The following is a 144,179-nucleotide window of genomic DNA, read 5'->3' on the forward strand; positions in this document are numbered from 1 at the left end:
TTCCAATTTCAAGCTATGAAGGAAAAGTGAAGACGCGTTTACTTTTCATATTTCATGACAGTTGGCTGAGACGGCCAAAACATGCACTCGTGGAAACTTTTTTCAAAATCCACTTTGGGCTTGTAAGATGTTGTAAAGTGACTTTCTGTCACAATGCAGTACATGCACCTCAACACCCAACTTCATGAACACCACATCAGAGTGAATGATGCGACTGAACCGCGTGCGCTGGAGCCACCAGTGAGCGGCCAGTAGCTCATTGAGGCCCCTTGTGTTGTATGCGCTTGGTTTCAAGCTTCTAAGACCTTCCAATTTCAAGCTATGAAGGAAAAGTGAAGACGCGTTTACTTTTCATATTTCATGACAGTTGGCTGAGACGGCCAAAACATGCACTCGTGGAAACTTTTTTCAAAATCCACTTTGGGCTTGTAAGATGTTGTAAAGTGACTTTCTGTCACAATGCAGTACATGCACCTCAACACCCAACTTCATGAACACCACATCAGAGTGAATGATGCGACTGAACCGCGTGCGCTGGAGCCACCAGTGAGCGGCCAGTAGCTCATTGATGCCCCTTGTGTTGTATGCGCTTGGTTTCAAGCTTCTAAGACCTTCCAATTTCAAGCTATGAAGGAAAAGTGAAGACGCGTTTACTTTTCATATTTCATGAGAGTTGGCTGAGACGGCCAAAACATGCACTCGTGGAATCTTTTTTCAAAATCCACTTTGGGCTTGTAAGATGTTGTAAAGTGACTTTCTGTCACAATGCAGTACATGCACCTCAACACCCAACTTCATGAACACCACATCAGAGTGAATGATGCGACTGAACCGCGTGCGCTGGAGCCACCAGTGAGCGGCCAGTAGCTCATTGAGGCCCCTTGTGTTGTATGCGCTTGGTTTCAAGCTTCTAAGACCTTCCAATTTCAAGCTATGAAGGAAAAGTGAAGACGCGTTTACTTTTCATATTTCATGACAGTTGGCTGAGACGGCCAAAACATGCACTCGTGGAAACTTTTTTCAAAATCCACTTTGGGCTTGTAAGATGTTGTAAAGTGACTTTCTGTCACAATGCAGTACATGCACCTCAACACCCAACTTCATGAACACCACATCAGAGTGAATGATGCGACTGAACCGCGTGCGCTGGAGCCACCAGTGAGCGGCCAGCAGCTCATTGATGCCCCTTGTGTTGTATGCGCTTGGTTTCAAGCTTCTAAGACCTTCCAATTTCAAGCTATGAAGGAAAAGTGAAGACGCGTTTACTTTTCATATTTCATGACAGTTGGCTGAGACGGCCAAAACATGCACTCGTGGAAACTTTTTTCAAAATCCACTTTGGGCTTGTAAGATGTTGTAAAGTGACTTTCTGTCACAATGCAGTACATGCACCTCAACACCCAACTTCATGAACACCACATCAGAGTGAATGATGCGACTGAACCGCGTGCGCTGGAGCCACCAGTGAGCGGCCAGTAGCTCATTGAGGCCCCTTGTGTTGTATGCGCTTGGTTTCAAGCTTCTAAGACCTTCCAATTTCAAGCTATGAAGGAAAAGTGAAGACGCGTTTACTTTTCATATTTCATGACAGTTGGCTGAGACGGCCAAAACATGCACTCGTGGAAACTTTTTTCAAAATCCACTTTGGGCTTGTAAGATGTTGTAAAGTGACTTTCTGTCACAATGCAGTACATGCACCTCAACACCCAACTTCATGAACACCACATCAGAGTGAATGATGCGACTGAACCGCGTGCGCTGGAGCCACCAGTGAGCGGCCAGTAGCTCATTGAGGCCCCTTGTGTTGTATGCGCTTGGTTTCAAGCTTCTAAGACCTTCCAATTTCAAGCTATGAAGGAAAAGTGAAGACGCGTTTACTTTTCATATTTCATGACAGTTGGCTGAGACGGCCAAAACATGCACTCGTGGAAACTTTTTTCAAAATCCACTTTGGGCTTGTAAGATGTTGTAAAGTGACTTTCTGTCACAATGCAGTACATGCACCTCAACACCCAACTTCATGAACACCACATCAGAGTGAATGATGCGACTGAACCGCGTGCGCTGGAGCCACCAGTGAGCGGCCAGTAGCTCATTGAGGCCCCTTGTGTTGTATGCGCTTGGTTTCAAGCTTCTAAGACCTTCCAATTTCAAGCTATGAAGGAAAAGTGAAGACGCGTTTACTTTTCATATTTCATGACAGTTGGCTGAGACGGCCAAAACATGCACTCGTGGAAACTTTTTTCAAAATCCACTTTGGGCTTGTAAGATGTTGTAAAGTGACTTTCTGTCACAATGCAGTACATGCACCTCAACACCCAACTTCATGAACACCACATCAGAGTGAATGATGCGACTGAACCGCGTGCGCTGGAGCCACCAGTGAGCCGCCAGTAGCTCATTGAGGCCCCTTGTGTTGTATGCGCTTGGTTTCAAGCTTCTAAGACCTTCCAATTTCAAGCTATGAAGGAAAAGTGAAGACGCGTTTACTTTTCATATTTCATGACAGTTGGCTGAGACGGCCAAAACCTGCACTCGTGGAAACTTTTTTCAAAATCCACTTTGGGCTTGTAAGATGTTGTAAAGTGACTTTCTGTCACAATGCAGTACATGCACCTCAACACCCAACTTCATGAACACCACATCAGAGTGAATGATGCGACTGAACCGCGTGCGCTGGAGCCACCAGTGAGCGGCCAGTAGCTCATTGATGCCCCTTGTGTTGTATGCGCTTGGTTTCAAGCTTCTAAGACCTTCCAATTTCAAGCTATGAAGGAAAAGTGAAGACGCGTTTACTTTTCATATTTCATGACAGTTGGCTGAGACGGCCAAAACATGCACTCGTGGAAACTTTTTTCAAAATCCACTTTGGGCTTGTAAGATGTTGTAAAGTGACTTTCTGTCACAATGCAGTACATGCACCTCAACACCCAACTTCATGAACACCACATCAGAGTGAATGATGCGACTGAACCGCGTGCGCTGGAGCCACCAGTGAGCGGCCAGTAGCTCATTGAGGCCCCTTGTGTTGTATGCGCTTGGTTTCAAGCTTCTAAGACCTTCCAATTTCAAGCTATGAAGGAAAAGTGAAGACGCGTTTACTTTTCATATTTCATGACAGTTGGCTGAGACGGCCAAAACATGCACTCGTGGAAACTTTTTTCAAAATCCACTTTGGGCTTGTAAGATGTTGTAAAGTGACTTTCTGTCACAATGCAGTACATGCACCTCAACACCCAACTTCATGAACACCACATCAGAGTGAATGATGCGACTGAACCGCGTGCGCTGGAGCCACCAGTGAGCGGCCAGTAGCTCATTGATGCCCCTTGTGTTGTATGCGCTTGGTTTCAAGCTTCTAAGACCTTCCAATTTCAAGCTATGAAGGAAAAGTGAAGACGCGTTTACTTTTCATATTTCATGACAGTTGGCTGAGACGGCCAAAACATGCACTCGTGGAAACTTTTTTCAAAATCCACTTTGGGCTTGTAAGATGTTGTAAAGTGACTTTCTGTCACAATGCAGTACATGCACCTCAACACCCAACTTCATGAACACCACATCAGAGTGAATGATGCGACTGAACCGCGTGCGCTGGAGCCACCAGTGAGCGGCCAGTAGCTCATTGAGGCCCCTTGTGTTGTATGCGCTTGGTTTCAAGCTTCTAAGACCTTCCAATTTCAAGCTATGAAGGAAAAGTGAAGACGCGTTTACTTTTCATATTTCATGACAGTTGGCTGAGACGGCCAAAACATGCACTCGTGGAAACTTTTTTCAAAATCCACTTTGGGCTTGTAAGATGTTGTAAAGTGACTTTCTGTCACAATGCAGTACATGCACCTCAACACCCAACTTCATGAACACCACATCAGAGTGAATGATGCGACTGAACCGCGTGCGCTGGAGCCACCAGTGAGCGGCCAGTAGCTCATTGAGGCCCCTTGTGTTGTATGCGCTTGGTTTCAAGCTTCTAAGACCTTCCAATTTCAAGCTATGAAGGAAAAGTGAAGACGCGTTTACTTTTCATATTTCATGACAGTTGGCTGAGACGGCCAAAACATGCACTCGTGGAAACTTTTTTCAAAATCCACTTTGGGCTTGTAAGATGTTGTAAAGTGACTTTCTGTCACAATGCAGTACATGCACCTCAACACCCAACTTCATGAACACCACATCAGAGTGAATGATGCGACTGAACCGCGTGCGCTGGAGCCACCAGTGAGCGGCCAGTAGCTCATTGAGGCCCCTTGTGTTGTATGCGCTTGGTTTCAAGCTTCTAAGACCTTCCAATTTCAAGCTATGAAGGAAAAGTGAAGACGCGTTTACTTTTCATATTTCATGACAGTTGGCTGAGACGGCCAAAACATGCACTCGTGGAAACTTTTTTCAAAATCCACTTTGGGCTTGTAAGATGTTGTAAAGTGACTTTCTGTCACAATGCAGTACATGCACCTCAACACCCAACTTCATGAACACCACATCAGAGTGAATGATGCGACTGAACCGCGTGCGCTGGAGCCACCAGTGAGCGGCCAGTAGCTCATTGATGCCCCTTGTGTTGTATGCGCTTGGTTTCAAGCTTCTAAGACCTTCCAATTTCAAGCTATGAAGGAAAAGTGAAGACGCGTTTACTTTTCATATTTCATGACAGTTGGCTGAGACGGCCAAAACATGCACTCGTGGAAACTTTTTTCAAAATCCACTTTGGGCTTGTAAGATGTTGTAAAGTGACTTTCTGTCACAATGCAGTACATGCACCTCAACACCCAACTTCATGAACACCACATCAGAGTGAATGATGCGACTGAACCGCGTGCGCTGGAGCCACCAGTGAGCGGCCAGTAGCTCATTGAGGCCCCTTGTGTTGTATGCGCTTGGTTTCAAGCTTCTAAGACCTTCCAATTTCAAGCTATGAAGGAAAAGTGAAGACGCGTTTACTTTTCATATTTCATGACAGTTGGCTGAGACGGCCAAAACATGCACTCGTGGAAACTTTTTTCAAAATCCACTTTGGGCTTGTAAGATGTTGTAAAGTGACTTTCTGTCACAATGCAGTACATGCACCTCAACACCCAACTTCATGAACACCACATCAGAGTGAATGATGCGACTGAACCGCGTGCGCTGGAGCCACCAGTGAGCGGCCAGTAGCTCATTGAGGCCCCTTGTGTTGTATGCGCTTGGTTTCAAGCTTCTAAGACCTTCCAATTTCAAGCTATGAAGGAAAAGTGAAGACGCGTTTACTTTTCATATTTCATGACAGTTGGCTGAGACGGCCAAAACATGCACTCGTGGAAACTTTTTTCAAAATCCACTTTGGGCTTGTAAGATGTTGTAAAGTGACTTTCTGTCACAATGCAGTACATGCACCTCAACACCCAACTTCATGAACACCACATCAGAGTGAATGATGCGACTGAACCGCGTGCGCTGGAGCCACCAGTGAGCGGCCAGTAGCTCATTGAGGCCCCTTGTGTTGTATGCGCTTGGTTTCAAGCTTCTAAGACCTTCCAATTTCAAGCTATGAAGGAAAAGTGAAGACGCGTTTACTTTTCATATTTCATGACAGTTGGCTGAGACGGCCAAAACATGCACTCGTGGAAACTTTTTTCAAAATCCACTTTGGGCTTGTAAGATGTTGTAAAGTGACTTTCTGTCACAATGCAGTAAGTACATGCACCTCAACACCCAACTTCATGAACACCACATCAGAGTGAATGATGCGACTGAACCGCGTGCGCTGGAGCCACCAGTGAGCCGCCAGTAGCTCATTGAGGCCCCTTGTGTTGTATGCGCTTGGTTTCAAGCTTCTAACACCTTCCAATTTCAAGCTATGAAGGAAAAGTGAAGACGCGTTTACTTTTCATATTTCATGACAGTTGGCTGAGACGGCCAAAACATGCACTCGTGGAAACTTTTTTCAAAATCCACTTTGGGCTTGTAAGATGTTGTAAAGTGACTTTCTGTCACAATGCAGTACATGCACCTCAACACCCAACTTCATGAACACCACATCAGAGTGAATGATGCGACTGAACCGCGTGCGCTGGAGCCACCAGTGAGCGGCCAGTAGCTCATTGAGGCCCCTTGTGTTGTATGCGCTTGGTTTCAAGCTTCTAAGACCTTCCAATTTCAAGCTATGAAGGAAAAGTGAAGACGCGTTTACTTTTCATATTTCATGACAGTTGGCTGAGACGGCCAAAACATGCACTCGTGGAAACTTTTTTCAAAATCCACTTTGGGCTTGTAAGATGTTGTAAAGTGACTTTCTGTCACAATGCAGTACATGCACCTCAACACCCAACTTCATGAACACCACATCAGAGTGAATGATGCGACTGAACCGCGTGCGCTGGAGCCACCAGTGAGCGGCCAGTAGCTCATTGAGGCCCCTTGTGTTGTATGCGCTTGGTTTCAAGCTTCTAAGACCTTCCAATTTCAAGCTATGAAGGAAAAGTGAAGACGCGTTTACTTTTCATATTTCATGACAGTTGGCTGAGACGGCCAAAACATGCACTCGTGGAAACTTTTTTCAAAATCCACTTTGGGCTTGTAAGATGTTGTAAAGTGACTTTCTGTCACAATGCAGTACATGCACCTCAACACCCAACTTCATGAACACCACATCAGAGTGAATGATGCGACTGAACCGCGTGCGCTGGAGCCACCAGTGAGCGGCCAGTAGCTCATTGATGCCCCTTGTGTTGTATGCGCTTGGTTTCAAGCTTCTAAGACCTTCCAATTTCAAGCTATGAAGGAAAAGTGAAGACGCGTTTACTTTTCATATTTCATGACAGTTGGCTGAGACGGCCAAAACATGCACTCGTGGAAACTTTTTTCAAAATCCACTTTGGGCTTGTAAGATGTTGTAAAGTGACTTTCTGTCACAATGCAGTACATGCACCTCAACACCCAACTTCATGAACACCACATCAGAGTGAATGATGCGACTGAACCGCGTGCGCTGGAGCCACCAGTGAGCGGCCAGTAGCTCATTGAGGCCCCTTGTGTTGTATGCGCTTGGTTTCAAGCTTCTAAGACCTTCCAATTTCAAGCTATGAAGGAAAAGTGAAGACGCGTTTACTTTTCATATTTCATGACAGTTGGCTGAGACGGCCAAAACATGCACTCGTGGAAACTTTTTTCAAAATCCACTTTGGGCTTGTAAGATGTTGTAAAGTGACTTTCTGTCACAATGCAGTACATGCACCTCAACACCCAACTTCATGAACACCACATCAGAGTGAATGATGCGACTGAACCGCGTGCGCTGGAGCCACCAGTGAGCGGCCAGTAGCTCATTGAGGCCCCTTGTGTTGTATGCGCTTGGTTTCAAGCTTCTAAGACCTTCCAATTTCAAGCTATGAAGGAAAAGTGAAGACGCGTTTACTTTTCATATTTCATGACAGTTGGCTGAGACGGCCAAAACATGCACTCGTGGAAACTTTTTTCAAAATCCACTTTGGGCTTGTAAGATGTTGTAAAGTGACTTTCTGTCACAATGCAGTACATGCACCTCAACACCCAACTTCATGAACACCACATCAGAGTGAATGATGCGACTGAACCGCGTGCGCTGGAGCCACCAGTGAGCGGCCAGTAGCTCATTGAGGCCCCTTGTGTTGTATGCGCTTGGTTTCAAGCTTCTAAGACCTTCCAATTTCAAGCTATGAAGGAAAAGTGAAGACGCGTTTACTTTTCATATTTCATGACAGTTGGCTGAGACGGCCAAAACATGCACTCGTGGAAACTTTTTTCAAAATCCACTTTGGGCTTGTAAGATGTTGTAAAGTGACTTTCTGTCACAATGCAGTACATGCACCTCAACACCCAACTTCATGAACACCACATCAGAGTGAATGATGCGACTGAACCGCGTGCGCTGGAGCCACCAGTGAGCCGCCAGTAGCTCATTGAGGTCCCTTGTGTTGTATGCGCTTGGTTTCAAGCTTCTAAGACCTTCCAATTTCAAGCTATGAAGGAAAAGTGAAGACGCGTTTACTTTTCATATTTCATGACAGTTGGCTGAGACGGCCAAAACATGCACTCGTGGAAACTTTTTTCAAAATCCACTTTGGGCTTGTAAGATGTTGTAAAGTGACTTTCTGTCACAATGCAGTACATGCACCTCAACACCCAACTTCATGAACACCACATCAGAGTGAATGATGCGACTGAACCGCGTGCGCTGGAGCCACCAGTGAGCGGCCAGTAGCTCATTGAGGCCCCTTGTGTTGTATGCGCTTGGTTTCAAGCTTCTAAGACCTTCCAATTTCAAGCTATGAAGGAAAAGTGAAGACGCATTTACTTTTCATATTTCATGACAGTTGGCTGAGACGGCCAAAACATGCACTCGTGGAAACTTTTTTCAAAATCCACTTTGGGCTTGTAAGATGTTGTAAAGTGACTTTCTGTCACAATGCAGTACATGCACCTCAACACCCAACTTCATGAACACCACATCAGAGTGAATGATGCGACTGAACCGCGTGCGCTGGAGCCACCAGTGAGCGGCCAGTAGCTCATTGAGGCCCCTTGTGTTGTATGCGCTTGGTTTCAAGCTTCTAAGACCTTCCAATTTCAAGCTATGAAGGAAAAGTGAAGACGCGTTTACTTTTCATATTTCATGACAGTTGGCTGAGACGGCCAAAACATGCACTCGTGGAAACTTTTTTCAAAATCCACTTTGGGCTTGTAAGATGTTGTAAAGTGACTTTCTGTCACAATGCAGTACATGCACCTCAACACCCAACTTCATGAACACCACATCAGAGTGAATGATGCGACTGAACCGCGTGCGCTGGAGCCACCAGTGAGCCGCCAGTAGCTCATTGAGGCCCCTTGTGTTGTATGCGCTTGGTTTCAAGCTTCTAAGACCTTCCAATTTCAAGCTATGAAGGAAAAGTGAAGACGCGTTTACTTTTCATATTTCATGACAGTTGGCTGAGACGGCCAAAACATGCACTCGTGGAAACTTTTTTCAAAATCCACTTTGGGCTTGTAAGATGTTGTAAAGTGACTTTCTGTCACAATGCAGTACATGCACCTCAACACCCAACTTCATGAACACCACATCAGATGGAATGATGCGACTGAACCGCGTGCGCTGGAGCCACCAGTGAGCCGCCAGTAGCTCATTGAGGCCCCTTGTGTTGTATGCGCTTGGTTTCAAGCTTCTAAGACCTTCCAATTTCAAGCTATGAAGGAAAAGTGAAGACGCGTTTACTTTTCATATTTCATGACAGTTGGCTGAGACGGCCAAAACATGCACTCGTGGAAACTTTTTTCAAAATCCACTTTGGGCTTGTAAGATGTTGTAAAGTGACTTTCTGTCACAATGCAGTACATGCACCTCAACACCCAACTTCATGAACACCACATCAGAGTGAATGATGCGACTGAACCGCGTGCGCTGGAGCCACCAGTGAGCGGCCAGTAGCTCATTGATGCCCCTTGTGTTGTATGCGCTTGGTTTCAAGCTTCTAAGACCTTCCAATTTCAAGCTATGAAGGAAAAGTGAAGACGCGTTTACTTTTCATATTTCATGACAGTTGGCTGAGACGGCCAAAACATGCACTCGTGGAAACTTTTTTCAAAATCCACTTTGGGCTTGTAAGATGTTGTAAAGTGACTTTCTGTCACAATGCAGTACATGCACCTCAACACCCAACTTCATGAACACCACATCAGAGTGAATGATGCGACTGAACCGCGTGCGCTGGAGCCACCAGTGAGCGGCCAGTAGCTCATTGAGGCCCCTTGTGTTGTATGCGCTTGGTTTCAAGCTTCTAAGACCTTCCAATTTCAAGCTATGAAGGAAAAGTGAAGACGCGTTTACTTTTCATATTTCATGACAGTTGGCTGAGACGGCCAAAACATGCACTCGTGGAAACTTTTTTCAAAATCCACTTTGGGCTTGTAAGATGTTGTAAAGTGACTTTCTGTCACAATGCAGTACATGCACCTCAACACCCAACTTCATGAACACCACATCAGAGTGAATGATGCGACTGAACCGCGTGCGCTGGAGCCACCAGTGAGCGGCCAGTAGCTCATTGAGGCCCCTTGTGTTGTATGCGCTTGGTTTCAAGCTTCTAAGACCTTCCAATTTCAAGCTATGAAGGAAAAGTGAAGACGCGTTTACTTTTCATATTTCATGACAGTTGGCTGAGACGGCCAAAACATGCACTCGTGGAAACTTTTTTCAAAATCCACTTTGGGCTTGTAAGATGTTGTAAAGTGACTTTCTGTCACAATGCAGTACATGCACCTCAACACCCAACTTCATGAACACCACATCAGAGTGAATGATGCGACTGAACCGCGTGCGCTGGAGCCACCAGTGAGCGGCCAGTAGCTCATTGAGGCCCCTTGTGTTGTATGCGCTTGGTTTCAAGCTTCTAAGACCTTCCAATTTCAAGCTATGAAGGAAAAGTGAAGACGCGTTTACTTTTCATATTTCATGACAGTTGGCTGAGACGGCCAAAACATGCACTCGTGGAAACTTTTTTCAAAATCCACTTTGGGCTTGTAAGATGTTGTAAAGTGACTTTCTGTCACAATGCAGTACATGCACCTCAACACCCAACTTCATGAACACCACATCAGAGTGAATGATGCGACTGAACCGCGTGCGCTGGAGCCACCAGTGAGCGGCCAGTAGCTCATTGAGGCCCCTTGTGTTGTATGCGCTTGGTTTCAAGCTTCTAAGACCTTCCAATTTCAAGCTATGAAGGAAAAGTGAAGACGCGTTTACTTTTCATATTTCATGACAGTTGGCTGAGACGGCCAAAACATGCACTCGTGGAAACTTTTTTCAAAATCCACTTTGGGCTTGTAAGATGTTGTAAAGTGACTTTCTGTCACAATGCAGTACATGCACCTCAACACCCAACTTCATGAACACCACATCAGAGTGAATGATGCGACTGAACCGCGTGCGCTGGAGCCACCAGTGAGCCGCCAGTAGCTCATTGAGGTCCCTTGTGTTGTATGCGCTTGGTTTCAAGCTTCTAAGACCTTCCAATTTCAAGCTATGAAGGAAAAGTGAAGACGCGTTTACTTTTCATATTTCATGACAGTTGGCTGAGACGGCCAAAACATGCACTCGTGGAAACTTTTTTCAAAATCCACTTTGGGCTTGTAAGATGTTGTAAAGTGACTTTCTGTCACAATGCAGTACATGCACCTCAACACCCAACTTCATGAACACCACATCAGAGTGAATGATGCGACTGAACCGCGTGCGCTGGAGCCACCAGTGAGCGGCCAGTAGCTCATTGAGGCCCCTTGTGTTGTATGCGCTTGGTTTCAAGCTTCTAAGACCTTCCAATTTCAAGCTATGAAGGAAAAGTGAAGACGCGTTTACTTTTCATATTTCATGACAGTTGGCTGAGACGGCCAAAACATGCACTCGTGGAAACTTTTTTCAAAATCCACTTTGGGCTTGTAAGATGTTGTAAAGTGACTTTCTGTCACAATGCAGTACATGCACCTCAACACCCAACTTCATGAACACCACATCAGAGTGAATGATGCGACTGAACCGCGTGCGCTGGAGCCACCAGTGAGCCGCCAGTAGCTCATTGAGGTCCCTTGTGTTGTATGCGCTTGGTTTCAAGCTTCTAAGACCTTCCAATTTCAAGCTATGAAGGAAAAGTGAAGACGCGTTTACTTTTCATATTTCATGACAGTTGGCTGAGACGGCCAAAACATGCACTCGTGGAAACTTTTTTCAAAATCCACTTTGGGCTTGTAAGATGTTGTAAAGTGACTTTCTGTCACAATGCAGTACATGCACCTCAACACCCAACTTCATGAACACCACATCAGAGTGAATGATGCGACTGAACCGCGTGCGCTGGAGCCACCAGTGAGCGGCCAGTAGCTCATTGAGGCCCCTTGTGTTGTATGCGCTTGGTTTCAAGCTTCTAAGACCTTCCAATTTCAAGCTATGAAGGAAAAGTGAAGACGCGTTTACTTTTCATATTTCATGACAGTTGGCTGAGACGGCCAAAACATGCACTCGTGGAAACTTTTTTCAAAATCCACTTTGGGCTTGTAAGATGTTGTAAAGTGACTTTCTGTCACAATGCAGTACATGCACCTCAACACCCAACTTCATGAACACCACATCAGAGTGAATGATGCGACTGAACCGCGTGCGCTGGAGCCACCAGTGAGCGGCCAGTAGCTCATTGAGGCCCCTTGTGTTGTATGCGCTTGGTTTCAAGCTTCTAAGACCTTCCAATTTCAAGCTATGAAGGAAAAGTGAAGACGCGTTTACTTTTCATATTTCATGACAGTTGGCTGAGACGGCCAAAACATGCACTCGTGGAAACTTTTTTCAAAATCCACTTTGGGCTTGTAAGATGTTGTAAAGTGACTTTCTGTCACAATGCAGTACATGCACCTCAACACCCAACTTCATGAACACCACATCAGAGTGAATGATGCGACTGAACCGCGTGCGCTGGAGCCACCAGTGAGCGGCCAGTAGCTCATTGAGGCCCCTTGTGTTGTATGCGCTTGGTTTCAAGCTTCTAAGACCTTCCAATTTCAAGCTATGAAGGAAAAGTGAAGACGCGTTTACTTTTCATATTTCATGACAGTTGGCTGAGACGGCCAAAACATGCACTCGTGGAAACTTTTTTCAAAATCCACTTTGGGCTTGTAAGATGTTGTAAAGTGACTTTCTGTCACAATGCAGTACATGCACCTCAACACCCAACTTCATGAACACCACATCAGAGTGAATGATGCGACTGAACCGCGTGCGCTGGAGCCACCAGTGAGCCGCCAGTAGCTCATTGAGGCCCCTTGTGTTGTATGCGCTTGGTTTCAAGCTTCTAACACCTTCCAATTTCAAGCTATGAAGGAAAAGTGAAGACGCGTTTACTTTTCATATTTCATGACAGTTGGCTGAGACGGCCAAAACATGCACTCGTGGAAACTTTTTTCAAAATCCACTTTGGGCTTGTAAGATGTTGTAAAGTGACTTTCTGTCACAATGCAGTACATGCACCTCAACACCCAACTTCATGAACACCACATCAGAGTGAATGATGCGACTGAACCGCGTGCGCTGGAGCCACCAGTGAGCCGCCAGTAGCTCATTGAGGCCCCTTGTGTTGTATGCGCTTGGTTTCAAGCTTCTAACACCTTCCAATTTCAAGCTATGAAGGAAAAGTGAAGACGCGTTTACTTTTCATATTTCATGACAGTTGGCTGAGACGGCCAAAACATGCACTCGTGGAAACTTTTTTCAAAATCCACTTTGGGCTTGTAAGATGTTGTAAAGTGACTTTCTGTCACAATGCAGTACATGCACCTCAACACCCAACTTCATGAACACCACATCAGAGTGAATGATGCGACTGAACCGCGTACGCTGGAGCCACCAGTGAGCGGCCAGTAGCTCATTGAGGCCCCTTGTGTTGTATGCGCTTGGTTTCAAGCTTCTAAGACCTTCCAATTTCAAGCTATGAAGGAAAAGTGAAGACGCGTTTACTTTTCATATTTCATGACAGTTGGCTGAGACGGCCAAAACATGCACTCGTGGAAACTTTTTTCAAAATCCACTTTGGGCTTGTAAGATGTTGTAAAGTGACTTTCTGTCACAATGCAGTACATGCACCTCAACACCCAACTTCATGAACACCACATCAGAGTGAATGATGCGACTGAACCGCGTGCGCTGGAGCCACCAGTGAGCGGCCAGTAGCTCATTGAGGCCCCTTGTGTTGTATGCGCTTGGTTTCAAGCTTCTAAGACCTTCCAATTTCAAGCTATGAAGGAAAAGTGAAGACGCGTTTACTTTTCATATTTCATGACAGTTGGCTGAGACGGCCAAAACATGCACTCGTGGAAACTTTTTTCAAAATCCACTTTGGGCTTGTAAGATGTTGTAAAGTGACTTTCTGTCACAATGCAGTACATGCACCTCAACACCCAACTTCATGAACACCACATCAGAGTGAATGATGCGACTGAACCGCGTGCGCTGGAGCCACCAGTGAGCGGCCAGTAGCTCATTGAGGCCCCTTGTGTTGTATGCGCTTGGTTTCAAGCTTCTAAGACCTTCCAATTTCAAGCTATGAAGGAAAAGTGAAGACGCGTTTACTTTTCATATTTCATGACAGTTGGCTGAGACGGCCAAAACATGCACTCGTGGAAACTTTTTTCAAAATCCACTTTGGGCTTGTAAGATGTTGTAAAGTGACTTTCTGTCACAATGCAGTACATGCACCTCAACACCCAACTTCATGAACACCACATCAGAGTGAATGATGCGACTGAACCGCGTGCGCTGGAGCCACCAGTGAGCGGCCAGTAGCTCATTGAGGCCCCTTGTGTTGTATGCGCTTGGTTTCAAGCTTCTAAGACCTTCCAATTTCAAGCTATGAAGGAAAAGTGAAGACGCGTTTACTTTTCATATTTCATGACAGTTGGCTGAGACGGCCAAAACATGCACTCGTGGAAACTTTTTTCAAAATCCACTTTGGGCTTGTAAGATGTTGTAAAGTGACTTTCTGTCACAATGCAGTACATGCACCTCAACACCCAACTTCATGAACACCACATCAGAGTGAATGATGCGACTGAACCGCGTGCGCTGGAGCCACCAGTGAGCCGCCAGTAGCTCATTGAGGTCCCTTGTGTTGTATGCGCTTGGTTTCAAGCTTCTAAGACCTTCCAATTTCAAGCTATGAAGGAAAAGTGAAGACGCGTTTACTTTTCATATTTCATGACAGTTGGCTGAGACGGCCAAAACATGCACTCGTGGAAACTTTTTTCAAAATCCACTTTGGGCTTGTAAGATGTTGTAAAGTGACTTTCTGTCACAATGCAGTACATGCACCTCAACACCCAACTTCATGAACACCACATCAGAGTGAATGATGCGACTGAACCGCGTGCGCTGGAGCCACCAGTGAGCGGCCAGTAGCTCATTGAGGCCCCTTGTGTTGTATGCGCTTGGTTTCAAGCTTCTAAGACCTTCCAATTTCAAGCTATGAAGGAAAAGTGAAGACGCGTTTACTTTTCATATTTCATGACAGTTGGCTGAGACGGCCAAAACATGCACTCGTGGAAACTTTTTTCAAAATCCACTTTGGGCTTGTAAGATGTTGTAAAGTGACTTTCTGTCACAATGCAGTACATGCACCTCAACACCCAACTTCATGAACACCACATCAGAGTGAATGATGCGACTGAACCGCGTGCGCTGGAGCCACCAGTGAGCGGCCAGTAGTTCATTGAGGCCCCTTGTGTTGTATGCGCTTGGTTTCAAGCTTCTAAGACCTTCCAATTTCAAGCTATGAAGGAAAAGTGAAGACGCGTTTACTTTTCATATTTCATGACAGTTGGCTGAGACGGCCAAAACATGCACTCGTGGAAACTTTTTTCAAAATCCACTTTGGGCTTGTAAGATGTTGTAAAGTGACTTTCTGTCACAATGCAGTACATGCACCTCAACACCCAACTTCATGAACACCACATCAGAGTGAATGATGCGACTGAACCGCGTGCGCTGGAGCCACCAGTGAGCGGCCAGTAGCTCATTGAGGCCCCTTGTGTTGTATGCGCTTGGTTTCAAGCTTCTAAGACCTTCCAATTTCAAGCTATGAAGGAAAAGTGAAGACGCGTTTACTTTTCATATTTCATGACAGTTGGCTGAGACGGCCAAAACATGCACTCGTGGAAACTTTTTTCAAAATCCACTTTGGGCTTGTAAGATGTTGTAAAGTGACTTTCTGTCACAATGCAGTACATGCACCTCAACACCCAACTTCATGAACACCACATCAGAGTGAATGATGCGACTGAACCGCGTGCGCTGGAGCCACCAGTGAGCCGCCAGTAGCTCATTGAGGCCCCTTGTGTTGTATGCGCTTGGTTTCAAGCTTCTAAGACCTTCCAATTTCAAGCTATGAAGGAAAAGTGAAGACGCGTTTACTTTTCATATTTCATGACAGTTGGCTGAGACGGCCAAAACATGCACTCGTGGAAACTTTTTTCAAAATCCACTTTGGGCTTGTAAGATGTTGTAAAGTGACTTTCTGTCACAATGCAGTACATGCACCTCAACACCCAACTTCATGAACACCACATCAGAGTGAATGATGCGACTGAACCGCGTGCGCTGGAGCCACCAGTGAGCCGCCAGTAGCTCATTGAGGCCCCTTGTGTTGTATGCGCTTGGTTTCAAGCTTCTAACACCTTCCAATTTCAAGCTATGAAGGAAAAGTGAAGACGCGTTTACTTTTCATATTTCATGACAGTTGGCTGAGACGGCCAAAACATGCACTCGTGGAAACGTTTTTCAAAATCCACTTTGGGCTTGTAAGATGTTGTAAAGTGACTTTCTGTCACAATGCAGTACATGCACCTCAACACCCAACTTCATGAACACCACATCAGAGTGAATGATGCGACTGAACCGCGTACGCTGGAGCCACCAGTGAGCGGCCAGTAGCTCATTGAGGCCCCTTGTGTTGTATGCGCTTGGTTTCAAGCTTCTAAGACCTTCCAATTTCAAGCTATGAAGGAAAAGTGAAGACGCGTTTACTTTTCATATTTCATGACAGTTGGCTGAGACGGCCAAAACATGCACTCGTGGAAACTTTTTTCAAAATCCACTTTGGGCTTGTAAGATGTTGTAAAGTGACTTTCTGTCACAATGCAGTACATGCACCTCAACACCCAACTTCATGAACACCACATCAGAGTGAATGATGCGACTGAACCGCGTGCGCTGGAGCCACCAGTGAGCGGCCAGTAGCTCATTGATGCCCCTTGTGTTGTATGCGCTTGGTTTCAAGCTTCTAAGACCTTCCAATTTCAAGCCATGAAGGAAAAGTGAAGACGCGTTTACTTTTCATATTTCATGACAGTTGGCTGAGACGGCCAAAACATGCACTCGTGGAAACTTTTTTCAAAATCCACTTTGGGCTTGTAAGATGTTGTAAAGTGACTTTCTGTCACAATGCAGTACATGCACCTCAACACCCAACTTCATTTACACCACATCAGAGTGAATGATGCGACTGAACCGCGTGCGCTGGAGCCACCAGTGAGCGGCCAGTAGCTCATTGATGCCCCTTGTGTTGTATGCGCTTGGTTTCAAGCTTCTAAGACCTTCCAATTTCAAGCTATGAAGGAAAAGTGAAGACGCGTTTACTTTTCATATTTCATGACAGTTGGCTGAGACGGCCAAAACATGCACTCGTGGAAACTTTTTTCAAAATCCACTTTGGGCTTGTAAGATGTTGTAAAGTGACTTTCTGTCACAATGCAGTACATGCACCTCAACACCCAACTTCATGAACACCACATCAGAGTGAATGATGCGACTGAACCGCGTGCGCTGGAGCCACCAGTGAGCCGCCAGTAGCTCATTGAGGCCCCTTGTGTTGTATGCGCTTGGTTTCAAGCTTCTAAGACCTTCCAATTTCAAGCTATGAAGGAAAAGTGAAGACGCGTTTACTTTTCATATTTCATGACAGTTGGCTGAGACGGCCAAAACATGCACTCGTGGAAACTTTTTTCAAAATCCACTTTGGGCTTGTAAGATGTTGTAAAGTGACTTTCTGTCACAATGCAGTACATGCACCTCAACACCCAACTTCATGAACACCACATCAGAGTGAATGATGCGACTGAACCGCGTGCGCTGGAGCCACCAGTGAGCCGCCAGTAGCTCATTGAGGCCCCTTGTGTTGTATGCGCTTGGTTTCAAGCTTCTAAGACCTTCCAATTTCAAGCTATGAAGGAAAAGTGAAGACGCGTTTACTTTTCATATTTCATGACAGTTGGCTGAGACGGCCAAAACATGCACTCGTGGAAACTTTTTTCAAAATCCACTTTGGGCTTGTAAGATGTTGTAAAGTGACTTTCTGTCACAATGCAGTACATGCACCTCAACACCCAACTTCATGAACACCACATCAGAGTGAATGATGCGACTGAACCGCGTGCGCTGGAGCCACCAGTGAGCCGCCAGTAGCTCATTGAGGCCCCTTGTGTTGTATGCGCTTGGTTTCAAGCTTCTAAGACCTTCCAATTTCAAGCTATGAAGGAAAAGTGAAGACGCGTTTACTTTTCATATTTCATGACAGTTGGCTGAGACGGCCAAAACATGCACTCGTGGAAACTTTTTTCAAAATCCACTTTGGGCTTGTAAGATGTTGTAAAGTGACTTTCTGTCACAATGCAGTACATGCACCTCAACACCCAACTTCATGAACACCACATCAGAGTGAATGATGCGACTGAACCGCGTGCGCTGGAGCCACCAGTAAGCGGCCAGTAGCTCATTGATGCCCCTTGTGTTGTATGCGCTTGGTTTCAAGCTTCTAAGACCTTCCAATTTCAAGCTATGAAGGAAAAGTGAAGACGCGTTTACTTTTCATATTTCATGACAGTTGGCTGAGACGGCCAAAACATGCACTCGTGGAAACTTTTTTCAAAATCCACTTTGGGCTTGTAAGATGTTGTAAAGTGACTTTCTGTCACAATGCAGTACATGCACCTCAACACCCAACTTCATGAACACCACATCAGAGTGAATGATGCGACTGAACCGCGTGCGCTGGAGCCACCAGTGAGCGGCCAGTAGCTCATTGAGGCCCCTTGTGTTGTATGCGCTTGGTTTTCAAGCTTCTAAGACCTTCCAATTTCAAGCTATGAAGGAAAAGTGAAGACGCGTTTACTTTTCATATTTCATGACAGTTGGCTGAGACGGCCAAAACATGCACTCGTGGAAACTTTTTTCAAAATCCACTTTGGGCTTGTAAGATGTTGTAAAGTGACTTTCTGTCACAATGCAGTACATGCACCTCAACACCCAACTTCATGAACACCACATCAGAGTGAATGATGCGACTGAACCGCGTGCGCTGGAGCCACCAGTGAGCGGCCAGTAGCTCATTGAGGCCCCTTGTGTTGTATGCGCTTGGTTTCAAGCTTCTAAGACCTTCCAATTTCAAGCTATGAAGGAAAAGTGAAGACGCGTTTACTTTTCATATTTCATGACAGTTGGCTGAGACGGCCAAAACATGCACTCGTGGAAACTTTTTTCAAAATCCACTTTGGGCTTGTAAGATGTTGTAAAGTGACTTTCTGTCACAATGCAGTACATGCACCTCAACACCCAACTTCATGAACACCACATCAGAGTGAATGATGCGACTGAACCGCGTGCGCTGGAGCCACCAGTGAGCGGCCAGTAGCTCATTGAGGCCCCTTGTGTTGTATGCGCTTGGTTTCAAGCTTCTAACACCTTCCAATTTCAAGCTATGAAGGAAAAGTGAAGACGCGTTTACTTTTCATATTTCATGACAGTTGGCTGAGACGGCCAAAACATGCACTCGTGGAAACTTTTTTCAAAATCCACTTTGGGCTTGTAAGATGTTGTAAAGTGACTTTCTGTCACAATGCAGTACATGCACCTCAACACCCAACTTCATGAACACCACATCAGAGTGAATGATGCGACTGAACCGCGTGCGCTGGAGCCACCAGTGAGCCGCCAGTAGCTCATTGAGGCCCCTTGTGTTGTATGCGCTTGGTTTCAAGCTTCTAACACCTTCCAATTTCAAGCTATGAAGGAAAAGTGAAGACGCGTTTACTTTTCATATTTCATGACAGTTGGCTGAGACGGCCAAAACATGCACTCGTGGAAACTTTTTTCAAAATCCACTTTGGGCTTGTAAGATGTTGTAAAGTGACTTTCTGTCACAATGCAGTACATGCACCTCAACACCCAACTTCATGAACACCACATCAGAGTGAATGATGCGACTGAACCGCGTGCGCTGGAGCCACCAGTGAGCGGCCAGTAGCTCATTGAGGCCCCTTGTGTTGTATGCGCTTGGTTTCAAGCTTCTAAGACCTTCCAATTTCAAGCTATGAAGGAAAAGTGAAGACGCGTTTACTTTTCATATTTCATGACAGTTGGCTGAGACGGCCAAAACATGCACTCGTGGAAACTTTTTTCAAAATCCACTTTGGGCTTGTAAGATGTTGTAAAGTGACTTTCTGTCACAATGCAGTACATGCACCTCAACACCCAACTTCATGAACACCACATCAGAGTGAATGATGCGACTGAACCGCGTGCGCTGGAGCCACCAGTGAGCGGCCAGTAGCTCATTGAGGCCCCTTGTGTTGTATGCGCTTGGTTTCAAGCTTCTAAGACCTTCCAATTTCAAGCTATGAAGGAAAAGTGAAGACGCGTTTACTTTTCATATTTCATGACAGTTGGCTGAGACGGCCAAAACATGCACTCGTGGAAACTTTTTTCAAAATCCACTTTGGGCTTGTAAGATGTTGTAAAGTGACTTTCTGTCACAATGCAGTACATGCACCTCAACACCCAACTTCATGAACACCACATCAGAGTGAATGATGCGACTGAACCGCGTGCGCTGGAGCCACCAGTGAGCCGCCAGTAGCTCATTGAGGCCCCTTGTGTTGTATGCGCTTGGTTTCAAGCTTCTAAGACCTTCCAATTTCAAGCTATGAAGGAAAAGTGAAGACGCGTTTACTTTTCATATTTCATGACAGTTGGCTGAGACGGCCAAAACATGCACTCGTGGAAACTTTTTTCAAAATCCACTTTGGGCTTGTAAGATGTTGTAAAGTGACTTTCTGTCACAATGCAGTACATGCACCTCAACACCCAACTTCATGAACACCACATCAGAGTGAATGATGCGACTGAACCGCGTGCGCTGGAGCCACCAGTGAGCCGCCAGTAGCTCATTGAGGCCCCTTGTGTTGTATGCGCTTGGTTTCAAGCTTCTAACACCTTCCAATTTCAAGCTATGAAGGAAAAGTGAAGACGCGTTTACTTTTCATATTTCATGACAGTTGGCTGAGACGGCCAAAACATGCACTCGTGGAAACTTTTTTCAAAATCCACTTTGGGCTTGTAAGATGTTGTAAAGTGACTTTCTGTCACAATGCAGTACATGCACCTCAACACCCAACTTCATGAACACCACATCAGAGTGAATGATGCGACTGAACCGCGTACGCTGGAGCCACCAGTGAGCGGCCAGTAGCTCATTGAGGCCCCTTGTGTTGTATGCGCTTGGTTTCAAGCTTCTAAGACCTTCCAATTTCAAGCTATGAAGGAAAAGTGAAGACGCGTTTACTTTTCATATTTCATGACAGTTGGCTGAGACGGCCAAAACATGCACTCGTGGAAACTTTTTTCAAAATCCACTTTGGGCTTGTAAGATGTTGTAAAGTGACTTTCTGTCACAATGCAGTACATGCACCTCAACACCCAACTTCATGAACACCACATCAGAGTGAATGATGCGACTGAACCGCGTGCGCTGGAGCCACAAGTGAGCGGCCAGTAGCTCATTGATGCCCCTTGTGTTGTATGCGCTTGGTTTCAAGCTTCTAAGACCTTCCAATTTCAAGCCATGAAGGAAAAGTGAAGACGCGTTTACTTTTCATATTTCATGACAGTTGGCTGAGACGGCCAAAACATGCACTCGTGGAAACTTTTTTCAAAATCCACTTTGGGCTTGTAAGATGTTGTAAAGTGACTTTCTGTCACAATGCAGTACATGCACCTCAACACCCAACTTCATTTACACCACATCAGAGTGAATGATGCGACTGAACCGCGTGCGCTGGAGCCACCAGTGAGCGGCCAGTAGCTCATTGATGCCCCTTGTGTTGTATGCGCTTGGTTTCAAGCTTCTAAGACCTTCCAATTTCAAGCTATGAAGGAAAAGTGAAGACGCGTTTACTTTTCATATTTCATGACAGTTGGCTGAGACGGCCAAAACATGCACTCGTGGAAACTTTTTTCAAAATCCACTTTGGGCTTGTAAGATGTTGTAAAGTGACTTTCTGTCACAATGCAGTACATGCACCTCAACACCCAACTTCATGAACACCACATCAGAGTGAATGATGCGACTGAACCGCGTGCGCTGGAGCCACCAGTGAGCCGCCAGTAGCTCATTGAGGCCCCTTGTGTTGTATGCGCTTGGTTTCAAGCTTCTAAGACCTTCCAATTTCAAGCTATGAAGGAAAAGTGAAGACGCGTTTACTTTTCATATTTCATGACAGTTGGCTGAGACGGCCAAAACATGCACTCGTGGAAACTTTTTTCAAAATCCACTTTGGGCTTGTAAGATGTTGTAAAGTGACTTTCTGTCACAATGCAGTACATGCACCTCAACACCCAACTTCATGAACACCACATCAGAGTGAATGATGCGACTGAACCGCGTGCGCTGGAGCCACCAGTGAGCCGCCAGTAGCTCATTGAGGCCCCTTGTGTTGTATGCGCTTGGTTTCAAGCTTCTAAGACCTTCCAATTTCAAGCTATGAAGGAAAAGTGAAGACGCGTTTACTTTTCATATTTCATGACAGTTGGCTGAGACGGCCAAAACATGCACTCGTGGAAACTTTTTTCAAAATCCACTTTGGGCTTGTAAGATGTTGTAAAGTGACTTTCTGTCACAATGCAGTACATGCACCTCAACACCCAACTTCATGAACACCACATCAGAGTGAATGATGCGACTGAACCGCGTGCGCTGGAGCCACCAGTGAGCCGCCAGTAGCTCATTGAGGCCCCTTGTGTTGTATGCGCTTGGTTTCAAGCTTCTAAGACCTTCCAATTTCAAGCTATGAAGGAAAAGTGAAGACGCGTTTACTTTTCATATTTCATGACAGTTGGCTGAGACGGCCAAAACATGCACTCGTGGAAACTTTTTTCAAAATCCACTTTGGGCTTGTAAGATGTTGTAAAGTGACTTTCTGTCACAATGCAGTACATGCACCTCAACACCCAACTTCATGAACACCACATCAGAGTGAATGATGCGACTGAACCGCGTGCGCTGGAGCCACCAGTAAGCGGCCAGTAGCTCATTGATGCCCCTTGTGTTGTATGCGCTTGGTTTCAAGCTTCTAAGACCTTCCAATTTCAAGCTATGAAGGAAAAGTGAAGACGCGTTTACTTTTCATATTTCATGACAGTTGGCTGAGACGGCCAAAACATGCACTCGTGGAAACTTTTTTCAAAATCCACTTTGGGCTTGTAAGATGTTGTAAAGTGACTTTCTGTCACAATGCAGTACATGCACCTCAACACCCAACTTCATGAACACCACATCAGAGTGAATGATGCGACTGAACCGCGTGCGCTGGAGCCACCAGTGAGCGGCCAGTAGCTCATTGAGGCCCCTTGTGTTGTATGCGCTTGGTTTTCAAGCTTCTAAGACCTTCCAATTTCAAGCTATGAAGGAAAAGTGAAGACGCGTTTACTTTTCATATTTCATGACAGTTGGCTGAGACGGCCAAAACATGCACTCGTGGAAACTTTTTTCAAAATCCACTTTGGGCTTGTAAGATGTTGTAAAGTGACTTTCTGTCACAATGCAGTACATGCACCTCAACACCCAACTTCATGAACACCACATCAGAGTGAATGATGCGACTGAACCGCGTGCGCTGGAGCCACCAGTGAGCGGCCAGTAGCTCATTGAGGCCCCTTGTGTTGTATGCGCTTGGTTTCAAGCTTCTAAGACCTTCCAATTTCAAGCTATGAAGGAAAAGTGAAGACGCGTTTACTTTTCATATTTCATGACAGTTGGCTGAGACGGCCAAAACATGCACTCGTGGAAACTTTTTTCAAAATCCACTTTGGGCTTGTAAGATGTTGTAAAGTGACTTTCTGTCACAATGCAGTACATGCACCTCAACACCCAACTTCATGAACACCACATCAGAGTGAATGATGCGACTGAACCGCGTGCGCTGGAGCCACCAGTGAGCGGCCAGTAGCTCATTGAGGCCCCTTGTGTTGTATGCGCTTGGTTTCAAGCTTCTAACACCTTCCAATTTCAAGCTATGAAGGAAAAGTGAAGACGCGTTTACTTTTCATATTTCATGACAGTTGGCTGAGACGGCCAAAACATGCACTCGTGGAAACTTTTTTCAAAATCCACTTTGGGCTTGTAAGATGTTGTAAAGTGACTTTCTGTCACAATGCAGTACATGCACCTCAACACCCAACTTCATGAACACCACATCAGAGTGAATGATGCGACTGAACCGCGTGCGCTGGAGCCACCAGTGAGCCGCCAGTAGCTCATTGAGGCCCCTTGTGTTGTATGCGCTTGGTTTCAAGCTTCTAACACCTTCCAATTTCAAGCTATGAAGGAAAAGTGAAGACGCGTTTACTTTTCATATTTCATGACAGTTGGCTGAGACGGCCAAAACATGCACTCGTGGAAACTTTTTTCAAAATCCACTTTGGGCTTGTAAGATGTTGTAAAGTGACTTTCTGTCACAATGCAGTACATGCACCTGAACACCCAACTTCATGAACACCACATCAGAGTGAATGATGCGACTGAACCGCGTGCGCTGGAGCCACCAGTGAGCCGCCAGTAGCTCATTGAGGCCCCTTGTGTTGTATGCGCTTGGTTTCAAGCTTCTAACACCTTCCAATTTCAAGCTATGAAGGAAAAGTGAAGACGCGTTTACTTTTCATATTTCATGACAGTTGGCTGAGACGGCCAAAACATGCACTCGTGGAAACTTTTTTCAAAATCCACTTTGGGCTTGTAAGATGTTGTAAAGTGACTTTCTGTCACAATGCAGTACATGCACCTCAACACCCAACTTCATGAACACCACATCAGAGTGAATGATGCGACTGAACCGCGTACGCTGGAGCCACCAGTGAGCGGCCAGTAGCTCATTGAGGCCCCTTGTGTTGTATGCGCTTGGTTTCAAGCTTCTAAGACCTTCCAATTTCAAGCTATGAAGGAAAAGTGAAGACGCGTTTACTTTTCATATTTCATGACAGTTGGCTGAGACGGCCAAAACATGCACTCGTGGAAACTTTTTTCAAAATCCACTTTGGGCTTGTAAGATGTTGTAAAGTGACTTTCTGTCACAATGCAGTACATGCACCTCAACACCCAACTTCATGAACACCACATCAGAGTGAATGATGCGACTGAACCGCGTGCGCTGGAGCCACCAGTGAGCGGCCAGTAGCTCATTGATGCCCCTTGTGTTGTATGCGCTTGGTTTCAAGCTTCTAAGACCTTCCAATTTCAAGCCATGAAGGAAAAGTGAAGACGCGTTTACTTTTCATATTTCATGACAGTTGGCTGAGACGGCCAAAACATGCACTCGTGGAAACTTTTTTCAAAATCCACTTTGGGCTTGTAAGATGTTGTAAAGTGACTTTCTGTCACAATGCAGTACATGCACCTCAACACCCAACTTCATTTACACCACATCAGAGTGAATGATGCGACTGAACCGCGTGCGCTGGAGCCACCAGTGAGCGGCCAGTAGCTCATTGATGCCCCTTGTGTTGTATGCGCTTGGTTTCAAGCTTCTAAGACCTTCCAATTTCAAGCCATGAAGGAAAAGTGAAGACGCGTTTACTTTTCATATTTCATGACAGTTGGCTGAGACGGCCAAAACATGCACTCGTGGAAACTTTTTTCAAAATCCACTTTGGGCTTGTAAGATGTTGTAAAGTGACTTTCTGTCACAATGCAGTACATGCACCTCAACACCCAACTTCATGAACACCACATCAGAGTGAATGATGCGACTGAACCGCGTGCGCTGGAGCCACCAGTGAGCCGCCAGTAGCTCATTGAGGCCCCTTGTGTTGTATGCGCTTGGTTTCAAGCTTCTAAGACCTTCCAATTTCAAGCTATGAAGGAAAAGTGAAGACGCGTTTACTTTTCATATTTCATGACAGTTGGCTGAGACGGCCAAAACATGCACTCGTGGAAACTTTTTTCAAAATCCACTTTGGGCTTGTAAGATGTTGTAAAGTGACTTTCTGTCACAATGCAGTACATGCACCTCAACACCCAACTTCATGAACACCACATCAGAGTGAATGATGCGACTGAACCGCGTGCGCTGGAGCCACCAGTGAGCCGCCAGTAGCTCATTGAGGCCCCTTGTGTTGTATGCGCTTGGTTTCAAGCTTCTAAGACCTTCCAATTTCAAGCTATGAAGGAAAAGTGAAGACGCGTTTACTTTTCATATTTCATGACAGTTGGCTGAGACGGCCAAAACATGCACTCGTGGAAACTTTTTTCAAAATCCACTTTGGGCTTGTAAGATGTTGTAAAGTGACTTTCTGTCACAATGCAGTACATGCACCTCAACACCCAACTTCATGAACACCACATCAGAGTGAATGATGCGACTGAACCGCGTGCGCTGGAGCCACCAGTGAGCCGCCAGTAGCTCATTGAGGCCCCTTGTGTTGTATGCGCTTGGTTTCAAGCTTCTAAGACCTTCCAATTTCAAGCTATGAAGGAAAAGTGAAGACGCGTTTACTTTTCATATTTCATGACAGTTGGCTGAGACGGCCAAAACATGCACTCGTGGAAACTTTTTTCAAAATCCACTTTGGGCTTGTAAGATGTTGTAAAGTGACTTTCTGTCACAATGCAGTACATGCACCTCAACACCCAACTTCATGAACACCACATCAGAGTGAATGATGCGACTGAACCGCGTGCGCTGGAGCCACCAGTAAGCGGCCAGTAGCTCATTGATGCCCCTTGTGTTGTATGCGCTTGGTTTCAAGCTTCTAAGACCTTCCAATTTCAAGCTATGAAGGAAAAGTGAAGACGCGTTTACTTTTCATATTTCATGACAGTTGGCTGAGACGGCCAAAACATGCACTCGTGGAAACTTTTTTCAAAATCCACTTTGGGCTTGTAAGATGTTGTAAAGTGACTTTCTGTCACAATGCAGTACATGCACCTCAACACCCAACTTCATGAACACCACATCAGAGTGAATGATGCGACTGAACCGCGTGCGCTGGAGCCACCAGTGAGCGGCCAGTAGCTCATTGAGGCCCCTTGTGTTGTATGCGCTTGGTTTTCAAGCTTCTAAGACCTTCCAATTTCAAGCTATGAAGGAAAAGTGAAGACGCGTTTACTTTTCATATTTCATGACAGTTGGCTGAGACGGCCAAAACATGCACTCGTGGAAACTTTTTTCAAAATCCACTTTGGGCTTGTAAGATGTTGTAAAGTGACTTTCTGTCACAATGCAGTACATGCACCTCAACACCCAACTTCATGAACACCACATCAGAGTGAATGATGCGACTGAACCGCGTGCGCTGGAGCCACCAGTGAGCGGCCAGTAGCTCATTGAGGCCCCTTGTGTTGTATGCGCTTGGTTTCAAGCTTCTAAGACCTTCCAATTTCAAGCTATGAAGGAAAAGTGAAGACGCGTTTACTTTTCATATTTCATGACAGTTGGCTGAGACGGCCAAAACATGCACTCGTGGAAACTTTTTTCAAAATCCACTTTGGGCTTGTAAGATGTTGTAAAGTGACTTTCTGTCACAATGCAGTACATGCACCTCAACACCCAACTTCATGAACACCACATCAGAGTGAATGATGCGACTGAACCGCGTGCGCTGGAGCCACCAGTGAGCGGCCAGTAGCTCATTGAGGCCCCTTGTGTTGTATGCGCTTGGTTTCAAGCTTCTAAGACCTTCCAATTTCAAGCTATGAAGGAAAAGTGAAGACGCGTTTACTTTTCATATTTCATGACAGTTGGCTGAGACGGCCAAAACATGCACTCGTGGAAACTTTTTTCAAAATCCACTTTGGGCTTGTAAGATGTTGTAAAGTGACTTTCTGTCACAATGCAGTACATGCACCTCAACACCCAACTTCATGAACACCACATCAGAGTGAATGATGCGACTGAACCGCGTGCGCTGGAGCCACCAGTGAGCGGCCAGTAGCTCATTGAGGCCCCTTGTGTTGTATGCGCTTGGTTTCAAGCTTCTAAGACCTTCCAATTTCAAGCTATGAAGGAAAAGTGAAGACGCGTTTACTTTTCATATTTCATGACAGTTGGCTGAGACGGCCAAAACATGCACTCGTGGAAACTTTTTTCAAAATCCACTTTGGGCTTGTAAGATGTTGTAAAGTGACTTTCTGTCACAATGCAGTACATGCACCTCAACACCCAACTTCATGAACACCACATCAGAGTGAATGATGCGACTGAACCGCGTGCGCTGGAGCCACCAGTGAGCCGCCAGTAGCTCATTGAGGCCCCTTGTGTTGTATGCGCTTGGTTTCAAGCTTCTAACACCTTCCAATTTCAAGCTATGAAGGAAAAGTGAAGACGCGTTTACTTTTCATATTTCATGACAGTTGGCTGAGACGGCCAAAACATGCACTCGTGGAAACTTTTTTCAAAATCCACTTTGGGCTTGTAAGATGTTGTAAAGTGACTTTCTGTCACAATGCAGTACATGCACCTGAACACCCAACTTCATGAACACCACATCAGAGTGAATGATGCGACTGAACCGCGTGCGCTGGAGCCACCAGTGAGCCGCCAGTAGCTCATTGAGGCCCCTTGTGTTGTATGCGCTTGGTTTCAAGCTTCTAACACCTTCCAATTTCAAGCTATGAAGGAAAAGTGAAGACGCGTTTACTTTTCATATTTCATGACAGTTGGCTGAGACGGCCAAAACATGCACTCGTGGAAACTTTTTTCAAAATCCACTTTGGGCTTGTAAGATGTTGTAAAGTGACTTTCTGTCACAATGCAGTACATGCACCTCAACACCCAACTTCATGAACACCACATCAGAGTGAATGATGCGACTGAACCGCGTACGCTGGAGCCACCAGTGAGCGGCCAGTAGCTCATTGAGGCCCCTTGTGTTGTATGCGCTTGGTTTCAAGCTTCTAAGACCTTCCAATTTCAAGCTATGAAGGAAAAGTGAAGACGCGTTTACTTTTCATATTTCATGACAGTTGGCTGAGACGGCCAAAACATGCACTCGTGGAAACTTTTTTCAAAATCCACTTTGGGCTTGTAAGATGTTGTAAAGTGACTTTCTGTCACAATGCAGTACATGCACCTCAACACCCAACTTCATGAACACCACATCAGAGTGAATGATGCGACTGAACCGCGTGCGCTGGAGCCACCAGTGAGCGGCCAGTAGCTCATTGATGCCCCTTGTGTTGTATGCGCTTGGTTTCAAGCTTCTAAGACCTTCCAATTTCAAGCCATGAAGGAAAAGTGAAGACGCGTTTACTTTTCATATTTCATGACAGTTGGCTGAGACGGCCAAAACATGCACTCGTGGAAACTTTTTTCAAAATCCACTTTGGGCTTGTAAGATGTTGTAAAGTGACTTTCTGTCACAATGCAGTACATGCACCTCAACACCCAACTTCATTTACACCACATCAGAGTGAATGATGCGACTGAACCGCGTGCGCTGGAGCCACCAGTGAGCGGCCAGTAGCTCATTGATGCCCCTTGTGTTGTATGCGCTTGGTTTCAAGCTTCTAAGACCTTCCAATTTCAAGCCATGAAGGAAAAGTGAAGACGCGTTTACTTTTCATATTTCATGACAGTTGGCTGAGACGGCCAAAACATGCACTCGTGGAAACTTTTTTCAAAATCCACTTTGGGCTTGTAAGATGTTGTAAAGTGACTTTCTGTCACAATGCAGTACATGCACCTCAACACCCAACTTCATGAACACCACATCAGAGTGAATGATGCGACTGAACCGCGTGCGCTGGAGCCACCAGTGAGCGGCCAGTAGCTCATTGAGGCCCCTTGTGTTGTATGCGCTTGGTTTCAAGCTTCTAAGACCTTCCAATTTCAAGCTATGAAGGAAAAGTGAAGACGCGTTTACTTTTCATATTTCATGACAGTTGGCTGAGACGGCCAAAACATGCACTCGTGGAAACTTTTTTCAAAATCCACTTTGGGCTTGTAAGATGTTGTAAAGTGACTTTCTGTCACAATGCAGTACATGCACCTCAACACCCAACTTCATGAACACCACATCAGAGTGAATGATGCGACTGAACCGCGTGCGCTGGAGCCACCAGTGAGCGGCCAGTAGCTCATTGAGGCCCCTTGTGTTGTATGCGCTTGGTTTCAAGCTTCTAAGACCTTCCAATTTCAAGCTATGAAGGAAAAGTGAAGACGCGTTTACTTTTCATATTTCATGACAGTTGGCTGAGACGGCCAAAACATGCACTCGTGGAAACTTTTTTCAAAATCCACTTTGGGCTTGTAAGATGTTGTAAAGTGACTTTCTGTCACAATGCAGTACATGCACCTCAACACCCAACTTCATGAACACCACATCAGAGTGAATGATGCGACTGAACCGCGTGCGCTGGAGCCACCAGTGAGCCGCCAGTAGCTCATTGAGGCCCCTTGTGTTGTATGCGCTTGGTTTCAAGCTTCTAACACCTTCCAATTTCAAGCTATGAAGGAAAAGTGAAGACGCGTTTACTTTTCATATTTCATGACAGTTGGCTGAGACGGCCAAAACATGCACTCGTGGAAACTTTTTTCAAAATCCACTTTGGGCTTGTAAGATGTTGTAAAGTGACTTTCTGTCACAATGCAGTACATGCACCTGAACACCCAACTTCATGAACACCACATCAGAGTGAATGATGCGACTGAACCGCGTGCGCTGGAGCCACCAGTGAGCCGCCAGTAGCTCATTGAGGCCCCTTGTGTTGTATGCGCTTGGTTTCAAGCTTCTAACACCTTCCAATTTCAAGCTATGAAGGAAAAGTGAAGACGCGTTTACTTTTCATATTTCATGACAGTTGGCTGAGACGGCCAAAACATGCACTCGTGGAAACTTTTTTCAAAATCCACTTTGGGCTTGTAAGATGTTGTAAAGTGACTTTCTGTCACAATGCAGTACATGCACCTCAACACCCAACTTCATGAACACCACATCAGAGTGAATGATGCGACTGAACCGCGTACGCTGGAGCCACCAGTGAGCGGCCAGTAGCTCATTGAGGCCCCTTGTGTTGTATGCGCTTGGTTTCAAGCTTCTAAGACCTTCCAATTTCAAGCTATGAAGGAAAAGTGAAGACGCGTTTACTTTTCATATTTCATGACAGTTGGCTGAGACGGCCAAAACATGCACTCGTGGAAACTTTTTTCAAAATCCACTTTGGGCTTGTAAGATGTTGTAAAGTGACTTTCTGTCACAATGCAGTACATGCACCTCAACACCCAACTTCATGAACACCACATCAGAGTGAATGATGCGACTGAACCGCGTGCGCTGGAGCCACCAGTGAGCGGCCAGTAGCTCATTGATGCCCCTTGTGTTGTATGCGCTTGGTTTCAAGCTTCTAAGACCTTCCAATTTCAAGCCATGAAGGAAAAGTGAAGACGCGTTTACTTTTCATATTTCATGACAGTTGGCTGAGACGGCCAAAACATGCACTCGTGGAAACTTTTTTCAAAATCCACTTTGGGCTTGTAAGATGTTGTAAAGTGACTTTCTGTCACAATGCAGTACATGCACCTCAACACCCAACTTCATTTACACCACATCAGAGTGAATGATGCGACTGAACCGCGTGCGCTGGAGCCACCAGTGAGCGGCCAGTAGCTCATTGATGCCCCTTGTGTTGTATGCGCTTGGTTTCAAGCTTCTAAGACCTTCCAATTTCAAGCCATGAAGGAAAAGTGAAGACGCGTTTACTTTTCATATTTCATGACAGTTGGCTGAGACGGCCAAAACATGCACTCGTGGAAACTTTTTTCAAAATCCACTTTGGGCTTGTAAGATGTTGTAAAGTGACTTTCTGTCACAATGCAGTACATGCACCTCAACACCCAACTTCATGAACACCACATCAGAGTGAATGATGCGACTGAACCGCGTGCGCTGGAGCCACCAGTGAGCCGCCAGTAGCTCATTGAGGCCCCTTGTGTTGTATGCGCTTGGTTTCAAGCTTCTAAGACCTTCCAATTTCAAGCTATGAAGGAAAAGTGAAGACGCGTTTACTTTTCATATTTCATGACAGTTGGCTGAGACGGCCAAAACATGCACTCGTGGAAACTTTTTTCAAAATCCACTTTGGGCTTGTAAGATGTTGTAAAGTGACTTTCTGTCACAATGCAGTACATGCACCTCAACACCCAACTTCATGAACACCACATCAGAGTGAATGATGCGACTGAACCGCGTGCGCTGGAGCCACCAGTGAGCCGCCAGTAGCTCATTGAGGCCCCTTGTGTTGTATGCGCTTGGTTTCAAGCTTCTAAGACCTTCCAATTTCAAGCTATGAAGGAAAAGTGAAGACGCGTTTACTTTTCATATTTCATGACAGTTGGCTGAGACGGCCAAAACATGCACTCGTGGAAACTTTTTTCAAAATCCACTTTGGGCTTGTAAGATGTTGTAAAGTGACTTTCTGTCACAATGCAGTACATGCACCTCAACACCCAACTTCATGAACACCACATCAGAGTGAATGATGCGACTGAACCGCGTGCGCTGGAGCCACCAGTGAGCCGCCAGTAGCTCATTGAGGCCCCTTGTGTTGTATGCGCTTGGTTTCAAGCTTCTAAGACCTTCCAATTTCAAGCTATGAAGGAAAAGTGAAGACGCGTTTACTTTTCATATTTCATGACAGTTGGCTGAGACGGCCAAAACATGCACTCGTGGAAACTTTTTTCAAAATCCACTTTGGGCTTGTAAGATGTTGTAAAGTGACTTTCTGTCACAATGCAGTACATGCACCTCAACACCCAACTTCATGAACACCACATCAGAGTGAATGATGCGACTGAACCGCGTGCGCTGGAGCCACCAGTAAGCGGCCAGTAGCTCATTGATGCCCCTTGTGTTGTATGCGCTTGGTTTCAAGCTTCTAAGACCTTCCAATTTCAAGCTATGAAGGAAAAGTGAAGACGCGTTTACTTTTCATATTTCATGACAGTTGGCTGAGACGGCCAAAACATGCACTCCTGGAAACTTTTTTCAAAATCCACTTTGGGCTTGTAAGATGTTGTAAAGTGACTTTCTGTCACAATGCAGTACATGCACCTCAACACCCAACTTCATGAACACCACATCAGAGTGAATGATGCGACTGAACCGCGTGCGCTGGAGCCACCAGTGAGCGGCCAGTAGCTCATTGAGGCCCCTTGTGTTGTATGCGCTTGGTTTTCAAGCTTCTAAGACCTTCCAATTTCAAGCTATGAAGGAAAAGTGAAGACGCGTTTACTTTTCATATTTCATGACAGTTGGCTGAGACGGCCAAAACATGCACTCGTGGAAACTTTTTTCAAAATCCACTTTGGGCTTGTAAGATGTTGTAAAGTGACTTTCTGTCACAATGCAGTACATGCACCTCAACACCCAACTTCATGAACACCACATCAGAGTGAATGATGCGACTGAACCGCGTGCGCTGGAGCCACCAGTGAGCGGCCAGTAGCTCATTGAGGCCCCTTGTGTTGTATGCGCTTGGTTTCAAGCTTCTAAGACCTTCCAATTTCAAGCTATGAAGGAAAAGTGAAGACGCGTTTACTTTTCATATTTCATGACAGTTGGCTGAGACGGCCAAAACATGCACTCGTGGAAACTTTTTTCAAAATCCACTTTGGGCTTGTAAGATGTTGTAAAGTGACTTTCTGTCACAATGCAGTACATGCACCTCAACACCCAACTTCATGAACACCACATCAGAGTGAATGATGCGACTGAACCGCGTGCGCTGGAGCCACCAGTGAGCGGCCAGTAGCTCATTGATGCCCCTTGTGTTGTATGCGCTTGGTTTCAAGCTTCTAAGACCTTCCAATTTCAAGCTATGAAGGAAAAGTGAAGATGCGTTTACTTTTCATATTTCATGACAGTTGGCTGAGACGGCCAAAACATGCACTCGTGGAAACTTTTTTCAAAATCCACTTTGGGCTTGTAAGATGTTGTAAAGTGACTTTCTGTCACAATGCAGTACATGCACCTCAACACCCAACTTCATGAACACCACATCAGAGTGAATGATGCGACTGAACCGCGTGCGCTGGAGCCACCAGTGAGCGGCCAGTAGCTCATTGAGGCCCCTTGTGTTGTATGCGCTTGGTTTCAAGCTTCTAAGACCTTCCAATTTCAAGATATGAAGGAAAAGTGAAGACGCGTTTACTTTTCATATTTCATGACAGTTGGCTGAGACGGCCAAAACATGCACTCGTGGAAACTTTTTTCAAAATCCACTTTGGGCTTGTAAGATGTTGTAAAGTGACTTTCTGTCACAATGCAGTACATGCACCTCAACACCCAACTTCATGAACACCACATCAGAGTGAATGATGCGACTGAACCGCGTGCGCTGGAGCCACCAGTGAGCGGCCAGTAGCTCATTGAGGCCCCTTGTGTTGTATGCGCTTGGTTTCAAGCTTCTAAGACCTTCCAATTTCAAGCTATGAAGGAAAAGTGAAGACGCGTTTACTTTTCATATTTCATGACAGTTGGCTGAGACGGCCAAAACATGCACTCGTGGAAACTTTTTTCAAAATCCACTTTGGGCTTGTAAGATGTTGTAAAGTGACTTTCTGTCACAATGCAGTACATGCACCTCAACACCCAACTTCATGAACACCACATCAGAGTGAATGATGCGACTGAACCGCGTGCGCTGGAGCCACCAGTGAGCGGCCAGTAGCTCATTGAGGCCCCTTGTGTTGTATGCGCTTGGTTTCAAGCTTCTAAGACCTTCCAATTTCAAGCTATGAAGGAAAAGTGAAGACGCGTTTACTTTTCATATTTCATGACAGTTGGCTGAGACGGCCAAAACATGCACTCGTGGAAACTTTTTTCAAAATCCACTTTGGGCTTGTAAGATGTTGTAAAGTGACTTTCTGTCACAATGCAGTAAGTACATGCACCTCAACACCCAACTTCATGAACACCACATCAGAGTGAATGATGCGACTGAACCGCGTGCGCTGGAGCCACCAGTGAGCCGCCAGTAGCTCATTGAGGCCCCTTGTGTTGTATGCGCTTGGTTTCAAGCTTCTAACACCTTCCAATTTCAAGCTATGAAGGAAAAGTGAAGACGCGTTTACTTTTCATATTTCATGACAGTTGGCTGAGACGGCCAAAACATGCACTCGTGGAAACTTTTTTCAAAATCCACTTTGGGCTTGTAAGATGTTGTAAAGTGACTTTCTGTCACAATGCAGTACATGCACCTCAACACCCAACTTCATGAACACCACATCAGAGTGAATGATGCGACTGAACCGCGTGCGCTGGAGCCACCAGTGAGCGGCCAGTAGCTCATTGAGGCCCCTTGTGTTGTATGCGCTTGGTTTCAAGCTTCTAAGACCTTCCAATTTCAAGCTATGAAGGAAAAGTGAAGACGCGTTTACTTTTCATATTTCATGACAGTTGGCTGAGACGGCCAAAACATGCACTCGTGGAAACTTTTTTCAAAATCCACTTTGGGCTTGTAAGATGTTGTAAAGTGACTTTCTGTCACAATGCAGTACATGCACCTCAACACCCAACTTCATGAACACCACATCAGAGTGAATGATGCGACTGAACCGCGTGCGCTGGAGCCACCAGTGAGCGGCCAGTAGCTCATTGATGCCCCTTGTGTTGTATGCGCTTGGTTTCAAGCTTCTAAGACCTTCCAATTTCAAGCTATGAAGGAAAAGTGAAGACGCGTTTACTTTTCATATTTCATGACAGTTGGCTGAGACGGCCAAAACATGCACTCGTGGAAACTTTTTTCAAAATCCACTTTGGGCTTGTAAGATGTTGTAAAGTGACTTTCTGTCACAATGCAGTACATGCACCTCAACACCCAACTTCATGAACACCACATCAGAGTGAATGATGCGACTGAACCGCGTGCGCTGGAGCCACCAGTGAGCGGCCAGTAGCTCATTGAGGCCCCTTGTGTTGTATGCGCTTGGTTTCAAGCTTCTAAGACCTTCCAATTTCAAGCTATGAAGGAAAAGTGAAGACGCGTTTACTTTTCATATTTCATGACAGTTGGCTGAGACGGCCAAAACATGCACTCGTGGAAACTTTTTTCAAAATCCACTTTGGGCTTGTAAGATGTTGTAAAGTGACTTTCTGTCACAATGCAGTACATGCACCTCAACACCCAACTTCATGAACACCACATCAGAGTGAATGATGCGACTGAACCGCGTGCGCTGGAGCCACCAGTGAGCGGCCAGTAGCTCATTGAGGCCCCTTGTGTTGTATGCGCTTGGTTTCAAGCTTCTAAGACCTTCCAATTTCAAGCTATGAAGGAAAAGTGAAGACGCGTTTACTTTTCATATTTCATGACAGTTGGCTGAGACGGCCAAAACATGCACTCGTGGAAACTTTTTTCAAAATCCACTTTGGGCTTGTAAGATGTTGTAAAGTGACTTTCTGTCACAATGCAGTACATGCACCTCAACACCCAACTTCATGAACACCACATCAGAGTGAATGATGCGACTGAACCGCGTGCGCTGGAGCCACCAGTGAGCGGCCAGTAGCTCATTGAGGCCCCTTGTGTTGTATGCGCTTGGTTTCAAGCTTCTAAGACCTTCCAATTTCAAGCTATGAAGGAAAAGTGAAGACGCGTTTACTTTTCATATTTCATGACAGTTGGCTGAGACGGCCAAAACATGCACTCGTGGAAACTTTTTTCAAAATCCACTTTGGGCTTGTAAGATGTTGTAAAGTGACTTTCTGTCACAATGCAGTACATGCACCTCAACACCCAACTTCATGAACACCACATCAGAGTGAATGATGCGACTGAACCGCGTGCGCTGGAGCCACCAGTGAGCGGCCAGTAGCTCATTGATGCCCCTTGTGTTGTATGCGCTTGGTTTCAAGCTTCTAAGACCTTCCAATTTCAAGCTATGAAGGAAAAGTGAAGACGCGTTTACTTTTCATATTTCATGACAGTTGGCTGAGACGGCCAAAACATGCACTCGTGGAAACTTTTTTCAAAATCCACTTTGGGCTTGTAAGATGTTGTAAAGTGACTTTCTGTCACAATGCAGTACATGCACCTCAACACCCAACTTCATGAACACCACATCAGAGTGAATGATGCGACTGAACCGCGTGCGCTGGAGCCACCAGTGAGCGGCCAGTAGCTCATTGAGGCCCCTTGTGTTGTATGCGCTTGGTTTCAAGCTTCTAAGACCTTCCAATTTCAAGCTATGAAGGAAAAGTGAAGACGCGTTTACTTTTCATATTTCATGACAGTTGGCTGAGACGGCCAAAACATGCACTCGTGGAAACTTTTTTCAAAATCCACTTTGGGCTTGTAAGATGTTGTAAAGTGACTTTCTGTCACAATGCAGTACATGCACCTCAACACCCAACTTCATGAACACCACATCAGAGTGAATGATGCGACTGAACCGCGTGCGCTGGAGCCACCAGTGAGCGGCCAGTAGCTCATTGAGGCCCCTTGTGTTGTATGCGCTTGGTTTCAAGCTTCTAAGACCTTCCAATTTCAAGCTATGAAGGAAAAGTGAAGACGCGTTTACTTTTCATATTTCATGACAGTTGGCTGAGACGGCCAAAACATGCACTCGTGGAAACTTTTTTCAAAATCCACTTTGGGCTTGTAAGATGTTGTAAAGTGACTTTCTGTCACAATGCAGTACATGCACCTCAACACCCAACTTCATGAACACCACATCAGAGTGAATGATGCGACTGAACCGCGTGCGCTGGAGCCACCAGTGAGCGGCCAGTAGCTCATTGAGGCCCCTTGTGTTGTATGCGCTTGGTTTCAAGCTTCTAAGACCTTCCAATTTCAAGCTATGAAGGAAAAGTGAAGACGCGTTTACTTTTCATATTTCATGACAGTTGGCTGAGACGGCCAAAACATGCACTCGTGGAAACTTTTTTCAAAATCCACTTTGGGCTTGTAAGATGTTGTAAAGTGACTTTCTGTCACAATGCAGTACATGCACCTCAACACCCAACTTCATGAACACCACATCAGAGTGAATGATGCGACTGAACCGCGTGCGCTGGAGCCACCAGTGAGCGGCCAGTAGCTCATTGATGCCCCTTGTGTTGTATGCGCTTGGTTTCAAGCTTCTAAGACCTTCCAATTTCAAGCTATGAAGGAAAAGTGAAGACGCGTTTACTTTTCATATTTCATGACAGTTGGCTGAGACGGCCAAAACATGCACTCATGGAAACTTTTTTCAAAATCCACTTTGGGCTTGTAAGATGTTGTAAAGTGACTTTCTGTCACAATGCAGTACATGCACCTCAACACCCAACTTCATGAACACCACATCAGAGTGAATGATGCGACTGAACCGCGTGCGCTGGAGCCACCAGTGAGCGGCCAGTAGCTCATTGAGGCCCCTTGTGTTGTATGCGCTTGGTTTCAAGCTTCTAAGACCTTCCAATTTCAAGCTATGAAGGAAAAGTGAAGACGCGTTTACTTTTCATATTTCATGACAGTTGGCTGAGACGGCCAAAACATGCACTCGTGGAAACTTTTTTCAAAATCCACTTTGGGCTTGTAAGATGTTGTAAAGTGACTTTCTGTCACAATGCAGTACATGCACCTCAACACCCAACTTCATGAACACCACATCAGAGTGAATGATGCGACTGAACCGCGTGCGCTGGAGCCACCAGTGAGCGGCCAGTAGCTCATTGAGGCCCCTTGTGTTGTATGCGCTTGGTTTCAAGCTTCTAAGACCTTCCAATTTCAAGCTATGAAGGAAAAGTGAAGACGCGTTTACTTTTCATATTTCATGACAGTTGGCTGAGACGGCCAAAACATGCACTCGTGGAAACTTTTTTCAAAATCCACTTTGGGCTTGTAAGATGTTGTAAAGTGACTTTCTGTCACAATGCAGTACATGCACCTCAACACCCAACTTCATGAACACCACATCAGAGTGAATGATGCGACTGAACCGCGTGCGCTGGAGCCACCAGTGAGCGGCCAGTAGCTCATTGAGGCCCCTTGTGTTGTATGCGCTTGGTTTCAAGCTTCTAAGACCTTCCAATTTCAAGCTATGAAGGAAAAGTGAAGACGCGTTTACTTTTCATATTTCATGACAGTTGGCTGAGACGGCCAAAACATGCACTCGTGGAAACTTTTTTCAAAATCCACTTTGGGCTTGTAAGATGTTGTAAAGTGACTTTCTGTCACAATGCAGTACATGCACCTCAACACCCAACTTCATGAACACCACATCAGAGTGAATGATGCGACTGAACCGCGTGCGCTGGAGCCACCAGTGAGCGGCCAGTAGCTCATTGAGGCCCCTTGTGTTGTATGCGCTTGGTTTCAAGCTTCTAAGACCTTCCAATTTCAAGCTATGAAGGAAAAGTGAAGACGCGTTTACTTTTCATATTTCATGACAGTTGGCTGAGACGGCCAAAACATGCACTCGTGGAAACTTTTTTCAAAATCCACTTTGGGCTTGTAAGATGTTGTAAAGTGACTTTCTGTCACAATGCAGTAAGTACATGCACCTCAACACCCAACTTCATGAACACCACATCAGAGTGAATGATGCGACTGAACCGCGTGCGCTGGAGCCACCAGTGAGCCGCCAGTAGCTCATTGAGGCCCCTTGTGTTGTATGCGCTTGGTTTCAAGCTTCTAACACCTTCCAATTTCAAGCTATGAAGGAAAAGTGAAGACGCGTTTACTTTTCATATTTCATGACAGTTGGCTGAGACGGCCAAAACATGCACTCGTGGAAACTTTTTTCAAAATCCACTTTGGGCTTGTAAGATGTTGTAAAGTGACTTTCTGTCACAATGCAGTACATGCACCTCAACACCCAACTTCATGAACACCACATCAGAGTGAACTAGAAATGCAATTCCAAGGAATTACCAGTGCATGAAAATGCAAAAATGTAGAAAAAGATAATGTAGATATGGTTACTAAGGTGTTGCTAGGGTAGACATGGTGGTTGCATAATTTAATGAAAGTTGATAGTGTATCAGTAGGTTAAAAGTTGAATATGGATAGCTTAAAAGACAATTTAATGATTGTTGATTGATAGATAGTTTAATGCATGTTGATTGTTGCTAGGGTACTTAAGGTAATTGATAGGCTGTTGGTAGGGTACTTGAGGTAGTTGCTAAGCTGTTGCTAGGGTGGTTACTATAGTGGTTGTCTAGAAAAATCATGTTGGTTGCTATGGAAACTGACATAGATGCTTTATTTCAACGGTTGCTATGTTGGTTGCTAAGTAGGTGGAAGTTTAATATAGTTGGCTGGAGGTATAGTTGATGATAACTGACAGTTGGAATGGTTGAATGGTTGATACACATTAAGTGTAATGAATGATGATAGATAGTTTAATGGATGTTGATGCAGAAAGTTTAATGAATGTTGATATTTTAAAAGTAGATCGTTTAAAAGTTGTTCATAGGCTGATAGTTTAATGCAAAGATATGAAATTGAATTCAGATGTAATCTAAGAGATCCAGTTGATAATATAGTTCATGCATAATGAGGAAGCAAGAGAGAGAGAGAGAGATCAATTTAGTTTGAACATCTAACATTCATGTGGTATCAAATGGCATCAGTAAAACATATGGATTGTTTATATAATTGATTCATGGAATATTTGATTTTAATTATCAGCATGTAATTCAAATTAATCAGCATGTAAAAGGTTTGATGATTAGATTCCTCCAAAATCATTAGCCTCAAATACAATAAGCTAGAGACAGTTCATAGAGCACACATCTATACAAATCAAATAGCCTCTGGATGTAGAGTTTGACGTTTTTGTCCTTTCATTAAATAGAATTTTCTTGATCTTTATCTTGATATTGAAAACAAGCAGTATAAGGGCTATTTCATTAATCAGTTCAACTTCATTTTTTGTAATTTAAACCCACCACCAACCCCCCCCTCTTTGGAGGACAACTTTATTGTATGAGTGGCCCAACTTTTAATTATTCAATGTCCATTTGTTGGCTTTAAAAAAAGGTAAAAGATTATTGGACGCCACACAATTACACCAAAATCATTGGTTGATCTATTGTACCTTTCATTATAAAGTCTATAGAAATTCAGTTTTTTTTGTGTCGGGGAAAAGTCAAGGAATTTTATATTTGACTTAGAGTGGGAACCCTGATTTTGGTTTTTGTCATAAAACATTCATCATATTTCATGGCTTCTAGTTGTTATAATATTGATAAAATGGTTCTAAATTAGTAAAATGTGTAAGTTAATATAATGGTTTAAAATGAGTAAAATGTGTAAAATGACATGATGTACAAAAGATTTGATGTATGAAAGATTTGATGAACAAAAAATTAATTAAGAATACAGAACACAGGATCATGATAACTGTAATATGTCTGTATAACACCTGAATGGGCACAGTGCTGAGGATCAGAGATGAAGATGTTATCCAACAATGTGTTCTTCTCAGTGGTCGAGGTGGTAATGAGATTTGTGAATCCTTTAGACTGGAACAACTCATAGATTGGCTTCCTTCCATTGGTCAACATGTCCTCATTGAAATCCCCACAGACTATAACTGGACTATCAGCAATAACATGTAAAGACTCCAATAAATGGCAGAGATTTGGCAAAAATAGGTTCGTGTTGTAATCCGGTGGTCTGTAAATCACTGCAATTAGTAGTGGAACTGGAGCAGCAAATTTCAAAACCAGGAATTCGAGATCAGTCACACCCTGTATGTATGGCATGTGATGGGCTTGAAGATGGCTTTTTACAAACATAGCAACTCCCCCACCATTTTTCTGTGCAAAATGTGAAAGAGTAGTGTATGACACATGTCTATTGCGCTTATACATTCGATAGTTCTCCAAATGGATATTTTCTGGGACAAATGTGCCAAAAAGGTGTGTTTCAGTAAAGCACAAAATATCTGCGAGGCACAATTCATGATGTCTCTTAATGTCATCAATATGGGCTGACAGTCCTTCAGTGTTGTGATGGATCAGTGTTAAAGATGGTGATCTCAGAGTGGGGAGGCAGTGAAGAAGGGGCATGGCATTTCTAAAGTCGACTTTTTGCATACTGTCCACGGAAACGGTCACTTCTGGATCGGCATATATTTTATTTTCATCAAAATCAACTATGCGTAGACCATGTAGTGAAGTCGTTCTGCTGAGAGCAACGTATGCCATGCCAGGTTCAAATATGCGTTGCAACGAGACCACTGCAGAAACTGTCGTCATGCCTTGACATTTATGTATGGTACAACCAAAGGCTAGAGTCATTGGAAATTGGTGACGAACCACACCCTTTTTACTAAGAGGTTCCTCTACTCTTTCAATGTACACCAAATTGTCCGGTCCTTCTGGTCCTTTATTGCGATGTCTTTGCCCTGCATTGGGACTGTCCAATTCAACACCAAGCATTTTTACAAGTGATCTGCCATCTTGGTCATGATAAACAATTTTACCAATCTTTCCAAATGAACCATTCACCAGTCCATCTTCCACATCTATGTTTCTTATTAGCATCACACGAGCACCATCAGCAACTTGTAGTCTGTCTGGTAAATCTCCTTTATGTCCTTCAAAAGGTGCACTCTGTCTTTCCATCCGACCAGTTCGTAGATCTTTCTTATAGTCATGTGCATCAATGTTGATCAGATCAGAGTATAGAGCAGATATTGTGTTTGCATTGTGTTGGTTTACTTCTTTATTTGTAGCAAAAACATGCAGAATGTCTTTGGGACAGTCATCAGCTTGACATATGGCCTGTGCAAGTAGAACTCTGTCTGCTTCAGATAATGCCTCTCCTTTGCGTTTCACTCTTATCCTGTTGAGCAGCTCAGCAAATGGCACATCATCTTTCTGGCGCATGATTTCTGTGAGAGTGACTACTTGGAACCGATCCTTCCAGATATCAAGAACATGATCTTCAAACACACAGAGAGGTTTGGCTTTACCGGGGGGACTTATCTGATTGAAATCGCCACAGGCAAGTATTGAGACTCCGCCAAAAGGTTTTTTGCTGCCTTTGATTTCTTGCAGTCTCCAATTGACATATGCAAAGAGTGATTTTGATATCATGGACACTTCATCAATGACAATTATTTCAACATTGGATAAGGTTGCTCTCACTTCATCTAGACGGTTTCCAAGGCACTGGTAAGGTGGTTTAAGGCTTCTTGGTAGTTTCAGTACAGAATGCAGTGTCTTGCCAGATATGTTGTAAGCTGCTGTGCCAGTAAATGATGTGAGAAGGACAGTGGGCATGGACATGTCTCTTTCCTCTGTGATGCGAGGTAACTTGCGGAGTATCTTTGATGCCTCTGTGTAAATGCATTTGATGAGGTGTGATTTACCAGTTCCAGCTCCACCAGTGACAAAGTAAAAGAACTGATCGGCATTCTGTCCACATACGCGTCTCATGCACCATTTACGCACTATATAGAATATAGATGCCTGCGTTTGATTTAAATTTTGATACATGTTACGGACCACAGTGGGGTCTATTTGAGGAGCCTCAAACATTGGTGCTGCACTTCCTCTGTCTTTGGTACGTGTGCTATATTCAGGAATGTCATCTCGTTCATTCATTTCGTCTGGATTCATTTCCTCACGCTCAGAAATGCACTCAAGTCGAAGAAGCTCTGTCTCAGGTGCAAGTGTTGTCCATGCATCCTCCATAGGTCCATTTTCTTCTATGTTCTCAATAGCTTTCTCTATTGCATTACTGTTCTTTTCATATTGTGACCTGTTCTTCTTGACAACAGAAACTACTCTCTCATTATAGTCTCTTCCAGGAAGACATATATAGCCTGATGTATAAAATGACTCATACGTAGGAAATCCTGTGGGTTTCAGTTGTGAATCTGAACGATAAGGGAGGTACAGTTTGAGCAATGTGCCATAGAACTTCTCTGGAGTCTTTTGCTCAGAAAATCGGGCATATCTGATAATGGCAGGCTTTCCTCTTGTTCGCTTTTGAATGAAGCCCATTTCATTTTGAAGTGGTAAAACCTTTTTTCCTTCTTTCTGCCTTCCATACACAACTCTGTAAGTGGAAGCAAACTCTGCCAAAAACATTGTTGCAAACTCTGGTGTATCTGGTCTGTTTTTGTATTTATCTGGCATTCCGGACATCCAAACATTCTCTGAATCAGGAATTCTGTTATTCAGGTATCTTAATGGGACACTCATTTTTAAAGCATTGTCATCAGTGGGTATAAATATCACATTTCGAGAGCAAGACTTCAGTTTCAAGCTACAGACTCGTGCAACAGCCTCTTGAACACTAACTTCTCTGTTTTTGGAGTATGCTTGCATGATTTGTTTCATTTCCTCAGTGTCAGAGGTATTGGATTGAGACGTGTCAGACACAACTGTTTTCAAATACTCACTCATCTCATGTTCAGCTTTGGAAATGTATGATAAGATGTACATCAGACAGGAATAAGGGTTCAGGATGAACTGAATATCAATATTTGCATTCCAGGCCCTCAACAAATGCTCATTATAGCCATTTATCCAGCAGTCCTTTGGTTGACGTTTCATCACTAGCACACTGGACGTTGTTAATGAACTGGCACAGTTTAGGTATTCCTCATAGCTTAAGTTGCATTGGGCAAGTAAATGTGGGATGCTTTCAAACAATGTTGTGGAATTATTCAGCAATTCCCATAAAGGCCTCAGCTTAGTTTTGGCTTCTTCAGGAGACATGGAAGAGCGGTCATGATCAGATTCATCGTCAGATTCGTCCATGAGCTCTGCTGGCATGGGTCGTGTTATAAATGTGCTCTCGACAGGCTGTTTCGGGAATCCAAACCGACAGTGCTTATTTCCTTTCTTACATGACTTTGAGTGCCTTTTGCTGTGGGTTTGCACCTCTGTCACTATTTTGAAAAGCTCAGGGTCTGTATTTGGGTCAGGCAGCTGACATGTTATGTACTTGTCCACAAATTCACACACTCTCTCATCTGGGTCATCTTCAAATACAGGTGCGTTCTTACACCAAACCAACATATGTATATGAGGCGAACCTCTAGCTTGATACTCCACTCGAAAAAAGTAGTCAATGACCTCACCAATGGGCTGTGCTGGTGACAAAAGTAGGTGTCTGAGAAGTGCATCAACACGCTTGTCAAACATGCGCATGGTGGTGACAGGGTTGCTGCGTAAGATCTCACATTTTGATGCCCAGTCAAGCTCAGAAAAGTCAACCTGCTCTCCTTGCTGTGCCTTTATTGTTTCTATGACCTCTGGCCATCTCATTTCAGCAGCACTAAATGTACAGAAGAATGTTGGGGTACCCAGCTGACGAAGCATTGCAAAGAGGTCTCTGAGTGTTCTTTCCCAGTATGCAGGAGCACCTCTCAAAGGTTGCATGAATCGTGTGGCATCTTTGTTCCGTATCAGTTTTTGCACTTCATGTTTGTCTTGAAGCAATCTTGCAGTTATTTTGCGTCCATCTCTGGTCATAGGTTTTCCTTTACGCAGTTGAATAGACATAGAAGACTTTGCCAAATGCATTTCTGTGATAAATTGTGCAAAAAATATATAATTGGAGTCGAGAGCAAATCGATTGTCAACACAAAAGAGACGTGCATTGAAATATCTGCTTGGTGATAATTTCATTGGTCTTTGTGTTTCATCTAAAGTGTTCATTCCAGTGGGGAACTGTACAGGGAAAGCCATTGCCTCTAGTTTGGGAACTCTGAAAAAACTCACTGGTCTGTTTCCTTCTGCTGGTGCCACAGTGAATATACCTTCACCAAATGTGATCATTTCCTGTGCAATATCAGCTGGCTGTAAGCATGAATCTATAGAGCATCCACCATTTTGTTGACTTGTGTCCTGCTCAGAGTTAAGTGAATCCTGGTTATCATGTAACTCGTGGGTTTCATTATTAGGCTGATTGACTGCACTATTTGTCTCTGAATGTTCTGGGTCAGTAATGTCAAACTCATCCACTGCATCAGTCTCCATTAGATCAACTTCCTCTACAGCACTGATGTCAGTTTCATCTGCCAAGCTATTCATTCCATCCCCAAAAGGTTGTGTATCATTAGTTATGGTTATGCCCTTATATTCTGAATGCATCTCTTTCAGTTTGGATAAGGCACGTAATACTTTGTTCATGTCTACAGTTTGGAACTGATAATGCCCTGTATAGTTCATTCTTCTTTTCAACTTCACTTTCAAAAGCTGTGACTGGCTGTTGGGTCTAGGCAAAGCGTTGACTGTTGATTCTACCTCTGAAGGAACACACACAACTCCACCATGTATTAATTTCTGCTGGCCTTTTGGAAGACTGATTATTTTTGCAAATGGTATGTACCGTGCAATGATGTGCCTTTCAAGTATATTAAGATTACTGAGCTCTGGAGGAATTGGTGATAGCTCTAACATATTGTTTACTGCAATGGCTGGCATTTTCCCCATCTTTAAGTTTTCATCACAGCTGTAACAAATCCACTCTGTCTTTTCATCTGATGCACAACATGATTCAAGTGCACTGCACTGCTCGCTGCATGTATGTACATATTTGCCTGTTAAGCATCGATCAACCATGCTTCGATTCTTGCGATAACATTCATGATTGCACTCTTTTACCTGGTTATAAAACAAAGCTCTGTGACACACTGTACACACAAAAGTAGGGCCGTTCTGTACATCCATTCGAAAAGATGTGATGGCATCATGCAAAAGGGTGCTTTCTGTTCGTGTTGACTGTTGTGCAACTTCTTGTTCTGATTGAAGTCCATACAGGCGTGTAAGGTGGCGGTACTTGCGCTGTATATGTAAAGCACAATGCATTTTGTGAAGCATTTTCTGAAATGTGTTATTGGAGTACTTCTTTTTCTGTAGAAAACGATGCCTAAAAGAGAGGTCGTTTCTGTATCTATTAGTGAAGGTTTCCTTTTTTTTCTGCCTGTATGTTGGATCATTTGCATAGTGATGTTTCATGGTCAACTTTTGTCTTAATTGATAGGCTGTATCATTGGCATAACGTTTCTGTATGTAAGCCTGCTGCCTTGATCTAAAATTCACGTCACTTGAGTAACGGTTCTGTATGTAAGCCTGCTGCCTTGATTTAAAATTCAGGTCATTTGAGTAACGGTTCTGTATGTAAGCCTGCTGCCTTGATTTAAAATTCAGGTCATTTGAGTAACGGTTCTGTATGTAAGCCTGTTTTCTCAATTTAAAACTCAGGTCACTTGAGTAACGTTTCTTTAGGTAAGCCTGTTTTCTCAATCTAAAACTCAGGTCACAGGAGTATCGGCTGTTGAAGTATAACTTTTTTTTCTTTTTGTGTTGAATGCAGTTTGCATACCTCTTTCTTTCATATTCTACTTTTTTCATTCTATTCTGCTCATAATATTTCCGCTGTCTGATTCTGTTGTTCTCACTGAAGGACATGTCCTTATGTGCTTTGGCAGTTTTTCGGCGCCTGCGATTCTTATTGCATTTAGTAAGTGAATTCACAGATATGGCTGGAACGTGGAGGTGGAGCTCTGCAGTCCGAGAAGGTTGCACATCGTCAATGTGGCTTCCTTGTTCATTATTACACTCAGATGTAAATAACACTGGCATTAACTCATAAACCCATTCATCACGTGATTCAAGGATAGTCCAGAATGCAAGCAGATGATCAATCATGTCACTCAAGTTGACAAAGGTCAACATCACAGCAGTACCATTGTTTGCTGGAAAGCCATCAGGTGTTCTTGAGTGTGGATCAAAAAGTCCATATTTATCATCATCTCTGAACAAAGCTATTGTTAAGCAACCTAAAGTTAGCAGAGCAAACTTAACATCATTTGACAAACAATGTAGTCTTTCAGAGAGCTGTAGGAAGTCCACACCATCAGGTCCATTTTTCCTCAGGTGACCATAGCGTGACAGGCACTTCTCAATGTGATACATCTGTCCATAGATCTCAACACTATCAGGTAATTCATCAAGAGCTAAGTGGTCATGTGCTTCATTGCCTCCCATGCTCAACCTTTCCTGTACTTCACTGTACATCAAGTTACCTTTTTGCAACACATAGTCTAGATCATCACTGTTCAGCTCTGTTCGGTAGTGAAGTGTAGAAAGAAATACCAGGGAATTGCAGGTGCACTGCTTGTTACTGTTGTTCCCATATCTTACATCACCTTGGTAATGAGTTGCTTGAACACATGTGATGGCTCTCTGCTCCATGCTCATGCGGGAAGCACTAGTTACCTCATTTATCTGTTCTCGGTCATTCAAGTCACTCTGCTCTAATGAAGACTCATGTGGTTCAACTTCAGAGAGGTCTAACTTACGCCAACGTTTCTTTTGAGCTTCTGATCGACGGCCTTTTCTTCCCATGTTTCAAAATGTTACAAGCTAAATATAGTACTGGTCAAGTTTGATACAAATATTGGTTGTACAAATTATTGGTTTATCACAGATTACACACTAGAACATATACTCACTGTTCCACTCACAGGTTACTTAACTTAATCTGAGTTTTTAAAGACAGATGAGAAATGTTAATACACTCAATATTCAAACACTAGTATTTATTTCAGTGGTTTATTACAATGATAAGTGGGACAAAAATGAGTTGCCTTTGAGATTATCAGTTTTATGCACAACTACGATGGAATGTTGAAGTCCTCACACAGCCCAAGTTCAGTCTTGCAGCACAGCTCAAGCCTACCTTACATTGCCAGACTTTGCAAAGATTTGGAAAAGATTTTTGAAAGACTACAGTCTCAGACCCTCTCACATCTAAAGACAATTCATTCACAGTCTAGTCACAGGCCAGTCTCAGATTAGGATTTTGCAAAGACTGTGGGTCACTATTTACAAGACTGCTGCTAGATTCCTTCAAATTATTTCCATCGTGCAATAGGCTACACGTCATCATTCACAGGAAATCACATGATAGCCTACTCATATCAAAGTATTGTTTTCGCGTTTCTGCAGCATTGTTTGATGTGTGACATCACTAAGAGATATAGAGTTGTTCTGTCACGTAGAACAGCCGACTAATACATTATAAGAAATGAAATAACAAATAATCATAAAGGCTACAGCTGTCGCCTATTTTGCCCCTTCCTGTTTCATGTTCGCGCAAGGTTACTATTGGTTTTTAATGTTCACGTCACTATTTGCATGAGCCACGACTGAAAAGACTTCCGATAATATCAAACATGTTTGATATTGTCGTAACGGCAAAACTAGAAAAAGACTGCCTCCGACGGACTTAAAACCGCTAAGATTGGCACCTTACACTAAACGATTTAGATGACGGGAGCGCGCTGCGATTTCAGTACAACTCCCAAGATTTCCGTCCGATTTTGGAAATTTAGTCGCCGACTGTTAAAACAGACCAAAATCGTGCAATGTAAGCCAGCCTTCAGGTGTAAAAGTAGGTAAGCAACAGCAAAAACAACTTTGGCAGATATTATTCAAATATATATAGGTTTGACAGGTATGTAAAATGCACAGTAATAGTTTTCTATCTGAATAGTTCACAGGTAAATTCTTAGTATGGTTCAGTGTTTATATAGTTCAGAGTATGTGTGGTCACAAAGTGGTCAATTCTTGTCTGGAATGTTTGCAGGTATGTTATGTTAAAGGGTGCTGCTGGTTCAGAGTGTGATTCAGAGTCTCAATATAATTCAAAGTAGTATTCAGAGTAGTCCGTTTCAAATGAGTATTCAAGTCTGAAAAGAGTATTCAAATCACAAAGTATTCAAGTCTCAAAGAAGTATTCAAGTCTCAAAGAAGTATTAAAATCTCAAAGTATTCAAGTCTCAAATAAGTATTCAAATCACAAAGTATTCAAGCCTCAAAGAAGTATTCAAATCTCAAAGTATTCAAGTCTCAAAGTATTCAAGTCTCAAATAAGTATTCAAATATCAAAGTATTCAAGTCTCAAAGGAGTATTCTGTTTCAAAGGAGGAGTATAGGAGTATAGGAGTATAGCATGTACAGAGTATAGTATGTGCAGTCAAATATGTTCTCAAGAAGTGTTCAGTTCTTGTCGTAGATATGTTTGCAGGTAGGCGTTAGTGGGTTCTGTTGTATGTGAGTGCAGTGCAGGGTGTGCAGACAAAGACAGGCACAGTGTCACACGTGACAGTCACCACTCAGACAGGTCTGGTCTGGAACAAGCCTGAAAGGGAAACAAAAAAGACACACACGTTACACACTTCCAAAAATAAGGAACACTGCAACATCGTTGCTTTGCTTGTTTTGCAGTGAAAAAACATTATTGGTTCTATCGATTTTAGCAATACAGTAATAATGATATCGGATGAATTCAGTAAAGTGGGCAAAGAAAACGAATACAAAATTCAGCACAGTTGTATATTATGCAGATCAGGAGCTGATTGTGTAGGCAGCTGAACATTAGATTGTCAGTAATCACCTCTTATGCTTATGTTATATGATAGTTACTTTTCAAATAGTTGGAAAGATTTGTAGTTGTTGATGCCGATATGGTAGGCACTTGAAAATATGGAGGACTGACCATTCTGATATCAAGACAAGCAACTGTAAAAAGCAGCTATTTTTTCTTAAGTCAAGAAAAACATAATTCACATGTTTGTGCTGGCAAAAAAAGAGTAAGCAAGCAGCATTGCTAGTCTAGCAGTAAACATAATTAAAATTACATACCTGAAGTCTGCAGCACCGCAAATTCAGTCGAGAGGTTTTTTTTTTTTCTGTGGCAAAAACTGCCGCACCACAAGGGAAGGTGGAGATGGAGGAAGGAGATGGAGGGTAGTCTTTAGAAAGACTATTGTTTTCTGTTGTGAAAGAAAAAAGTGAAATTGTGACCACTGCTATAACATTACAATGCAACAATTACATTAATTTAACACAATGCAACTTCTCATCTGTGTAATCAAGTAATGTCATTAGGCTATATGGCATTACTTGTACACATCTAGCCTACGTTGTGTGTTGGCCGAGTTCAAGGCAACGCTTCTGCGTTGGCTAATTGTTTCTCCATGCAGAGGCTGTAACACCTTCATGTCTCGTTCGCGTTGTGGTCGTCTCCGCCGCCGGCGTTGTTAAATGCAACGCTGAAAGTTAAAATTAGTTGGCGCTGCTGCAACGTTTCTGCAGTGGTTTAAGTATAAAATAAACTAGCAGTAACCTTATTTTCTGCTAGGCCTCTTCCAGCCTCCGGCCAGACGAAAAGACCGGTGTATTTTTCTAGAATGTTCGATGCGCTGCCGTGTCTGGTGAAACTGTTTATTGAAATCATAGCTGGTTTGGTTACACCAAAATGTCAGACTTTAGAGTACTACCCGACGTCGGATTCATAGGCGTTGTTTTTGGCAATTCATACATCGAATAAAAGTGACTATAATGAACACGAAAGTAGATGTCAAAGCAGATCATCATAGCTAGACAGACAGTTGACGTTAGTTAGCTATGCTAGCTTCCAAACGTCATTCCATGACGGAGTAGCCTAACATCAGGTAGCTTATAAAGTTAGCAACCAATGTAGCTAACGTTAATTACGACAATTTCCGAATAGCAGACTTTGAGTCAGTTATGCTACTACCCTACCAATTGTCGTAAACAATTCGTAAAAATTGTTTTGGACAACATATACGTCGAATAAAAGTGATGATAGGGAACACCTCAAGTCCGCATGTCTGGAAGATTTTGCTGCTAGCTGCTACAGTTAACGTGGTTAGCTCGAACGTTAACGTTATCAGACTAATTTAAGATACAAAGAACGCTGTTAACCCCATCAAGATACCTTTAGTGTTAACGTGAAGAAAATAAAACTTACTTTAGAGGTAATGTTCAGAGTCACGGTAACTTCTGGTTGAAAGCTGGCTCGGTAGCGACGACAGCTGACACAGGAACGAAGCGTGTAGACACCGGTGGGTTCCGAGTCAAAGTGCAGCTGCAAGCGCGCGACTGAGTGATGTAATTGACTGAAGAGGTAGGTTTGATCAAGTCAAGCGATTCAGGTCCCTTTCCACAGGTGTATAAAATCAAGCACCTTGATTATCAATGCAGACTGTATGGTGCTTGATAAACACACCTGTGGAAAGGGACCTAATGAAACCCATGAATTAGCACATTTCACGCAATAGAGTTGATCCAAAATAAACAATAGTAGGCTAGGGGGGGGGGAAAACAACAGTAGCCTAATATAGCCTAAATTGTAATGGGATTATTATAAAATAAAATAAAACCATTATCAGCAATCAAAATGATGCAGTTTAAATAGACATAAAGAAAATAATATAGGCCTGTGCTACAGTAGGCCTATATACAGTACCATATAGTGTAGGCCTATACAATAGCCTACAATAATCAAATCAAATTCCTACAAATAAACAAGGAAAATTATCAGGGAATATTAGGCTAAGGGGAAAAGATAAGCTTTGAACATGGATTTCAAAATATCAATAGTATGGATCTAAATGGGAGGGGAGGCTGTTCCAGAGCCAAGCAGAAACTGAAACAGAAAAGGCTATAATAGGGGTTTCATTATGGTACTACTAAATGTACAGTAGGCTACAGTAAATACATCTCTGTAAAAGTACTGCAGTAGTGGAGAGCATACTACAGACACAGTGGAATCATTGAAGTTTGCAATATATTAATGCAAAACACTATAGTACAATCACAACGTAGGTTTATTTGAGTCAAAGCAAAAATAATTAGCTATGAAATAGAAAAGAAAAGCATTGTAAAATATTAGGCTACATCCATGGATAGTCTAATTGGTTCATGCTCCACGCTAATTGTGACAGTGAATCTCGGTACAGTATCTTGAAACTTTCATGATTTGCAGTAAACATGGAAGATTGTTTGTCTGTTTCCATACAACTATGCATTAAGAGTAGTTTTGAGTAGTTGTATCAATTGATAGTTAGATCATTGTAAGGAATGTGATTGTAAAAAACTGTATGTCATGTTGGTTGCTACAGTAGGTTGTCATTGTGGAAGAGGTTGGTAGCTTGTTACTAGGGTACTTCAGGTGGTTGCTAGGGTACATGAGGTGGTTACTAGGTTGTTGTTAGGGTAATTATGGTGGTTCCTATGTTCGCTGTTAGATTAATCATTGCTAGGTAGGTGGTGGTTTAATAGAACTGTCTTGAGACAGCTGATGACAACTGACCGTTGGAATGGCTGAAGTCGCTATGGTGGTTGCTAGGTTTACTTATTGGTGCTTGATAGGTTGTTGCTAGGCTAATTCATATGATTTCTAGAGTAATTAAGGTAGTTGCTAGGGTACATATGGTGGTTGCTATGAAAAATAAAGTGGTTGCAATGCTGTTTGCAAGAGTAATCATGTTGGTTGCAATGGTGGTTGCTAAGTTGACACTAGAGTGGTGGTTGCTATGATGTTGCTAGGGTACATACACAAAATAGATTGGTTGCTAAGCTAGTTGACAGGGCGGTTGCTAGGTTGACATGATAGTAGTGGTTGTTAGATAGTTGCTAGAATAATTTAAATGGTTGCTAGGGTGTTGCAAGGGTAGTTGTGATGGTTGCTATAGTAACTCAAGTGGATGCTGGACTGGTTGCTAGGATAATCATGTTGGTTGCTATGTTGGTTGCTATGTTGTCATTGTGGAAGTGATTGTTAGGTTATTGCTAGGGTACTTGAGGTGGTTGCCAAGCTGTTGCTAGGTTAGTTGTGGTAGTTGCTATCGGACAAAGTTTTAATTGACTTTTTACGTTAAACAGTTGAAGCTGAATTGGCTGGATTAGAAGTGGAATAATAAAAATGTTGACAATGTTAACCATGCTAACCAGGTTTGCCAGCTTAATTAGCTAATGAGTTCCAACAGTTATTTTAAATTGCTAACAATGCTAACCAGGTTGATGAGCTAACTTGGCTAATGATTTCTAGCAGTCATGTTAAACATGCTAACAATGTTAATTATGCTAACAATGCTAAATAGCTAACTTGAGGACATTTACTTTGAAACAGTTGTTGCTAGGGTATCCATGGTGGCCACCATCAGCAATAAAGAAGTTAATGTAGTATAATCATATTGATTGCTATCTAAGCTGATATAAATGCTTAATTTTAATGGTTGCTATGTTGGTTGCTAGGTACATGGAGGTTTAATATAGTTGGCTGGAGGCAAAGTTGATGATAACTGACAGTTGGAATGGTTGAACAGTTAAATAGTTGAGTAGTTTAAATTGTTAAATTATTTAATAGTGAATTATTGCAGTGATGACTTATTTCAAATGCTAACAATGCTAACTATATTAACAATGCTAACCAGGTTGATTAGCTAACTTAACTAATGATTTCTAGAAGTTATGTTAAAAATGCTGACTATGTTAGCAATGCTTACTATATTAACAAAGCTAACAAGGTTGATTAGCTAACTTAGCTAATGATTTCTAACAGTAATGTTAAAAATGCCAACTTTGCTAACAATGTTAACTTTGCTAACAATGCTAACCAAGTTGATTAGCTAACTTAGTTTATTATTTCTAACAGTTATGCTAAAATGTTAACTATGTTAACAATGCTAACCAGGTTGATTAGCTAACTTAGTTGATGATTTCTAGCAGTTATGTTAAAAATGCTAACTATGCTAACAATGCTAACCAGGTTGATAAGCTAACTTAGCTGATGATTTCTAGCAGTTATGCTACAAATGCTAACAATGCTAACTATGCTAACTAGCTAACTTGCTAGTGAGGACTTTTATTTTGAAACATTTGTTGCTAGGGTATCCATGGTGGCCACTATCAGGAAACAAGAAGTTACTGCAGTATAAGCATGTTGGTTGCTATGGAAATGGTCATAAACACTTAATTTTAATGGTTGCTATGTTGGTTGCTAGGTACATGGAGGTTTCATGTAGTTGACTGGAGGCATAGTGGATGATAACTGACAGTTGGAATGGTTGAACAGTTAAATAGTTGAGTAATTTCAATGGTTAAATGATTTAATAGTGTATTATTGCAGTGAGGATCTTTATTTTGAAACAGTTGTGGACAGAGGAAGTAGTGAAACAGGATCTGTAGTCTTAATGAGATTGTATGCTTAAAGCCTGAGACAGAAGGTGCCTCTCATATAGCGTTTACGCGTCCTCTCTCGCTCCTCACTGATCTACATAAAGAATGATGGAGCGGCAACAATGGGATAGTCTAGCCCTTCTTCTGTCTTTCTTTATGTATATCATTGAGGATCGAGGAGCGAGGGAGGACATATAAACGCTGCTTGAGAGGGACCCACAGTAAATACTTTAAAAGTTGTATGTAGATAGTCTAATTAATGTTGATAGACAGAATGTTTAATGGATGTTGATGGGCAGATTGTTTAATAGATATTGATTGACAGTTTAATGGGTGGATGAGTGAATGGTCTGAAGAAGATGAATGGATAGAAGGTTGGATGGAATGTGCCTTATATTCTTGTTAAGAGAGACACTGATACAGCTCTCTGAGAGTAGTTGATACAGGTGTAATCAATTTAACTGGCTAGTCTTAAAAGAGCCAGAGTGTGCTTAAAGCCTGAGACAGAGTAGATTGTTTAAAAGTTGAATGTAGATCGTCTAATTGATGTTGATAGGCAGACTGTTTAGAATGGGTGGATGAGTGAATGGTTTGAAGAAGATGAATGGATAGAAAGTTGGATGGAATTAGGAAGACTTATGTTGATACAGTTGATACAGGGGAACAGAAAATGTAGTCTCAAGAGCCTGAGAGAGAGAGAGAGAGAGCTGCTGCACCTGGACTGGCCACCTGGCATAACATTCTAATTGCTGCCATGATGTCATAATGAGCAATGTTAAGTCTATGGGGAAATTGTAATAGTTTTTAACTAATAGTTTAAAAAGTATAAAAGTTACAAAGTTGAAAAATACAAAGCACACCTGGCATAAGCAAGACCTACGCAACAACGTTTGAATGAAGTTTCTACGTTAAACGGTTCAAGCTGAATTGCGTGCGTTAGAAGTAGTGGAATAATAACTAGAGATGTAATTCCAAGGAAATTACGAGTGCATGAAAATGCAAAAATGGTGAGGACTTTTATTTTGAAACAGTTGTGGGTAGAGGAAACAGTTGAACAGGATATGTACTCTTTAAGAGAGCCAGAAAGCCTGAGACAGAGAGTTGCTGCCAGGTGGCTTTGAACACCTGGCTTAAGATTCTAATTGCTTAACGACTTCATTGTGATGTCATAATCCAATGTTAAGTCTATGGGAGAAAAAATGTTTTTAAAAATTCATATAAAATAAACAATAAAGTTTTCAAAGATGAAATTTACATAGCTGAAGTCACCTAAGTAAGACCTACGCAGCGCAGTTTGAATGAAGTCTCTACGTCGAACGGTTGAAGCTGAATTGAACGCACAAAAAGTGTGGAAGAAGAATAATATCGATAACTAGAGATGTAATTCCAAGGAAATTACGAGTGCATGAAAATGCAAAAATGGTGAGGACTTTTATTTTGAAACAGTTGTGGGTAGAGGAAACAGTTGAACAGGATATGTACTCTTTAAGAGAGCCAGAAAGCCTGAGACAGAGAGTTGCTGCCAGGTGGCTTTGAACACCTGGCTTAAGATTCTAATTGCTTAACGACTTCATTGTGATGTCATAATCCAATGTTAAGTCTATGGGAGAAAAAATGTTTTTAAAAATTCATATAAAATAAACGATAAAGTTTTCAAAGATGAAATTTACATAGCTGAAGTCACCTAAGTAAGACCTACGCAGCGCAGTTTGAATGAAGTCTCTACGTCGAACGGTTGAAGCTGAATTGAACGCACAAAAAGTGTGGAAGAAGAATAATATCGATAACTAGAGAATGTAATTCCAAGGAAATTACGAGTGCATGAAAATGCAAAAATGTACAGATAAATCATGTAGATATGGTTACTAAGGTGTTGCTAGGGTAGACATGGTGGTTTCATAGTTTTTGAAAGTTGATAGTGCGAAGATAGACAGTTTAAAATTGAATAAGCTAACCTGATTACCAGATTTGCTAGGGTAGACATGGTGGTTTCATAGTTTTTGAAAGTTGATAGTGCGAAGATATACAGTTTAAAATTGAATAAGCTAACCTGATTACCAGATTTGCTAACCATGCTAACTATGCTAATGAGGTTGATTAGCTAGCTTAGTTGATGATTTCTAGCAGTTATGCTAAAAATGCTAATTATGCTAACAATGCTAACTATGCTAACAATGCTAACCAGGTTGATTAGCTAACTTAGCTAATGATTTCTAGCAGTTATGCTAAAAATGCTAACTATGCTAACAATGCTAGCCATGCTAACTAGCTAACTCGCTAATGAGGACTTTTATTTTGAAACATTTGTTGCTAGGGTATCCATGGTGGCCACTATCAGGAATAAAGATGTTACTGCAGTATAATCATGTTGGTTACTATGGAAACTGTCATAAACGGTTAATTTTAATGGTTGCTATGTTGGTTGCTAGGTACGTGGAGGTTTCATGTAGTTGACTGGAGGCATAGTTGATGATAACTGACAGTTGGAATGGTTGAACAGTTAAATAGTTGAGTAGTTTCAATGGTTAAATGATTTAATAGTGTATTATTGCAGTGAGGACTTTTATTTTGAAACAGTTGTGGACATAGGAAGTATGAAACAGGATCTGTAGTCTTAATGAGATTGTATGCTTAACCCATTTAATCCCAACGGTCACAATTGTGACCGATTTTTTTTTTTTTGCTTCTGTGCCTTTACAGATGTCATTGTATGAAGTATCAATACATTTTCCCCAAAAATGGAAACCTGAAAGGGTCTCAGTTAAATATGTGAAGTGCCAAATGTGTAGTGTAATTTGTCACATGGTCAGAGCTGCTTATGTTTTGGTTGCACCCTGAACAGAAAATTTCCACCCAAAGGCTCCCAAACTAAAGCTTAGAAAAGATTGTTTATGTAAAAATAGGGCAAAGAGTTTGGGTACACATAATCTTTAAGGTGTCTAGTATGGAGGGATGCAAATGAAATATGTGAACTTTGTTCAGCGTTCTCATAGCATGAGTGAACATGAAGACGGTCACAATTGTGACCGCTAGGCAACTACAGAGTCAGATTTTGGGGATTTTCTCTTTTTTTGACACATTTCTTTGTCCAATCATCTAATTTCCAATAAATTCCAAACAGAGATGATATGGGGACATTGTCCCAGGTCTGTTATTTACATTTGAATGTGTATCACAATACAATACTCAACATTGCCTCTGCAATTCTCTGCTATATTCTAAGTGTGCCGATTTTTACATAGAGAAACCATTGTATCACACTATTATACATAGCTATTGTAATAGCTAATTTTCTATGTTGTTCTTTTTCTTAATTTTACTTTCAGTAATGTCCTACACATATAAGATCTAACTGACTGTCCAGATTTTACAATCATACCTCAAAAACAGTAAATCATTGTCCCCATTGACTATATTCCTATTCCTATATTGCATATGTCACAGGTGGTGGGGGTTGTAATCAACTCGCCAGTCAGCCTGTTGAAGGCAAATTGGCTGAATGTATGCAAAGACTTGCAATAGACATGAACAACCTTACCAGAAAATATATTCCCCACCCCTTTCCCAACAGCCCCCCAACCCACCCCCCAACACACACACTTATGCACAGTAAAGGGCCTATGTCACAGGGGCCAGGCAGACAAACCAGAAGCACAGCTTCATGTGATCAAAAATAATTGTCTCATCAATCTGTCCTGACACTATTGTATGTCCACGTTACAGACTGTGTCCTATTATGTATTTAGAACCTTACTTAATCCAGTAGTAAAATTAATTAAATTGAGCAAAATAATGGATATCACACCGTTCTGACACTAGATTAGGCCAATAACTGAGGTCAGAGCAGGCTCCTATGCTCCTCAGGGTTATTTGGGATCAGGGACAGGGGTCCTGTGTTCTCCAGGTCAAGCATTGTATGTTTCCAGGGTCCTCCAGCATTATAAAGCACATAGTAGATACCCGAATGAGCATAGGTCCCAGGATATAGGACACTGGGGACATAGAGCCTTATGAATATGAGGCCTTTGGAGCAAAGTGACCAGGTAACTTAGGATGTCACTTCATGTGTGTTCACTAATTCACGGATGGGATAAATGCAGAAACCAAATTTCTTGTGTACGCAAGTATACTTGGCTTAAAAATTTGATTTACAATAATAAACAGACAAACGACATCTCTTTTTGCAACATGTGGTGGTTGTTGCATTGTGGTATATAGTTGATATAGATGATATAATGGCTTTTCTATGTAAACATGGTAAGGTTGTTCATGTCTATTGCAGGTCTCAGCATACATTTAGGCATTATGCCTCTAACAGGCTGACTGGCGAGTTGATTATACCCCCCACCACCTAGTTTGTATATGTGACATATGTAAAATAGTAGTCAATGAGGACAATGATTTACTGTTTTTGAGGTATGATTATCAAATCTGGACAGTCAGTTAGATCTGATATGTGCAGGTAATGACTGAAAGTAAAATTAAGATAAAGAACAGCATAGAAAATCAGCTATTACAATAGCTATGTATAATAGTGTGATATAATGGCTTCTCTATGTAAAAATCGGCACACTTAGAATATAGCAGAGAATTGCAGAGGCAATGTTGAGTATTGTATTGTGATACACATTAAAATGTAAATAACAGACCTGGGACAATGTCCCCATATCATCTCTGTTTGGAATTTATTGGAAATGAGATGATTGGACAAAGAAATGTGTCAAAAAAAGAGAAAATCCCCAAAATCTGACTCTGTAGTTGCCTAGCGGTCACAATTGTGACCGAAAATAAAACACTCTTTTTCACCCACTTTTTTATTAAAATTTAAAAAAATAGTAATTGATTACTTCAAAGGGTTACTCAAGACACATGATTTTGATATTTTCATGTCTGGGAAAAATTTGGGATTAAACGGGTTAAAGCCTGAGAGAGAGAGAGAGCTGCTGCACCTGGACTGGCCACCTGGCATAAGATTCTAATTGCCCTATTATGATGTCATAATGTAATGTTAAGTCTATGGGGAAATTTTAATAGTTTTTATTTAATAGTTCAAAAAGTATAAAAGTTACAAAGTTGAAAAATACATAGCTGAAGTCACCTAAGTAAGACCTACGCAGCGCAGTTTGAATGAAGTTTCTACGTTAAACGGTTGAAGCTGAATTGCACGCACAAAAAGCGTTAGAAGAATAATAATGACCTATAATAAGAATAAATCGGATAACAGTAGAGTGCATTTTCATGCACTCTAATAAGAATAAACAGTATAACAGTAGAGTGCATTTTCATGCACTCTAATAAGAACTAGAGATGTAATTCCAAGGAAATTACGAGTGCATGAAAATGCAAAAATGGTGAGGACTTTTATTTTGAAACAGTTGTGGGTAGAGGAAACAGTTGAACAGGATATGTACTCTTAAGAGAGCCAGAAAGCCTGAGACAGAGAGTTGCTGCCAGGTGGCTTTGAACACCTGGCTTAAGATTCTAATTGCTTAACGACTTCATTGTGATGTCATAATCCAATGTTAAGTCTATGGGAGAAAAAATGTTTTTAAAAATTCATATAAAATAAACGATAAAGTTTTCAAAGATGAAATTTACATAGCTGAAGTCACCTAAGTAAGACCTACGCAGCGCAGTTTGAATGAAGTCTCTACGTCGAACGGTTGAAGCTGAATTGAACGCACAAAAAGTGTGGAAGAAGAATAATATCGATAACTAGAGAATGTAATTCCAGGGAAATTACGAGTGCATGAAAATGCAAAAATGTATAGATACAGTAGATAATGTAGATATAGTTACTAAGATGTAGCTAGGGTAAACATGGTGGTTGCATAGTTTAAAGAAAGCTGATAGTGTGAAGGTAGACAGTTTAAAGCTTAAACATTACAGTTCTAACTGAACTAATGATTTCTAGCAATTATGCTAAAAATGCTAACAATGCTAGCTATGTTAACAATGCTAACCAGGCTGATTAGCTAACTTAGCTAATCATTTCTAACAGTTATGCTAAAAATGCTAACAATGCTAACTATGCTAACCAGGTTGATTAGCTAACTTAGCTAATCATTTCTAGCAGTTATGTTAAAAATGCTAACTATGCTAACTAGCTAACTTGCTAGTGAGGACTTTTATTTTGAAACATTTGTTGATAGGGTATCTATGGTGGCCACTATCAGGAATAAAGAAGTTACTGTAGTAAAATCATGTTGGTTGCTATGGAAACGGTCATAAACGCTTGATTTTAATGGTTGCTATGTTGGTTGCTAGGTACATGGAGGTTTCATGTAGTTGACTGGAGGCATAGTTGATGATAACTGACGGTTGGAATGGTTGAACAGTTAAATAGTTGAGTAGTTTCAATGGTTAAATGATTTAATAGTGTATTATTGCAGTGAGGACTTTTATTTTGAAACAGTTGTGGACAGAGGAAACAGTTTAACAGGATATGTGTAGTCTTCAGAGAGATTGTATGCTTAAAGCCTGAGAGAAACTGACAGTTGGTGCCCAGGTGGCTGACCAGCTGGGGTAACATTCTAATTGCTGCCGTGATGTCATAATGAGCAATGTTAAGTCTATGGGGGAAATTTGAATAGTTTTTATTTAATAGTTCAAAAAGTATAAAAGTTACAAAGTTGAAAAATACATAGCTGAAGTCACCTAAGTAAGACCTACGCACCACAGTTTGAATGAAGTTTCTACGTTAAACGGTTGAAGCTGAATTGCGCGCACAAAAACGTTAGAGGAAAAATAATAACTAGAAATGCAATTCCAAGGAATTACCAGTGCATGAAAATGCAAAAATAGATAGATAATGTAGATATGGTTACTAAGGTGTAGCTAGGGTAAACATGGTGGTTGCATAGTTTACAGAGAGTTGATAGTGTGAAGGTAGACAGTTTAAAGATGAAACATTCCAGTTCTAACTTAACTAATGATTTCTATTCATGTTAAAATGTTGATTAGCTAACTTAGCTAATGATTTCTAGCAGTTACGCTAAAAATGCTTATTATGCTAGCAATGCTAACTTTACTAACAATGCTAACCAGGTTGATTAGCTAACTTAACCGATGATTTCTAGCAGTTATGCTAAAAATGCTAACTATGTTAACAATGCTAACTATGCTAACTAGCTAACTTGCTAGTGAGGACTTTTATTTTGAAACATTTGTTGCTAGGGTATCCATGGTGGCCACTATCAGGAAACAAGAAGTTACTGCAGTATAATCATGTTGGTTGCTATGGAAACGGTCATAAACGCTTAATTTTAATGGTTGCTATGTTGGTTGCTAGGTACATGGAGGTTTCATGTAGTTGACTGGAGGCATAGTGGATGATAACTGACAGTTGGAATGGTTGAACAGTTCAATAGTTGAGTAGTTTCAATGGTTAAATGATTTAATAGTGTATTATTGCAGTGAGGACCTTTATTTTGAAACAGTTGTGGACAGAGGAAGTAGTGAAACAGGATCTGTAGTCTTAATGAGATTGTATGCTTAAAGCCTGAGACAGAAGGTGCCTCTCATAGCGTTTACGCGTCCTCTCTCGCTCCTCACTGATCTACATAAAGAATGATGGAGCGGCAACAATAGGATAGTCTAGCCCTTCTTCTATCTTTCTTTATGTAGATCATTGAGGATCGAGGAGCGAGGGAGGACATATAAACGCTGCTTGAGAGGGACCCACAGTAAATACTTTAAAAGTTGTATGTAGATAGTCTAATTAATGTTGATAGATAGAATGTTTAATGGATGTTGATAGGCAGATTGTTTTATATTGATTGACAGTTTAATGGGTGGATGAGTGAATGGTCTGAAGAAGATGAATGGATAGAAGGTTGGATGGAATGTGCCTTATATTCTTGTTAAGAGAGACACTGATACAGCTCTCTGAGAGTAGTTGACACAGGTGTAATCAATTTAACTGGCTAGTCTTAAGAGAGCCAGAGTACTCTTAAAGCCTGAGACAGAGTAAATAATTTAAAAGTTGAATGTAGATAGTCTAATTAATGTTGATAGACAGAGAGTTTAATGGATGTTGATAGACAGATTGTTTAATAGATGTTGATAGACAGTTTAATGAGTGGATGAGTGAATGGTCTGAAGAAGATGAATGGATAGAATGTTGGATGGAATGTGCCTTATATTCTTGTAGAATGGAGAGACACAGCTCTCTACTGAGAGTAGTGGATACAGATACAGGTGTAATCAATTTAACTGGCTAGTCTTAAGAGAGCCAGCCTGAGACAGAGTAGATTGTTTAAAAGTTCAATGTAGAGCGTCTAATTGATGTTGTTGATAGGCAGACTGTTTAGAATGGGTGGATGAGTGAATGGTTTGAAGAAGATGAATGGATATAAAGTTGGATGGAATTAGGAGGACTTATTTTGATACTGTTGTGCACAGAGGATACAGGGGAACAGAATATGTAGTCTTCAGAGAGGAGCCTGAGAGAAACTGACAGTTGGTGCCCAGGTGGCTGACCAGCTGGGGTAACATTCTAATTGCTGCCGTGATGTCATAATGAGCAATGTTAAGTCTATGGGGGAAATGGTGATAGTTTTTAACTAATAGTTTAAAAAGTATAAAAGTTACAAAGTTGAAAAATACAAAGCACATATGGCATAAGCAAGACCTACGCAACAAAGTTTGAATGAAGTTTCTACGTTAAACGGTTGAAGCTGAATTGCGAGCGTTAGAAGAAGAAGTTTAACTAGAAATGCAATTCCAAGGAATTACCAGTGCATGAAAATGCAAAAAAGATAGATAATGTAGATATGGTTACTAAGGTGTAGCTAGGGTAAACATGGTGGTTGCATAGTTTACAGAGAGTTGATAGTGTGAAGGTAGACAGTTTAAAGATGAAACATTCCAGTTCTAACTTAACTAATGATTTCTATTCATGTTAAAATGTTGATTAGCTAACTTAGCTGATGATTTCTAACAGTTACGCTAAAAATAACTAATTATGCTAGCAATGCTTACTTTACTAACAATGCTAACCAGGTTGATTAGCTAACTTAACCGATGATTTCTAGCAGTAATGCTAAAAATGCTAACTATGCTAACAATGCTAAATTTGCTAACAATGCTAACCAGGTTGATTAGCTAACTTAGTTGATGATTTTTTGCAGTTATGCTAAAAATGCTAACTATGATAACAATGCTAAATATGCTAACCATGCTAACTAGCTAACTTGCTAGTGAGGACTTTTATTTTGAAACATTTGTTGCTAGGGTATCCATGGTGGCCACTATCAGGAAACAAGAAGTTACTGCAGTATAATCATGTTGGTTGCTATGGAAACGGTCATAAACGCTTAATTTGAATGGTTGCTATGTTGGTTGCTAGGTACATGGAGGTTTCATGTAGTTGACTGGAGGCATAGTGGATGATAACTGACAGTTGGAATGGTTGAACAGTTCAATAGTTGAGTAGTTTCAATGGTTAAATGATTTAATAGTGTATTATTGCAGTGAGGACTTTTATTTTGAAACAGTTGTGGACAGAGGAAGTATGAAACAGGATCTGTAGTCTTAATGAGATTGTATGCTTAAAGCCTGAGAGAGAGAGAGCTGCTGCAGGTGGGGCTGGCCACCTGGCATAAGATTCTAATTGCCCTATTATGATGTCATAGTCCAATGTTAAGTCTATGGGAGAAAAAATGTTTTAAAAAATTAATATAAATTCAACGATTAAGTTTTCAAAGTTGAAAAATACAAAGCTGAAGTCACCTAAGTAAGACCTACGCAGCGCAGTTTGAACGAAGTTTCTACGTTAAACGGTTGAAGCTGAATTGGACGCACAAAAAGCGTTAGAAGAAGAACTAGAAATGCAATTCCAAGGAATTACCAGTGCATGAAAATGCAAAAATAGATAGATAATGTGGATATGGTTACTAAGGTGTAGCTACGGTAAACATGGTGGTTGCATAGTTTACAGAAAGTTGATAGTGTGACGGTAGACAGTTTAAAGCTGAAACATTCCAGTTCTAACTTAACTAATGATTTCTAAAAGGTATGTTAAAATGTTAACTATGTTAACAATGATAACCAGGTTGATTGGTTTACTTAGCTAATGATTTCTTGCAGTTATGGTAAAGATGTTAACTATGCTAACTATGTTCACAGTGCTAACCAGGTTGATTAGCTAACTTAGCTAATGATTTCTAGCAGTTATGCTTAATATGCTAACTATGCTAGCAATGCTAACTATGGTAACAATGCTAACTTTATTGACAATGCTAACCAGGTTGATTAGCTAACTTATCTGATGATTTCTAACAATAATGCTAAAAATGCTAACTATGCTAACAATGCTAAAATTGCTAACAATGCTAACCAGGTTAATTAGCTAACTTAGTTGATGATTTTTTGCGGTTATGCTAAAAATGCTAACTATGCTAACAATGCTAACTATGCTAAAAATGCTAACCAGGTTGATTAGCTAACTTAGCTAATCATTTCTAGCAGTTATGCTAACTATGCTAACCATGGTAACTAGCTAACTTGCTAGTGAGGACTTTTATTTTGAAACATTTGTTGTTAGGTTATCCATGGTGGCCACTATCAGGAAACAAGAAGTTACTGCAGTATAATCATGTTGGTTGCTATGGAAACGGTCATAAACGCTTAATTTCAATGGTTGCTATGTTGGTTGCTAGGTACATGGAGGTTTCATGTAGTTGACTGGAGGCATAGTTGATGATAACTGACAGTTGGAATGGTTGAACAGTTAAATAGTTGAGTAGTTTCAGTGGTTAAATGATTTAATAGTGTATTATTGCAGTGAGGACTTTTATTTTGAAACAGTTGTGGACAGAGCAAACAGTTAACAGGATATGTAGTCTTCAGAGAGATTGTATGCTTAAAGCCAGAGAAACTGACAGTTGATACAGGTGTAATCAATTTAACTGGCTAGTCTTAAGAGAGCCAGAGTATGCAGCCTGAGACAGAGTAAATCATTTAAAAGTTGAATGTAGATAGTCTAATTAATGTTGATAGACAGAGAGTTTAATGGATGTTGATAGACAGTTTAATGGGTGGATGAGTGAATGGTCTGAAGAAGATGAATGGATAGAAAGTTGGATGGAATGTGCCTTATATTCTTGTAGAATGGAGAGACACAGCTCTCTACTGAGAGTAGTGGATACAGATACAGGTGTAATCAATTTAACTGGCTAGTCTTAAGAGAGCCATAGTGTGTGCTTAAAGCCTGAGACAGAGTAGATTGTTTAAAAGTTTAATGTAGATTGTCTAATTGATGTTGATAGGCAGACTGTTTAGAATGGGTGGATAAGTGAATGGTTTGAAGAAGATGAATGGATAGAAAGTTGGATGGAATTAGGAAGACTTATGTTGATACAGGGGAAAAGAAAATGTAGTCTCAAGAGAGCCAGTGTATGTAGCCTGAGACAGAGAGAGAGAGAGCTGCTGCACCTGGACTGGCCACCTGGCGTAACATTCTAATTGCTGCCGTGATGTCATAATGAGCAATGTTAAGTCTATGGGGACATTTTTAATAGTTTTTAATTTATAGTTTAAAAAGTATAAAAGTTACAAAGTTGAAAAATATATTCCACAGGTCTCCTAAGTAAGACCTACGTAGCAACGTTTGAATCAAGTTTCTACGTTAAACGGTTCAAGCTGAATTGCGAGCGTTAGAAGAAGTAGTGGAATAACTAGAAATGCAATTCCAAGGAATTACCAGTGCATGAAAATGCAAAAATGTAGAAAAAGATAATGTAGATATGGTTACTAAGGTGTTGCTAGGGTAGACATGGTGGTTGCATAATTTAATGAAAGTTGATAGTGTATCAGTAGGTTAAAAGTTGAATATGGATAGCTTAAAAGACAATTTAATGATTGTTGATTGACAGATAGTTTAATGCATGTTGATTGTTGCTAGGGTACTTAAGGTAATTGATAGGCTGTTGGTAGGGTACTTGAGGTAGTTGCTAAGCTGTTGCTAGGGTGGTTACTATAGTGGTTGTCTAGAAAAATCATGTTGGTTGCTATGGAAACTGACATAGATGCTTTATTTCAATGGTTGCTATGTTGGTTGCTAAGTAGGTGGAAGTTTAATATAGTTGGCTGGAGGTATAGTTGATGATAACTGACAGTTGGAATGGTTGAATGGTTGATACACATTAAGTGTAATGAATGATGATAGATAGTTGAATGGATGTTGATGCAGAAAGTTTAATGAATGTTGATATTTTAAAAGTAGATCGTTTAAAAGTTGTTCATAGGCTGATAGTTTAATCTAAAGATATGAAATTGAATTCAGATGTAATCTTAGAGATCCAGTTGATAATATAGTTCATGCATAATGAGGAAGCAAGAGAGAGAGAGAGGTCAATTTAGTTTGAACATCTAACATTCATGTGGTATCAAATGGCATCAGTAAAACATATGGATTGTTTATATAATTGATTCATGGAATATTTGATTTTAATTATCAGCATGTAATTCAAATTAATCAGCATGTAAAAGGTTTGATGATTAGATTCCTCCAAAATCATTAGCCTCAAATACAATAAGCTAGACACAGTTCATAGAGCACACATCTATACAAATCAAATAGCCTCTGGATGTAGAGTTTGACGTTTTTGACCTTTCATTAAATAGAATTTTCTTGATCTTTATCTTGATATTGAAAACAAGCAGTATAAGGGCTATTTCATTAATCAGTTCAACTTCATTTTTTTGTAATTTAAACCCACCACCAACCCCCCCTCTTTGGAGGACAACTTTATTGTATGAGTGGCCCAACTTTTAATTATTCAATGTCCATTTGTTGGCTTTAAAAAAAGGTAAAAGATTATTGGACGCCACACAATTACACCAAAATCATTGGTTGATCTATTGTACCTTTCATTATAAAGTCTATAGAAATTCAGTTTTTTTGTGTCGGGGAAAAGTCAAGGGATTTTATATTTGACTTAGAGTGGGAACCCTGATTTTGGTTTTTGTCATAAAACATTCATCATATTTCATGGCTTCTAGTTGTTATAATATTGATAAAATGGTTCTAAATTAGTAAAATGTGTAAGTTAATATAATGGTTTAAAATGAGTAAAATGTGTAAAATGACATGATGTACAAAAGATTTGATGTACGAAAGATTTGATGAACAAAAAATTAATTAAGAATACAGAACACAGGATCATGATAACTGTAATATGTCTGTATAACACCTGAATGGGCACAGTGCTGAGGATCAGAGATGAAGATGTTATCCAACAATGTGTTCTTCTCAGTGGTCGAGGTGGTAATGAGATTTGTGAATCCTTTAGACTGGAACAACTCATAGATTGGCTTCCTTCCATTGGTCAACATGTCCTCATTGAAATCCCCACAGACTATAACTGGACTATCAGCAATAACATGTAAAGACTCCAATAAATGGCAGAGATTTGGCAAAAATAGGTTCGTGTTGTAATCCGGTGGTCTGTAAATCACTGCAATTAGTAGTGGAACTGGAGCAGCAAATTTCAAAACCAGGAATTCGAGATCAGTCACACCCTGTATGTATGGCATGTGATGGGCTTGAAGATGGCTTTTTACAAACATAGCAACTCCCCCACCATTTTTCTGTGCAAAATGTGAAAGAGTAGTGTATGACACATGTCTATTGCGCTTATACATTCGATAGTTCTCCAAATGGATATTTTCTGGGACAAATGTGCCAAAAAGGTGTGTTTCAGTAAAGCACAAAATATCTGCGAGGCACAATTCATGATGTCTCTTAATGTCATCAATATGGGCTGACAGTCCTTCAGTGTTGTGATGGATCAGTGTTAAAGATGGTGATCTCAGAGTGGGGAGGCAGTGAAGAAGGGGCATGGCATTTCTAAAGTCGACTTTTTGCATACTGTCCACGGAAACGGTCACTTCTGGATCGGCATATATTTTATTTTCATCAAAATCAACTATGCGTAGACCATGTAGTGAAGTCGTTCTGCTGAGAGCAACGTATGCCATGCCAGGTTCAAATATGCGCTGCAACGAGACCACTGCAGAAACTGTCGTCATGCCTTGACATTTATGTATGGTACAACCAAAGGCTAGAGTCATTGGAAATTGGTGACGAACCACACCCTTTTTAGTAAGAGGTTCCTCTACTCTTTCAATGTACACCAAATTGTCCGGTCCTTCTGGTCCTTTATTGCGATGTCTTTGCCCTGCATTGGGACTGTCCAATTCAACACCAAGCATTTTTACAAGTGATCTGCCATCTTGGTCATGATAAACAATTTTACCAATCTTTCCAAATGAACCATTCACCAGTCCATCTTCCACATCTATGTTTCTTATTAGCATCACACGAGCACCATCAGCAACTTGTAGTCTGTCTGGTAAATCTCCTTTATGTCCTTCAAAAGGTGCACTCTGTCTTTCCATCCGACCAGTTCGTAGATCTTTCTTATAGTCATGTGCATCAATGTTGATCAGATCAGAGTATAGAGCAGATATTGTGTTTGCATTGTGTTGGTTTACTTCTTTATTTGTAGCAAAAACATGCAGAATGTCTTTGGGACATTCATCAGCTTGACATATGGCCTGTGCAAGTAGAACTCTGTCTGCTTCAGATAATGCCTCTCCTTTGCGTTTCATTCTTATCCTGTTGAGCAGCTCAGCAAATGGCACATCATCTTTCTGGCGCATGATTTCTGTGAGAGTGACTACTTGGAACCGATCCTTCCAGATATCAAGAACATGATCCTCAAACACACAGAGAGGTTTGGCTTTACCGGGGGGACTTATCTGATTGAAATCGCCACAGGCAAGTATTGAGACTCCGCCAAAAGGTTTTTTGCTGCCTTTGATTTCTTGCAGTCTCCAATTGACATATGCAAAGAGTGATTTTGATATCATGGACACTTCATCAATGACAATTATTTCAACATTGGATAAGGTTGCTCTCACTTCATCTAGACGGTTTCCAAGGCACTGGTAAGGTGGTTTAAGGCTTCTTGGTAGTTTCAGTACAGAATGCAGTGTCTTGCCAGATATGTTGTAAGCTGCTGTGCCAGTAAATGATGTGAGAAGGACAGTGGGCATGGACATGTCTCTTTCCTCTGTGATGCGAGGTAACTTGCGGAGTATCTTTGATGCCTCTGTGTAAATGCATTTGATGAGGTGTGATTTACCAGTTCCAGCTCCACCAGTGACAAAGTAAAAGAACTGATCGGCATTCTGTCCACATACGCGTCTCATGCACCATTTACGCACTGTATAGAATATAGATGCCTGCGTTTGATTTAAATTTTGATACATGTTACGGACCACAGTGGGGTCTATTTGAGGAGCCTCAAACATTGGTGCTGCACTTCCTCTGTTTGTGGTACTTGAGCTGTATTCAGGAATGTCATCTCTTTCATTCATTTCGTCTGGATTCATTTCCTCACGCTCAGAAATGCACTCAAGTCGAAGAAGCTCTGTCTCAGGTGCAAGTGTTGTCCATGCATCCTCCATAGGTCCATTTTCTTCTATGTTCTCAATAGCTTTCTCTATTGCATCACTGTTCTTTTCATATTGTGACCTGTTCTTCTTGACAACAGAAACTACTCTCTCATTATAGTTTCTTCCAGGAAGACATATATAGCCTGATGTATAAAATGACTCATATGTTGGAAATCCTGTGGGTTTCAGTTGTGAATCTGAACGATAAGGGAGGTACAGTTTGAGCAATGTGCCATAGAACTTCTCTGGAGTCTTTTGCTCAGAAAATCGGGCATATCTGATAATGGCAGGCTTTCCTCTTGTTCGCTTTTGAATGAAGCCCATTTCATTTTGAAGTGGTAAAACCTTTTTTCCTTCTTTCTGCCTTCCATACACAACTCTGTAAGTGGAAGCAAACTCTGCCAAAAACATTGTTACAAACTCTGGTGTATCTGGTCTGTTTTTGTATTTATCTGGCATTCCGGACATCCAAACATTCTCTGAATCAGGAATTCTGTTATTCAGGTATCTTAATGGGACACTCATTTTTAAAGCATTGTCATCAGTGGGTATAAATATCACATTTCGAGAGCAAGACTTCAGTTTCAAGCTACAGACTCGTGCAACAGCCTCTTGAACACTAACTTCTCTGTTTTTGGAGTATGCTTGCATGATTTGTTTCATTTCCTCAGTGTCAGAGGTATTGGATTGAGACGTGTCAGACACAACTGTTTTCAAATACTCACTCATCTCATGTTCAGCTTTGGAAATGTATGATAAGATGTACATCAGACAGGAATAAGGGTTCAGGATGAACTGAATATCAATATTTGCATTCCAGGCCCTCAACAAATGCTCATTATAGCCATTTATCCAGCAGTCCTTTGGTTGACGTTTCATCACTAGCACACTGGACGTTGTTAATGAACTGACACAGTTTAGGTATTCCTCATAGCTTAAGTTGCATTGGGCAAGTAAATGTGGGATGCTTTCAAACAATGTTGTGGAATTATTCAGCAATTCCCATAAAGGCCTCAGCTTAGTTTTGGCTTCTTCAGGAGACATGGAAGAGCGGTCATGATCAGATTCATCGTCAGATTCGTCCATGAGCTCTGCTGGCATGGGTCGTGTTATAAATGTGCTCTCGACAGGCTGTTTCGGGAATCCAAACCGACAGTGCTTATTTCCTTTCTTACATGACTTTGAGTGCCTTTTGCTGTGGGTTTGCACCTCTGTCACTATTTTGAAAAGCTCAGGGTCTGTATTTGGGTCAGGCAGCTGACATGTTATGTACTTGTCCACAAATTCACACACTCTCTCATCTGGGTCATCTTCAAATACAGGTGCGTTCTTACACCAAACCAACATATGTATATGAGGCGAACCTCTAGCTTGATACTCCACTCGAAAAAAGTAGTCAATGACCTCACCAATGGGTTGTGCTGGTGACAAAAGTAGGTGTCTGAGAAGTGCATCAACACGCTTGTCAAACATGCGCATGGTGGTGACAGGGTTGCTACGTAAGATCTCACATTTTGATGCCCAGTCAAGCTCAGAAAAGTCAACCTGCTCTCCTTGCTGTGCCTTTATTGTTTTTATGACCTCTGGCCATCTCATTTCAGCAGCACTAAATGTACAGAAGAATGTTGGGGTACCCAGCTGACGAAGCATTGCAAAGAGGTCTCTGAGTGTTCTTTCCCAGTATGCAGGAGTACCTCTCAAAGGTTGCATGAATCGTGTGGCATCTTTGTTCCGTATCAGTTTTTGCACTTCATGTTTATCTTGGAGCAATCTTGCAGTTATTTTGCGTCCATCTCTGGTCATAGGTTTTCCTTTACGCAGTTGAATAGACATAGAAGACTTTGCCAAATGCATTTCTGTGATAAATTGTGCAAAAAAAATATAATTGGAGTCGAGAGCAAATCGATTGTCAACACAAAAGAGACGTGCATTGAAATATCTGCTTGGTGATAATTTCATTGGTCTTTGTGTTTCATCCAAAGTGTTCATTCCAGTGGGGAACTGTACAGGGAAAGCCATTGCCTCTAGTTTGGGAACTCTGAAAAAACTCACTGGTCTGTTTCCTTCTGCTGGTGCCACAGTGAATATACCTTCACCAAATGTTATCATTTCCTGTGCAATATCAGCTGGCTGTAAGCATGAATCTATAGAGCATCCACCATTTTGTTGACTTATGTCCTGCTCAGAGTCAAGTGAATCCTGGTTATCATGTAACTCGTGGGTTTCATTATTAGGCTGATTGACTGCACTATTTGTCTCTGAATGTTCTGGGTCAGTAATGTCAAACTCTTCCACTGCATCAGTCTCCATTAGATCAACTTCCTCTACAGCATTGATGTCATTTTCATCTGCCAAGCTATTCATTCCATCCCCAAAAGGTTGTGTATCATCAGTTATGGTTATGCCCTTGTACTCTGAATGCATCTCTTTCAGTTTTGATAAGGCACGTAATACTTTGATCATGTCTACAGTTTGGAACTGATAATGCCCTGTATAGTTCATTCTTCTTTTCAACTTCACTTTCAAAAGCTGTGACTGGCTGTTGGGTCTAGGCAAAGCGTTGACTGTTGATTCTACCTCTGAAGGAACACACACAACTCCACCATGTATTAATTTCTGCTGGCCTTTTGGAAGACTGATTATTTTTGCAAATGGTATGTACCGTGCAATGATGTGCCTTTCAAGTATATTAAGATTACTGAGCTCTGGAGGAATTGGTGATAGCTCTAACATATTGTTTACTGCAATGGCTGGCATTTTCCCCATCTTTAAGTTTTCATCACAGCTGTAACAAATCCACTCTGTCTTTTCATCTGATGCACAACATGATTCAAGTGCAATGCACTGCTCGCTGCATGTATGTACATATTTGCCTGTTAAACATCGATCAACCATGCCTCGATTCTTGCGATAACATTCATGATTGCACTCTTTTACCTGGTTATAAAACAAAGCTCTGTGACACACTGTACACACAAAAGTAGGGCCGTTCTGTACATCCATTCGAAAAGATGTGATGGCATCATGCAAAATGGTGCTTTCTGTTTGTGTGGACTGTTGTTCAATCTCTTGCTCTGGTTGAAGTGTAGACAGGCGTGTAAGATGACGGTACTTGCGCTGTATTTTTAAAGCACACCGCATTTTGTTAAGTATTCTCTGGAAACTGTTATTTAGGCCCACATCTGCATTCTTCCTTTTTTGTACAGAACGATAATGTCTGAAGAAAGGGTCATTTCTGTATCTGTCAGTAAAAGTTTGTTTTGATTTCTGCCTAAAGAAAGGGTCAATTCTGTATCTTTCAGTAGTGGTTTCCTTTTTTTTCTGCCTGTATGATGGATCATTTGCATAGTGATTTTTCATGGTTAACTTCTGTCTTGAACGATAGGTTATATCATGGGCATAACGTTTCTGTATGTAAGCCTGTTGCCTTGATCTAAAATTCAAGTCACAGAAGTATCGGCTTTTGATGTATAACTTTTTGTTCAACTTATAGTCAGGTTCATGCATGTAACGGTCTCTGAGGTATGATTTTTTTTTGTGTTGAACACAGTTTGCATACCTCTTTCTTTCATATTCTATTTTTTTCATTCTGTTCTGTTCATAAAATTTGTGCTGTCTGATTCTGTTGTTCTCATTGACGGACATGTCCTTTTGTGTTCGGGCAGTTTTTTTGCGCCTGCGATCCTTACTACATTTAGTAAGTTTCACAGAAATGGCTGGAACATGGAACTCTGTAGTCTGAGAAGGTTGCACGATGTCAGTGTGGCTTCCTTGTTCATTACACTCAGATGTAAATAAAACTGGCATTAACTCATAAATCCATTCATCATGTGATTCAAGGATGGTCCAAAATGCAAGCAGGTGATCAATCATGTCATTCAAGTTGACAAAAGTCAACATCACAGCAGTACCATTGTTTGCTGGAAATCCATAAGGTGTTCTTGAGTGTGGATCAAAAAGTCCATATTTATCATTATGTCTGAACAAAGCTATTGTTAAGCAGCCTAAAGTTAGAAGTGCAAACTTTACATCATTTGACAAACAATGCAGTCTTTCAGAGAGCTGTAGGAAGTCCACACCATCAGGTCCATTTTGCCTTAGATTACCATACCGTGACAGGCACTTCTCAATATGATGCATTTGGCCATAGATCTCAACACTATCAGGTAATTCATCAAGAGCCAAGTGGTCATGTGCATTGCCCCTCATGCTCAACCTTTCCTGTACTTCACTGTACATCAAGTTACCTTTTTGCAAAATGTAGTCAAGATCATCACTGTTGAGCTCTGTTCGGTAGTGAAGTGTAGCAAGAAATACCAGGGAATTGCAGGTGCACTGCTTGTTACTGTTGTTCCCATATCTTACATCACCTTGGTAATGAGTTGCTTGAACACACGTGATGGCTCTCTGCTCCATGTTCATGTGGGAAGCACTAGTTACCTCATTAACCTGTTCTCGGTCATTCAAATCACTTTGGTCTAATGAAGACTTATGTGGTTCAACTTCAGAAAGGTCCAACTTACGCCAACGTCTCTTTTGAGCCTCTGAGCGACGGCCTTTTCTTCCCATGTTTCAAAATGTTACAAGCTAAATATAGTCTACTGGTCAAGTTTAGGTAAATCTAATATTGGTTGTACAAATTACTTGTTTATCACAGATTACACACTAGCGCATATACTCAATGTTCCACTCACAGGTTACTTTATCAACAGTAAATAGACAGTACAATGAGATCAAATGTATCCAAACAGTCTTTATTTCAGTGGCTTATTACAATTATTAGAGGTCCCAAAAATGAAGTGTACTTTGAGATTATCAGTTATATGCAGTATTAGGATGGAATGTCAAAGTCCTCACACAGCCCAGGTTCAGTCTTGTAGCACAGCTCAGGTGTAAGAGTAGATATACAACAGCAAAGACAACTTTGGCAGATATTATTTGAATATATAAACGTTAAACAGGTTATAAAGTTCACAGTAATAGTTCTCAGTATGGTTCCAAGTCTTTATATAGTTCAGAATATGTGCGTTAAGAAAGAATTCTTGTCAGAATTGTTTGCAGGTATGTTATGTTAAAGGATGCTGCTGTTTCAGAATGGGATTCAGCGTCTCAATATAATTCAAAGTAGTATTCAAAGGAGTATTCAGTTGCAAATGAGTATTCAAGTCTGAAATGAGTATTCAAATCTCACAGTATTCAAGTCTCAAAGAAGTATTCAAATCTCAAAGTATTCAAGTCTCAAAGGAGTATTCAAATCTCAAAGTATTCAAGTCTCAAAGGAGTATTCAAATCTCAAAGTATTCAAGTCTGAAATGAGTATTCAAATCTCAAAGTATTCAAGTCTGAAATGAGTATTCAAATATCAAAGTATTCAAGTCTCAAAGGAGTATTCAAATCTCAAAGTATTCAAGTCTCAAAGGAGTATTCAAATATCAAAGTATTCAAGTCTGAAATGAGTATTAAAATCTCAAAGTATTCAAGTCTCAAAGGAGTATTAAAATCTCAAAGTATTCAAGTCTCAAAGGAGTATTCAAATCTCAAAGTATTCAAGTCTGAAATGAGTATTCAAATCTCAAAGTATTCAAGTCTGAAATGAGTATTCAAATATCAAAGTATTCAAGTCTCAAAGGAGTATTCAAATCTCAAAGTATTCAAGTCTCAAAGGAGTATTCAAATATCAAAGTATTCAAGTCTGAAATGAGTATTAAAATCTCAAAGTATTCAAGTCTCAAAGGAGTATTCAAATCTCAAAGTATTCAAGTCTCAAAGGAGTATTCAAATCTCAAAGTATTCAAGTCTGAAATGAGTATTCAAATATCAAAGTATTCAAGTCTCAAAGGAGTATTCAAATCTCAAAGTATTCAAGTCTCAAAGGAGTATTCAAATCTCAAAGTATTCAAGTCTCAAAGGAGTATTCAAATCTCAAAGTATTCAAGTCTGAAATGAGTATTCAAATATCAAAGTATTCAAGTCTCAAAGGAGTATTCAAATCTTAGAGTATTCAGTTTCAAATGAGTATTCAAGTCTCAAAGGAGTATTCAGTATGAAAATGGTACAGAGTATAGTATGTACAGAGTATAGTATGTGCAATCAAATATGTTCTCAGGAAGTGTTCAGTTCTTGTCGTAAGTATGTTTGCAGGTAGGCGTTAGTGGGTTCTGTTGTATATGAGTGCAGTGCAGGGTGTGCAGACAAAGACAGGCACAGTGTCACACGTGACACTACTCTGGAAGAGCCGGTCTGGAACAAGCCTAAAATGGAAACAAAAAGAGAGAACACACAAGTTAGACACCATCATAAATAAGGTACACGGCAACATTGCTGCTTTGCTCGCTCCGCAGTGAGAGATAATGTTTATGTTTATGTAATGCACATGTTTATGTAAGCAAAACAAGTGTAGCAAACAGCATAGCTGGTCTAGCTGTAAAAATAATTCAAATTACATACCTGAAAAGTCTGCAGCACCACAAAAGACAGGATGGGAGTCTTGAGATTTTTTTTCTGTGGCAAAAATTGCCTCACCACAAGGAAAGGTGGAAATGGAGGGCGGAGATGGAGTCTTTAGAAAGACTATTGTTTTCTGTTGTGAATAAAGAAAAATGTGTGAAATTGTGACCAATGCTATAACTTTACAATGCAACACAATCACATTAATTTAACAAAATGCAGCACAACTTATTTGTGTGATCAAGTAGTATCAATAGGCTATATATGACTTGTACTTGGGCCACCCCTAGAAATATGTTTGTTTGCTGTAACATTTGAATCAGAAACATATTGGACCAGTAGGTTGATAGGCTACATATTTTTAGTTACAAGTCAAGTCCATTTGTGTGTTTTATCATCCTGTTGTCCATTGCCCATGTGCCTATAGAGGCTGGCAACATCTAGCCTACACTGGCCTTATCCTCTGCGTCCTAATTCAAGGCAACGTTGTCCAATTCATGGGTTTCATCAGGTCCCTTTCCACAGGTGTATAAAATCAAGCACATTGATTATCAATGCAGACTACATGGTGCTTGATTAATACACCTGTGGAAAGGGACCTGATGAAACCCATGAATTGTTTAACTCCATGCAGAGGCATTAACGCGTTGTCACCGACGCCAGCGTTTTTAATTGTTTTAAGGTCAAATTAGTGGAACTCTGATCCCCTTGGCGCTGACCATTAAACGTTGCTGCAGAGTTTGTAGCATAAATAAACTAGCAATAAGCTTATTTTCCGTTAAGGCAGTCTCTTGCAGTCTACGTTATATTAATGAATAGACTGGTGTATTTTTCGATGAGTGTTCGATGCGCTGTCGTGTCTACGTTCCACTATCGATAGTTTCCAAATGTCAGACATTAATTAGACGTTGTTTTCGACAATTCATAAATTCGAATAAAAGTGATGCTAATGAATGTCACACAAAGTACACGTCTAGTTGAAGTAGATAATAGCGAGACCGACAGTTACCGTTAGTTAGCTTGCCTATGTTAGCTACCACACGTCATTGCTTCAGGTAGCTTCTAGCAGGCAATGTAGCTAGCAGCTAGTGCTAGCTACCGTTAATCACGATAATTTCCCAAAGAGCAGACTTTGAGTCAGCTATGCTACTACCCTACCAATTGTCGGAAACAATTCGTAAACATTGTCTTTGAACAACACATACGTCGAATAGAAGTGATATGACAAGGAACACTTCACAACGTAGGCTTACAAGTCTAGTTAAGTAGCTAGTTGTTAGCGTTAGCTCGAAAGATAACGTTAGCAGAGCCCGTCTATGAGACATTCTCTGACGTTAGCCAGTTACCAGCATAATTTAAGATACAACGAACGCTGTTAACCATACCAAAATACATTTCGTGTTAACGTTAAGCAAACAAAACTTACTTTGGAGGTAATGTGAAGAGTCACGGTAACTTCAGGTCGAAGAGAAGACTTGAAGGCTCAGTAGCAGCAAGTGCAACACGAATGAGGCGTCTGTCCATAGATATAGGATATATGTCTATGCGTCTGTCTGTTAGCGGGTGTCTATGTGAAGCAAGCACGCGACTGAGTTACGTCATTGGGTGCCTGTCATTGCCATAGTCTTTTACATCCTCCCTTCCTTCCTCGGTCCAGAGAGGGTTAAAGCGAAGTTAGTAATGAAGGATCTTTGCTCGGTCCTCACTGACCTAAATAAAGAATGATGGGGCGGCAACAAAAGCAATGTTATAAAACTGAATGTAGCAAAATAATATCATTAGGCTATATTTACCTCCGCCAATACACTCTGATACACTGCTTTACATTATTTTGAAAGTAATTGCACTATTAATTTTGGCCAAAACCCTACATAGGCTATGGTTCCTTTAAGATAAACAAAATAGTAGAAAATTAAATAAACAACAACAATACTAGGCTAATAATATAAATGATAATAGTATTATAGTAAAGTAAAATAAAATAAAACCAGCAATCAAAATTATGCAGTTTAAATAGACATAAAGAAAAAAACATAGGCCTACCGGTAGGCCTAGGGTATTTCAAAATGCACTATACCATAGTGTACACAATACAATAATCAAATCAAATTTAAGGCTGAACACAAATAAACAAGGAACATTATCAGGGAATATTAAAGTCTAAGGAAAAAGAGAAGCTTTTAACATGGATTTAAAATAATCAATAGTACGGATGGACCTAATTTGGCTAGGGAGACTATCCCAGAGCCAGGGAGCAGAAATAGAAATGGCTCTATCACCTCTAGTTTTAAATCTAGATGAAGGAAAAGAGAGGTGTTGGGAAGAAGATCTGAGTGACCTACAAGTAGGCTATAGTAAGGACTTAATAGGTTGCAGGTGTATTGTGATGCTCATTCATGTTTAAAAACAAATGTTTTACCTTGATTTATGTTTTATTATGATCTTTATTATTACTCTTTGCCCATCTATGCTCTTATCTGTTTTTACCTTGATTTATGTTTTCTTTTTATGTTTTATTATATTTATTATTACTCTTTGCCCATCTAGGTTCAGGTTCAGGTTACTTTATTGGTACCCGTGGGTAAAGGTTGCAGTTAGAGAGAGTGGTTGCTAAGGGTGATTGGTGGTAAGATGGTTGCTAGGGTACATATGGTGGTTGCTATGCAAAATAGATTGGTTGCTATGCTAGTTGCTAGAGTGGTTGCTAGGTTGTCATGACACTGGTGGTTCCTAGGTAGTTGCTAGGGTAATTAAAGTGGTTGCTAGGGTAGTTGTGATGGTTGCTGTAGTAATTCAAGTGCTAGACTGGTTACTAGGGCAATCATGTTGGTTGCTATAATGGTTGCTAGCTTGCAACTGTGGAATTGGTTGTTAGACTGTTGCTAGGGTATCTGGCAATTATAGTGGTTGCTATGGTGGTTGCTAGGTAGGTGGAGCTTTAATATAGTTGGCTGGAGGCATAGTTGATGATAAACAGTTAAAATGGTTGAACAGTTAAATAGTTGAGTTGTTTAAATGGTTACATTATTTAATAGTGAATAGAAACAGTTTTGGTTTGGTTATGCTAACTATGCTAACAGATTATCTTCGTAAGATTCGCTAGGTTAATCATGTTGATTGCTATTTTAGTTGCAAGGTTTTAACTGTGAAAGTGGTTACTAGGCTGTTGCTAGAGTATCCATGGAATCAGGAATAAAGAAGTTACTGCAGTATAATCACGTTGCAGTATAATCACGTTGGTTGCTAGGGAAACTGTCTCCTGTAATGGTTGCTATGTTGGTTGCTAGGTACATGGAGGTTTCATATAGTGGAGGCATGGTTGATGATAACTAACTGTGGAATGGTTGAACGGTTAAATAGTTGAGTAGTTTAAATGGTTAAATGATTTAATAGTGTATTATTATTTTATTTTGAAACAGCTGTGGACAGAGGAAACAGTGTAACAGGATGTGTAGTCTTCAGAGAGAGATTGTATGCTTAAAGCCTGAGAAACTGATAGTTGCTCCAGGTGGCCTATTATGCTACTATATTGCTACTATGGTGTAGCTAGGGTAAAAAAGGTGGTTGCATAGTTTAAAGAAAGTTGATAGTGTGAAGGTAGACAGTTTAAAGCTGAACCATTCCAGATCTAACCTAACTAATGATTTCTATTCATGTTAAAATGTTAACTATGGTAACAATGATAACCAGGTTGATTGGTTAACTTAACTACTGATTTCTTTCAGTTATGGTAAAAATGTTAACCATGCTAACAGTGCTAACCAGGTTGATTAGCTAACTTAGCTAATGATTACTAGCAGTTATGCTAAAAATGCTAACTATGCTAACAATGCTAACTATGGTAACGATGCTAACTTTACTAACAATGCTAACCAGGTTGATTAGCTAACTTAGCTGATGATTTCTAGCAGTAATGCTAAAAATGCTAGCTATGCTAACAATGTTAAATTTGTTAACAATGCTAACTAGGTCGATTAGCTAACTTAGTTGATGATTTCTTGCAGTTATGCTAAAAATGCTAACTATGCTAACAATGCTAACCAGGTTGATTAGCTAACTTAGCGAATGATTTCTAACAGTTATGCAAAAAATGCTAACTAAGCTAACAATGCTAGCTATGCTAACCATGCTAACTAGCTAACTTCCTAGTGAGGACTTTTATTTTGAAACATTTGTTGCTAGGGTATCCATGGTGGCTACTATCGGGAAACAAGAAGTTACTGCAGTATAATCATGTTGGTTGCTATGGAAACGGTCATAAACACTTAATTTTAATGGTTGCTATGTTGGTTGCTAGGTACATGGAGGTTTCATGTAGTTGACTGGAGGCATAGTTGATGATAACTGACAGTTGGAATGGTTGAACAGTTAAATAGTTGAGTAGTTTCAATGGTTAAATGATTTGATAGTCTATTATTGCAGTGAGGACTTTTATTTTGAAACAGTTGTGGACAGAGGAAACAATTTAACTGGCTTTGAGAGCCAGATTGTATGCTTATGGTGCCTTCATGTGCTATGGTAATTATGGTAAATACCAAAAGCCGAGGTCAAAAATGCACATGAACACCATCTTATGTGGTATTTTCCACTGGGCAACTCGTAGAATATTTTGATGGACGAGTTGCCGAGATGAGATAACCTTTGACATTTTCAACATGGCGGAGAGCAACGGAAGAGTTGTGAATGAAAGCATTGTTTACTACTAAACATTTTTTGCTACTGTTAGCAGATATTTTTTGTAGCCTATAAAATGTTGTGTCATTGACAATTGTAATATAACGCTTTAACACTCAGTGTACATTTTTAAAAAGCTGTTGGTTTGGTGTTACCTACCCAGAGCGATATGCTAGCTAGTGATGAGCGACAGGCAATTTACTCATTTCCTATCAGTACGGCAACAAAGCACTTGAACACAACACACTGGTAACTACCAGTTCACAAATGGAAAATATCATCTTTTCCATAGCACGTGAATGCAGCATTAAAGCCTGAGACAGAAGGTGCCTCTCATGCAGCGTTTAAGCGTCCCCTCTCGCTCTTCGGGCCTCGATCCTCACTGATCTACATAAAGAATGATGGAGCGGCAACAATGGGATAGTCTAGCCCTTCTTCTATCTTTCTTTGTGTAGATCATTGAGGATCGAGGCCCGAGGAGCGAGGGAGGACATATAAACGCTGCTTGAGAGGCACCCACAGTAAATACTTGTATGTAGATAGTCTAATTAATGTTGATAGACAGAATGTTTAATGGATGTTGATAGGCAGATTGTTTAATAGATATTGATTGACAGTTTAATGGGTGGATGAGTGAATGGTCTGAAGAAGATGAATGGATAGAAGGTTGGATGGAATGTGCCTTATATTGTTAAGAGAGACACTGATACAGCTCTCTGAGAGTAGTTGATACAGGTGTAATCAATTTAACTGGCTAGTCTTAAGACAGCCAGAGACTGTATACTTAAAGTCTGAGACAGAGTAAATAATTTAAAAGTTGAATGTAGATAGTCTAATTAATGTTGATAGACAGAGAGTTTAATGGATGTTGATAGACAGTTTAATGGGTGGATGAGTGAATGGTCTGAAGAAGATGAATGGATAGAAAGTTGGATGGAATGTGCCTTATATTCTTGTAGAATGGAGAGACACAGCTCTCTACTGAGAGTAGTGGATACAGATACAGGTGTAATCAATTTAACTGGCTAGTCTTAAGAGAGCCAGACACAGAGCTTGCTTACTTTGCTTAAAGCCTGAGACAGAGTAGATTGTTTAAAAGTTGAATGTAGATCGTCTAATTGATGTTGATAGGCAGACTGTTTAGAATGGGTGGATGAGTGAATGGTTTGAAGAAGATGAATGGATAGAAAGTTGGATGGAATTAGGAAGACTTATGTTGATACAGTTGATACAGGGGAACAGAAAATGTAGTCTCAAGAGAGCCAGTGTATGTGTGAGAGAGAGAGAGAGCTGCTGCACCTGGACTGGCCACCTGGCGTAAGATTCTAATTGCTGCCGTGATGTCATAATGAGCAATGTTAAGTCTATGGGGGAAATTGTAATAGTTTTTAACTAATAGTTTAAAAAGTATAAAAGTTACAAAGTTGAAAAATACAAAGCCCACATCGCGTAAGTAAGACCTACGCGTCAAAATTTGAATGGTGTTTCTACGTTAAGCGGTTGAAGCTGAATTGCGTGCGTTAGAAGAAGAATAATAAGAAAAAGCCTAGGAAGAACAGTACAGTGCATTTTCATGCACTGTAATAATAAGAAGCCTAGGAAGAACAGTACAGTGCATTTTCATGCACTGTAATAATAAGAAGCCTAGGAAGAACAGTACAGTGCATTTTCATGCACTGTAATAAGAAGATGTCGGATAACAGTAGAGTGCATTTTCATGCACTCTAATAAGAATAAACAGTATAACAGTAGAGTGCATTTTCATGCACTCTAATAAACAGTATAACAGTAGAGTGCATTTTCATGCACTCTAATAATAAGAATACTTTGGAAGAACAGTATAGTGCATTTTCATGCACTATAATGATGCGACTGAACCGCGTGCGCTGGAGCCACCAGTGAGCGGCCAGTAGCTCATTGAGGCCCCTTGTGTTGTATGCGCTTGGTTTCAAGCTTCTAAGACCTTCCAATTTCAAGCTATGAAGGAAAAGTGAAGACGCGTTTACTTTTCATATTTCATGACAGTTGGCTGAGACGGCCAAAACATGCACTCGTGGAAACTTTTTTCAAAATCCACTTTGGGCTTGTAAGATGTTGTAAAGTGACTTTCTGTCACAATGCAGTACATGCACCTCAACACCCAACTTCATGAACACCACATCAGAGTGAATGATGCGACTGAACCGCGTGCGCTGGAGCCACCAGTGAGCGGCCAGTAGCTCATTGAGGCCCCTTGTGTTGTATGCGCTTGGTTTCAAGCTTCTAAGACCTTCCAATTTCAAGCTATGAAGGAAAAGTGAAGACGCGTTTACTTTTCATATTTCATGACAGTTGGCTGAGACGGCCAAAACATGCACTCGTGGAAACTTTTTTCAAAATCCACTTTGGGCTTGTAAGATGTTGTAAAGTGACTTTCTGTCACAATGCAGTACATGCACCTCAACACCCAACTTCATGAACACCACATCAGAGTGAATGATGCGACTGAACCGCGTGCGCTGGAGCCACCAGTGAGCGGCCAGTAGCTCATTGATGCCCCTTGTGTTGTATGCGCTTGGTTTCAAGCTTCTAAGACCTTCCAATTTCAAGCTATGAAGGAAAAGTGAAGACGCGTTTACTTTTCATATTTCATGACAGTTGGCTGAGACGGCCAAAACATGCACTCGTGGAAACTTTTTTCAAAATCCACTTTGGGCTTGTAAGATGTTGTAAAGTGACTTTCTGTCACAATGCAGTACATGCACCTCAACACCCAACTTCATGAACACCACATCAGAGTGAATGATGCGACTGAACCGCGTGCGCTGGAGCCACCAGTGAGCGGCCAGTAGCTCATTGAGGCCCCTTGTGTTGTATGCGCTTGGTTTCAAGCTTCTAAGACCTTCCAATTTCAAGCTATGAAGGAAAAGTGAAGACGCGTTTACTTTTCATATTTCATGACAGTTGGCTGAGACGGCCAAAACATGCACTCGTGGAAACTTTTTTCAAAATCCACTTTGGGCTTGTAAGATGTTGTAAAGTGACTTTCTGTCACAATGCAGTACATGCACCTCAACACCCAACTTCATGAACACCACATCAGAGTGAATGATGCGACTGAACCGCGTGCGCTGGAGCCACCAGTGAGCGGCCAGTAGCTCATTGATGCCCCTTGTGTTGTATGCGCTTGGTTTCAAGCTTCTAAGACCTTCCAATTTCAAGCTATGAAGGAAAAGTGAAGACGCGTTTACTTTTCATATTTCATGACAGTTGGCTGAGACGGCCAAAACATGCACTCGTGGAAACTTTTTTCAAAATCCACTTTGGGCTTGTAAGATGTTGTAAAGTGACTTTCTGTCACAATGCAGTACATGCACCTCAACACCCAACTTCATGAACACCACATCAGAGTGAATGATGCGACTGAACCGCGTGCGCTGGAGCCACCAGTGAGCGGCCAGTAGCTCATTGATGCCCCTTGTGTTGTATGCGCTTGGTTTCAAGCTTCTAAGACCTTCCAATTTCAAGCTATGAAGGAAAAGTGAAGACGCGTTTACTTTTCATATTTCATGACAGTTGGCTGAGACGGCCAAAACATGCACTCGTGGAAACTTTTTTCAAAATCCACTTTGGGCTTGTAAGATGTTGTAAAGTGACTTTCTGTCACAATGCAGTACATGCACCTCAACACCCAACTTCATGAACACCACATCAGAGTGAATGATGCGACTGAACCGCGTGCGCTGGAGCCACCAGTGAGCGGCCAGTAGCTCATTGAGGCCCCTTGTGTTGTATGCGCTTGGTTTCAAGCTTCTAAGACCTTCCAATTTCAAGCTATGAAGGAAAAGTGAAGACGCGTTTACTTTTCATATTTCATGACAGTTGGCTGAGACGGCCAAAACATGCACTCGTGGAAACTTTTTTCAAAATCCACTTTGGGCTTGTAAGATGTTGTAAAGTGACTTTCTGTCACAATGCAGTACATGCACCTCAACACCCAACTTCATGAACACCACATCAGAGTGAATGATGCGACTGAACCGCGTGCGCTGGAGCCACCAGTGAGCCGCCAGTAGCTCATTGAGGCCCCTTGTGTTGTATGCGCTTGGTTTCAAGCTTCTAAGACCTTCCAATTTCAAGCTATGAAGGAAAAGTGAAGACGCGTTTACTTTTCATATTTCATGACAGTTGGCTGAGACGGCCAAAACATGCACTCGTGGAAACTTTTTTCAAAATCCACTTTGGGCTTGTAAGATGTTGTAAAGTGACTTTCTGTCACAATGCAGTACATGCACCTCAACACCCAACTTCATGAACACCACATCAGAGTGAATGATGCGACTGAACCGCGTGCGCTGGAGCCACCAGTGAGCGGCCAGTAGCTCATTGATGCCCCTTGTGTTGTATGCGCTTGGTTTCAAGCTTCTAAGACCTTCCAATTTCAAGCTATGAAGGAAAAGTGAAGACGCGTTTACTTTTCATATTTCATGACAGTTGGCTGAGACGGCCAAAACATGCACTCGTGGAAACTTTTTTCAAAATCCACTTTGGGCTTGTAAGATGTTGTAAAGTGACTTTCTGTCACAATGCAGTACATGCACCTCAACACCCAACTTCATGAACACCACATCAGAGTGAATGATGCGACTGAACCGCGTGCGCTGGAGCCACCAGTGAGCGGCCAGTAGCTCATTGAGGCCCCTTGTGTTGTATGCGCTTGGTTTCAAGCTTCTAACACCTTCCAATTTCAAGCTATGAAGGAAAAGTGAAGACGCGTTTACTTTTCATATTTCATGACAGTTGGCTGAGACGGCCAAAACATGCACTCGTGGAAACTTTTTTCAAAATCCACTTTGGGCTTGTAAGATGTTGTAAAGTGACTTTCTGTCACAATGCAGTACATGCACCTCAACACCCAACTTCATGAACACCACATCAGAGTGAATGATGCGACTGAACCGCGTGCGCTGGAGCCACCAGTGAGCGGCCAGTAGCTCATTGATGCCCCTTGTGTTGTATGCGCTTGGTTTCAAGCTTCTAAGACCTTCCAATTTCAAGCTATGAAGGAAAAGTGAAGACGCGTTTACTTTTCATATTTCATGACAGTTGGCTGAGACGGCCAAAACATGCACTCGTGGAAACTTTTTTCAAAATCCACTTTGGGCTTGTAAGATGTTGTAAAGTGACTTTCTGTCACAATGCAGTACATGCACCTCAACACCCAACTTCATGAACACCACATCAGAGTGAATGATGCGACTGAACCGCGTGCGCTGGAGCCACCAGTGAGCGGCCAGTAGCTCATTGAGGCCCCTTGTGTTGTATGCGCTTGGTTTCAAGCTTCTAAGACCTTCCAATTTCAAGCTATGAAGGAAAAGTGAAGACGCGTTTACTTTTCATATTTCATGACAGTTGGCTGAGACGGCCAAAACATGCACTCGTGGAAACTTTTTTCAAAATCCACTTTGGGCTTGTAAGATGTTGTAAAGTGACTTTCTGTCACAATGCAGTACATGCACCTCAACACCCAACTTCATGAACACCACATCAGAGTGAATGATGCGACTGAACCGCGTGCGCTGGAGCCACCAGTGAGCGGCCAGTAGCTCATTGAGGCCCCTTGTGTTGTATGCGCTTGGTTTCAAGCTTCTAAGACCTTCCAATTTCAAGCTATGAAGGAAAAGTGAAGACGCGTTTACTTTTCATATTTCATGACAGTTGGCTGAGACGGCCAAAACATGCACTCGTGGAAACTTTTTTCAAAATCCACTTTGGGCTTGTAAGATGTTGTAAAGTGACTTTCTGTCACAATGCAGTACATGCACCTCAACACCCAACTTCATGAACACCACATCAGAGTGAATGATGCGACTGAACCGCGTGCGCTGGAGCCACCAGTGAGCCGCCAGTAGCTCATTGAGGCCCCTTGTGTTGTATGCGCTTGGTTTCAAGCTTCTAAGACCTTCCAATTTCAAGCTATGAAGGAAAAGTGAAGACGCGTTTACTTTTCATATTTCATGACAGTTGGCTGAGACGGCCAAAACATGCACTCGTGGAAACTTTTTTCAAAATCCACTTTGGGCTTGTAAGATGTTGTAAAGTGACTTTCTGTCACAATGCAGTACATGCACCTCAACACCCAACTTCATGAACACCACATCAGAGTGAATGATGCGACTGAACCGCGTGCGCTGGAGCCACCAGTGAGCGGCCAGTAGCTCATTGATGCCCCTTGTGTTGTATGCGCTTGGTTTCAAGCTTCTAAGACCTTCCAATTTCAAGCTATGAAGGAAAAGTGAAGACGCGTTTACTTTTCATATTTCATGACAGTTGGCTGAGACGGCCAAAACATGCACTCGTGGAAACTTTTTTCAAAATCCACTTTGGGCTTGTAAGATGTTGTAAAGTGACTTTCTGTCACAATGCAGTACATGCACCTCAACACCCAACTTCATGAACACCACATCAGAGTGAATGATGCGACTGAACCGCGTGCGCTGGAGCCACCAGTGAGCGGCCAGTAGCTCATTGAGGCCCCTTGTGTTGTATGCGCTTGGTTTCAAGCTTCTAAGACCTTCCAATTTCAAGCTATGAAGGAAAAGTGAAGACGCGTTTACTTTTCATATTTCATGACAGTTGGCTGAGACGGCCAAAACATGCACTCGTGGAAACTTTTTTCAAAATCCACTTTGGGCTTGTAAGATGTTGTAAAGTGACTTTCTGTCACAATGCAGTACATGCACCTCAACACCCAACTTCATGAACACCACATCAGAGTGAATGATGCGACTGAACCGCGTGCGCTGGAGCCACCAGTGAGCGGCCAGTAGCTCATTGAGGCCCCTTGTGTTGTATGCGCTTGGTTTCAAGCTTCTAAGACCTTCCAATTTCAAGCTATGAAGGAAAAGTGAAGACGCGTTTACTTTTCATATTTCATGACAGTTGGCTGAGACGGCCAAAACATGCACTAGTGGAAACTTTTTTCAAAATCCACTTTGGGCTTGTAAGATGTTGTAAAGTGACTTTCTGTCACAATGCAGTACATGCACCTCAACACCCAACTTCATGAACACCACATCAGAGTGAATGATGCGACTGAACCGCGTGCGCTGGAGCCACCAGTGAGCCGTCAGTAGCCCATTGAGGCCCCTTGTGTTGTATGCGCTTGGTTTCAAGCTTCTAACACCTTCCAATTTCAAGCTATGAAGGAAAAGTGAAGACGCGTTTACTTTTCATATTTCATGACAGTTGGCTGAGACGGCCAAAACATGCACTCGTGGAAACTTTTTTCAAAATCCACTTTGGGCTTGTAAGATGTTGTAAAGTGACTTTCTGTCACAATGCAGTACATGCACCTCAACACCCAACTTCATGAACACCACATCAGAGTGAATGATGCGACTGAACCGCGTGCGCTGGAGCCACCAGTGAGCGGCCAGTAGCTCATTGAGGCCCCTTGTGTTGTATGCGCTTGGTTTCAAGCTTCTAAGACCTTCCAATTTCAAGCTATGAAGGAAAAGTGAAGACGCGTTTACTTTTCATATTTCATGACAGTTGGCTGAGACGGCCAAAACATGCACTCGTGGAAACTTTTTTCAAAATCCACTTTGGGCTTGTAAGATGTTGTAAAGTGACTTTCTGTCACAATGCAGTACATGCACCTCAACACCCAACTTCATGAACACCACATCAGAGTGAATGATGCGACTGAACCGCGTGCGCTGGAGCCACCAGTGAGCGGCCAGTAGCTCATTGAGGCCCCTTGTGTTGTATGCGCTTGGTTTCAAGCTTCTAACACCTTCCAATTTCAAGCTATGAAGGAAAAGTGAAGACGCGTTTACTTTTCATATTTCATGACAGTTGGCTGAGACGGCCAAAACATGCACTCGTGGAAACTTTTTTCAAAATCCACTTTGGGCTTGTAAGATGTTGTAAAGTGACTTTCTGTCACAATGCAGTACATGCACCTCAACACCCAACTTCATGAACACCACATCAGAGTGAATGATGCGACTGAACCGCGTGCGCTGGAGCCACCAGTGAGCGGCCAGTAGCTCATTGATGCCCCTTGTGTTGTATGCGCTTGGTTTCAAGCTTCTAAGACCTTCCAATTTCAAGCTATGAAGGAAAAGTGAAGACGCGTTTACTTTTCATATTTCATGACAGTTGGCTGAGACGGCCAAAACATGCACTCGTGGAAACTTTTTTCAAAATCCACTTTGGGCTTGTAAGATGTTGTAAAGTGACTTTCTGTCACAATGCAGTACATGCACCTCAACACCCAACTTCATGAACACCACATCAGAGTGAATGATGCGACTGAACCGCGTGCGCTGGAGCCACCAGTGAGCGGCCAGTAGCTCATTGAGGCCCCTTGTGTTGTATGCGCTTGGTTTCAAGCTTCTAAGACCTTCCAATTTCAAGCTATGAAGGAAAAGTGAAGACGCGTTTACTTTTCATATTTCATGACAGTTGGCTGAGACGGCCAAAACATGCACTCGTGGAAACTTTTTTCAAAATCCACTTTGGGCTTGTAAGATGTTGTAAAGTGACTTTCTGTCACAATGCAGTACATGCACCTCAACACCCAACTTCATGAACACCACATCAGAGTGAATGATGCGACTGAACCGCGTGCGCTGGAGCCACCAGTGAGCGGCCAGTAGCTCATTGATGCCCCTTGTGTTGTATGCGCTTGGTTTCAAGCTTCTAAGACCTTCCAATTTCAAGCTATGAAGGAAAAGTGAAGACGCGTTTACTTTTCATATTTCATGACAGTTGGCTGAGACGGCCAAAACATGCACTCGTGGAAACTTTTTTCAAAATCCACTTTGGGCTTGTAAGATGTTGTAAAGTGACTTTCTGTCACAATGCAGTACATGCACCTCAACACCCAACTTCATGAACACCACATCAGAGTGAATGATGCGACTGAACCGCGTGCGCTGGAGCCACCAGTGAGCGGCCAGTAGCTCATTGAGGCCCCTTGTGTTGTATGCGCTTGGTTTCAAGCTTCTAAGACCTTCCAATTTCAAGCTATGAAGGAAAAGTGAAGACGCGTTTACTTTTCATATTTCATGACAGTTGGCTGAGACGGCCAAAACATGCACTCGTGGAAACTTTTTTCAAAATCCACTTTGGGCTTGTAAGATGTTGTAAAGTGACTTTCTGTCACAATGCAGTACATGCACCTCAACACCCAACTTCATGAACACCACATCAGAGTGAATGATGCGACTGAACCGCGTGCGCTGGAGCCACCAGTGAGCGGCCAGTAGCTCATTGAGGCCCCTTGTGTTGTATGCGCTTGGTTTCAAGCTTCTAAGACCTTCCAATTTCAAGCTATGAAGGAAAAGTGAAGACGCGTTTACTTTTCATATTTCATGACAGTTGGCTGAGACGGCCAAAACATGCACTAGTGGAAACTTTTTTCAAAATCCACTTTGGGCTTGTAAGATGTTGTAAAGTGACTTTCTGTCACAATGCAGTACATGCACCTCAACACCCAACTTCATGAACACCACATCAGAGTGAATGATGCGACTGAACCGCGTGCGCTGGAGCCACCAGTGAGCCGCCAGTAGCCCATTGAGGCCCCTTGTGTTGTATGCGCTTGGTTTCAAGCTTCTAACACCTTCCAATTTCAAGCTATGAAGGAAAAGTGAAGACGCGTTTACTTTTCATATTTCATGACAGTTGGCTGAGACGGCCAAAACATGCACTCGTGGAAACTTTTTTCAAAATCCACTTTGGGCTTGTAAGATGTTGTAAAGTGACTTTCTGTCACAATGCAGTACATGCACCTCAACACCCAACTTCATGAACACCACATCAGAGTGAATGATGCGACTGAACCGCGTGCGCTGGAGCCACCAGTGAGCGGCCAGTAGCTCATTGAGGCCCCTTGTGTTGTATGCGCTTGGTTTCAAGCTTCTAAGACCTTCCAATTTCAAGCTATGAAGGAAAAGTGAAGACGCGTTTACTTTTCATATTTCATGACAGTTGGCTGAGACGGCCAAAACATGCACTCGTGGAAACTTTTTTCAAAATCCACTTTGGGCTTGTAAGATGTTGTAAAGTGACTTTCTGTCACAATGCAGTACATGCACCTCAACACCCAACTTCATTTACACCACATCAGAGTGAATGATGCGACTGAACCGCGTGCGCTGGAGCCACCAGTGAGCGGCCAGTAGCTCATTGAGGCCCCTTGTGTTGTATGCGCTTGGTTTCAAGCTTCTAAGACCTTCCAATTTCAAGCTATGAAGGAAAAGTGAAGACGCGTTTACTTTTCATATTTCATGACAGTTGGCTGAGACGGCCAAAACATGCACTCGTGGAAACTTTTTTCAAAATCCACTTTGGGCTTGTAAGATGTTGTAAAGTGACTTTCTGTCACAATGCAGTACATGCACCTCAACACCCAACTTCATGAACACCACATCAGAGTGAATGATGCGACTGAACCGCGTGCGCTGGAGCCACCAGTGAGCGGCCAGTAGCTCATTGAGGCCCCTTGTGTTGTATGCGCTTGGTTTCAAGCTTCTAAGACCTTCCAATTTCAAGCTATGAAGGAAAAGTGAAGACGCGTTTACTTTTCATATTTCATGACAGTTGGCTGAGACGGCCAAAACATGCACTCGTGGAAACTTTTTTCAAAATCCACTTTGGGCTTGTAAGATGTTGTAAAGTGACTTTCTGTCACAATGCAGTACATGCACCTCAACACCCAACTTCATGAACACCACATCAGAGTGAATGATGCGACTGAACCGCGTGCGCTGGAGCCACCAGTGAGCGGCCAGTAGCTCATTGAGGCCCCTTGTGTTGTATGCGCTTGGTTTCAAGCTTCTAAGACCTTCCAATTTCAAGCTATGAAGGAAAAGTGAAGACGCGTTTACTTTTCATATTTCATGACAGTTGGCTGAGACGGCCAAAACATGCACTAGTGGAAACTTTTTTCAAAATCCACTTTGGGCTTGTAAGATGTTGTAAAGTGACTTTCTGTCACAATGCAGTACATGCACCTCAACACCCAACTTCATGAACACCACATCAGAGTGAATGATGCGACTGAACCGCGTGCGCTGGAGCCACCAGTGAGCGGCCAGTAGCTCATTGAGGCCCCTTGTGTTGTATGCGCTTGGTTTCAAGCTTCTAAGACCTTCCAATTTCAAGCTATGAAGGAAAAGTGAAGACGCGTTTACTTTTCATATTTCATGACAGTTGGCTGAGACGGCCAAAACATGCACTCGTGGAAACTTTTTTCAAAATCCACTTTGGGCTTGTAAGATGTTGTAAAGTGACTTTCTGTCACAATGCAGTACATGCACCTCAACACCCAACTTCATGAACACCACATCAGAGTGAATGATGCGACTGAACCGCGTGCGCTGGAGCCACCAGTGAGCGGCCAGTAGCTCATTGAGGCCCCTTGTGTTGTATGCGCTTGGTTTCAAGCTTCTAAGACCTTCCAATTTCAAGCTATGAAGGAAAAGTGAAGACGCGTTTACTTTTCATATTTCATGACAGTTGGCTGAGACGGCCAAAACATGCACTCATGGAAACTTTTTTCAAAATCCACTTTGGGCTTGTAAGATGTTGTAAAGTGACTTTCTGTCACAATGCAGTACATGCACCTCAACACCCAACTTCATGAACACCACATCAGAGTGAATGATGCGACTGAACCGCGTGCGCTGGAGCCACCAGTGAGCGGCCAGTAGCTCATTGATGCCCCTTGTGTTGTATGCGCTTGGTTTCAAGCTTCTAAGACCTTCCAATTTCAAGCTATGAAGGAAAAGTGAAGACGCGTTTACTTTTCATATTTCATGACAGTTGGCTGAGACGGCCAAAACATGCATTCGTGGAAACTTTTTTCAAAATCCACTTTGGGCTTGTAAGATGTTGTAAAGTGACTTTCTGTCACAATGCAGTACATGCACCTCAACACCCAACTTCATGAACACCACATCAGAGTGAATGATGCGACTGAACCGCGTGCGCTGGAGCCACCAGTGAGCGGCCAGTAGCTCATTGAGGCCCCTTGTGTTGTATGCGCTTGGTTTCAAGCTTCTAAGACCTTCCAATTTCAAGCTATGAAGGAAAAGTGAAGACGCGTTTACTTTTCATATTTCATGACAGTTGGCTGAGACGGCCAAAACATGCACTCGTGGAAACTTTTTTCAAAATCCACTTTGGGCTTGTAAGATGTTGTAAAGTGACTTTCTGTCACAATGCAGTACATGCACCTCAACACCCAACTTCATGAACACCACATCAGAGTGAATGATGCGACTGAACCGCGTGCGCTGGAGCCACCAGTGAGCGGCCAGTAGCTCATTGATGCCCCTTGTGTTGTATGCGCTTGGTTTCAAGCTTCTAAGACCTTCCAATTTCAAGCTATGAAGGAAAAGTGAAGACGCGTTTACTTTTCATATTTCATGACAGTTGGCTGAGACGGCCAAAACATGCACTCGTGGAAACTTTTTTCAAAATCCACTTTGGGCTTGTAAGATGTTGTAAAGTGACTTTCTGTCACAATGCAGTACATGCACCTCAACACCCAACTTCATGAACACCACATCAGAGTGAATGATGCGACTGAACCGCGTGCGCTGGAGCCACCAGTGAGCGGCCAGTAGCTCATTGAGGCCCCTTGTGTTGTATGCGCTTGGTTTCAAGCTTCTAAGACCTTCCAATTTCAAGCTATGAAGGAAAAGTGAAGACGCGTTTACTTTTCATATTTCATGACAGTTGGCTGAGACGGCCAAAACATGCACTCGTGGAAACTTTTTTCAAAATCCACTTTGGGCTTGTAAGATGTTGTAAAGTGACTTTCTGTCACAATGCAGTACATGCACCTCAACACCCAACTTCATGAACACCACATCAGAGTGAATGATGCGACTGAACCGCGTGCGCTGGAGCCACCAGTGAGCGGCCAGTAGCTCATTGAGGCCCCTTGTGTTGTATGCGCTTGGTTTCAAGCTTCTAAGACCTTCCAATTTCAAGCTATGAAGGAAAAGTGAAGACGCGTTTACTTTTCATATTTCATGACAGTTGGCTGAGACGGCCAAAACATGCACTAGTGGAAACTTTTTTCAAAATCCACTTTGGGCTTGTAAGATGTTGTAAAGTGACTTTCTGTCACAATGCAGTACATGCACCTCAACACCCAACTTCATGAACACCTCATCAGAGTGAATGATGCGACTGAACCGCGTGCGCTGGAGCCACCAGTGAGCCGCCAGTAGCCCATTGAGGCCCCTTGTGTTGTATGCGCTTGGTTTCAAGCTTCTAACACCTTCCAATTTCAAGCTATGAAGGAAAAGTGAAGACGCGTTTACTTTTCATATTTCATGACAGTTGGCTGAGACGGCCAAAACATGCACTCGTGGAAACTTTTTTCAAAATCCACTTTGGGCTTGTAAGATGTTGTAAAGTGACTTTCTGTCACAATGCAGTACATGCACCTCAACACCCAACTTCATGAACACCACATCAGAGTGAATGATGCGACTGAACCGCGTGCGCTGGAGCCACCAGTGAGCGGCCAGTAGCTCATTGAGGCCCCTTGTGTTGTATGCGCTTGGTTTCAAGCTTCTAAGACCTTCCAATTTCAAGCTATGAAGGAAAAGTGAAGACGCGTTTACTTTTCATATTTCATGACAGTTGGCTGAGACGGCCAAAACATGCACTCGTGGAAACTTTTTTCAAAATCCACTTTGGGCTTGTAAGATGTTGTAAAGTGACTTTCTGTCACAATGCAGTACATGCACCTCAACACCCAACTTCATTTACACCACATCAGAGTGAATGATGCGACTGAACCGCGTGCGCTGGAGCCACCAGTGAGCGGCCAGTAGCTCATTGAGGCCCCTTGTGTTGTATGCGCTTGGTTTCAAGCTTCTAAGACCTTCCAATTTCAAGCTATGAAGGAAAAGTGAAGACGTGTTTACTTTTCATATTTCATGACAGTTGGCTGAGACGGCCAAAACATGCACTCGTGGAAACTTTTTTCAAAATCCACTTTGGGCTTGTAAGATGTTGTAAAGTGACTTTCTGTCACAATGCAGTACATGCACCTCAACACCCAACTTCATGAACACCACATCAGAGTGAATGATGCGACTGAACCGCGTGCGCTGGAGCCACCAGTGAGCGGCCAGTAGCTCATTGATGCCCCTTGTGTTGTATGCGCTTGGTTTCAAGCTTCTAAGACCTTCCAATTTCAAGCTATGAAGGAAAAGTGAAGACGCGTTTACTTTTCATATTTCATGACAGTTGGCTGAGACGGCCAAAACATGCACTCGTGGAAACTTTTTTCAAAATCCACTTTGGGCTTGTAAGATGTTGTAAAGTGACTTTCTGTCACAATGCAGTACATGCACCTCAACAACCAACTTCATGAACACCACATCAGAGTGAATGATGCGACTGAACCGCGTGCGCTGGAGCCACCAGTGAGCGGCCAGTAGCTCATTGATGCCCCTTGTGTTGTATGCGCTTGGTTTCAAGCTTCTAAGACCTTCCAATTTCAAGCTATGAAGGAAAAGTGAAGACGCGTTTACTTTTCATATTTCATGACAGTTGGCTGAGACGGCCAAAACATGCATTCGTGGAAACTTTTTTCAAAATCCACTTTGGGCTTGTAAGATGTTGTAAAGTGACTTTCTGTCACAATGCAGTACATGCACCTCAACACCCAACTTCATGAACACCACATCAGAGTGAATGATGCGACTGAACCGCGTGCGCTGGAGCCACCAGTGAGCGGCCAGTAGCTCATTGATGCCCCTTGTGTTGTATGCGCTTGGTTTCAAGCTTCTAAGACCTTCCAATTTCAAGCTATGAAGGAAAAGTGAAGACGCGTTTACTTTTCATATTTCATGACAGTTGGCTGAGACGGCCAAAACATGCACTCGTGGAAACTTTTTTCAAAATCCACTTTGGGCTTGTAAGATGTTGTAAAGTGACTTTCTGTCACAATGCAGTACATGCACCTCAACACCCAACTTCATGAACACCACATCAGAGTGAATGATGCGACTGAACCGCGTGCGCTGGAGCCACCAGTGAGCGGCCAGTAGCTCATTGAGGCCCCTTGTGTTGTATGCGCTTGGTTTCAAGCTTCTAAGACCTTCCAATTTCAAGCTATGAAGGAAAAGTGAAGACGCGTTTACTTTTCATATTTCATGACAGTTGGCTGAGACGGCCAAAACATGCACTAGTGGAAACTTTTTTCAAAATCCACTTTGGGCTTGTAAGATGTTGTAAAGTGACTTTCTGTCACAATGCAGTACATGCACCTCAACACCCAACTTCATGAACACCACATCAGAGTGAATGATGCGACTGAACCGCGTGCGCTGGAGCCACCAGTGAGCCGCCAGTAGCCCATTGAGGCCCCTTGTGTTGTATGCGCTTGGTTTCAAGCTTCTAACACCTTCCAATTTCAAGCTATGAAGGAAAAGTGAAGACGCGTTTACTTTTCATATTTCATGACAGTTGGCTGAGACGGCCAAAACATGCACTCGTGGAAACTTTTTTCAAAATCCACTTTGGGCTTGTAAGATGTTGTAAAGTGACTTTCTGTCACAATGCAGTACATGCACCTCAACACCCAACTTCATGAACACCACATCAGAGTGAATGATGCGACTGAACCGCGTGCGCTGGAGCCACCAGTGAGCGGCCAGTAGCTCATTGAGGCCCCTTGTGTTGTATGCGCTTGGTTTCAAGCTTCTAAGACCTTCCAATTTCAAGCTATGAAGGAAAAGTGAAGACGCGTTTACTTTTCATATTTCATGACAGTTGGCTGAGACGGCCAAAACATGCACTCGTGGAAACTTTTTTCAAAATCCACTTTGGGCTTGTAAGATGTTGTAAAGTGACTTTCTGTCACAATGCAGTACATGCACCTCAACACCCAACTTCATTTACACCACATCAGAGTGAATGATGCGACTGAACCGCGTGCGCTGGAGCCACCAGTGAGCGGCCAGTAGCTCATTGAGGCCCCTTGTGTTGTATGCGCTTGGTTTCAAGCTTCTAAGACCTTCCAATTTCAAGCTATGAAGGAAAAGTGAAGACGCGTTTACTTTTCATATTTCATGACAGTTGGCTGAGACGGCCAAAACATGCACTCGTGGAAACTTTTTTCAAAATCCACTTTGGGCTTGTAAGATGTTGTAAAGTGACTTTCTGTCACAATGCAGTACATGCACCTCAACACCCAACTTCATGAACACCACATCAGAGTGAATGATGCGACTGAACCGCGTGCGCTGGAGCCACCAGTGAGCGGCCAGTAGCTCATTGAGGCCCCTTGTGTTGTATGCGCTTGGTTTCAAGCTTCTAAGACCTTCCAATTTCAAGCTATGAAGGAAAAGTGAAGACGCGTTTACTTTTCATATTTCATGACAGTTGGCTGAGACGGCCAAAACATGCACTCGTGGAAACTTTTTTCAAAATCCACTTTGGGCTTGTAAGATGTTGTAAAGTGACTTTCTGTCACAATGCAGTACATGCACCTCAACACCCAACTTCATGAACACCACATCAGAGTGAATGATGCGACTGAACCGCGTGCGCTGGAGCCACCAGTGAGCGGCCAGTAGCTCATTGAGGCCCCTTGTGTTGTATGCGCTTGGTTTCAAGCTTCTAAGACCTTCCAATTTCAAGCTATGAAGGAAAAGTGAAGACGCGTTTACTTTTCATATTTCATGACAGTTGGCTGAGACGGCCAAAACATGCACTAGTGGAAACTTTTTTCAAAATCCACTTTGGGCTTGTAAGATGTTGTAAAGTGACTTTCTGTCACAATGCAGTACATGCACCTCAACACCCAACTTCATGAACACCACATCAGAGTGAATGATGCGACTGAACCGCGTGCGCTGGAGCCACCAGTGAGCGGCCAGTAGCTCATTGAGGCCCCTTGTGTTGTATGCGCTTGGTTTCAAGCTTCTAAGACCTTCCAATTTCAAGCTATGAAGGAAAAGTGAAGACGCGTTTACTTTTCATATTTCATGACAGTTGGCTGAGACGGCCAAAACATGCACTCGTGGAAACTTTTTTCAAAATCCACTTTGGGCTTGTAAGATGTTGTAAAGTGACTTTCTGTCACAATGCAGTACATGCACCTCAACACCCAACTTCATGAACACCACATCAGAGTGAATGATGCGACTGAACCGCGTGCGCTGGAGCCACCAGTGAGCGGCCAGTAGCTCATTGAGGCCCCTTGTGTTGTATGCGCTTGGTTTCAAGCTTCTAAGACCTTCCAATTTCAAGCTATGAAGGAAAAGTGAAGACGCGTTTACTTTTCATATTTCATGACAGTTGGCTGAGACGGCCAAAACATGCACTCATGGAAACTTTTTTCAAAATCCACTTTGGGCTTGTAAGATGTTGTAAAGTGACTTTCTGTCACAATGCAGTACATGCACCTCAACACCCAACTTCATGAACACCACATCAGAGTGAATGATGCGACTGAACCGCGTGCGCTGGAGCCACCAGTGAGCGGCCAGTAGCTCATTGATGCCCCTTGTGTTGTATGCGCTTGGTTTCAAGCTTCTAAGACCTTCCAATTTCAAGCTATGAAGGAAAAGTGAAGACGCGTTTACTTTTCATATTTCATGACAGTTGGCTGAGACGGCCAAAACATGCATTCGTGGAAACTTTTTTCAAAATCCACTTTGGGCTTGTAAGATGTTGTAAAGTGACTTTCTGTCACAATGCAGTACATGCACCTCAACACCCAACTTCATGAACACCACATCAGAGTGAATGATGCGACTGAACCGCGTGCGCTGGAGCCACCAGTGAGCGGCCAGTAGCTCATTGAGGCCCCTTGTGTTGTATGCGCTTGGTTTCAAGCTTCTAAGACCTTCCAATTTCAAGCTATGAAGGAAAAGTGAAGACGCGTTTACTTTTCATATTTCATGACAGTTGGCTGAGACGGCCAAAACATGCACTCGTGGAAACTTTTTTCAAAATCCACTTTGGGTTTGTAAGATGTTGTAAAGTGACTTTCTGTCACAATGCAGTACATGCACCTCAACACCCAACTTCATGAACACCACATCAGAGTGAATGATGCGACTGAACCGCGTGCGCTGGAGCCACCAGTGAGCGGCCAGTAGCTCATTGATGCCCCTTGTGTTGTATGCGCTTGGTTTCAAGCTTCTAAGACCTTCCAATTTCAAGCTATGAAGGAAAAGTGAAGACGCGTTTACTTTTCATATTTCATGACAGTTGGCTGAGACGGCCAAAACATGCACTCGTGGAAACTTTTTTCAAAATCCACTTTGGGCTTGTAAGATGTTGTAAAGTGACTTTCTGTCACAATGCAGTACATGCACCTCAACACCCAACTTCATGAACACCACATCAGAGTGAATGATGCGACTGAACCGCGTGCGCTGGAGCCACCAGTGAGCGGCCAGTAGCTCATTGAGGCCCCTTGTGTTGTATGCGCTTGGTTTCAAGCTTCTAAGACCTTCCAATTTCAAGCTATGAAGGAAAAGTGAAGACGCGTTTACTTTTCATATTTCATGACAGTTGGCTGAGACGGCCAAAACATGCACTCGTGGAAACTTTTTTCAAAATCCACTTTGGGCTTGTAAGATGTTGTAAAGTGACTTTCTGTCACAATGCAGTACATGCACCTCAACACCCAACTTCATGAACACCACATCAGAGTGAATGATGCGACTGAACCGCGTGCGCTGGAGCCACCAGTGAGCGGCCAGTAGCTCATTGAGGCCCCTTGTGTTGTATGCGCTTGGTTTCAAGCTTCTAAGACCTTCCAATTTCAAGCTATGAAGGAAAAGTGAAGACGCGTTTACTTTTCATATTTCATGACAGTTGGCTGAGACGGCCAAAACATGCACTAGTGGAAACTTTTTTCAAAATCCACTTTGGGCTTGTAAGATGTTGTAAAGTGACTTTCTGTCACAATGCAGTACATGCACCTCAACACCCAACTTCATGAACACCTCATCAGAGTGAATGATGCGACTGAACCGCGTGCGCTGGAGCCACCAGTGAGCCGCCAGTAGCCCATTGAGGCCCCTTGTGTTGTATGCGCTTGGTTTCAAGCTTCTAACACCTTCCAATTTCAAGCTATGAAGGAAAAGTGAAGACGCGTTTACTTTTCATATTTCATGACAGTTGGCTGAGACGGCCAAAACATGCACTCGTGGAAACTTTTTTCAAAATCCACTTTGGGCTTGTAAGATGTTGTAAAGTGACTTTCTGTCACAATGCAGTACATGCACCTCAACACCCAACTTCATGAACACCACATCAGAGTGAATGATGCGACTGAACCGCGTGCGCTGGAGCCACCAGTGAGCGGCCAGTAGCTCATTGAGGCCCCTTGTGTTGTATGCGCTTGGTTTCAAGCTTCTAAGACCTTCCAATTTCAAGCTATGAAGGAAAAGTGAAGACGCGTTTACTTTTCATATTTCATGACAGTTGGCTGAGACGGCCAAAACATGCACTCGTGGAAACTTTTTTCAAAATCCACTTTGGGCTTGTAAGATGTTGTAAAGTGACTTTCTGTCACAATGCAGTACATGCACCTCAACACCCAACTTCATTTACACCACATCAGAGTGAATGATGCGACTGAACCGCGTGCGCTGGAGCCACCAGTGAGCGGCCAGTAGCTCATTGAGGCCCCTTGTGTTGTATGCGCTTGGTTTCAAGCTTCTAAGACCTTCCAATTTCAAGCTATGAAGGAAAAGTGAAGACGTGTTTACTTTTCATATTTCATGACAGTTGGCTGAGACGGCCAAAACATGCACTCGTGGAAACTTTTTTCAAAATCCACTTTGGGCTTGTAAGATGTTGTAAAGTGACTTTCTGTCACAATGCAGTACATGCACCTCAACACCCAACTTCATGAACACCACATCAGAGTGAATGATGCGACTGAACCGCGTGCGCTGGAGCCACCAGTGAGCGGCCAGTAGCTCATTGATGCCCCTTGTGTTGTATGCGCTTGGTTTCAAGCTTCTAAGACCTTCCAATTTCAAGCTATGAAGGAAAAGTGAAGACGCGTTTACTTTTCATATTTCATGACAGTTGGCTGAGACGGCCAAAACATGCACTCGTGGAAACTTTTTTCAAAATCCACTTTGGGCTTGTAAGATGTTGTAAAGTGACTTTCTGTCACAATGCAGTACATGCACCTCAACACCCAACTTCATGAACACCACATCAGAGTGAATGATGCGACTGAACCGCGTGCGCTGGAGCCACCAGTGAGCGGCCAGTAGCTCATTGATGCCCCTTGTGTTGTATGCGCTTGGTTTCAAGCTTCTAAGACCTTCCAATTTCAAGCTATGAAGGAAAAGTGAAGACGCGTTTACTTTTCATATTTCATGACAGTTGGCTGAGACGGCCAAAACATGCATTCGTGGAAACTTTTTTCAAAATCCACTTTGGGCTTGTAAGATGTTGTAAAGTGACTTTCTGTCACAATGCAGTACATGCACCTCAACACCCAACTTCATGAACACCACATCAGAGTGAATGATGCGACTGAACCGCGTGCGCTGGAGCCACCAGTGAGCGGCCAGTAGCTCATTGATGCCCCTTGTGTTGTATGCGCTTGGTTTCAAGCTTCTAAGACCTTCCAATTTCAAGCTATGAAGGAAAAGTGAAGACGCGTTTACTTTTCATATTTCATGACAGTTGGCTGAGACGGCCAAAACATGCACTCGTGGAAACTTTTTTCAAAATCCACTTTGGGCTTGTAAGATGTTGTAAAGTGACTTTCTGTCACAATGCAGTACATGCACCTCAACACCCAACTTCATGAACACCACATCAGAGTGAATGATGCGACTGAACCGCGTGCGCTGGAGCCACCAGTGAGCGGCCAGTAGCTCATTGAGGCCCCTTGTGTTGTATGCGCTTGGTTTCAAGCTTCTAAGACCTTCCAATTTCAAGCTATGAAGGAAAAGTGAAGACGCGTTTACTTTTCATATTTCATGACAGTTGGCTGAGACGGCCAAAACATGCACTAGTGGAAACTTTTTTCAAAATCCACTTTGGGCTTGTAAGATGTTGTAAAGTGACTTTCTGTCACAATGCAGTACATGCACCTCAACACCCAACTTCATGAACACCACATCAGAGTGAATGATGCGACTGAACCGCGTGCGCTGGAGCCACCAGTGAGCGGCCAGTAGCTCATTGAGGCCCCTTGTGTTGTATGCGCTTGGTTTCAAGCTTCTAAGACCTTCCAATTTCAAGCTATGAAGGAAAAGTGAAGACGCGTTTACTTTTCATATTTCATGACAGTTGGCTGAGACGGCCAAAACATGCACTCGTGGAAACTTTTTTCAAAATCCACTTTGGGCTTGTAAGATGTTGTAAAGTGACTTTCTGTCACAATGCAGTACATGCACCTCAACACCCAACTTCATGAACACCACATCAGAGTGAATGATGCGACTGAACCGCGTGCGCTGGAGCCACCAGTGAGCGGCCAGTAGCTCATTGAGGCCCCTTGTGTTGTATGCGCTTGGTTTCAAGCTTCTAAGACCTTCCAATTTCAAGCTATGAAGGAAAAGTGAAGACGCGTTTACTTTTCATATTTCATGACAGTTGGCTGAGACGGCCAAAACATGCACTCGTGGAAACTTTTTTCAAAATCCACTTTGGGCTTGTAAGATGTTGTAAAGTGACTTTCTGTCACAATGCAGTACATGCACCTCAACACCCAACTTCATGAACACCACATCAGAGTGAATGATGCGACTGAACCGCGTGCGCTGGAGCCACCAGTGAGCGGCCAGTAGCTCATTGATGCCCCTTGTGTTGTATGCGCTTGGTTTCAAGCTTCTAAGACCTTCCAATTTCAAGCTATGAAGGAAAAGTGAAGACGCGTTTACTTTTCATATTTCATGACAGTTGGCTGAGACGGCCAAAACATGCACTCGTGGAAACTTTTTTCAAAATCCACTTTGGGCTTGTAAGATGTTGTAAAGTGACTTTCTGTCACAATGCAGTACATGCACCTCAACACCCAACTTCATGAACACCACATCAGAGTGAATGATGCGACTGAACCGCGTGCGCTGGAGCCACCAGTGAGCGGCCAGTAGCTCATTGAGGCCCCTTGTGTTGTATGCGCTTGGTTTCAAGCTTCTAAGACCTTCCAATTTCAAGCTATGAAGGAAAAGTGAAGACGCGTTTACTTTTCATATTTCATGACAGTTGGCTGAGACGGCCAAAACATGCACTCGTGGAAACTTTTTTCAAAATCCACTTTGGGCTTGTAAGATGTTGTAAAGTGACTTTCTGTCACAATGCAGTACATGCACCTCAACACCCAACTTCATGAACACCACATCAGAGTGAATGATGCGACTGAACCGCGTGCGCTGGAGCCACCAGTGAGCGGCCAGTAGCTCATTGAGGCCCCTTGTGTTGTATGCGCTTGGTTTCAAGCTTCTAAGACCTTCCAATTTCAAGCTATGAAGGAAAAGTGAAGACGCGTTTACTTTTCATATTTCATGACAGTTGGCTGAGACGGCCAAAACATGCACTCGTGGAAACTTTTTTCAAAATCCACTTTGGGCTTGTAAGATGTTGTAAAGTGACTTTCTGTCACAATGCAGTACATGCACCTCAACACCCAACTTCATGAACACCACATCAGAGTGAATGATGCGACTGAACCGCGTGCGCTGGAGCCACCAGTGAGCGGCCAGTAGCTCATTGAGGCCCCTTGTGTTGTATGCGCTTGGTTTCAAGCTTCTAAGACCTTCCAATTTCAAGCTATGAAGGAAAAGTGAAGACGCGTTTACTTTTCATATTTCATGACAGTTGGCTGAGACGGCCAAAACATGCATTCGTGGAAACTTTTTTCCAAATCCACTTTGGGCTTGTAAGATGTTGTAAAGTGACTTTCTGTCACAATGCAGTAAGTACATGCACCTCAACACCCAACTTCATGAACACCACATCAGAGTGAATGATGCGACTGAACCGCGTGCGCTGGAGCCACCAGTGAGCCGCCAGTAGCTCATTGAGGCCCCTTGTGTTGTATGCGCTTGGTTTCAAGCTTCTAAGACCTTCCAATTTCAAGCTATGAAGGAAAAGTGAAGACGCGTTTACTTTTCATATTTCATGACAGTTGGCTGAGACGGCCAAAACATGCACTCGTGGAAACTTTTTTCAAAATCCACTTTGGGCTTGTAAGATGTTGTAAAGTGACTTTCTGTCACAATGCAGTACATGCACCTCAACACCCAACTTCATGAACACCACATCAGAGTGAATGATGCGACTGAACCGCGTGCGCTGGAGCCACCAGTGAGCGGCCAGTAGCTCATTGATGCCCCTTGTGTTGTATGCGCTTGGTTTCAAGCTTCTAAGACCTTCCAATTTCAAGCTATGAAGGAAAAGTGAAGACGCGTTTACTTTTCATATTTCATGACAGTTGGCTGAGACGGCCAAAACATGCACTCGTGGAAACTTTTTTCAAAATCCACTTTGGGCTTGTAAGATGTTGTAAAGTGACTTTCTGTCACAATGCAGTACATGCACCTCAACACCCAACTTCATGAACACCACATCAGAGTGAATGATGCGACTGAACCGCGTGCGCTGGAGCCACCAGTGAGCGGCCAGTAGCTCATTGAGGCCACTTGTGTTGTATGCGCTTGGTTTCAAGCTTCTAAGACCTTCCAATTTCAAGCTATGAAGGAAAAGTGAAGACGCGTTTACTTTTCATATTTCATGACAGTTGGCTGAGACGGCCAAAACATGCACTCGTGGAAACTTTTTTCAAAATCCACTTTGGGCTTGTAAGATGTTGTAAAGTGACTTTCTGTCACAATGCAGTACATGCACCTCAACACCCAACTTCATGAACACCACATCAGAGTGAATGATGCGACTGAACCGCGTGCGCTGGAGCCACCAGTGAGCGGCCAGTAGCTCATTGATGCCCCTTGTGTTGTATGCGCTTGGTTTCAAGCTTCTAAGACCTTCCAATTTCAAGCTATGAAGGAAAAGTGAAGACGCGTTTACTTTTCATATTTCATGACAGTTGGCTGAGACGGCCAAAACATGCACTCGTGGAAACTTTTTTCAAAATCCACTTTGGGCTTGTAAGATGTTGTAAAGTGACTTTCTGTCACAATGCAGTACATGCACCTCAACACCCAACTTCATGAACACCACATCAGAGTGAATGATGCGACTGAACCGCGTGCGCTGGAGCCACCAGTGAGCGGCCAGTAGCTCATTGAGGCCCCTTGTGTTGTATGCGCTTGGTTTCAAGCTTCTAAGACCTTCCAATTTCAAGCTATGAAGGAAAAGTGAAGACGCGTTTACTTTTCATATTTCATGACAGTTGGCTGAGACGGCCAAAACATGCACTCGTGGAAACTTTTTTCAAAATCCACTTTGGGCTTGTAAGATGTTGTAAAGTGACTTTCTGTCACAATGCAGTACATGCACCTCAACACCCAACTTCATGAACACCACATCAGAGTGAATGATGCGACTGAACCGCGTGCGCTGGAGCCACCAGTGAGCGGCCAGTAGCTCATTGAGGCCCCTTGTGTTGTATGCGCTTGGTTTCAAGCTTCTAAGACCTTCCAATTTCAAGCTATGAAGGAAAAGTGAAGACGCGTTTACTTTTCATATTTCATGACAGTTGGCTGAGACGGCCAAAACATGCACTCGTGGAAACTTTTTTCAAAATCCACTTTGGGCTTGTAAGATGTTGTAAAGTGACTTTCTGTCACAATGCAGTACATGCACCTCAACACCCAACTTCATGAACACCACATCAGAGTGAATGATGCGACTGAACCGCGTGCGCTGGAGCCACCAGTGAGCGGCCAGTAGCTCATTGAGGCCCCTTGTGTTGTATGCGCTTGGTTTCAAGCTTCTAAGACCTTCCAATTTCAAGCTATGAAGGAAAAGTGAAGACGCGTTTACTTTTCATATTTCATGACAGTTGGCTGAGACGGCCAAAACATGCACTCGTGGAAACTTTTTTCAAAATCCACTTTGGGCTTGTAAGATGTTGTAAAGTGACTTTCTGTCACAATGCAGTAAGTACATGCACCTCAACACCCAACTTCATGAACACCACATCAGAGTGAATGATGCGACTGAACCGCGTGCGCTGGAACCACCAGTGAGCCGCCAGTAGCTCATTGAGGCCCCTTGTGTTGTATGCGCTTGGTTTCAAGCTTCTAACACCTTCCAATTTCAAGCTATGAAGGAAAAGTGAAGACGCGTTTACTTTTCATATTTCATGACAGTTGGCTGAGACGGCCACAACATGCACTCGTGGAAACTTTTTTCAAAATCCACTTTGGGCTTGTAAGATGTTGTAAAGTGACTTTCTGTCACAATGCAGTACATGCACCTCAACACCCAACTTCATGAACACCACATCAGAGTGAATGATGCGACTGAACCGCGTGCGCTGGAGCCACCAGTGAGCGGCCAGTAGCTCATTGAGGCCCCTTGTGTTGTATGCGCTTGGTTTCAAGCTTCTAAGACCTTCCAATTTCAAGCTATGAAGGAAAAGTGAAGACGCGTTTACTTTTCATATTTCATGACAGTTGGCTGAGACGGCCAAAACATGCACTCGTGGAAACTTTTTTCAAAATCCACTTTGGGCTTGTAAGATGTTGTAAAGTGACTTTCTGTCACAATGCAGTACATGCACCTCAACACCCAACTTCATGAACACCACATCAGAGTGAATGATGCGACTGAACCGCGTGCGCTGGAGCCACCAGTGAGCGGCCAGTAGCTCATTGATGCCCCTTGTGTTGTATGCGCTTGGTTTCAAGCTTCTAAGACCTTCCAATTTCAAGCTATGAAGGAAAAGTGAAGACGCGTTTACTTTTCATATTTCATGACAGTTGGCTGAGACGGCCAAAACATGCACTCGTGGAAACTTTTTTCAAAATCCACTTTGGGCTTGTAAGATGTTGTAAAGTGACTTTCTGTCACAATGCAGTACATGCACCTCAACACCCAACTTCATGAACACCACATCAGAGTGAATGATGCGACTGAACCGCGTGCGCTGGAGCCACCAGTGAGCGGCCAGTAGCTCATTGAGGCCCCTTGTGTTGTATGCGCTTGGTTTCAAGCTTCTAAGACCTTCCAATTTCAAGCTATGAAGGAAAAGTGAAGACGCGTTTACTTTTCATATTTCATGACAGTTGGCTGAGACGGCCAAAACATGCACTCGTGGAAACTTTTTTCAAAATCCACTTTGGGCTTGTAAGATGTTGTAAAGTGACTTTCTGTCACAATGCAGTACATGCACCTCAACACCCAACTTCATGAACACCACATCAGAGTGAATGATGCGACTGAACCGCGTGCGCTGGAGCCACCAGTGAGCGGCCAGTAGCTCATTGATGCCCCTTGTGTTGTATGCGCTTGGTTTCAAGCTTCTAAGACCTTCCAATTTCAAGCTATGAAGGAAAAGTGAAGACGCGTTTACTTTTCATATTTCATGACAGTTGGCTGAGACGGCCAAAACATGCACTCGTGGAAACTTTTTTCAAAATCCACTTTGGGCTTGTAAGATGTTGTAAAGTGACTTTCTGTCACAATGCAGTACATGCACCTCAACACCCAACTTCATGAACACCACATCAGAGTGAATGATGCGACTGAACCGCGTGCGCTGGAGCCACCAGTGAGCGGCCAGTAGCTCATTGAGGCCCCTTGTGTTGTATGCGCTTGGTTTCAAGCTTCTAAGACCTTCCAATTTCAAGCTATGAAGGAAAAGTGAAGACGCGTTTACTTTTCATATTTCATGACAGTTGGCTGAGACGGCCAAAACATGCACTCGTGGAAACTTTTTTCAAAATCCACTTTGGGCTTGTAAGATGTTGTAAAGTGACTTTCTGTCACAATGCAGTACATGCACCTCAACACCCAACTTCATGAACACCACATCAGAGTGAATGATGCGACTGAACCGCGTGCGCTGGAGCCACCAGTGAGCGGCCAGTAGCTCATTGATGCCCCTTGTGTTGTATGCGCTTGGTTTCAAGCTTCTAAGACCTTCCAATTTCAAGCTATGAAGGAAAAGTGAAGACGCGTTTACTTTTCATATTTCATGACAGTTGGCTGAGACGGCCAAAACATGCACTCGTGGAAACTTTTTTCAAAATCCACTTTGGGCTTGTAAGATGTTGTAAAGTGACTTTCTGTCACAATGCAGTACATGCACCTCAACACCCAACTTCATGAACACCACATCAGAGTGAATGATGCGACTGAACCGCGTGCGCTGGAGCCACCAGTGAGCGGCCAGTAGCTCATTGAGGCCCCTTGTGTTGTATGCGCTTGGTTTCAAGCTTCTAAGACCTTCCAATTTCAAGCTATGAAGGAAAAGTGAAGACGCGTTTACTTTTCATATTTCATGACAGTTGGCTGAGACGGCCAAAACATGCACTCGTGGAAACTTTTTTCAAAATCCACTTTGGGCTTGTAAGATGTTGTAAAGTGACTTTCTGTCACAATGCAGTACATGCACCTCAACACCCAACTTCATGAACACCACATCAGAGTGAATGATGCGACTGAACCGCGTGCGCTGGAGCCACCAGTGAGCGGCCAGTAGCTCATTGAGGCCCCTTGTGTTGTATGCGCTTGGTTTCAAGCTTCTAAGACCTTCCAATTTCAAGCTATGAAGGAAAAGTGAAGACGCGTTTACTTTTCATATTTCATGACAGTTGGCTGAGACGGCCAAAACATGCACTAGTGGAAACTTTTTTCAAAATCCACTTTGGGCTTGTAAGATGTTGTAAAGTGACTTTCTGTCACAATGCAGTACATGCACCTCAACACCCAACTTCATGAACACCACATCAGAGTGAATGATGCGACTGAACCGCGTGTGCTGGAGCCACCAGTGAGCGGCCAGTAGCTCATTGAGGGCCCTTGTGTTGTATGCGCTTGGTTTCAAGCTTCTAAGACCTTCCAATTTCAAGCTATGAAGGAAAAGTGAAGACGCGTTTACTTTTCATATTTCATGACAGTTGGCTGAGACGGCCAAAACATGCACTCGTGGAAACTTTTTTCAAAATCCACTTTGGGCTTGTAAGATGTTGTAAAGTGACTTTCTGTCACAATGCAGTACATGCACCTCAACACCCAACTTCATGAACACCACATCAGAGTGAATGATGCGACTGAACCGCGTGCGCTGGAGCCACCAGTGAGCGGCCAGTAGCTCATTGAGGCCCCTTGTGTTGTATGCGCTTGGTTTCAAGCTTCTAAGACCTTCCAATTTCAAGCTATGAAGGAAAAGTGAAGACGCGTTTACTTTTCATATTTCATGACAGTTGGCTGAGACGGCCAAAACATGCACTCGTGGAAACTTTTTTCAAAATCCACTTTGGGCTTGTAAATTGTTGTAAAGTGACTTTCTGTCACAATGCAGTACATGCACCTCAACACCCAACTTCATGAACACCACATCAGAGTGAATGATGCGACTGAACCGCGTGCGCTGGAGCCACCAGTGAGCCGCCAGTAGCTCATTGAGGCCCCTTGTGTTGTATGCGCTTGGTTTCAAGCTTCTAAGACCTTCCAATTTCAAGCTATGAAGGAAAAGTGAAGACGCGTTTACTTTTCATATTTCATGACAGTTGGCTGAGACGGCCAAAACATGCATTCGTGGAAACTTTTTTCAAAATCCACTTTGGGCTTGTAAGATGTTGTAAAGTGACTTTCTGTCACAATGCAGTAAGTACATGCACCTCAACACCCAACTTCATGAACACCACATCAGAGTGAATGATGCGACTGAACCGCGTGCGCTGGAGCCACCAGTGAGCCGCCAGTAGCTCATTGAGGCCCCTTGTGTTGTATGCGCTTGGTTTCAAGCTTCTAAGACCTTCCAATTTCAAGCTATGAAGGAAAAGTGAAGACGCGTTTACTTTTCATATTTCATGACAGTTGGCTGAGACGGCCAAAACATGCACTCGTGGAAACTTTTTTCAAAATCCACTTTGGGCTTGTAAGATGTTGTAAAGTGACTTTCTGTCACAATGCAGTACATGCACCTCAACACCCAACTTCATGAACACCACATCAGAGTGAATGATGCGACTGAACCGCGTGCGCTGGAGCCACCAGTGAGCGGCCAGTAGCTCATTGATGCCCCTTGTGTTGTATGCGCTTGGTTTCAAGCTTCTAAGACCTTCCAATTTCAAGCTATGAAGGAAAAGTGAAGACGCGTTTACTTTTCATATTTCATGACAGTTGGCTGAGACGGCCAAAACATGCACTCGTGGAAACTTTTTTCAAAATCCACTTTGGGCTTGTAAGATGTTGTAAAGTGACTTTCTGTCACAATGCAGTACATGCACCTCAACACCCAACTTCATGAACACCACATCAGAGTGAATGATGCGACTGAACCGCGTGCGCTGGAGCCACCAGTGAGCGGCCAGTAGCTCATTGAGGCCACTTGTGTTGTATGCGCTTGGTTTCAAGCTTCTAAGACCTTCCAATTTCAAGCTATGAAGGAAAAGTGAAGACGCGTTTACTTTTCATATTTCATGACAGTTGGCTGAGACGGCCAAAACATGCACTCGTGGAAACTTTTTTCAAAATCCACTTTGGGCTTGTAAGATGTTGTAAAGTGACTTTCTGTCACAATGCAGTACATGCACCTCAACACCCAACTTCATGAACACCACATCAGAGTGAATGATGCGACTGAACCGCGTGCGCTGGAGCCACCAGTGAGCGGCCAGTAGCTCATTGATGCCCCTTGTGTTGTATGCGCTTGGTTTCAAGCTTCTAAGACCTTCCAATTTCAAGCTATGAAGGAAAAGTGAAGACGCGTTTACTTTTCATATTTCATGACAGTTGGCTGAGACGGCCAAAACATGCACTCGTGGAAACTTTTTTCAAAATCCACTTTGGGCTTGTAAGATGTTGTAAAGTGACTTTCTGTCACAATGCAGTACATGCACCTCAACACCCAACTTCATGAACACCACATCAGAGTGAATGATGCGACTGAACCGCGTGCGCTGGAGCCACCAGTGAGCGGCCAGTAGCTCATTGAGGCCCCTTGTGTTGTATGCGCTTGGTTTCAAGCTTCTAAGACCTTCCAATTTCAAGCTATGAAGGAAAAGTGAAGACGCGTTTACTTTTCATATTTCATGACAGTTGGCTGAGACGGCCAAAACATGCACTCGTGGAAACTTTTTTCAAAATCCACTTTGGGCTTGTAAGATGTTGTAAAGTGACTTTCTGTCACAATGCAGTACATGCACCTCAACACCCAACTTCATGAACACCACATCAGAGTGAATGATGCGACTGAACCGCGTGCGCTGGAGCCACCAGTGAGCGGCCAGTAGCTCATTGAGGCCCCTTGTGTTGTATGCGCTTGGTTTCAAGCTTCTAAGACCTTCCAATTTCAAGCTATGAAGGAAAAGTGAAGACGCGTTTACTTTTCATATTTCATGACAGTTGGCTGAGACGGCCAAAACATGCACTCGTGGAAACTTTTTTCAAAATCCACTTTGGGCTTGTAAGATGTTGTAAAGTGACTTTCTGTCACAATGCAGTACATGCACCTCAACACCCAACTTCATGAACACCACATCAGAGTGAATGATGCGACTGAACCGCGTGCGCTGGAGCCACCAGTGAGCGGCCAGTAGCTCATTGAGGCCCCTTGTGTTGTATGCGCTTGGTTTCAAGCTTCTAAGACCTTCCAATTTCAAGCTATGAAGGAAAAGTGAAGACACGTTTACTTTTCATATTTCATGACAGTTGGCTGAGACGGCCAAAACATGCACTCGTGGAAACTTTTTTCAAAATCCACTTTGGGCTTGTAAGATGTTGTAAAGTGACTTTCTGTCACAATGCAGTAAGTACATGCACCTCAACACCCAACTTCATGAACACCACATCAGAGTGAATGATGCGACTGAACCGCGTGCGCTGGAACCACCAGTGAGCCGCCAGTAGCTCATTGAGGCCCCTTGTGTTGTATGCGCTTGGTTTCAAGCTTCTAACACCTTCCAAAATCAAGCTATGAAGGAAAAGTGAAGACGCGTTTACTTTTCATATTTCATGACAGTTGGCTGAGACGGCCACAACATGCACTCGTGGAAACTTTTTTCAAAATCCACTTTGGGCTTGTAAGATGTTGTAAAGTGACTTTCTGTCACAATGCAGTACATGCACCTCAACACCCAACTTCATGAACACCACATCAGAGTGAATGATGCGACTGAACCGCGTGCGCTGGAGCCACCAGTGAGCGGCCAGTAGCTCATTGAGGCCCCTTGTGTTGTATGCGCTTGGTTTCAAGCTTCTAAGACCTTCCAATTTCAAGCTATGAAGGAAAAGTGATGACGCGTTTACTTTTCATATTTCATGACAGTTGGCTGAGACGGCCAAAACATGCACTCGTGGAAACTTTTTTCAAAATCCACTTTGGGCTTGTAAGATGTTGTAAAGTGACTTTCTGTCACAATGCAGTACATGCACCTCAACACCCAACTTCATGAACACCACATCAGAGTGAATGATGCGACTGAACCGCGTGCGCTGGAGCCACCAGTGAGCGGCCAGTAGCTCATTGATGCCCCTTGTGTTGTATGCGCTTGGTTTCAAGCTTCTAAGACCTTCCAATTTCAAGCTATGAAGGAAAAGTGAAGACGCGTTTACTTTTCATATTTCATGACAGTTGGCTGAGACGGCCAAAACATGCACTCGTGGAAACTTTTTTCAAAATCCACTTTGGGCTTGTAAGATGTTGTAAAGTGACTTTCTGTCACAATGCAGTACATGCACCTCAACACCCAACTTCATGAACACCACATCAGAGTGAATGATGCGACTGAACCGCGTGCGCTGGAGCCACCAGTGAGCGGCCAGTAGCTCATTGAGGCCCCTTGTGTTGTATGCGCTTGGTTTCAAGCTTCTAAGACCTTCCAATTTCAAGCTATGAAGGAAAAGTGAAGACGCGTTTACTTTTCATATTTCATGACAGTTGGCTGAGACGGCCAAAACATGCACTCGTGGAAACTTTTTTCAAAATCCACTTTGGGCTTGTAAGATGTTGTAAAGTGACTTTCTGTCACAATGCAGTACATGCACCTCAACACCCAACTTCATGAACACCACATCAGAGTGAATGATGCGACTGAACCGCGTGCGCTGGAGCCACCAGTGAGCGGCCAGTAGCTCATTGATGCCCCTTGTGTTGTATGCGCTTGGTTTCAAGCTTCTAAGACCTTCCAATTTCAAGCTATGAAGGAAAAGTGAAGACGCGTTTACTTTTCATATTTCATGACAGTTGGCTGAGACGGCCAAAACATGCACTCGTGGAAACTTTTTTCAAAATCCACTTTGGGCTTGTAAGATGTTGTAAAGTGACTTTCTGTCACAATGCAGTACATGCACCTCAACACCCAACTTCATGAACACCACATCAGAGTGAATGATGCGACTGAACCGCGTGCGCTGGAGCCACCAGTGAGCCGCCAGTAGCTCATTGAGGCCCCTTGTGTTGTATGCGCTTGGTTTCAAGCTTCTAAGACCTTCCAATTTCAAGCTATGAAGGAAAAGTGAAGACGCGTTTACTTTTCATATTTCATGACAGTTGGCTGAGACGGCCAAAACATGCACTCGTGGAAACTTTTTTCAAAATCCACTTTGGGCTTGTAAGATGTTGTAAAGTGACTTTCTGTCACAATGCAGTACATGCACCTCAACACCCAACTTCATGAACACCACATCAGAGTGAATGATGCGACTGAACCGCGTGCGCTGGAGCCACCAGTGAGCGGCCAGTAGCTCATTGATGCCCCTTGTGTTGTATGCGCTTGGTTTCAAGCTTCTAAGACCTTCCAATTTCAAGCTATGAAGGAAAAGTGAAGACGCGTTTACTTTTCATATTTCATGACAGTTGGCTGAGACGGCCAAAACATGCACTCGTGGAAACTTTTTTCAAAATCCACTTTGGGCTTGTAAGATGTTGTAAAGTGACTTTCTGTCACAATGCAGTACATGCACCTCAACACCCAACTTCATGAACACCACATCAGAGTGAATGATGCGACTGAACCGCGTGCGCTGGAGCCACCAGTGAGCGGCCAGTAGCTCATTGAGGCCCCTTGTGTTGTATGCGCTTGGTTTCAAGCTTCTAAGACCTTCCAATTTCAAGCTATGAAGGAAAAGTGAAGACGCGTTTACTTTTCATATTTCATGACAGTTGGCTGAGACGGCCAAAACATGCACTCGTGGAAACTTTTTTCAAAATCCACTTTGGGCTTGTAAGATGTTGTAAAGTGACTTTCTGTCACAATGCAGTACATGCACCTCAACACCCAACTTCATGAACACCACATCAGAGTGAATGATGCGACTGAACCGCGTGCGCTGGAGCCACCAGTGAGCGGCCAGTAGCTCATTGAGGCCCCTTGTGTTGTATGCGCTTGGTTTCAAGCTTCTAAGACCTTCCAATTTCAAGCTATGAAGGAAAAGTGAAGACGCGTTTACTTTTCATATTTCATGACAGTTGGCTGAGACGGCCAAAACATGCACTAGTGGAAACTTTTTTCAAAATCCACTTTGGGCTTGTAAGATGTTGTAAAGTGACTTTCTGTCACAATGCAGTACATGCACCTCAACACCCAACTTCATGAACACCACATCAGAGTGAATGATGCGACTGAACCGCGTGCGCTGGAGCCACCAGTGAGCCGCCAGTAGCCCATTGAGGCCCCTTGTGTTGTATGCGCTTGGTTTCAAGCTTCTAACACCTTCCAATTTCAAGCTATGAAGGAAAAGTGAAGACGCGTTTACTTTTCATATTTCATGACAGTTGGCTGAGACGGCCAAAACATGCACTCGTGGAAACTTTTTTCAAAATCCACTTTGGGCTTGTAAGATGTTGTAAAGTGACTTTCTGTCACAATGCAGTACATGCACCTCAACACCCAACTTCATGAACACCACATCAGAGTGAATGATGCGACTGAACCGCGTGCGCTGGAGCCACCAGTGAGCCGCCAGTAGCTCATTGAGGCCCCTTGTGTTGTATGCGCTTGGTTTCAAGCTTCTAAGACCTTCCAATTTCAAGCTATGAAGGAAAAGTGAAGACGCGTTTACTTTTCATATTTCATGACAGTTGGCTGAGACGGCCAAAACATGCACTCGTGGAAACTTTTTTCAAAATCCACTTTGGGCTTGTAAGATGTTGTAAAGTGACTTTCTGTCACAATGCAGTACATGCACCTCAACACCCAACTTCATGAACACCACATCAGAGTGAATGATGCGACTGAACCGCGTGCGCTGGAGCCACCAGTGAGCGGCCAGTAGCTCATTGAGGCCCCTTGTGTTGTATGCGCTTGGTTTCAAGCTTCTAAGACCTTCCAATTTCAAGCTATGAAGGAAAAGTGAAGACGCGTTTACTTTTCATATTTCATGACAGTTGGCTGAGACGGCCAAAACATGCACTCGTGGAAACTTTTTTCAAAATCCACTTTGGGCTTGTAAGATGTTGTAAAGTGACTTTCTGTCACAATGCAGTACATGCACCTCAACACCCAACTTCATGAACACCACATCAGAGTGAATGATGCGACTGAACCGCGTGCGCTGGAGCCACCAGTGAGCCGCCAGTAGCCCATTGAGGCCCCTTGTGTTGTATGCGCTTGGTTTCAAGCTTCTAACACCTTCCAATTTCAAGCTATGAAGGAAAAGTGAAGACGCGTTTACTTTTCATATTTCATGACAGTTGGCTGAGACGGCCAAAACATGCACTCGTGGAAACTTTTTTCAAAATCCACTTTGGGCTTGTAAGATGTTGTAAAGTGACTTTCTGTCACAATGCAGTACATGCACCTCAACACCCAACTTCATGAACACCACATCAGAGTGAATGATGCGACTGAACCGCGTGCGCTGGAGCCACCAGTGAGCGGCCAGTAGCTCATTGAGGCCCCTTGTGTTGTATGCGCTTGGTTTCAAGCTTCTAAGACCTTCCAATTTCAAGCTATGAAGGAAAAGTGAAGACGCGTTTACTTTTCATATTTCATGACAGTTGGCTGAAACGGCCAAAACATGCACTCGTGGAAACTTTTTTCAAAATCCACTTTGGGCTTGTAAGATGTTGTAAAGTGACTTTCTGTCACAATGCAGTACATGCACCTCAACACCCAACTTCATGAACACCACATCAGAGTGAATGATGCGACTGAACCGCGTGCGCTGGAGCCACCAGTGAGCGGCCAGTAGCTCATTGAGGCCCCTTGTGTTGTATGCGCTTGGTTTCAAGCTTCTAAGACCTTCCAATTTCAAGCTATGAAGGAAAAGTGAAGACGCGTTTACTTTTCATATTTCATGACAGTTGGCTGAGACGGCCAAAACATGCACTCGTGGAAACTTTTTTCAAAATCCACTTTGGGCTTGTAAGATGTTGTAAAGTGACTTTCTGTCACAATGCAGTACATGCACCTCAACACCCAACTTCATGAACACCACATCAGAGTGAATGATGCGACTGAACCGCGTGCGCTGGAGCCACCAGTGAGCCGCCAGTAGCCCATTGAGGCCCCTTGTGTTGTATGCGCTTGGTTTCAAGCTTCTAACACCTTCCAATTTCAAGCTATGAAGGAAAAGTGAAGACGCGTTTACTTTTCATATTTCATGACAGTTGGCTGAGACGGCCAAAACATGCACTCGTGGAAACTTTTTTCAAAATCCACTTTGGGCTTGTAAGATGTTGTAAAGTGACTTTCTGTCACAATGCAGTACATGCACCTCAACACCCAACTTCATGAACACCACATCAGAGTGAATGATGCGACTGAACCGCGTGCGCTGGAGCCACCAGTGAGCGGCCAGTAGCTCATTGAGGCCCCTTGTGTTGTATGCGCTTGGTTTCAAGCTTCTAAGACCTTCCAATTTCAAGCTATGAAGGAAAAGTGAAGACGCGTTTACTTTTCATATTTCATGACAGTTGGCTGAGACGGCCAAAACATGCACTCGTGGAAACTTTTTTCAAAATCCACTTTGGGCTTGTAAGATGTTGTAAAGTGACTTTCTGTCACAATGCAGTACATGCACCTCAACACCCAACTTCATTTACACCACATCAGAGTGAATGATGCGACTGAACCGCGTGCGCTGGAGCCACCAGTGAGCGGCCAGTAGCTCATTGATGCCCCTTGTGTTGTATGCGCTTGGTTTCAAGCTTCTAAGACCTTCCAATTTCAAGCTATGAAGGAAAAGTGAAGACGCGTTTACTTTTCATATTTCATGACAGTTGGCTGAGACGGCCAAAACATGCACTCGTGGAAACTTTTTTCAAAATCCACTTTGGGCTTGTAAGATGTTGTAAAGTGACTTTCTGTCACAATGCAGTACATGCACCTCAACACCCAACTTCATGAACACCACATCAGAGTGAATGATGCGACTGAACCGCGTGCGCTGGAGCCACCAGTGAGCCGCCAGTAGCTCATTGAGGCCCCTTGTGTTGTATGCGCTTGGTTTCAAGCTTCTAAGACCTTCCAATTTCAAGCTATGAAGGAAAAGTGAAGACGCGTTTACTTTTCATATTTCATGACAGTTGGCTGAGACGGCCAAAACATGCACTCGTGGAAACTTTTTTCAAAATCCACTTTGGGCTTGTAAGATGTTGTAAAGTGACTTTCTGTCACAATGCAGTACATGCACCTCAACACCCAACTTCATGAACACCACATCAGAGTGAATGATGCGACTGAACCGCGTGCGCTGGAGCCACCAGTGAGCCGCCAGTAGCTCATTGAGGCCCCTTGTGTTGTATGCGCTTGGTTTCAAGCTTCTAAGACCTTCCAATTTCAAGCTATGAAGGAAAAGTGAAGACGCGTTTACTTTTCATATTTCATGACAGTTGGCTGAGACGGCCAAAACATGCACTCGTGGAAACTTTTTTCAAAATCCACTTTGGGCTTGTAAGATGTTGTAAAGTGACTTTCTGTCACAATGCAGTACATGCACCTCAACACCCAACTTCATGAACACCACATCAGAGTGAATGATGCGACTGAACCGCGTGCGCTGGAGCCACCAGTGAGCGGCCAGTAGCTCATTGAGGCCCCTTGTGTTGTATGCGCTTGGTTTCAAGCTTCTAAGACCTTCCAATTTCAAGCTATGAAGGAAAAGTGAAGACGCGTTTACTTTTCATATTTCATGACAGTTGGCTGAGACGGCCAAAACATGCACTCGTGGAAACTTTTTTCAAAATCCACTTTGGGCTTGTAAGATGTTGTAAAGTGACTTTCTGTCACAATGCAGTACATGCACCTCAACACCCAACTTCATGAACACCACATCAGAGTGAATGATGCGACTGAACCGCGTGCGCTGGAGCCACCAGTGAGCCGCCAGTAGCTCATTGAGGCCCCTTGTGTTGTATGCGCTTGGTTTCAAGCTTCTAAGACCTTCCAATTTCAAGCTATGAAGGAAAAGTGAAGACGCGTTTACTTTTCATATTTCATGACAGTTGGCTGAGACGGCCAAAACATGCACTCGTGGAAACTTTTTTCAAAATCCACTTTGGGCTTGTAAGATGTTGTAAAGTGACTTTCTGTCACAATGCAGTACATGCACCTCAACACCCAACTTCATGAACACCACATCAGAGTGAATGATGCGACTGAACCGCGTGCGCTGGAGCCACCAGTGAGCCGCCAGTAGCTCATTGAGGCCCCTTGTGTTGTATGCGCTTGGTTTCAAGCTTCTAAGACCTTCCAATTTCAAGCTATGAAGGAAAAGTGAAGACGCGTTTACTTTTCATATTTCATGACAGTTGGCTGAGACGGCCAAAACATGCACTCGTGGAAACTTTTTTCAAAATCCACTTTGGGCTTGTAAGATGTTGTAAAGTGACTTTCTGTCACAATGCAGTACATGCACCTCAACACCCAACTTCATGAACACCACATCAGAGTGAATGATGCGACTGAACCGCGTGCGCTGGAGCCACCAGTGAGCCGCCAGTAGCTCATTGAGGCCCCTTGTGTTGTATGCGCTTGGTTTCAAGCTTCTAAGACCTTCCAATTTCAAGCTATGAAGGAAAAGTGAAGACGCGTTTACTTTTCATATTTCATGACAGTTGGCTGAGACGGCCAAAACATGCACTCGTGGAAACTTTTTTCAAAATCCACTTTGGGCTTGTAAGATGTTGTAAAGTGACTTTCTGTCACAATGCAGTACATGCACCTCAACACCCAACTTCATGAACACCACATCAGAGTGAATGATGCGACTGAACCGCGTGCGCTGGAGCCACCAGTGAGCGGCCAGTAGCTCATTGAGGCCCCTTGTGTTGTATGCGCTTGGTTTCAAGCTTCTAAGACCTTCCAATTTCAAGCTATGAAGGAAAAGTGAAGACGCGTTTACTTTTCATATTTCATGACAGTTGGCTGAGACGGCCAAAACATGCACTCGTGGAAACTTTTTTCAAAATCCACTTTGGGCTTGTAAGATGTTGTAAAGTGACTTTCTGTCACAATGCAGTACATGCACCTCAACACCCAACTTCATGAACACCACATCAGAGTGAATGATGCGACTGAACCGCGTGCGCTGGAGCCACCAGTGAGCGGCCAGTAGCTCATTGAGGCCCCTTGTGTTGTATGCGCTTGGTTTCAAGCTTCTAAGACCTTCCAATTTCAAGCTATGAAGGAAAAGTGAAGACGCGTTTACTTTTCATATTTCATGACAGTTGGCTGAGACGGCCAAAACATGCACTCGTGGAAACTTTTTTCAAAATCCACTTTGGGCTTGTAAGATGTTGTAAAGTGACTTTCTGTCACAATGCAGTACATGCACCTCAACACCCAACTTCATGAACACCACATCAGAGTGAATGATGCGACTGAACCGCGTGCGCTGGAGCCACCAGTGAGCCGCCAGTAGCTCATTGAGGCCCCTTGTGTTGTATGCGCTTGGTTTCAAGCTTCTAAGACCTTCCAATTTCAAGCTATGAAGGAAAAGTGAAGACGCGTTTACTTTTCATATTTCATGACAGTTGGCTGAGACGGCCAAAACATGCACTCGTGGAAACTTTTTTCAAAATCCACTTTGGGCTTGTAAGATGTTGTAAAGTGACTTTCTGTCACAATGCAGTACATGCACCTCAACACCCAACTTCATGAACACCACATCAGAGTGAATGATGCGACTGAACCGCGTGCGCTGGAGCCACCAGTGAGCGGCCAGTAGCTCATTGAGGCCCCTTGTGTTGTATGCGCTTGGTTTCAAGCTTCTAAGACCTTCCAATTTCAAGCTATGAAGGAAAAGTGAAGACGCGTTTACTTTTCATATTTCATGACAGTTGGCTGAGACGGCCAAAACATGCACTCGTGGAAACTTTTTTCAAAATCCACTTTGGGCTTGTAAGATGTTGTAAAGTGACTTTCTGTCACAATGCAGTACATGCACCTCAACACCCAACTTCATGAACACCACATCAGAGTGAATGATGCGACTGAACCGCGTGCGCTGGAGCCACCAGTGAGCCGCCAGTAGCTCATTGAGGCCCCTTGTGTTGTATGCGCTTGGTTTCAAGCTTCTAAGACCTTCCAATTTCAAGCTATGAAGGAAAAGTGAAGACGCGTTTACTTTTCATATTTCATGACAGTTGGCTGAGACGGCCAAAACATGCACTCGTGGAAACTTTTTTCAAAATCCACTTTGGGCTTGTAAGATGTTGTAAAGTGACTTTCTGTCACAATGCAGTACATGCACCTCAACACCCAACTTCATGAACACCACATCAGAGTGAATGATGCGACTGAACCGCGTGCGCTGGAGCCACCAGTGAGCCGCCAGTAGCTCATTGAGGCCCCTTGTGTTGTATGCGCTTGGTTTCAAGCTTCTAAGACCTTCCAATTTCAAGCTATGAAGGAAAAGTGAAGACGCGTTTACTTTTCATATTTCATGACAGTTGGCTGAGACGGCCAAAACATGCACTCGTGGAAACTTTTTTCAAAATCCACTTTGGGCTTGTAAGATGTTGTAAAGTGACTTTCTGTCACAATGCAGTACATGCACCTCAACACCCAACTTCATGAACACCACATCAGAGTGAATGATGCGACTGAACCGCGTGCGCTGGAGCCACCAGTGAGCGGCCAGTAGCTCATTGAGGCCCCTTGTGTTGTATGCGCTTGGTTTCAAGCTTCTAAGACCTTCCAATTTCAAGCTATGAAGGAAAAGTGAAGACGCGTTTACTTTTCATATTTCATGACAGTTGGCTGAGACGGCCAAAACATGCACTCGTGGAAACTTTTTTCAAAATCCACTTTGGGCTTGTAAGATGTTGTAAAGTCACTTTCTGTCACAATGCAGTACATGCACCTCAACACCCAACTTCATGAACACCACATCAGAGTGAATGATGCGACTGAACCGCGTGCGCTGGAGCCACCAGTGAGCCGCCAGTAGCTCATTGAGGCCCCTTGTGTTGTATGCGCTTGGTTTCAAGCTTCTAAGACCTTCCAATTTCAAGCTATGAAGGAAAAGTGAAGACGCGTTTACTTTTCATATTTCATGACAGTTGGCTGAGACGGCCAAAACATGCACTCGTGGAAACTTTTTTCAAAATCCACTTTGGGCTTGTAAGATGTTGTAAAGTGACTTTCTGTCACAATGCAGTACATGCACCTCAACACCCAACTTCATGAACACCACATCAGAGTGAATGATGCGACTGAACCGCGTGCGCTGGAGCCACCAGTGAGCCGCCAGTAGCTCATTGAGGCCCCTTGTGTTGTATGCGCTTGGTTTCAAGCTTCTAAGACCTTCCAATTTCAAGCTATGAAGGAAAAGTGAAGACGCGTTTACTTTTCATATTTCATGACAGTTGGCTGAGACGGCCAAAACATGCACTCGTGGAAACTTTTTTCAAAATCCACTTTGGGCTTGTAAGATGTTGTAAAGTGACTTTCTGTCACAATGCAGTACATGCACCTCAACACCCAACTTCATGAACACCACATCAGAGTGAATGATGCGACTGAACCGCGTGCGCTGGAGCCACCAGTGAGCGGCCAGTAGCTCATTGAGGCCCCTTGTGTTGTATGCGCTTGGTTTCAAGCTTCTAAGACCTTCCAATTTCAAGCTATGAAGGAAAAGTGAAGACGCGTTTACTTTTCATATTTCATGACAGTTGGCTGAGACGGCCAAAACATGCACTCGTGGAAACTTTTTTCAAAATCCACTTTGGGCTTGTAAGATGTTGTAAAGTGACTTTCTGTCACAATGCAGTACATGCACCTCAACACCCAACTTCATGAACACCACATCAGAGTGAATGATGCGACTGAACCGCGTGCGCTGGAGCCACCAGTGAGCCGCCAGTAGCTCATTGAGGCCCCTTGTGTTGTATGCGCTTGGTTTCAAGCTTCTAAGACCTTCCAATTTCAAGCTATGAAGGAAAAGTGAAGACGCGTTTACTTTTCATATTTCATGACAGTTGGCTGAGACGGCCAAAACATGCACTCGTGGAAACTTTTTTCAAAATCCACTTTGGGCTTGTAAGATGTTGTAAAGTGACTTTCTGTCACAATGCAGTACATGCACCTCAACACCCAACTTCATGAACACCACATCAGAGTGAATGATGCGACTGAACCGCGTGCGCTGGAGCCACCAGTGAGCGGCCAGTAGCTCATTGAGGCCCCTTGTGTTGTATGCGCTTGGTTTCAAGCTTCTAAGACCTTCCAATTTCAAGCTATGAAGGAAAAGTGAAGACGCGTTTACTTTTCATATTTCATGACAGTTGGCTGAGACGGCCAAAACATGCACTCGTGGAAACTTTTTTCAAAATCCACTTTGGGCTTGTAAGATGTTGTAAAGTGACTTTCTGTCACAATGCAGTACATGCACCTCAACACCCAACTTCATGAACACCACATCAGAGTGAATGATGCGACTGAACCGCGTGCGCTGGAGCCACCAGTGAGCCGCCAGTAGCTCATTGAGGCCCCTTGTGTTGTATGCGCTTGGTTTCAAGCTTCTAAGACCTTCCAATTTCAAGCTATGAAGGAAAAGTGAAGACGCGTTTACTTTTCATATTTCATGACAGTTGGCTGAGACGGCCAAAACATGCACTCGTGGAAACTTTTTTCAAAAACCCTTTTGGGCTTGTAAGATGTTGTAAAGTGACTTTCTGTCACAATGCAGTACATGCACCTCAACACCCAACTTCATGAACACCACATCAGAGTGAATGATGCGACTGAACCGCGTGCGCTGGAGCCACCAGTGAGCCGCCAGTAGCTCATTGAGGCCCCTTGTGTTGTATGCGCTTGGTTTCAAGCTTCTAAGACCTTCCAATTTCAAGCTATGAAGGAAAAGTGAAGACGCGTTTACTTTTCATATTTCATGACAGTTGGCTGAGACGGCCAAAACATGCACTCGTGGAAACTTTTTTCAAAATCCACTTTGGGCTTGTAAGATGTTGTAAAGTGACTTTCTGTCACAATGCAGTACATGCACCTCAACACCCAACTTCATGAACACCACATCAGAGTGAATGATGCGACTGAACCGCGTGCGCTGGAGCCACCAGTGAGCGGCCAGTAGCTCATTGAGGCCCCTTGTGTTGTATGCGCTTGGTTTCAAGCTTCTAAGACCTTCCAATTTCAAGCTATGAAGGAAAAGTGAAGACGCGTTTACTTTTCATATTTCATGACAGTTGGCTGAGACGGCCAAAACATGCACTCGTGGAAACTTTTTTCAAAATCCACTTTGGGCTTGTAAGATGTTGTAAAGTGACTTTCTGTCACAATGCAGTACATGCACCTCAACACCCAACTTCATGAACACCACATCAGAGTGAATGATGCGACTGAACCGCGTGCGCTGGAGCCACCAGTGAGCGGCCAGTAGCTCATTGAGGCCCCTTGTGTTGTATGCGCTTGGTTTCAAGCTTCTAAGACCTTCCAATTTCAAGCTATGAAGGAAAAGTGAAGACGCGTTTACTTTTCATATTTCATGACAGTTGGCTGAGACGGCCAAAACATGCACTCGTGGAAACTTTTTTCAAAATCCACTTTGGGCTTGTAAGATGTTGTAAAGTGACTTTCTGTCACAATGCAGTACATGCACCTCAACACCCAACTTCATGAACACCACATCAGAGTGAATGATGCGACTGAACCGCGTGCGCTGGAGCCACCAGTGAGCGGCCAGTAGCTCATTGAGGCCCCTTGTGTTGTATGCGCTTGGTTTCAAGCTTCTAAGACCTTCCAATTTCAAGCTATGAAGGAAAAGTGAAGACGCGTTTACTTTTCATATTTCATGACAGTTGGCTGAGACGGCCAAAACATGCACTCGTGGAAACTTTTTTCAAAATCCACTTTGGGCTTGTAAGATGTTGTAAAGTGACTTTCTGTCACAATGCAGTACATGCACCTCAACACCCAACTTCATGAACACCACATCAGAGTGAATGATGCGACTGAACCGCGTGCGCTGGAGCCACCAGTGAGCCGCCAGTAGCTCATTGAGGCCCCTTGTGTTGTATGCGCTTGGTTTCAAGCTTCTAAGACCTTCCAATTTCAAGCTATGAAGGAAAAGTGAAGACGCGTTTACTTTTCATATTTCATGACAGTTGGCTGAGACGGCCAAAACATGCACTCGTGGAAACTTTTTTCAAAATCCACTTTGGGCTTGTAAGATGTTGTAAAGTGACTTTCTGTCACAATGCAGTACATGCACCTCAACACCCAACTTCATGAACACCACATCAGAGTGAATGATGCGACTGAACCGCGTGCGCTGGAGCCACCAGTGAGCGGCCAGTAGCTCATTGATGCCCCTTGTGTTGTATGCGCTTGGTTTCAAGCTTCTAAGACCTTCCAATTTCAAGCTATGAAGGAAAAGTGAAGACGCGTTTACTTTTCATATTTCATGACAGTTGGCTGAGACGGCCAAAACATGCACTCGTGGAAACTTTTTTCAAAATCCACTTTGGGCTTGTAAGATGTTGTAAAGTGACTTTCTGTCACAATGCAGTACATGCACCTCAACACCCAACTTCATGAACACCACATCAGAGTGAATGATGCGACTGAACCGCGTGCGCTGGAGCCACCAGTGAGCGGCCAGTAGCTCATTGAGGCCCCTTGTGTTGTATGCGCTTGGTTTCAAGCTTCTAAGACCTTCCAATTTCAAGCTATGAAGGAAAAGTGAAGACGCGTTTACTTTTCATATTTCATGACAGTTGGCTGAGACGGCCAAAACATGCACTCGTGGAAACTTTTTTCAAAATCCACTTTGGGCTTGTAAGATGTTGTAAAGTGACTTTCTGTCACAATGCAGTACATGCACCTCAACACCCAACTTCATGAACACCACATCAGAGTGAAAGATGCGACTGAACCGCGTGCGCTGGAGCCACCAGTGAGCGGCCAGTAGCTCATTGAGGCCCCTTGTGTTGTATGCGCTTGGTTTCAAGCTTCTAAGACCTTCCAATTTCAAGCTATGAAGGAAAAGTGAAGACGCGTTTACTTTTCATATTTCATGACAGTTGGCTGAGACGGCCAAAACATGCACTCGTGGAAACTTTTTTCAAAATCCACTTTGGGCTTGTAAGATGTTGTAAAGTGACTTTCTGTCACAATGCAGTACATGCACCTCAACACCCAACTTCATGAACACCACATCAGAGTGAATGATGCGACTGAACCGCGTGCGCTGGAGCCACCAGTGAGCGGCCAGTAGCTCATTGAGGCCCCTTGTGTTGTATGCGCTTGGTTTCAAGCTTCTAAGACCTTCCAATTTCAAGCTATGAAGGAAAAGTGAAGACGCGTTTACTTTTCATATTTCATGACAGTTGGCTGAAACGGCCAAAACATGCACTCGTGGAAACTTTTTTCAAAATCCACTTTGGGCTTGTAAGATGTTGTAAAGTGACTTTCTGTCACAATGCAGTACATGCACCTCAACACCCAACTTCATGAACACCACATCAGAGTGAATGATGCGACTGAACCGCGTGCGCTGGAGCCACCAGTGAGCGGCCAGTAGCTCATTGAGGCCCCTTGTGTTGTATGCGCTTGGTTTCAAGCTTCTAAGACCTTCCAATTTCAAGCTATGAAGGAAAAGTGAAGACGCGTTTACTTTTCATATTTCATGACAGTTGGCTGAGACGGCCAAAACATGCACTCGTGGAAACTTTTTTCAAAATCCACTTTGGGCTTGTAAGATGTTGTAAAGTGACTTTCTGTCACAATGCAGTACATGCACCTCAACACCCAACTTCATGAACACCACATCAGAGTGAATGATGCGACTGAACCGCGTGCGCTGGAGCCACCAGTGAGCCGCCAGTAGCCCATTGAGGCCCCTTGTGTTGTATGCGCTTGGTTTCAAGCTTCTAACACCTTCCAATTTCAAGCTATGAAGGAAAAGTGAAGACGCGTTTACTTTTCATATTTCATGACAGTTGGCTGAGACGGCCAAAACATGCACTCGTGGAAACTTTTTTCAAAATCCACTTTGGGCTTGTAAGATGTTGTAAAGTGACTTTCTGTCACAATGCAGTACATGCACCTCAACACCCAACTTCATGAACACCACATCAGAGTGAATGATGCGACTGAACCGCGTGCGCTGGAGCCACCAGTGAGCGGCCAGTAGCTCATTGAGGCCCCTTGTGTTGTATGCGCTTGGTTTCAAGCTTCTAAGACCTTCCAATTTCAAGCTATGAAGGAAAAGTGAAGACGCGTTTACTTTTCATATTTCATGACAGTTGGCTGAGACGGCCAAAACATGCACTCGTGGAAACTTTTTTCAAAATCCACTTTGGGCTTGTAAGATGTTGTAAAGTGACTTTCTGTCACAATGCAGTACATGCACCTCAACACCCAACTTCATGAACACCACATCAGAGTGAATGATGCGACTGAACCGCGTGCGCTGGAGCCACCAGTGAGCCGCCAGTAGCTCATTGAGGCCCCTTGTGTTGTATGCGCTTGGTTTCAAGCTTCTAAGACCTTCCAATTTCAAGCTATGAAGGAAAAGTGAAGACGCGTTTACTTTTCATATTTCATGACAGTTGGCTGAGACGGCCAAAACATGCACTCGTGGAAACTTTTTTCAAAATCCACTTTGGGCTTGTAAGATGTTGTAAAGTGACTTTCTGTCACAATGCAGTACATGCACCTCAACACCCAACTTCATGAACACCACATCAGAGTGAATGATGCGACTGAACCGCGTGCGCTGGAGCCACCAGTGAGCCGCCAGTAGCTCATTGAGGCCCCTTGTGTTGTATGCGCTTGGTTTCAAGCTTCTAAGACCTTCCAATTTCAAGCTATGAAGGAAAAGTGAAGACGCGTTTACTTTTCATATTTCATGACAGTTGGCTGAGACGGCCAAAACATGCACTCGTGGAAACTTTTTTCAAAATCCACTTTGGGCTTGTAAGATGTTGTAAAGTGACTTTCTGTCACAATGCAGTACATGCACCTCAACACCCAACTTCATGAACACCACATCAGAGTGAATGATGCGACTGAACCGCGTGCGCTGGAGCCACCAGTGAGCGGCCAGTAGCTCATTGAGGCCCCTTGTGTTGTATGCGCTTGGTTTCAAGCTTCTAAGACCTTCCAATTTCAAGCTATGAAGGAAAAGTGAAGACGCGTTTACTTTTCATATTTCATGACAGTTGGCTGAGACGGCCAAAACATGCACTCGTGGAAACTTTTTTCAAAATCCACTTTGGGCTTGTAAGATGTTGTAAAGTGACTTTCTGTCACAATGCAGTACATGCACCTCAACACCCAACTTCATGAACACCACATCAGAGTGAATGATGCGACTGAACCGCGTGCGCTGGAGCCACCAGTGAGCGGCCAGTAGCTCATTGAGGCCCCTTGTGTTGTATGCGCTTGGTTTCAAGCTTCTAAGACCTTCCAATTTCAAGCTATGAAGGAAAAGTGAAGACGCGTTTACTTTTCATATTTCATGACAGTTGGCTGAGACGGCCAAAACATGCACTCGTGGAAACTTTTTTCAAAATCCACTTTGGGCTTGTAAGATGTTGTAAAGTGACTTTCTGTCACAATGCAGTACATGCACCTCAACACCCAACTTCATGAACACCACATCAGAGTGAATGATGCGACTGAACCGCGTGCGCTGGAGCCACCAGTGAGCGGCCAGTAGCTCATTGAGGCCCCTTGTGTTGTATGCGCTTGGTTTCAAGCTTCTAAGACCTTCCAATTTCAAGCTATGAAGGAAAAGTGAAGACGCGTTTACTTTTCATATTTCATGACAGTTGGCTGAGACGGCCAAAACATGCACTCGTGGAAACTTTTTTCAAAATCCACTTTGGGCTTGTAAGATGTTGTAAAGTGACTTTCTGTCACAATGCAGTACATGCACCTCAACACCCAACTTCATGAACACCACATCAGAGTGAATGATGCGACTGAACCGCGTGCGCTGGAGCCACCAGTGAGCCGCCAGTAGCTCATTGAGGCCCCTTGTGTTGTATGCGCTTGGTTTCAAGCTTCTAAGACCTTCCAATTTCAAGCTATGAAGGAAAAGTGAAGACGCGTTTACTTTTCATATTTCATGACAGTTGGCTGAGACGGCCAAAACATGCACTCGTGGAAACTTTTTTCAAAATCCACTTTGGGCTTGTAAGATGTTGTAAAGTGACTTTCTGTCACAATGCAGTACATGCACCTCAACACCCAACTTCATGAACACCACATCAGAGTGAATGATGCGACTGAACCGCGTGCGCTGGAGCCACCAGTGAGCGGCCAGTAGCTCATTGAGGCCCCTTGTGTTGTATGCGCTTGGTTTCAAGCTTCTAAGACCTTCCAATTTCAAGCTATGAAGGAAAAGTGAAGACGCGTTTACTTTTCATATTTCATGACAGTTGGCTGAGACGGCCAAAACATGCACTCGTGGAAACTTTTTTCAAAATCCACTTTGGGCTTGTAAGATGTTGTAAAGTGACTTTCTGTCACAATGCAGTACATGCACCTCAACACCCAACTTCATGAACACCACATCAGAGTGAATGATGCGACTGAACCGCGTGCGCTGGAGCCACCAGTGAGCGGCCAGTAGCTCATTGAGGCCCCTTGTGTTGTATGCGCTTGGTTTCAAGCTTCTAAGACCTTCCAATTTCAAGCTATGAAGGAAAAGTGAAGACGCGTTTACTTTTCATATTTCATGACAGTTGGCTGAGACGGCCAAAACATGCACTCGTGGAAACTTTTTTCAAAATCCACTTTGGGCTTGTAAGATGTTGTAAAGTGACTTTCTGTCACAATGCAGTACATGCACCTCAACACCCAACTTCATGAACACCACATCAGAGTGAATGATGCGACTGAACCGCGTGCGCTGGAGCCACCAGTGAGCCGCCAGTAGCCCATTGAGGCCCCTTGTGTTGTATGCGCTTGGTTTCAAGCTTCTAACACCTTCCAATTTCAAGCTATGAAGGAAAAGTGAAGACGCGTTTACTTTTCATATTTCATGACAGTTGGCTGAGACGGCCAAAACATGCACTCGTGGAAACTTTTTTCAAAATCCACTTTGGGCTTGTAAGATGTTGTAAAGTGACTTTCTGTCACAATGCAGTACATGCACCTCAACACCCAACTTCATGAACACCACATCAGAGTGAATGATGCGACTGAACCGCGTGCGCTGGAGCCACCAGTGAGCGGCCAGTAGCTCATTGAGGCCCCTTGTGTTGTATGCGCTTGGTTTCAAGCTTCTAAGACCTTCCAATTTCAAGCTATGAAGGAAAAGTGAAGACGCGTTTACTTTTCATATTTCATGACAGTTGGCTGAGACGGCCAAAACATGCACTCGTGGAAGTTTTTTCAAAATCCACTTTGGGCTTGTAAGATGTTGTAAAGTGACTTTCTGTCACAATGCAGTACATGCACCTCAACACCCAACTTCATGAACACCACATCAGAGTGAATGATGCGACTGAACCGCGTGCGCTGGAGCCACCAGTGAGCGGCCAGTAGCTCATTGAGGCCCTTTGTGTTGTATGCGCTTGGTTTCAAGCTTCTAAGACCTTCCAATTTCAAGCTATGAAGGAAAAGTGAAGACACGATTACTTTTCATATTTCATGACAGTTGGCTGAGACGGCCAAAACATGCGCTCGTGGAAACTTTTTTCAAAATCCACTTTGGGCTTGTAAGATGTTGTAAAGTGACTTTCTGTCACAATGCAGTACATGCACCTCAACACCCAACTTCATGAACACCACATCAGAGTGAATGATGCGACTGAACCGCGTGCGCTGGAGCCACCAGTGAGCGGCCAGTAGCTCATTGAGGCCCTTTGTGTTGTATGCGCTTGGTTTCAAGCTTCTAAGACCTTCCAATTTCAAGCTACGAAGGAAAAGTGAAAAACACGTTTACTTTTCATATTTCATGACAGTTGGCTGAGACGGCCAAAACATGCGCTCGTGGAAACTTTTTTCAAAATCCACTTTGGGCTTGTAAGATGTTGTAAAGTGACTTTCTGTCACAATGCAGTACATGCACCTCAACACCCAACTTCATGAACACCACATCAGAGTGAATGATGCGACTGAACCGCGTGAGCTGGAGCCACCAGTGAGCGGCCAGTAGCTCATTGAGGCCCTTTGTGTTGTATGCGCTTGGTTTCAAGCTTCTAAGACCTTCCAATTTCAAGCTACGAAGGAAAAGTGAAGACACGTTTACTTTTCATATTTCATGACAGTTGGCTGAGACGGCCAAAACATGCGCTCGTGGAAACTTTTTTCAAAATCCACTTTGGGCTTGTAAGATGTTGTAAAGTGACTTTCTGTCACAATGCAGTACATGCACCTCAACACCCAACTTCATGAACACCACATCAGAGTGAATGATGCGACTGAACCGCGTGCGCTGGAGCCACCAGTGAGCGGCCAGTAGCTCATTGAGGCCCCTTGTGTTGTATGCGCTTGGTTTCAAGCTTCTAAGACCTTCCAATTTCAAGCTATGAAGGAAAAGTGAAGACGCGTTTACTTTTCATATTTCATGACAGTTGGCTGAGACGGCCAAAACATGCACTCGTGGAAACTTTTTTCAAAATCCACTTTGGGCTTGTAAGATGTTGTAAAGTGACTTTCTGTCACAATGCAGTACATGCACCTCAACACCCAACTTCATGAACACCACATCAGAGTGAATGATGCGACTGAACCGCGTGCGCTGGAGCCACCAGTGAGCGGCCAGTAGCTCATTGATGCCCCTTGTGTTGTATGCGCTTGGTTTCAAGCTTCTTAGACCTTCCAATTTCAAGCTATGAAGGAAAAGTGAAGACGCGTTTACTTTTCATATTTCATGACAGTTGGCTGAGACGGCCAAAACATGCACTCGTGGAAACTTTTTTCAAAATCCACTTTGGGCTTGTAAGATGTTGTAAAGTGACTTTCTGTCACAATGCAGTACATGCACCTCAACACCCAACTTCATGAACACCACATCAGAGTGAATGATGCGACTGAACCGCGTGCGCTGGAGCCACCAGTGAGCGGCCAGTAGCTCATTGAGGCCCCTTGTGTTGTATGCGCTTGGTTTCAAGCTTCTAAGACCTTCCAATTTCAAGCTATGAAGGAAAAGTGAAGACGCGTTTACTTTTCATATTTCATGACAGTTGGCTGAGACGGCCAAAACATGCACTCGTGGAAACTTTTTTCAAAATCCACTTTGGGCTTGTAAGATGTTGTAAAGTGACTTTCTGTCACAATGCAGTACATGCACCTCAACACCCAACTTCATGAACACCACATCAGAGTGAATGATGCGACTGAACCGCGTGCGCTGGAGCCACCAGTGAGCGGCCAGTAGCTCATTGAGGCCCCTTGTGTTGTATGCGCTTGGTTTCAAGCTTCTAAGACCTTCCAATTTCAAGCTATGAAGGAAAAGTGAAGACGCGTTTACTTTTCATATTTCATGACAGTTGGCTGAGACGGCCAAAACATGCACTCGTGGAAACTTTTTTCAAAATCCACTTTGGGCTTGTAAGATGTTGTAAAGTGACTTTCTGTCACAATGCAGTACATGCACCTCAACACCCAACTTCATGAACACCACATCAGAGTGAATGATGCGACTGAACCGCGTGCGCTGGAGCCACCAGTGAGCGGCCAGTAGCTCATTGAGGCCCCTTGTGTTGTATGCGCTTGGTTTCAAGCTTCTAAGACCTTCCAATTTCAAGCTATGAAGGAAAAGTGAAGACGCGTTTACTTTTCATATTTCATGACAGTTGGCTGAGACGGCCAAAACATGCACTCGTGGAAACTTTTTTCAAAATCCACTTTGGGCTTGTAAGATGTTGTAAAGTGACTTTCTGTCACAATGCAGTACATGCACCTCAACACCCAACTTCATGAACACCACATCAGAGTGAATGATGCGACTGAACCGCGTGCGCTGGAGCCACCAGTGAGCGGCCAGTAGCTCATTGAGGCCCCTTGTGTTGTATGCGCTTGGTTTCAAGCTTCTAAGACCTTCCAATTTCAAGCTATGAAGGAAAAGTGAAGACGCGTTTACTTTTCATATTTCATGACAGTTGGCTGAGACGGCCAAAACATGCACTCGTGGAAACTTTTTTCAAAATCCACTTTGGGCTTGTAAGATGTTGTAAAGTGACTTTCTGTCACAATGCAGTACATGCACCTCAACACCCAACTTCATGAACACCACATCAGAGTGAATGATGCGACTGAACCGCGTGCGCTGGAGCCACCAGTGAGCGGCCAGTAGCTCATTGATGCCCTTTGTGTTGTATGCGCTTGGTTTCAAGCTTCTAAGACCTTCCAATTTCAAGCTATGAAGGAAAAGTGAAGACGCGTTTACTTTTCATATTTCATGACAGTTGGCTGAGACGGCCAAAACATGCGCTCGTGGAAACTTTTTTCAAAATCCACTTTGGGCTTGTAAGATGTTGTAAAGTGACTTTCTGTCACAATGCAGTACATGCACCTCAACACCCAACTTCATTAACACCACATCAGAGTGAATGATGCGACTGAACCGCGTGCGCTGGAGCCACCAGTGAGCGGCCAGTAGCTCATTGAGGCCCTTTGTGTTGTATGCGCTTGGTTTCAAGCTTCTAAGACCTTCCAATTTCAAGCTACGAAGGAAAAGTGAAGACACGTTTACTTTTCATATTTCATGACAGTTGGCTGAGACGGCCAAAACATGCGCTCGTGGAAACTTTTTTCAAAATCCACTTTGGGCTTGTAAGATGTTGTAAAGTGACTTTCTGTCACAATGCAGTACATGCACCTCAACACCCAACTTCATGAACACCACATCAGAGTGAATGATGCGACTGAACCGCGTGCGCTGGAGCCACCAGTGAGCGGCCAGTAGCTCATTGAGGCCCTTTGTGTTGTATGCGCTTGGTTTCAAGCTTCTAAGACCTTCCAATTTCAAGCTATGAAGGAAAAGTGAAGACACGTTTACTTTTCATATTTCATGACAGTTGGCTGAGACGGCCAAAACATGCGCTCGTGGAAACTTTTTTCAAAATCCACTTTGGGCTTGTAAGATGTTGTAAAGTGACTTTCTGTCACAATGCAGTACATGCACCTCAACACCCAACTTCATGAACACCACATCAGAGTGAATGATGCGACTGAACCGCGTGCGCTGGAGCCACCAGTGAGCGGCCAGTAGCTCATTGAGGCCCTTTGTGTTGTATGCGCTTGGTTTCAAGCTTCTAAGACCTTCCAATTTCAAGCTATGAAGGAAAAGTGAAGACACGATTACTTTTCATATTTCATGACAGTTGGCTGAGACGGCCAAAACATGCGCTCGTGGAAACTTTTTTCAAAATCCACTTTGGGCTTGTAAGATGTTGTAAAGTGACTTTCTGTCACAATGCAGTACATGCACCTCAACACCCAACTTCATGAACACCACATCAGAGTGAATGATGCGACTGAACCGCGTGCGCTGGAGCCACCAGTGAGCGGCCAGTAGCTCATTGAGGCCCTTTGTGTTGTATGCGCTTGGTTTCAAGCTTCTAAGACCTTCCAATTTCAAGCTACGAAGGAAAAGTGAAAAACACGTTTACTTTTCATATTTCATGACAGTTGGCTGAGACGGCCAAAACATGCGCTCGTGGAAACTTTTTTCAAAATCCACTTTGGGCTTGTAAGATGTTGTAAAGTGACTTTCTGTCACAATGCAGTACATGCACCTCAACACCCAACTTCATGAACACCACATCAGAGTGAATGATGCGACTGAACCGCGTGAGCTGGAGCCACCAGTGAGCGGCCAGTAGCTCATTGAGGCCCTTTGTGTTGTATGCGCTTGGTTTCAAGCTTCTAAGACCTTCCAATTTCAAGCTACGAAGGAAAAGTGAAGACACGTTTACTTTTCATATTTCATGACAGTTGGCTGAGACGGCCAAAACATGCGCTCGTGGAAACTTTTTTCAAAATCCACTTTGGGCTTGTAAGATGTTGTAAAGTGACTTTCTGTCACAATGCAGTACATGCACCTCAACACCCAACTTCATGAACACCACATCAGAGTGAATGATGCGACTGAACCGCGTGCGCTGGAGCCACCAGTGAGCGGCCAGTAGCTCATTGAGGCCCTTTGTGTTGTATGCGCTTGGTTTCAAGCTTCTAAGACCTTCCAATTTCAAGCTATGAAGGAAAAGTGAAGACACGTTTACTTTTCATATTTCATGACAGTTGGCTGAGACGGCCAAAACATGCGCTCGTGGAAACTTTTTTCAAAATCCACTTTGGGCTTGTAAGATGTTGTAAAGTGACTTTCTGTCACAATGCAGTACATGCACCTCAACACCCAACTTCATGAACACCACATCAGAGTGAATGATGCGACTGAACCGCGTGCGCTGGAGCCACCAGTGAGCGGCCAGTAGCTCATTGAGGCCCTTTGTGTTGTATGCGCTTGGTTTCAAGCTTCTAAGACCTTCCAATTTCAAGCTATGAAGGAAAAGTGAAGACACGTTTACTTTTCATATTTCATGACAGTTGGCTGAGACGGCCAAAACATGCGCTCGTGGAAACTTTTTTCAAAATCCACTTTGGGCTTGTAAGATGTTGTAAAGTGACTTTCTGTCACAATGCAGTACATGCACCTCAACACCCAACTTCATGAACACCACATCAGAGTGAATGATGCGACTGAACCGCGTGCGCTGGAGCCACCAGTGAGCGGCCAGTAGCTCATTGAGGCCCTTTGTGTTGTATGCGCTTGGTTTCAAGCTTCTAAGACCTTCCAATTTCAAGCTATGAAGGAAAAGTGAAGACACGTTTACTTTTCATATTTCATGACAGTTGGCTGAGACGGCCAAAACATGCGCTCGTGGAAACTTTTTTCAAAATCCACTTTGGGCTTGTAAGATGTTGTAAAGTGACTTTCTGTCACAATGCAGTACATGCACCTCAACACCCAACTTCATGAACACCACATCAGAGTGAATGATGCGACTGAACCGCGTGCGCTGGAGCCACCAGTGAGCGGCCACTAGCTCATTGAGGCCCTTTGTGTTGTATGCGCTTGGTTTCAAGCTTCTAAGACCTTCCAATTTCAAGCTATGAAGGAAAAGTGAAGACACGCTTACTTTTCATATTTCATGACAGTTGGCTGAGACGGCCAAAACATGCGCTCGTGGAAACTTTTTTCAAAATCCACTTTGGGCTTGTAAGATGTTGTAAAGTGACTTTCTGTCACAATGCAGTACATGCACCTCAACACCCAACTTCATGAACACCACATCAGAGTGAATGATGCGACTGAACCGCGTGCGCTGGAGCCACCAGTGAGCGGCCAGTAGCTCATTGAGGCCCTTTGTGTTGTATGCGCTTGGTTTCAAGCTTCTAAGACCTTCCAATTTCAAGCTATGAAGGAAAAGTGAAGACACGTTTACTTTTCATATTTCATGACAGTTGGCTGAGACGGCCAAAACATGCGCTCGTGGAAACTTTTTTCAAAATCCACTTTGGGCTTGTAAGATGTTGTAAAGTGACTTTCTGTCACAATGCAGTACATGCACCTCAACACCCAACTTCATGAACACCACATCAGAGTGAATGATGCGACTGAACCGCGTGCGCTGGAGCCACCAGTGAGCGGCCAGTAGCTCATTGAGGCCCTTTGTGTTGTATGCGCTTGGTTTCAAGCTTCTAAGACCTTCCAATTTCAAGCTACGAAGGAAAAGTGAAGACACGTTTACTTTTCATATTTCATGACAGTTGGCTGAGACGGCCAAAACATGCGCTCGTGGAAACTTTTTTCAAAATCCACTTTGGGCTTGTAAGATGTTGTAAAGTGACTTTCTGTCACAATGCAGTACATGCACCTCAACACCCAACTTCATGAACACCACATCAGAGTGAATGATGCGACTGAACCGCGTGCGCTGGAGCCACCAGTGAGCGGCCAGTAGCTCATTGAGGCCCTTTGTGTTGTATGCGCTTGGTTTCAAGCTTCTAAGACCTTCCAATTTCAAGCTATGAAGGAAAAGTGAAGACACGTTTACTTTTCATATTTCATGACAGTTGGCTGAGACGGCCAAAACATGCGCTCGTGGAAACTTTTTTCAAAATCCACTTTGGGCTTGTAAGATGTTGTAAAGTGACTTTCTGTCACAATGCAGTACATGCACCTCAACACCCAACTTCATGAACACCACATCAGAGTGAATGATGCGACTGAACCGCGTGCGCTGGAGCCACCAGTGAGCGGCCAGTAGCTCATTGAGGCCCTTTGTGTTGTATGCGCTTGGTTTCAAGCTTCTAAGACCTTCCAATTTCAAGCTATGAAGGAAAAGTGAAGACACGATTACTTTTCATATTTCATGACAGTTGGCTGAGACGGCCAAAACATGCGCTCGTGGAAACTTTTTTCAAAATCCACTTTGGGCTTGTAAGATGTTGTAAAGTGACTTTCTGTCACAATGCAGTACATGCACCTCAACACCCAACTTCATGAACACCACATCAGAGTGAATGATGCGACTGAACCGCGTGCGCTGGAGCCACCAGTGAGCGGCCAGTAGCTCATTGAGGCCCTTTGTGTTGTATGCGCTTGGTTTCAAGCTTCTAAGACCTTCCAATTTCAAGCTACGAAGGAAAAGTGAAAAACACGTTTACTTTTCATATTTCATGACAGTTGGCTGAGACGGCCAAAACATGCGCTCGTGGAAACTTTTTTCAAAATCCACTTTGGGCTTGTAAGATGTTGTAAAGTGACTTTCTGTCACAATGCAGTACATGCACCTCAACACCCAACTTCATGAACACCACATCAGAGTGAATGATGCGACTGAACCGCGTGAGCTGGAGCCACCAGTGAGCGGCCAGTAGCTCATTGAGGCCCTTTGTGTTGTATGCGCTTGGTTTCAAGCTTCTAAGACCTTCCAATTTCAAGCTACGAAGGAAAAGTGAAGACACGTTTACTTTTCATATTTCATGACAGTTGGCTGAGACGGCCAAAACATGCGCTCGTGGAAACTTTTTTCAAAATCCACTTTGGGCTTGTAAGATGTTGTAAAGTGACTTTCTGTCACAATGCAGTACATGCACCTCAACACCCAACTTCATGAACACCACATCAGAGTGAATGATGCGACTGAACCGCGTGCGCTGGAGCCACCAGTGAGCGGCCAGTAGCTCATTGAGGCCCTTTGTGTTGTATGCGCTTGGTTTCAAGCTTCTAAGACCTTCCAATTTCAAGCTATGAAGGAAAAGTGAAGACACGTTTACTTTTCATATTTCATGACAGTTGGCTGAGACGGCCAAAACATGCGCTCGTGGAAACTTTTTTCAAAATCCACTTTGGGCTTGTAAGATGTTGTAAAGTGACTTTCTGTCACAATGCAGTACATGCACCTCAACACCCAACTTCATGAACACCACATCAGAGTGAATGATGCGACTGAACCGCGTGCGCTGGAGCCACCAGTGAGCGGCCAGTAGCTCATTGAGGCCCTTTGTGTTGTATGCGCTTGGTTTCAAGCTTCTAAGACCTTCCAATTTCAAGCTATGAAGGAAAAGTGAAGACACGTTTACTTTTCATATTTCATGACAGTTGGCTGAGACGGCCAAAACATGCGCTCGTGGAAACTTTTTTCAAAATCCACTTTGGGCTTGTAAGATGTTGTAAAGTGACTTTCTGTCACAATGCAGTACATGCACCTCAACACCCAACTTCATGAACACCACATCAGAGTGAATGATGCGACTGAACCGCGTGCGCTGGAGCCACCAGTGAGCGGCCAGTAGCTCATTGAGGCCCTTTGTGTTGTATGCGCTTGGTTTCAAGCTTCTAAGACCTTCCAATTTCAAGCTATGAAGGAAAAGTGAAGACACGTTTACTTTTCATATTTCATGACAGTTGGCTGAGACGGCCAAAACATGCGCTCGTGGAAACTTTTTTCAAAATCCACTTTGGGCTTGTAAGATGTTGTAAAGTGACTTTCTGTCACAATGCAGTACATGCACCTCAACACCCAACTTCATGAACACCACATCAGAGTGAATGATGCGACTGAACCGCGTGCGCTGGAGCCACCAGTGAGCGGCCACTAGCTCATTGAGGCCCTTTGTGTTGTATGCGCTTGGTTTCAAGCTTCTAAGACCTTCCAATTTCAAGCTATGAAGGAAAAGTGAAGACACGCTTACTTTTCATATTTCATGACAGTTGGCTGAGACGGCCAAAACATGCGCTCGTGGAAACTTTTTTCAAAATCCACTTTGGGCTTGTAAGATGTTGTAAAGTGACTTTCTGTCACAATGCAGTACATGCACCTCAACACCCAACTTCATGAACACCACATCAGAGTGAATGATGCGACTGAACCGCGTGCGCTGGAGCCACCAGTGAGCGGCCAGTAGCTCATTGAGGCCCTTTGTGTTGTATGCGCTTGGTTTCAAGCTTCTAAGACCTTCCAATTTCAAGCTATGAAGGAAAAGTGAAGACACGTTTACTTTTCATATTTCATGACAGTTGGCTGAGACGGCCAAAACATGCGCTCGTGGAAACTTTTTTCAAAATCCACTTTGGGCTTGTAAGATGTTGTAAAGTGACTTTCTGTCACAATGCAGTACATGCACCTCAACACCCAACTTCATGAACACCACATCAGAGTGAATGATGCGACTGAACCGCGTGCGCTGGAGCCACCAGTGAGCGGCCAGTAGCTCATTGAGGCCCTTTGTGTTGTATGCGCTTGGTTTCAAGCTTCTAAGACCTTCCAATTTCAAGCTACGAAGGAAAAGTGAAGACACGTTTACTTTTCATATTTCATGACAGTTGGCTGAGACGGCCAAAACATGCGCTCGTGGAAACTTTTTTCAAAATCCACTTTGGGCTTGTAAGATGTTGTAAAGTGACTTTCTGTCACAATGCAGTACATGCACCTCAACACCCAACTTCATGAACACCACATCAGAGTGAATGATGCGACTGAACCGCGTGCGCTGGAGCCACCAGTGAGCGGCCAGTAGCTCATTGAGGCCCTTTGTGTTGTATGCGCTTGGTTTCAAGCTTCTAAGACCTTCCAATTTCAAGCTATGAAGGAAAAGTGAAGACACGTTTACTTTTCATATTTCATGACAGTTGGCTGAGACGGCCAAAACATGCGCTCGTGGAAACTTTTTTCAAAATCCACTTTGGGCTTGTAAGATGTTGTAAAGTGACTTTCTGTCACAATGCAGTACATGCACCTCAACACCCAACTTCATGAACACCACATCAGAGTGAATGATGCGACTGAACCGCGTGCGCTGGAGCCACCAGTGAGCGGCCAGTAGCTCATTGAGGCCCTTTGTGTTGTATGCGCTTGGTTTCAAGCTTCTAAGACCTTCCAATTTCAAGCTATGAAGGAAAAGTGAAGACACGATTACTTTTCATATTTCATGACAGTTGGCTGAGACGGCCAAAACATGCGCTCGTGGAAACTTTTTTCAAAATCCACTTTGGGCTTGTAAGATGTTGTAAAGTGACTTTCTGTCACAATGCAGTACATGCACCTCAACACCCAACTTCATGAACACCACATCAGAGTGAATGATGCGACTGAACCGCGTGCGCTGGAGCCACCAGTGAGCGGCCAGTAGCTCATTGAGGCCCTTTGTGTTGTATGCGCTTGGTTTCAAGCTTCTAAGACCTTCCAATTTCAAGCTACGAAGGAAAAGTGAAAAACACGTTTACTTTTCATATTTCATGACAGTTGGCTGAGACGGCCAAAACATGCGCTCGTGGAAACTTTTTTCAAAATCCACTTTGGGCTTGTAAGATGTTGTAAAGTGACTTTCTGTCACAATGCAGTACATGCACCTCAACACCCAACTTCATGAACACCACATCAGAGTGAATGATGCGACTGAACCGCGTGAGCTGGAGCCACCAGTGAGCGGCCAGTAGCTCATTGAGGCCCTTTGTGTTGTATGCGCTTGGTTTCAAGCTTCTAAGACCTTCTAATTTCAAGCTACGAAGGAAAAGTGAAGACACGTTTACTTTTCATATTTCATGACAGTTGGCTGAGACGGCCAAAACATGCGCTCGTGGAAACTTTTTTCAAAATCCACTTTGGGCTTGTAAGATGTTGTAAAGTGACTTTCTGTCACAATGCAGTACATGCACCTCAACACCCAACTTCATGAACACCACATCAGAGTGAATGATGCGACTGAACCGCGTGCGCTGGAGCCACCAGTGAGCGGCCAGTAGCTCATTGAGGCCCTTTGTGTTGTATGCGCTTGGTTTCAAGCTTCTAAGACCTTCCAATTTCAAGCTATGAAGGAAAAGTGAAGACACGTTTACTTTTCATATTTCATGACAGTTGGCTGAGACGGCCAAAACATGCGCTCGTGGAAACTTTTTTCAAAATCCACTTTGGGCTTGTAAGATGTTGTAAAGTGACTTTCTGTCACAATGCAGTACATGCACCTCAACACCCAACTTCATGAACACCACATCAGAGTGAATGATGCGACTGAACCGCGTGCGCTGGAGCCACCAGTGAGCGGCCAGTAGCTCATTGAGGCCCTTTGTGTTGTATGCGCTTGGTTTCAAGCTTCTAAGACCTTCCAATTTCAAGCTATGAAGGAAAAGTGAAGACACGTTTACTTTTCATATTTCATGACAGTTGGCTGAGACGGCCAAAACATGCGCTCGTGGAAACTTTTTTCAAAATCCACTTTGGGCTTGTAAGATGTTGTAAAGTGACTTTCTGTCACAATGCAGTACATGCACCTCAACACCCAACTTCATGAACACCACATCAGAGTGAATGATGCGACTGAACCGCGTGCGCTGGAGCCACCAGTGAGCGGCCAGTAGCTCATTGAGGCCCTTTGTGTTGTATGCGCTTGGTTTCAAGCTTCTAAGACCTTCCAATTTCAAGCTATGAAGGAAAAGTGAAGACACGTTTACTTTTCATATTTCATGACAGTTGGCTGAGACGGCCAAAACATGCGCTCGTGGAAACTTTTTTCAAAATCCACTTTGGGCTTGTAAGATGTTGTAAAGTGACTTTCTGTCACAATGCAGTACATGCACCTCAACACCCAACTTCATGAACACCACATCAGAGTGAATGATGCGACTGAACCGCGTGCGCTGGAGCCACCAGTGAGCGGCCAGTAGCTCATTGAGGCCCTTTGTGTTGTATGCGCTTGGTTTCAAGCTTCTAAGACCTTCCAATTTCAAGCTATGAAGGAAAAGTGAAGACACGATTACTTTTCATATTTCATGACAGTTGGCTGAGACGGCCAAAACATGCGCTCGTGGAAACTTTTTTCAAAATCCACTTTGGGCTTGTAAGATGTTGTAAAGTGACTTTCTGTCACAATGCAGTACATGCACCTCAACACCCAACTTCATGAACACCACATCAGAGTGAATGATGCGACTGAACCGCGTGCGCTGGAGCCACCAGTGAGCGGCCAGTAGCTCATTGAGGCCCTTTGTGTTGTATGCGCTTGGTTTCAAGCTTCTAAGACCTTCCAATTTCAAGCTACGAAGGAAAAGTGAAAAACACGTTTACTTTTCATATTTCATGACAGTTGGCTGAGACGGCCAAAACATGCGCTCGTGGAAACTTTTTTCAAAATCCACTTTGGGCTTGTAAGATGTTGTAAAGTGACTTTCTGTCACAATGCAGTACATGCACCTCAACACCCAACTTCATGAACACCACATCAGAGTGAATGATGCGACTGAACCGCGTGAGCTGGAGCCACCAGTGAGCGGCCAGTAGCTCATTGAGGCCCTTTGTGTTGTATGCGCTTGGTTTCAAGCTTCTAAGACCTTCCAATTTCAAGCTACGAAGGAAAAGTGAAGACACGTTTACTTTTCATATTTCATGACAGTTGGCTGAGACGGCCAAAACATGCGCTCGTGGAAACTTTTTTCAAAATCCACTTTGGGCTTGTAAGATGTTGTAAAGTGACTTTCTGTCACAATGCAGTACATGCACCTCAACACCCAACTTCATGAACACCACATCAGAGTGAATGATGCGACTGAACCGCGTGCGCTGGAGCCACCAGTGAGCGGCCAGTAGCTCATTGAGGCCCTTTGTGTTGTATGCGCTTGGTTTCAAGCTTCTAAGACCTTCCAATTTCAAGCTATGAAGGAAAAGTGAAGACACGTTTACTTTTCATATTTCATGACAGTTGGCTGAGACGGCCAAAACATGCGCTCGTGGAAACTTTTTTCAAAATCCACTTTGGGCTTGTAAGATGTTGTAAAGTGACTTTCTGTCACAATGCAGTACATGCACCTCAACACCCAACTTCATGAACACCACATCAGAGTGAATGATGCGACTGAACCGCGTGCGCTGGAGCCACCAGTGAGCGGCCAGTAGCTCATTGAGGCCCTTTGTGTTGTATGCGCTTGGTTTCAAGCTTCTAAGACCTTCCAATTTCAAGCTATGAAGGAAAAGTGAAGACACGTTTACTTTTCATATTTCATGACAGTTGGCTGAGACGGCCAAAACATGCGCTCGTGGAAACTTTTTTCAAAATCCACTTTGGGCTTGTAAGATGTTGTAAAGTGACTTTCTGTCACAATGCAGTACATGCACCTCAACACCCAACTTCATGAACACCACATCAGAGTGAATGATGCGACTGAACCGCGTGCGCTGGAGCCACCAGTGAGCGGCCAGTAGCTCATTGAGGCCCTTTGTGTTGTATGCGCTTGGTTTCAAGCTTCTAAGACCTTCCAATTTCAAGCTACGAAGGAAAAGTGAAGACACGTTTACTTTTCATATTTCATGACAGTTGGCTGAGACGGCCAAAACATGCGCTCGTGGAAACTTTTTTCAAAATCCACTTTGGGCTTGTAAGATGTTGTAAAGTGACTTTCTGTCACAATGCAGTACATGCACCTCAACACCCAACTTCATGAACACCACATCAGAGTGAATGATGCGACTGAACCGCGTGCGCTGGAGCCACCAGTGAGCGGCCAGTAGCTCATTGAGGCCCTTTGTGTTGTATGCGCTTGGTTTCAAGCTTCTAAGACCTTCCAATTTCAAGCTACGAAGGAAAAGTGAAGACACGTTTACTTTTCATATTTCATGACAGTTGGCTGAGACGGCCAAAACATGCGCTCGTGGAAACTTTTTTCAAAATCCACTTTGGGCTTGTAAGATGTTGTAAAGTGACTTTCTGTCACAATGCAGTACATGCACCTCAACACCCAACTTCATGAACACCACATCAGAGTGAAT

General features: G+C 43.2%; 1 long non-coding RNA gene across 1 annotated transcript; it reads right to left on the bottom strand.

The window, feature by feature from the left end:
- Positions 1-76,117: 76,117 nt before the first annotated feature.
- LOC134073811 (uncharacterized) lies at positions 76,118-78,229 on the bottom strand. The gene is made up of 3 exons (XR_009937285.1): positions 78,153-78,229; positions 76,727-76,859; positions 76,118-76,530 (listed from the first exon to the last, which is right to left on the bottom strand). It is a non-coding gene; the product is annotated as an uncharacterized LOC134073811 (long non-coding RNA).
- Positions 78,230-144,179: the final 65,950 nt, after the last annotated feature.

This window comes from Sardina pilchardus, unplaced genomic scaffold (assembly GCF_963854185.1).
Source record: "Sardina pilchardus unplaced genomic scaffold, fSarPil1.1 HAP1_SCAFFOLD_100, whole genome shotgun sequence".
Classification (NCBI taxonomy): Eukaryota; Metazoa; Chordata; class Actinopteri; order Clupeiformes; family Clupeidae; genus Sardina; species Sardina pilchardus.